At 41.4% G+C, this 144,179-nt stretch overlaps 6 protein-coding genes, 1 long non-coding RNA gene and 1 other non-coding gene across 9 annotated transcripts; 7 read left to right on the plus strand and 1 right to left on the minus strand.

The window, feature by feature from the left end:
* The first annotated feature begins 4,032 nt into the window (after positions 1 to 4,032).
* Positions 4,033 to 6,560, plus strand: LOC141622342 (uncharacterized protein At4g38062-like). Of its 2 annotated transcripts, XM_074438389.1 has the most exons (3): positions 4,033 to 4,316; positions 4,570 to 4,759; positions 4,830 to 6,560. In XM_074438389.1, exons 2-3 carry the CDS (start codon positions 4,622 to 4,624, stop codon positions 6,351 to 6,353), a joined length of 1,662 nt encoding a protein of 553 aa, XP_074294490.1. In that variant the 5' UTR covers positions 4,033 to 4,316; positions 4,570 to 4,621; the 3' UTR covers positions 6,354 to 6,560. The 2 variants fall into 2 exon arrangements, with proteins under 2 accessions (XP_074294490.1, XP_074294491.1); XM_074438390.1 differs by lacking the exon at positions 4,570 to 4,759 and having other exon boundaries at positions 4,229 to 4,316.
* A 122-nt stretch (positions 6,561 to 6,682) lies between these two features.
* LOC141622343 (O-fucosyltransferase 39-like) lies at positions 6,683 to 11,482 on the minus strand. The gene is made up of 10 exons (XM_074438391.1): positions 10,891 to 11,482; positions 9,448 to 9,510; positions 9,254 to 9,335; positions 9,097 to 9,167; positions 8,903 to 8,991; positions 8,492 to 8,695; positions 8,085 to 8,352; positions 7,677 to 7,904; positions 7,368 to 7,565; positions 6,683 to 7,106 (listed from the first exon to the last, which is right to left on the minus strand). The coding sequence occupies exons 1-10, from the start codon at positions 11,005 to 11,007 to the stop codon at positions 6,897 to 6,899; spliced, it is 1,530 nt and encodes a 509-aa protein (XP_074294492.1). The 5' UTR covers positions 11,008 to 11,482; the 3' UTR covers positions 6,683 to 6,896.
* Positions 11,483 to 14,982: 3,500 nt separating this feature from the next.
* On the plus strand, positions 14,983 to 15,671 carry LOC141622345 (uncharacterized). Its single transcript, XR_012532937.1, has 2 exons — positions 14,983 to 15,121; positions 15,501 to 15,671. It is a non-coding gene; the product is annotated as an uncharacterized LOC141622345 (long non-coding RNA).
* Positions 15,672 to 17,388: 1,717 nt separating this feature from the next.
* LOC141622344 (very-long-chain (3R)-3-hydroxyacyl-CoA dehydratase PASTICCINO 2A) lies at positions 17,389 to 21,111 on the plus strand. The gene is made up of 8 exons (XM_074438392.1): positions 17,389 to 17,710; positions 18,026 to 18,156; positions 19,171 to 19,259; positions 19,382 to 19,435; positions 19,826 to 19,896; positions 19,981 to 20,062; positions 20,622 to 20,718; positions 20,809 to 21,111. Exons 1-8 carry the CDS (start codon positions 17,640 to 17,642, stop codon positions 20,877 to 20,879), a joined length of 666 nt encoding a protein of 221 aa, XP_074294493.1. The 5' UTR covers positions 17,389 to 17,639; the 3' UTR covers positions 20,880 to 21,111.
* Positions 21,112 to 22,089: 978 nt separating this feature from the next.
* On the plus strand, positions 22,090 to 22,171 carry TRNAS-GCU (transfer RNA serine (anticodon GCU)). Its single transcript has one exon. It is a non-coding gene; the product is annotated as a tRNA-Ser (tRNA).
* A 5,630-nt stretch (positions 22,172 to 27,801) lies between these two features.
* On the plus strand, positions 27,802 to 28,716 carry LOC141623203 (uncharacterized). Its single transcript, XM_074439280.1, has one exon. It carries the CDS (start codon positions 27,802 to 27,804, stop codon positions 28,714 to 28,716), a length of 915 nt encoding a protein of 304 aa, XP_074295381.1.
* A 444-nt stretch (positions 28,717 to 29,160) lies between these two features.
* On the plus strand, positions 29,161 to 30,450 carry LOC141623208 (uncharacterized). Its single transcript, XM_074439284.1, has 2 exons — positions 29,161 to 29,866; positions 29,921 to 30,450. Exons 1-2 carry the CDS (start codon positions 29,161 to 29,163, stop codon positions 30,448 to 30,450), a joined length of 1,236 nt encoding a protein of 411 aa, XP_074295385.1.
* A 13,702-nt stretch (positions 30,451 to 44,152) lies between these two features.
* On the plus strand, positions 44,153 to 48,365 carry LOC141622346 (cyclin-D4-1-like). The gene is made up of 6 exons (XM_074438393.1): positions 44,153 to 44,715; positions 44,958 to 45,044; positions 45,140 to 45,238; positions 46,842 to 47,064; positions 47,158 to 47,279; positions 47,408 to 48,365. The coding sequence occupies exons 1-6, from the start codon at positions 44,443 to 44,445 to the stop codon at positions 47,708 to 47,710; spliced, it is 1,107 nt and encodes a 368-aa protein (XP_074294494.1). The 5' UTR covers positions 44,153 to 44,442; the 3' UTR covers positions 47,711 to 48,365.
* The last annotated feature ends 95,814 nt before the right edge of the window (positions 48,366 to 144,179 follow it).

Genomic DNA, 144,179 nt, shown 5'->3' on the forward strand with positions numbered 1-144,179 from the left:
ATCGAAGATGTCTTAGTTTAGTGGTTAAGACGGAGGTATTGTGGATAATAGGTCTCAGTTTTGACTCTCCCTCCTCTCTATTGCAATGCGACTAAGTGTGCACTTTGTTTGACAAAAAAAATATAACAATGTTGCTTGTAGAGTTGTAGGTCTCGAACTCGTGCACCAAGAGGAACTAAAAATCGATTGAGTTTTTACGTTTAGTTTTAAATATTAGGCTAACTTTAATTATTGGGTCGTCCTATTCTATAAGACGGTTCTATAGAAGAGTTAGTGTTAAAAGTGTAAAGACATATTGAACGGACAGTTGGACCTATAGTCGATAGTACACAGATGCTAACAGGGAAGATAATTCAATATCATAATACAATAATAAAAATAGACAGTCTTGCTTAAAACCGTCTCAAATTAAGGCATCTCACAACTCGACATACAATAGTGACTAAAACATAATCAGTTAACATTAACATTGTTACAAAGCTTGACCGCAGCATCCAACGCGACAATGGTGGTTGAAGCTTTAACAGCAGTATAAGCTATGGTACCGATTACAGGTCCTACAATTGGTACAAATGAAGCAACTGGTGCAACCAATATTAACACCGGTGTCGCTGCTTGTGCTACATTCACAACGTGACCCCAAATTATATCCATTTTTTTGCTTATTATTAACTTTTTAATAATAACGGTTTTTCTAACGTAATAATATCGTCTACTGGTTGAGTACCCTGGTATTTATACTTGATGAATGTTCTGGTTAGGGAGCGGAGAAATCGAAGTTGGGAGGTTTTTAATCAGTGTGGAAAATTGTGTAAAGGCTCGTTTAAATGTAAAGGAATGGCACGAGAAAACATGACATGCATGCTATACTATTGGACAATGAACAATGGACTGGAAATTGTATAGGTATGCAGGTGCGCCCGGACCAAAAATTTGGATTGGACCGAATCGAAATTGACCGGAGTGGAATCGAAAATTTTAAATTTCGGCACGGTCTCCGGTCCAAGTTTTTAAGGGATTCCGGTTTCTGGTCTATTTTGATCCAACCCAGGTTTTTCGGTCCGGAGCAGAAAAACATACATTTTTGTAAGTTAAAAACGAGTATTTTTTTTGAACTGCTTTTTAGTTATTAAAAGGTCCAAAATTATTTTTAAGCAATTAAAAATAAAACTAGCTTTTACTTCTACTTTAAAAAAATTTAATACATAAATGACAAATTTGTACTAAATTGTTCCAACATCCACCGTCACCACTGCTTGCACAACCACCTGGCAGCATCTCTTGCGCCACCCACAACATAATCGACCAACTCGTTGTCCATCGCGTCGATCATTTCACTGGCCGCAAACAACCTTCTTGTTGAACCCCTTAAAACAACCCCACCGGCTATTGCCTATTAGACTAAGTTTATCCACAGACCGAATATGAGTCTTAACAACAGTAAAAAAGACCCACTTTACCATTACGACTTAACTCAGACTCTCTTATTTATTCCACTTTATCCCTCAAACATATCCAAAATCTCAACAGTAAAAAGGACCCACTTTTACACAAACAAAACACTATTTATGGGTCTTAAAGTGAGTTTTGGAAATCCAAGACCCACTCTAAGACTTTGCTACAATAAAGTTGCTTTTTCTTTACTTTTTGGCTGTTAGAGCATCTTCAATGGTAAGCTAGTTGGTACTAGCTTACCTTTGCCACATCAAATTTTTGAGCTACAACAATTTTAAGCTACAATTTGCTTCAATGGTTTAGACAACTTACTAATAGCTTGATTGGACCCACTTAACACACTTTTCTATTTATTTATTTAATTTCCAAATTTTCAACATAAAATTAAAATTTAATTAATATGGCCACTATTTTCTTATTGGGTACATATATCTAGTGGGTCCATTTAAGCAAGTAGCTTCATGGAGCTACTAGCTCAAAATATTTTGAGCAAAGCTAGTCTACTTGGACTACTCCAATGGTTAAGCTACTAGCTTACAATTTTATAAAATTGCAAGCAAGTCCTCAAGCTAAACCATTGGAGATGCTCTTACTGTTGTAACACCCTAAGGTAATTGAAGAGGTTCATTGATAGGCTTAAATGACTAGTGCTTAAAGGGATTGAAAGTACTACTCATATCAACAAAGTGCACTTTCTTTTATGGTCATCCATGCGAAAGAACTCCAAAGTTAAGCGTGCTTGGCTGGGAGTAGTCTTAGGATGGGTGACCTCCTAGGAAGGTTTCCGGGATGCGCATGAGTGAGGACAAAATGCGCTATAAAGGACCTGTGTTGATCTGTGGGCCATGTACACAACCTAGTGAGCTATCATAAGTAACCGCTCCCGACCCGGTTTGGGCCGGGGTGTTACAACTGTTGCTCATACCCATTGCTCGTCCCCCGTTAAACATAGCCTTAGTCTATTAGACTATTACCCTCGTAAATTTCCCCAAACTAGATAAATTATGTTTTGGGGGCAGGGTAGGAAGTTACGGTAATCAATTTTTACAACTAATTTGAGTTGTGAAAATATAACAGTATTAAAACTCATAAAACGACTTTATAAACGACTAATTTTGACGTGACATGTCTGAAACCAAGCGGGGATGTGGTGGTTTCACACCGTGCCTGGGTCCGGATGTGTTGGCTCCGGCCATCTCTCCCCCTTTTTAATTTTTCTAAAATCGATTCGTTTTACATTGTTTAGTAAAAAATAAAACCGTTTTACATCGATTAGTTTGACGTTGTTTCAAATAGCAATTTATCATTTCAGTTACGTTATTAGTTATTAAATATCAGTTGTTTAATTCGATTAGTAATTCATTATTTCGAATAAGTAGTTAGCAATTCGATTTTAGTTGTTAATTTTTCGATCTATCGATTAAATTATTTGTCGATAGTTTGATTAAATTGCTTCAAATGAAAGGGGTAATTTAGACAGTTCATTAAATTTACTGATGATAATTACGGAGTAGTAATTTGTCGACAACATATCAATACTATATATTAATTCCAGAAACCAAGGGACTTCAATGTAATTAAAGGAAGTTATACAAATTAAATATACTATATAGTTTTAAATCGATAGCACCGTGTGATGGACCTGATAAAGGGACCTCAATATAAATATTATATAGTTTTGGTTAAAAGTATAATATAAACATGCCTTGATTAAGAATATTTATGGAAACTACATTAAATTAAAGTAATTAAATTTAGAAAACACAATAATATAGTAATTTTCCTTAAAATTAACATGCCCCACTTATGGAATTAATTAGTATCATCCTAGAGTTATAAATTAAGTTAAATGTAGTAAAAGTAATAGTGGCAGCAACGAGTTTAATAAAATTAACGGTATTAATGTGGGAGTAGTGACAGTTATAATAATGACAGTGGGAGTAGTGAATGTAACAACGAATGTAATGAAAGTAACAGTGATAACAATGAGAAAAAGTATGAACAATTAAATAACCAATCGACTCAAGAAAATATTTTATTTATTTAAATATAGGCGGATAAAATTAACGGGAATAATGAATTTAACAAAAAAAATAGAGGAATTAGTAAAAGAAATAATAGTAACCACGGGAGTAGTGAACGTAATGATATTAACAAAAAATGTCGTGAAAGTAATAATATTAATAGCGGGGTAGTGAACGTATCTCATAATTTGAAAATAAATTTTACATTTCATTATAATTACAAGATATGTCATAGAAAAATATATTATTAATAGTAAACGTGTGAGTTAGACAACTCCAACATAGTTTATTTCATTGAAAATAAAATTTAACGGTAAATAGAGGTAGCCCGGACGAAGCCGGGCACCAAATCTAGTAACAATTGGATTCACAAACCAAGTGACCCATTGATGGACTATACAAAAGCCCAACAGGTTTGAGCCCAACATGATATACTTCCCCACCCAACATCTAACTTAACGGCTAGTCCTATAATGTCTCCTAGTCTCCTACCAACGGCCAACGGATCCAAACTAAAATATTTTAAACTTACCAAGCCTCTTTTTCCCCCACTTCAACGGCTCTTTTTAACGACTTCTTTTCTCTCTTCCCATTTTTCTTATTTTCATAATTTTTATTTTATTTTTGTTTCTCTAAAATTCGACCTACCTACTCAAAATTCATAACCCTAATTCATCAATAATTTTATCAATTATTATCAAAGATTCAACCTTTGAAGATCATACATTCGTAAATTACAAAATATAATCACATTGTATTGTCTCAAACTTTGAAGATCATACATTGGAATTTATATTCATATTGCATTCTGTTTGATCTGGGTATTTTTCCTATAAGGTCTGTGATCTTATCTATTCTTTTACGTTTCGTTCCGTCTTATCATATCATATATCTTTTTTCGCGAAATTTTAATTCAAATTGCCCGATTGATTCTTAGGATTAATTGGATGTTTTTATTTTTATTTTCAGGATTTCGGGAAATTAAATTAAAATAAAACCCGTTATCATGTTGTATATGTTGATGATTATAATTTGTTGAATATGAGGAGGAAGGGTTGAGTAATGTAAGTGATTTCATGGGTGTTTTCAGGTTGTTTGGCTAAGTAAATCCGAAAGCGAGTGGGTTTGAGGTAAAAGTAAAAATGGAGAAAGTACATGAAGAGTTAGAAGAAGCGAAAGCGGAAATACAAAGACTGAAATGCAATTTAGATTACAAAGAATGCATTATTAACCAGCTGAGTTCAACAATCGATTCACAACGAACTGAATGCAGCGAAAAGGTAAGGAATGTGTGTTTTGATTTGATGAGGCGAATTAGAAGTTTGAAAATTTGTTGTTTCTGTTTTGCAGAATAAATGTTCTGAAGTCGAAAAAGAGAGAATGTGTGCAGGAGGTGAGGAATTAGAGGAAAAAACGCGGAAATTGGAAGACGAGCTTAAATGGAAGGTTGAGCAGTTTAAACATTTGGAAGAAGCTCATGAGAAGCTTCGAGATCAGCTGAAATCGAGTAGAACTGATTGGGAAACCGAGAAATCTTGTTTGGTTGATGAGATTTCGAGACTTCAAATGGGGATTGATGACGGTGAAAGGGCGTCAGAAAGGATGAAAAATGAGTTAGCTTTGTGTAAGCAGGCATTGGATAATGAAGAAATAAAAAGAAAACGAGTTGAAGGGCAGGTTTCCGAGCTGAAATTGTCGCTTGAGAGGGTAAATATGGAGGGTTTGGATGGGAAAATGGAAACGGAATGCTCGACTGCTGGGACTGGTGATGATGAGGTTGTTGCTGATTTAAGGCACTCATTGAGGGTCAAAGAGATGGAATGTAAAGATATTGAGTACAAAGCGAGGAAACTCGAGAAAGAGAATCAAGAGATTCTAGCATCACTTAAGGAATTGCAGGAAGCTCAGATTCCTAGAGCAGTTCCGACTCCATCATCATGGGCTAAGCTTCGAGGTAAACTGAAAACTTTAGAGCAAACCCACAGAGAATGCGCGGCTAATCTCAAGGCTAAAGAAGCCGAATGGAGATCTCAGTCGGAAAAATTGAGTTCTAGTTTGACGATTAAAGATCAGGCCATAGACGAGCTCAAGAAGGACTTGGATGACTGCAATTCTAACCTAACCCAGTTGAAAATGCAGAATGAAGAGCTGTCTTTAATGTTACAGTTGCTTAGATCAGAGGTTTCGGAATCTGAGGGCAGTGATAAAGAAGGAGGCTTGGTGTATTTGATGGGTCAGTTAGAGAAGGAGCGAGAGGAGAAGCGTGGTATGGCCTACGAGCTAGAAGAAAAAGCCGAGAGGGAAAGAAAACTAAGAGACGAGCTGGAACAAGTTTATGAAGCATTAGATGCTATAGATTCCGAGTTGACTGATATAACCTATCAAGGAAGTGAGCTTGAATTTGAGTTACAGGGTTGGATGACATTAGCTGAGCGTTTGAAAATGCAGCTTGAAGAAAGTCAGGAAACTCGGAGAGAGCTAGAAGCGTCTTTGATAGCCCAAGCTGAAGTTGAGGAGATGATTAACCGAGAGGCCGAAGAGAAGGACAGTAGAATTAGTAATCTGGAACAACAAATTCTTTTAATGGACCAAGAAATCAGGATCGAAGAAGATGGTGAAGACGAAGAAGAAAAAGAAGAAGAGTTAAGTGAGGGAGACGAGGATGATCGACTACACTTAGATCTACTGGCACGGGAACTTGAAGTAGCGATCATTGCACATATAACCGAGGAGAGAACTCGTCTGCACCACCAACAACATAGCTTGCAGGAAGACGAGTTTGCAAAGGAGAATGTGACTTTGCAAAACTGTGTCGTGAATAAGACAGTCGATCCTGTAATCGATGAGAGATCACCCTTCAAAGTGCTTAACTAGGAGATTAGATTAGCAGTAAACAGTATGATTTCTGACTGAAAGCTGAATTTCTTAGTCTACTGACAGAGAAATGTGGATGGATTTGTGTGATTGATTGTGTATGATTTCTGCAGTTTTCTTGCCTTTTTTTTTTCTCTGTTAAGTGACCCATGATTGTAAACACGGTTTTTTTATTTCTGTGATGACAAAAAAATTCATTTCAGTGTTCTTTCTGCCTTTTTCTGTACATTTCAGCAAATTATGAAACGATGAAATGTCGTGGCTTTACGATTTGTTGTCATGGACTGTTTTTGAAGAAAGAAAAATAAGAGGATCAGAAGTATATTATCATCAGTGCAACCAAAAACTCCTATATTGAGCTAAAAGATGCTGTATCGTATCGTGTCTTCACACACATTTACAAGATGAATGAGCTTATGGTTTATTTTGAGATATACAAACCCAGAAAATAATAGATGAGACCAAAAACATTACATGGAAAAACATATCATATGTAGTAGCACTTGGAAGGTGTATAACCTAAGAGAGCAATATTTAAGTAACCTAACCGCGGCACATGCAATCAGGAGCAGGATAAGTGTAAATTGATTGCTTGGGCTTCTTCAGACGTAGCTGACCGTGTCTGTGTTGATGTCCCTCGACTACTTCTTGTCGGAAATCGGCCCAACTCATGTTCTTGTTTAAGAAAAGCTGACCTAACAACGCCATGTTTGGCCTTATAGTCTTCAAACTCTCATATGTTCGATGCCCTACCTGCAGCCATTAGGAAAACATTTTGCTTAATTTTTACAGAATCAGGTACACCCAAACTAACTCGAAACCCTAATTGAGCTTTACTGAACTGACCCATACCCTGAAATCACTCAATAGTAACATTCTCAAACCCGAATGCATGCAAGCTTGAACTAATTTGAGCTGTATACGAACCAATAGGTGTTGGCCAGGTCTTAATTGACAAATTTTCCGATGAGAAACTAGCAGCGGTTAAAAGAGAGATTCATATAGATTGATTACCAGTGCATTATGCATGTTTCCTGGGGAAGCAGACACGAAAATGTCACTGTGCATGCTGATGTAATAATCTAGAGCAGCTAGCAGGGAAGCCTTTCCCTTGATGCGGGAACGCTCCTCTAGAGAAGCAAGGCTCTTTTTATCTTCCATTAAGGGAAAAAGCTTTTTCAAAGTCGATAGTCTAGCTCTTCCTCCGTACACCTGAAAAATGTCAATATTCAAATAACATAAAAATATGGTCCACCATCATTTAGAACATGTTCTTCACTCAGAAAGCGAGTTTTTATGATGAGGAGGTTACAAAAAAGTTACCTTGTGCGAGGCAAGATACAATCGGGTACTGTTGTCAAAGCCCAAAGCAGCTAAAAGTAGTCCGACTTCTTCTGGAGTCATTGGGCAACGCCCTTGACTCCGAAGTTCTTCATCAGTGAACTGAGAGTTCAATACTCTACCTTGCCAGACTACCTGCCTGTATCTTGCTAGAGCCAGTTTTTCAGCTTTACCTCCACCGAAATCACAAGCCGAATGGGCAGCCATGTCCTGCAAATAAAGCAATTGTCCAAAACAATGAGTTTTGTATGAGACGGTCTCACATGTAGGACCAAACCAAATCTTTTTATTCGTCTACTACTTCATTTAACTATTAATTTAATGGTTTATTCTCTCGTACTTGCTACACAATGAAATAAAATTCCACAAACACTTCGCAGTAAGACGTACTTTGTCAAATCGAAGGTGCAAAACTACAAATTTCCGAGGTTCTCTGGGATTTCTCCTGTGACTGAAATCTTGAAGAATCCCATGCTCAGGAGCGTTTGTCGAAGAAGGAAATTGAAGTCGGGTCACTAGAGCATTACCAAGTGCTCTAATGTGTGGCACAAAAGTCAGTGCCTGGAAGTTTACTTTACAACGTAGCCGCTGAAGATCCACAGGCATATTGTCAAATGCTAAGCGATGTGAAAAAGGAGAAATTGCAGCAATCCCGTAGCTGAGGCAGATCAGAATATAATCGACATTAGTCCGTAAGAAAAAAAAAAACACTCAGATGTTATAACAACTACAATCATAATTTCAAGAGAATATATACCACGGGGGAAACAGAAGGATCAAATAGATTATGTACCAACCTTTGAAGTACTGGCGAAACATTCTCAGTGTACCAATGATCTGAGGCATGAACAGGTGCATTTTTAACTCTGGTTTCGCGGATAGCAGTAGCATAGAATTCCCTTGTGCTCCAAGAATATTCATATGGTAGCTCTTTAACTATGGAAATGTCATCCTTCAAGACATCAATAAAGTGATCCACGTCAAATATTTCCTCAAATGAGCTGCCAAGTGAAAAAGTGAAAGATGCAACTTCAGAAATTGCACCGTAAAATAAATCTTTAGATCCCAAAAGGATATAACATATGGTATTAAATCTCGGTTAGGGACTGATCTAGATATATATATGCGGCTGATACCACCTCAAAATGCGGTCACCCTAATAAATCGGCCAAGATTTAATACCATATATTGCTACTATCGAGAATTACCTTGAGTCCTGCCACACTGGATTAACTTCTAGAAGAGGAATAACCAATGTTGCATTTAATATCTTAGCGACAGCAACAGCGTCACAAATCTGAAAAAAAAAATATGTTTAGCATATAAAAAGAGAAATAACAACGATCGAAAGAGAAATTAGAGGACCTGTTAGGAACGTATTCTAAAAGCTTTTAGTACTTACCCCCATTCTCTGCTGGTTTAGACCTCCATCAAGAAAAACTTGAAGGTATCCCGATGAATTCGCTGGTTTGCCTATACGAAAATAGAGAAGGTAGCTAGATATTATTACACGATACCAAAGAAATAGAAGGGCAAACATGTTGGTAAACAATACTCACCAGAAGATTTTGTACACTCCCCACACGGCCTCCATCCTTGATCTGGTAATGGTGACCAAATATCAGCCGGCTCATCGTTTGGCTAAATGATGGGACATTGTTGTGTTAGAATTACAACATCACCAACCAGACATTTAAATAAATAATAAAAAAAAAAACTAAAGAAGTTGTCTTCTGGATTACGTATTACTTACAGTCTGGCCTCTTAAAGCATCTTTGAGTAGATTTGAATGTCTAGGTTTTGCGAACATCCATTCCTGAAATGAAGAAAAATGAGCAATTAGTAATTATCATCGCTACACGTCCTATTTCAAGCAGTGTGGTTAAGGGGCATAGAATAATGACGAGTTGGATTCGACAGACACCACAAAAAAAGACACATAATCCATTCAAGAGGCATTAGTGCATTACGATTGCCCGATTGAGTCACATGACTCACATCAGACCTCATGGTCACAATTAGGAGCACATATCCATACCCAACCAGGTGTGTCGTGTTACATATTGTGATTTGGAATTCTTCGCGGTTCAACCATGTTTCCTAAACTGACGTTCTAGCGAGGCACTTCAGTAGAAAGGCAAACAGCATTGATTGGCAAAGATCACTATTTGCTAATAATTACGACGTAAACAGAATATAAGGTGCAGGGCCTAAGTTCTACACTTGTTCAAGTATTCAACTACGGAATATATACAGCCAAAGGGGATTGAGATATATGGACTGCCACAATATGCCAATGCCTCTAACACAAGAATAGTTTACATTTACTTTCGGATCAAACTTCTTATGTATGTAACTATATGAAAGAAATATATCTAAAATAGAACATGCCTATTATTCACGGGGACTGACGGAGTAAGTGAGATCAAACCAAATTTACTTCTTCTTTGGATACATTTCTAGAGCGAAAAGAATCTTAGGTTTCAACTAAGTAAACATATGGAATAGGCGAGGCAACGGATCAGTCGAAGCTGAAATGGAAACTTCACTTAACTAAGGCTGCAATTACTCTAAATCCATTAAATTGACTATAAACAGAAACAATACCACATTCAGCTGCCATTTCCTTGAAGGCACTATAATGAAGCACTATAGACTTATAGAGCCATAGTTCAAATTTAATAAGATCCCAACAACTATATATATACACACTTTGTAAAAAAACAACCTTATGAAGGTCATATTCCTACCAACTACAACTCTACAAATGCCATTTTTTCCCTTTTCTACATCAAAATTACAAAAAGTTACAACCCAAAGATTCCAACTTTAACCTTTCTTCTCTTCCTAGCATACAAATATTAAGTGGTCTTCACTATTTACATTTTTGTCATCATGTTTGTATACAGTACTACAGGAAGTTTCCAATAGCATCAAAACTCCATTATAAAATGAACAGCAACCACAAATTCTTTTAAGACAGACATATCCGTCTTAAACTTAAAACGGATCAAATTGGATATATGGTACAAAGGCATAATGCATAGAGACTAGCAAAAAACTTGTCTAGTCAATCCAACTGGGTGCTGTTTAACGCGTTTTAATCTTAAGACGGACATGACATAACAGGACCAACTGGCCAGCAACATATTAGTCTAACATCATAAAATGAACTGTCAAGATTAAAAACACATACTGAGAGGACAGCAGGAGATGCCTGAGCTGAAGCTGAAGTAGAAGCAGTTTGAAGAAGCAGCAACAACAATAAAACAGCAGCAAATAAACACCCTTCTCCTATAATATTGAACTTCATAACACCCACTTCAAAAACTCCAAAAAAAACTCCAATCTTTTTCCTGTTTTTCCCTTCAAATGATGCACAAATTATAGAGTAAGACGGTTTCACACCGTGATTACTGCAAATGATGATATTTCAGAAGAGTAATCAATAAATATACAAGAACACTACTTAATAGTTAATACTATCAAGTAGTAGTATCAACTAAAACAGCTGATAAAGGTAAAGAAGGTGCCACAAAATAAAGGAAAGTGTCCTAAAGATCAAGAATTTAATGTAAAATTTAGAGTCCCAAATCACATGGGACACTAGACCTTTGGGATAGTTGGCTAAAGAACAGCTAGCAATAAATTGATGTGTTATTTTTTTTACAGGGAAAAATGTGAGGAAGAATGTGATGTCTTTGTTCTGTCAACTATGGATGGAGTAAATGAAGGTGTCTTTTTCATAGAGGTTCTCCTTGACTACACAATAGAATAGACAAATGGGTAATTTAAAAGTACTGGAAAGGAAGATTTAGAGTATATAAATAGAAATAATTATCGAGTAAGACGGTTTTATAAGTGAGACGGTCTTTTGTCAACTCCTTCTGTTTCAATCAAGCAAATGATCCAGATTAGTTAACTCAATTGATAAAGTTCCGGGTTTAATCCCATCATCATCAAATTTAGACTTGACAAAACTGACACGGCCCAACTGCAACCCGTCACCCGAACTGAGAATCGAGCATGTAACCAAAATTGATCAGAACCAATATAACTCGACTAGATATTTATTGCTGCAAATTGAGCATTAAATAGATAATAATAGTTCCGAACATGACCCCAACTCGAAATGACGACATAACATGACCTGAATTCTTACAAACTCAAAAATGACCTAACCTGAAATAAAAAAGAGTATAAATAGCGATAAATGAATATTTAACCAATAAAAAATCCGGCTCATGCGATATAAGAATCTAATTTTATGATATGTTGATAAATTAATGATGGGTTAGTGAGAAAGAAATGGGCAAAAGAGGACACCTCAAAAGATAAAAAAAGAGAGTAATGATGAATTAGCATAGGATATAATGATTGCAAAAAGAGGGGGAAGAACAAATAGTTGGTGTGGTTGTCTTGCTTGCTTGCTCGTGTCACCGACAGTTTGGCGTTTTGTATACCACGTAGTTCTTCGAATTTGGACCTTGAGTATACGCCGTCATGGTCTTCGCTACCAATTTCCTCACTCCTTCGTATGATGGATGTGGCCGTGTGGGCATGGCCGACTGACATCGGGTCGCTCTTACAATAATTTTAGTACGGATTTTCTTACGGGTATTATATTGCTTATCTCTTATTAACGTTTTTTCTAATTAATTATTGAAAAGATTCATAAAAATATATCCCTAAGTATGGTAAAAATGAGTTAACGTTTTAATTTATGATGATATATTCGTATGAATCTTACTAATTAACTTATTAATTTATCTTTGGACGTCTTTTAGATTATTAATGTGCTTGTTCAAAGCTAAGGTTTTTTTCTTTTGGACTAAAATTGTCTGATCTAAACTAAAATGAAATAATAATAATAGTAGTAATAATGTTAAACTGAATTGAACTTAATGAACCTAATCTGAACAAAACTGAGCTTAATAAGAACTGAAAGTAGGTTGAAAAGAATAAAGCATTAGCTAATCAGTTTTTTTGTTAATAATCTCACCATTGACCGGGTTTAGCGATATTTGAATCGATCACCCTACTAAAATATGAGTGGCTAATCTAATCTTATGTAATTGATTTTGTCACATATTCTTGTGTAAATTAACCTTACAGAATCGTAATTATTTTAAAATCATATGTATTTTCCAGAATATTTTACTTATGATATTGTTATTCATGTAAGGAAACAAAAATCATTAACATAGATTTATCATAGCCAAAATACAAGAGGTTCACATGCGAATATGCCATGCATATCTATGACGATAATATTATCAAATCAAATATTATATATGTCACCTCCTGACTTCCATGAAGATAATTAAGGGTTGACATTCCAGTTAATGAATCTCTAAGCATTCTATTTCACGTTATGCGCATTCCTGCATCCTCACTTCTTAACACGTGAATTAATCAGCGTACATCTCTAAATTTATTACACTATATTTATCATACTTTCTTTAATTTATTCTACTAGTATTACGTAGAACACGAGGACAATTTACTGCGAACTATAAACCCTAAAAACACTTATTTTCAAGCAAATCGAGACTAAAAGAAAAAAATAAAATCGAAGTTATGTAGTTGGCCTACGTATATTTTCAAGCAAACCGAGTAGGTGAGTACTATTAATATTATCTTCGTGACTTCCTTTTCATTTCCTAATGAAAAAATCGAATACAATGCTATGTATAACACGCCATGATCAAAGTATCAAACCAACAAAGAAACATGGCCATTAAGTAGCTAAGATAGTACTAATAGTACTACTACATTGAAATTTGAAACTGAGAATAAATGAATCTTTAAAGGCCTGTTTTGTAGAAAACAGATGAACATGGGTCATGACTCATGGGAGTGGTAAAAGTCATGCCAAATGCAAAGAATACTCCGTATAATCTTTGAGCACATATATTAACTTATACTTGGAACTTATAAGAGGTTGTTTTAACTTAATTAAAAATTATGGTTTAAACCCTAAAAACGTTGTAGCTGTGTTAAAACTCATTAGAGAGAGTTTTACGGCTTTACTACAATAGAGGTCCTAACGGACTCGAATCCGAATTAAACCGGATGGTATAATACACAAACAAATATGCAAATGATATAAGTTAAGCTTTCAAAGTTGGGTCAGGCACAAATTCACTGGTAGTAAGTTATTCTAATTTAATCCTCGATTTCGAGTTCAAACTTCAAACCCTCAAAATATAGGGTGTTAAAACTCATGAGGACAAATTTTACTGTTTTAATAATTCTACTGACTCAAATCCAGACTAAATTGAATGGTATACATCAGGAAAGTTTGGCCACACGCTATGATTACACTACAAGAAAAAGGTCATTTAGCAACCAACCTTTGCGACTAACCAATTATTGGTTTCTAATTAGCAACCATTTTTGAATTGGTTGCTCATTATCAACCAACTTGACATTGGTTGCAAAAATTAGATGCTAATTAGCAACCACTCACAAATTGGTCGCTAATTAGCATCCATTTAACATTGGTTGCAAAAATTAGATGCTACTTAGCAACCACTCACAAATTGGTCGCTAATTAGCATCCGTTTAACATTGGTTGCAAATATTAGATGCTAGTTAGTATCCCATTACGAGTTAGTTTCTAATTAAAGATCAAGTTAAATTTGAAACTTTCTATATAATTACAACTTTCTTGAGTTTTTAAAATACTGATGTGAAATACTCCGTATATATAAGTATGATATTTAATGCGAGATTGAAAAACCTGGCTTTTTTTTTTACATTAAAAATTATAGTTGGTCTTGTTTAAGACCGTCTTAATCAAAGACCTCTCACATACTCATTAATGTCCATCCTTATTTTAATCGGATGTAAAAGACATTTTAAGTTAAAACCGTCTTAAGTAAGAATTCCTATAAAAATATTGGTTATTGGTTATACTCTATATAATATTTAATAATGAGTATAATGTACTCCGTATATAATGTACTCCGTATATAATTATACAAACGAAACAAAAAAGAGAGCAGAGTAGGAAGGTGGGCGGGAGAATTCATGCTTAAAATTTCGTTTTCCGCCAAAATGAATGTATCTAGCTGTCATATAATACCAAGTCTTAGGGTTTCTAACTCCTCTAGCCAGCCGCATACTTTGCTAACCTGCTCTTTTTTTCCATCTTTCTTCACAAAGTAAAGAAATATCATCATCAACTCACCATTTCACCTCTTTATCCACCTCTAATATGATTTAAGTTCATTTAATTTCTTTCACAACATGAGTTTCTTCTAATCTTTATCATTTCAATAGAATACCATTAGTATGAACAAATATTAATTTCTCCTTCTTCCAAAACTGATGGCTAGATCACGCATATAAATTTATAGATCCGAATCAACATTAATCTTCGAGTACACTTCTCATTTGCTCTGGGTTTGGTCATTTTTAAGGTGAGATCTTGAATATTCCACCATTATTGCTACTATATCAAAAAACAATTGGTCTTATTGTTGGTCGACCGTTATTGTTTGGTAGCTTTAGTATGATAATTTCATATGATTGGTTAGTTAAGTTTTATATTTAAGCTTTAGATGCAATTTTGGCTGTCTTTGTTCTTATGCTATGAGTAATGCTTGGTTTCTTGGTCATTAGAATTTATGTTATTTCTTTTAATTTAATGTAAGACCAAGTTTTTCTCTCTTTACTTTAATTATATTTGGTTATATATATTGTTGAGTATACAGACTTTTATTTTTCAAGTCTTTGGTACATATTTTCAATCTTTACACCAAGTAAATTTAATATGGTTGTGTGCCTTTTGCATTTTAGGTACAATCTTTGATGCAGATGAAGAAATCAACATCTCAAATTTAGGATGAAGAACTTAGTCTCAAATTGTACAAATAGTTTTCTTGTGCAAGAATATCAATAGTGTATTATGCTAATTGTAATTTGGGTTATACATATAATAAAGTTAATCAATATTTTTAATTGAGGAAATCAATACTTCATTACGTCAAAATTGTGGGTTTAAGCATTACTTTCAGCCTAATATGGGTTGGGAGTATGTATTTTTTTTTACGATCTGAAATACATTTAGCGACCAACAAATAGCTTTTAGTTGCTAAGTTACTACCAATTAAATTAGTCGCAAATTAGAAACCAATTCAGTTGGTCGCAGATTAGCGACTAATATAGTTGGTTGCAGATTAGCGACTAATTCAGTTGGTTGCAGATTAGCGACTAATTCAGTTAGTCGCAGATTAGCGACTAATTTTGCGACTAACTGGAATCTGCGACTGGGCCTACAGCGACTACTGAAATTTGGTCGCTAATTGGTCGCTAATTGGCTTTAGCGACTAATTTTTGAGCATTAGCGACTAATTCAGTTGGTTGCTAACTAGCCTTTTCCTTGTAGTGTTACAACTTACAAGTTATTGTCACTAGACCAACAAAGATATATGGCCATTAATTAATTAACTATAAGCCTATAACTTTACACGATATTAAAAGAATGGACGGTCCAAGCAAATAAAGCAATAAAATTGGTGATTAGATAAGAACCCATGATGTTAGTGGTATCACTAGAAGTGATAGATAGTGGTAGCATAACAACATTATGTAATGTACCCATTTTCTATTGTATACACTAACCAAGCAAATATAATTGACTAGTAAATCAATAATTAGCAAACACATCAAATGAAAAAGACAATTTAAGCTAATAAACAATTAATAATTAATAATAGTGATTAGAAAGGGGTTCTATAATTAAGGTTGTAGAATACTTTTTTTTTTCAAACAAAACAAATAATATAAAAACAAAATAATATACAGAATGATCGATAAATATTAAATTGTGACATAAGGAATTACGAATATGATGAGATAAAGTAGATGATAACTTACAAAATCAATTGCCAATTTAAAATTGCTCACGTGAAGAATAAAGTAGTTGAGTCTCGTCTCCAACTAAAACTTGATCTCTTTATTCATGAGCATTTAGATCAACTGATAAGAAGTTGTAGTTTCAACGTAAATCATAAGTCTCAGGGTTCAAACTGAGGAATGTAGCCGTGTAAAAAGTTAGATGACAACTTTACCGTCCCAATAATCTTATCTGCTTGTCTGCCTTGAATCGGGATTAAATAGAAGCAACTAAAACTCGAATATATGTAATTTGTAATATCCTTCTGCCTTCTCTTCCAACAAAGTAAAAAAAAAAAAAAAAAAAAAACTTACCTTGATCTATGATTTTCACTCAAAATTAAAATAAAACTAACCAAAATCCTCCTTTTATTATGTTAATACGGTTTTTCTAATATATGCCCTACGATATTCGTATTATCTAATTCCGTTCATATATTTTCTTTTTTTATAAGGAAACATATATATGTCGTTTGCTGTAAATGGAAGTAGGAAATATTTGGAGTTCGCACTTTCCAAAATAAATAAGCATTGGAATAATTTGAAACTCGGTATCACGTGGTGTCGCCCTAGCACTTTCATTATCGAAAATATTGCACCTAAATGACAATCTAAAACTCGTAACCATGTTAACGAACACCCCAATACAATGTACCAAAACTGAAAAGCCCAATTGACAGTATTGGGCCAGAGCCCACATCAGCTATTTATAATTAGTCGTAAACCAGTCCGACCCGTCCTGTTGGCCAGCTCTACGACAGTAAATTAAAAAGTTAAAAACGAAACAAATAGACCCAAATCCAAACACCAGAATCAAGTGATGAACTGATTTATGAGGTTAATCAATTCAAGTTAGTTGATCTGCTCACCTGCTTCATCCTTCCTCCATTAAATTCACCATCCCACAACCTAATTCTTCATCTCCATAACCACCATTAATTCTTCCTCTGTCTCCACTTTCCACCATTGTTAATCACCTCGTATTTCTCGCCCTTGTTCTACAAAACCCAACTCATCATTTCCCCAAAAACCCGTTTAAAAATGGCGGGTTTTCTCTCTTTATTGAGACGGGTTTACCTGTCTCTCTACAATTGGACTGTTTGCTTTGGATGGTTCGTCCTTTTTCCCTTTTTAATTGATTGGTTTGTTTTATTTTGCGTGTTTTAATTTATTTGAATTTCAGTAGTTAGTCTCTTGTAAAACCGTTCTACGCCTGAAACGGATCTTACACTATTATCTGCTGAAATTTTCCATCCCCGAGTTCAAATCCTGGCTCCGCCACTGTTTCCTAACTGGTGCACGTAACTGATCGGGAATGTGGGTTGTTTTAGATACTGTTAGGACTTATTGGTAATGGAAAGCCTCCGTTACAACAGATATATTTCGAGCTTATAACCCGTCTCAAATAAGAATTTGTAAAATTTCAGGGTACAGGTTTTATACTTTGCAGTAAAGACTTTGAAAGAATCGGGTCATGAACAAGTATATGATGCCGTTGAGAGGCCTCTTCAACTTGCTCAAACTGCTGCGTTTTTGGAGATTATTCATGGGTTGATTGGTGAGTTTATTTTCTTGGGTATTCCAATTGTTATTTTTATGATTTCAATGAAAAAGATTTGATCTTTATGTGAAAAACTATGGTGTATGACTATATGAGCTATGATAAACTGTTAATGTAAGGTCTATGAGCTATGGAGTATGATTTATAGAAAAAAATTGATCCTTATATGAAAATCAAGGTTAATGAGCGATACTTTGGATAATGTAAGGTTTATGAGCTATGATTCGTAGAACAACATGATCTTTATATGGAAATCAAGGTTTATGAGCCATAATTTGGATAATGTATTTATGAACTATTATTTGTAAAAATGTGATCTTTATATGAAATTTAAGGTTTATGAGCGATAATTTGGATAATGTAAGGTTTATGAGTTATGATTGTGATTGATGTATTGATGTTATGTTATTATGATTAGGAGACAAACTTGATCTTTATATGAAAATTAAGGTTTTGAGCTATATTTTGGATAATGTAAGGTATGTGAGCTATATACTCCGTTGTTAAAGTATTAATGTAAGGTGAATGAGCTATTGTTAAGAGAAAAGCTTGATCTTTACATCAAAACTAAGGTGTTTGAGCCATAAATTGATATTGCAAGGTGTATGAGCTATGATTAAGAGAAAAACTGGATCTTTGTATTATAGCTAAGGTGTTTGAGCTATACTTCGGATAATGTAAGGTGCTTGAGCTTTGATTGGGGAAAAATATGATCTTTGTATTATAGCTAAGGTGTTTGAGCTATAACTTCGGAGAATGTAAGGTTTATGACCCACAACTATAGTTGATTTAAGGTGCTTGAGCTCTAATTGGGAAAAAAATATGATCTTTATATAAAAACTAAGCTGTACGCGCTATAATTTGGATAGTTGTAAGGTGGACAAGCTATGATTGGAGAAAACTTGATCTTATATTAAAACTTTGTATAATGTGAGTATGAGCTACTATAATTTAGAAAAAAATTTGAGCTTTGTATGAAACTAAGGTTTGTGAGCTATATTTTTGCACAAGGTTTGGTGAGGTCTCCAATTAGTGCGACGCTACCTCAGATTGGTTCAAGACTGTATGTGACATGGGGTATTTTGTATAGTTTCCCTGAGGTATAAAAATTTTCGCCTTGTACTGGATTTATTTTGCTGTAGACGTATTTAGATTCGATTTATTAGCGAAACAGTACTTGTGAGTTTTGTATACTTAAATTCAAATGTTCTTGTGTTTGCAGACTCGAACTCATATGCTTGTAAGTTCATTAGTAATCAGCTGGGCTATTACAGAGGTTGGTATCTTTGCTTCCTTTTCTCACTAAAGTTGGTTTACTTTATGGTTGATTGTTTCACCCTAGTATTTGGATTCATTGATTGAGTCATATCTTTGCTAGATGAATAAATCAGAGAATTTATCTGGTTAGACTCTTATTTGATCAGAGTATTACTCGCATATTTCATACTTGACGCTGAACTAATAGTTCTGCATGACTTCATTGAGCATGGGTAATATATTACTTAGTTAGGGATAGACTTTAATTTGAATCACCGGAGGCTCGTAAGAACAACCTTCGAAAATTTTATATGAAAGGTTTCGTAGCTTGCTTTGGCTTTCTCAAATTCCAGTCTTTATTTTTGTCTGCCAGCTGATAAATACATTTTTAATTCTTGGATCTTTTCAGATAATTAGGTATTCTTTCTTTGGAATGAAAGAAGTATTTGGAAGTGCTCCATCTTTTCTCCAGTGGCTAAGGTACCTAAAATATTGATTCCGCCTTCATGTCAGAAGTTTTAATTCCACCGTTTCAGTCGTAAGGGTTACCGTTAAATTTTGCAGGTATAGCACCTTCCTTTTGTTGTACCCAATTGGCATTTCCAGTGAAGTTGGATTGATATACATTGCCCTCCCATACATCAAGGTCAGGCATCTAATTTTTTGCAACAAGGATCCTCTCCATTTCTTTTCTTTTCATTTCCACTCACAAACTCATTTAATAATATTATGTCCTCTGCACTCTATTAACCCTTTATTTTTATGCATAAATCGTAAACCGTTTGATGTTGACCAGATACAATCTGGACCGTTGATAGGTAATGGCCTCTCCATTTCTTTTTAGGAAATGGAGAGGATTCTGACTCAATTTTTTGTGTGTTCTCTAACTTCACTGCATAGATAGTATGACAACATTTAGCATTTTCATTTCCATTTTTAGAAATCCAATGTTTAGTAGAGTCATTGAGAAATGATACTTCTGACACGTGGACAAAACCCGTCAAGTTAAACATTGTCGTCAAAAACTGCTCTTGTGGCTCCTTGACATAAAAATGTCAGCTTTCTCTCTGTCTCTTCATGTGTTGAAGATCTCTGGATATATACAAACATTGAAGTACAGAAGTACTCGTAATCGTTTATGCTATAGTATAATGATTGAACATGTTAGTTCAAAAACTGATTTAGAATTCGGTTTGCTAACACAGAATTCTGAAAAGTACTGCGTGAGGATGCCCAACAAATGGAACTTCTCATTCGATTACTTCTACGCGGCTATTGCTGTGCTTGGAATATACGTTCCAGGTAAATACACGATTCGCCTTTAAACGACTCTGTGTGTCATTTTTTGTTTGATTAACTCGTAATTCAATGAGTTTGCATGAGCTATTTCAGGCAGTCCCCACATGTACACTTACATGCTTGGTCAAAGAAAGAAGGTCCTTTCGAGATCTAAGAGAGATTAACACTGAAGAAATGCCATCCTTTCCAGATTTCGCGATTTACACTGAAGAAGCTCCTTATTCCTTCCCTTTCACCTGCAATTTGTTGTACAAGAAACTGGAAATTGCTCGTCGTTGAGCATTTCCGTTTTTTAATTTATTATAGATATATACATCTCCTAAATTGGGGTGTGTTTTCAAGTACAATGACTACAGCGTATTATTTAGCAAACTAAGCTGGATCATCTTGATAAAATGTTCAGTTACATTGAAATTGCACTATTTATTTATTCCATATTTTCTTTGTATGAAAAAACCGACAATTAACAGTTTCGGCGATTATACATTATTTAAACATGTTAAAGAACTCTAAACAGTCCGCAAGGTAAGAGTCTAGTGGTTAAAACTTCAAAGGGTCTCAAGTTTAAGCTGTTCAAAGAGCAATCTTGTGGAGGTTATTTACGGCCTGAGGCTATACCTTCTAGCTAGCCATTGATCGCAACCTTCTCAATCATAGTTGTGTGATGCACATAAAAAATGAGACTAAGGGTAGCTTAGTCATTTATCCCTTTTGCTTATTTCTCGTAATTGAACCGCTGCATTTCTATCCTTGTTATGTCTGTATTAATTTAGATCGTATCATTTCAACAAACGTCGAGGAGTCGTCCCAAAGACTACGGCAAGTAGCCGACTAGTAGTGACCATCCTAAAGACTAGCAAGGAACATTGCGGCCAACAGGGGATCCCTAAGAAGTAGCCACATTGTTAGCAGATGATTCTTTTCCTTGAAAAAAGTCAAGGAACGTCAATGGCCAACTGAACAAAGACGCGACATGGAAATATGACAGAGAATCTACAGGTAAAGGGAATCTATTTACAAAACATGTTTATATTAGAAAACAATACTAGGAATCAAGAAAAAAACAATACTAGGAATCAAGAAAATTGAAAGAATAAGTAAAGATGAAAAATCGCCTTGACTTGAAGAAAATTAAGTTTTTACCGATTCTTCATTGGGATGCAATTTGCAATAGCAAGATCATTGAAAACACGGTTCAAGTTAACAATCGTCGAAACCTAAACCTAACTAACTTAATTAATCAAAACACCTAAAACAGAATCCTACCTAATCAATCAAATACAATTGAAATTTTGAGAGAGATAAAAAGAGCAAATAGAGATAGCGATCGTTTCTATGAATAAATAATTAAGGAACTGAACTTTTAACACATCAGTCGCTTTGGCCGAGTGGTTAAGGCGTGTGCCTGCTAAGTACATGGGGTTTCCCCGCGAGAGTTCGAATCTCTCAGGCGACGTTTTCTGTTTAACTCTCTCTTTTCCAGTTTTCCTAAATAAACACATTGATTGTTTTTATCACAACTCTTTACATTGCATTTTTTTTTCTGCGTTAAATAATATATAAAACATGCATACTATGTAAAAGTTTTTGGTCTGTTTCATACATTTAATTAATTAATTTGATAGTTCTATTGAATATTTGAATCTATTCGTATGTACAACCATATAGTCATTGGATCATCTTAAAGAGTTGAGTCCAAGAGAAATAGATGTTGCATCGCTCATTTTTAGACAATATTAACGTAAGGGCGATTAATCTAAGGTGTCTAAGTTAGTCGGTAGTACTCTTTTGATCAATTAGTTTTAAAATAAAAACTTACTAATCCTTAACTTAATCGTCTACCTCGCATATTTTCTATAAAAAGTTGTCAGAAATAAACCCTATCAAATACCCATGTTAATTCAAATTTAAAACTTTGAATTTCAATCGCATTTTGCATGAAATTTAAACAACCGATTTGACACATGTAACCTAAACAAATACTTATTCAATTAAACTAAGTTATTTTCAGTATCACAAAGGAGATTACTCCACCTCTCGTCCTCTCGATATAGGAAGACTCGTGATCACTACCATACAAACAATTATCAAAAAGGAAAAAGGCAGTCACTCCAATTGAGGGAGTACACGTTCAACATATTGCCGGCCCATGAGTCCATGACTATTGCCTTGCTAATTGCTATTGTCAAGCATGGATCACCAAAGCATCTTCTTTAAGATGAAGGTGTTAAAAAGTGATACACATGCGTGGTTGCGATAGTGTATAGTTTACTCATGGGCGATTGGGCATCTTGCCCCCAAATGACCCTAATTTGGCATATGTACTTGGACGTTTTCATCAATTTTGTTTCACAATTACAATATTAGTCTATTGTCCAAGAGACCATAACTATTTTAAGAGTTTAACTCCACATAGAAAAAATTCGATGTATTGGTCTGTTTAAATTGAGGAATTTAGAGGGAAAGGAAAAGAAGGCAGAGTAAGCGATTTAAAATCTCTTCCCTTATTTGGAGGATGGGACATGAAGGGAGAATGATCCTTTTTTTTCTTCTTCAAGACAAATCAAAATCTCTCCACAATAGTCAAAATTTGAAGGGAAATTGTATCTAAACATCCACATCCACATCCCATTTCCCCTCCCCCTCCCTTTCCCTTCACTTTTGCTGTCCAAACACACCCTAAGTTTGCAGCTAGAAGAGGACCCGTAGACATACCCATAGGTTTAGGGATAACCTGGGACGAAGTCTCTGATAACCAAGTCAATATGTACATACTAATATTCGACTCTTGAGTTTTAAAGAGGATACGAGGTTGAGAGAAAAGGGGAGATTCGCATATAGTTTGCCCTATGTGACCTTTACCCAAACGGGCGTCTATAAGTATAACGAGTGACATTATTATGTGATATCGGTATGGTGATCAACTGATCACTAGTGTAGTATGTCTAGGCCGAAAAGTTGTGGTGCCGGGAGGTGTCATTCGACGTAAAAGCTACTCGGATTCAGGGGTAGTTAGGTGGATCATTTAGCTTTGAGTCATGCTGGTCTATCAAGGGATTTATCCACATTAAAATTAATCAAAGCACCTCAAAACTATTCTCCTATTAAGGATTCACATCCTAATGCATATTGAAATCTTTCAAAACTTAACTCAAAACTCAGACTATCTCGAGTTTAAAGTAAAACCGGTAAAAATTTAAAGTTAAAGAGCTAAGACCCAACTCATATTGTCATACAAGCACGTTTTCTGTTTAGGCTAATTCGCTATAAATTTTAGAATAAGTGAAAGAATTAATAAACGGTTTTTTCCCATGGTACCCTCGAACTTTGGCGGATTACACATGGTACCCCTCCTTTTAGCATTTTACATATGGTGCCCATCAGTTTGACTTTTTCCTTCCCCAAATGCCCTTACTAAGCTTGCCGTCATAACGCCGTCAGTGTAATTCATTTGGCGCCAACAACATAACCAACACACACCCTTATTTGTCTTTATTCTAACCTAAACAACTAATAAACCCTAAATTTCATTCTATCATCATCATAAACAAAATCTATTCATCTTCCAAACAAAATCCCTGATTTTTACCCCAAATTATCCCAGAAATTTTTCCAAAACCCTAACCCCAAACAAAATCCCTAATTTTACCCCAAATCCGAAAGTAATCTCCTTTTTCAAGCTTCATCTGCGGATTTTCGTCCTTCCAAAGTGTAAAGGTAATATCTTTAACAACTATCTTTATTTTTCAATTAAGTTCATAAAAATTGTTTATTTAGATTCAGTTAAGTTATATGAAGCAGTAATATGTGTTGCATGTTAGTATTTGTCAAATAAAATTCACGAAATTAGGGTTGAGTTATATTTTTGATTAATTTTCATCATTGTGTGTAATTATAGGATGGATCCTGCAATATGGTTGGAATTTAACTATGGGGGAAGTGCTTTGATTATCCAGTATATGATGTTGATTTAATGCAATTACTAGATGTAATTGGTGAGCTTGGGGATGTGAGTTTGAAGCAGAATGTACTCATACCATCAGTTTACGACTTGTTTTATAAAAATGGTAGGGGTCAGAAAATATATATAAGAAATGATAATGATTTGTTGAGCATGTTTGCTCATTTTGAAGGGAGAAATGTTAAGGTTTAGTTGGAGCACACTGAACATCCTATTAGTTTGTTTAGGTTGGCTGAGGGATTGAAAAAGGTACAAAGAGAGGTAGAAGGGAAAAAACAGAGGGAAGAAGAAGAGAGGGCTAGAAGGCAGAGGGAGGCAATAGAAGTGGAGCCTTTGAGCATTGAAGTGCCTGTGGTGGATGTAGATACTAATGACACTGAGTATGTAAGAGTTTACACCTCCCAAGAAATTGCTGATGAAGTCCTACTAACCCAACCCACTAATCAACAATCTACTCCACATTCACAACCTACACCCAAATCTCCTCCACAGCCTGCTCCCAAATCTCCTCCACCTGTAACACAAACAACTCAATCATCACAATGTCCCACTTCTGATAGGTTCCATTCACAACCACCAGAACCTGTTTCTAAGTCAGTCCCAAGAAGGAGTCAGCAAACATCAAATAAAAAGATACCTAAAACCTATGCCAAGAGGAAAGGGGTATATGTTCCAAAGTCTAAGCAGGGGACCCCTACTGAGGTTAATGGTGTTGAAGACAGGCCTAGAAGGAAAAGAGTGCCTTATTCTTGTATGGAGGTGGAGGATGACATTGATGAGACTGATGAGAGTGATGAGGACTATTATTGCAGTGATGGTGAGGATAGTAGTGACACTGATGGCAGTGCAATAGTTGAAGAGCAAGAGATTGAGGAGTTGGATGATAATGAGGCTGTTCATCCATTTGATGCTGGGCTCACTATTGGAGTTCATGAAGAGGATGAAGAAGATCATGAGCAGAGTTTGAAAATGTACAAGAATGGAAGGATGTATACACCAGCTAGATGGAGTCAGATTGTGTTAAAGCCATGACTAATGTTCATGTCTAAGGGGGAGTTTCTGTCAGTGCTCTCTGATTACTGTGTACAAGAGGGCTTCAGTGTCATTGTGTTAAAATCTGATAAAAGAAGATATACAGCTGAATGCAGTGGGAAGTTGTGTACTTGGAAGCTTCATAGCTCATGTTTGCCTGACTCTGTTACATGGGCTATTAAAACTCTAACAGGGAACCATAAGGAGTGATTTAATTTGAAAAGGAATCCTATGGCAACTGTTCCTTGGATGGCTAAAAAGTTAGAGACTGAATTGAGAGCTCATCCTGAGATGCCAGTTAAGTCTATGGCAGATTTGTTAATGAAGGGTTATGGCATTGATGTATGCCTAAGGACAATGTATAAGGTCAGAATTGTTGTGGCTGAAATGGTGTATGGAGGATTTGAGGAGAGTTACAATAGCTTGGCAGCTTATGGAGAGGTGATAAAACAGACTAATCCAGGTTCTTGGGCTTTAATTACTTGGCATAACCCTCAAACTGGTCAGACTGGTGGTCAAACTGGTGGTCCAGTCCACTTCAAAGCTATGTTTGTGAGCTTTCACTCATGGATCCTTGGCTTATGTGGGGGGTGGCAGATAACTGGAATTCCATGTAAGCATGCATGTAGAGCCATTTTTGACAATAGGGAGCAACCAGTGGACTATGTGCATGGATTCTATAGTGGTCAATGTTACAAGCTCACCTATGGAGAACATATTCATCCTTTACCTGATAAGGATGCATGGCCAACCTTCCAATTCCCTCAAGTTTTACCCCCTATTCCAGAGAGGAGCATAGGAAGACCTGCAAGGCAAAGAAAGAGGAAACCAGACGAGCCCAAGAAAAAAGGTAAAAGATCAACAACAATCACATGCTCAATATGCAAAACTGTTGGACACAATGCAAGATCTTGTAAAGGAGGTCCAACAGCAAAACAGAGGAAGGCTAGTGCTGGTGGTGGCAGTCAGAAGAAAAGGGCAAGGAAAGATGGAGCTTCAACAAGCAAGGGATAAGTATGTTTCTGAAAAGACACTCATTTTTTGGCTAAGCTAGGTTGTTAACTAAGTCAGTTGCCATATTTTGTTGTAGTGATTAATCAACTTATATTTTGTGCATTTGGTAAACTGTTATGGGTATATTTTGTGCAGTTTCTTAACTGTGTTGCAGCTTTTGGTGATTTATATATCACATAGTCAGCAACTTTTTGGTGATTTATAAATCACAGGAACAACCTTTGTATAATTAACAACAATGATCAATGCTAGCATTGCAAGTTTTAATCTTATTAATTGCATTTGATTCTATTACAATTGTTGCATATTACATAGTTTCTTATCCATTTCTTTGGTTCATCATGACATATAACAGAAACATGTACATAAAAATGCTTATTTTTATGCTAAGTTGTAGTAGCTTTGACATATCATCCATTTTTGCCTTCAACAAATTAAGCATCTCAGCTTGTTCCTTCATATTCTTCGTCACTTCATGTAGATTATGCATTTGTTGTTTTTCTTCTTCTTCATGTTGATTGTCTTCTACTATTTTAGCTTGGCACCATTGAAACCAACCACAATCATCACACTTATAATATAGCTTCATTGGATTTGCTGCAGTAGGCCCCGAGGACCTTATGTTTGATCTTTTATTGCATCTTGGGCATTGTTTGTTTTCTACTTGAATTCCTCTTGAATAAGATCTTGCATTAGATGTGTAAGACATTATTGAGTTTCCTTATATATTGAACTTGTTTTAATTGTAAATGAGGGAGATTTGACTTTTAAAGTAACAGATTCCAACGGCTACATCAATATAGCCGTTATTTTTGTTCTGTTCTAGAAATTGGGTACATTGTAAAAGGTGCTCCTAAGTTTTTTAGGGTTTCCTAAAAATTCCCCGTGGAGATTCCGTCTTCGCTCGTCCTTGCTCCTCCTTCTAGGTCGAGGCTCTTCTTCCCCCCCTCTTCTTCTCTTTCTTCCTTCTTTTCTTTTGTTCTCTTCTACTTTACGTGCTTTGCGGTTGGGTGCTTTGCGGTTGGAACTCGTTTTGGGATCCGAGGTCGGTTAGAGTTTTGAGCCGTTTCCTTTCTTAGATGGGAGACAACTGCTCCAATGATAAGGCTGCGGGTAAGCGTCCTGTTATGGAGTTACAGGAACAGGACGATGATAACTTCGTGTGGAAGACTGGAGACGATGCCAATGAAAGTAATAGTAATGACTTGCTGCTAGTGGGAAAATTATGGGCTAATAAGGCGATAAACGTGAAAGCGGCAATCGACACCATGACGAAGCTATGGAATTTGAAGGAACCTGTGATAGGTAATGTTCTCGATGCCAAGGATAAGATCTTTGCTTTTCGTTTTAACTGTGATAAAGATAAAGCCAAGGTTGTTGACGGGCAACCCTGGCATTTCGATAAATACATCTGGTGCTTTAATGACCCATGCGAGGAAGGGAAATTGACTGATACACCACTGTTTAATGTTCCCTTTTGGTCGAGGATTTACGACCTGCCTTTGCGGGGGAGGTCAAATGAAATGAATATTCGGAGGATTGCTGCACAGCTGGGTATGTTTGTGTCGTTGGATACAACCCCATATCCGGAGTTGGAGAGGGCGGTTAGGGTTAGAATCTTGCATGATGTGCGTAAACCCGTGCGTGCTCATACAAGTGCGAGGATGCCATATGGATTGTTGACGAAATTTGACGTGAAATACGAAAGGCTGCCCATATTTTGCTACGGGTGTGGTCTTCTAGGGCATGGGGAGAAAGAATGTGATGAGGGACCGTATGAGGAGTCTGAGTTAGCGTTTGGGGAGTGGTTACGTGCGTCGCCGAAGAAAGTGCTTAAGACAAATGCGGAATTGGCGGGATCGAAGGTTGCTAGGGCTTTATCTCGTGAGTTTGAGGCTGAGCAGCGTCGTCTGGAGGAGGAGAATGTTGAGAAAATGATCGGAAAATTACAAGCTATCTCACTGGCTAATAAGAAGAAAAAAACATCCGGTTGAGGTGAATGAGGTTGCTAAGGCGGGGATGATTGGGGTACAGATGGAGACGGTGGTCGAGGAAGGGGTGGAAAATGTTAATATGGAGATGACAGGGAGTGAGGAAGGGGAAATTAGGAGTGATTGTGAGGTGAGGATGCTTGGTGTGCCGGGGACTTGTGGACGTATACAGGAGGTCCTTGCTGGGATTGGGTCACGGCCTATGGGTGGGGATACTGGAATGAGGAGGGAGGAGGATAAGGAGAAGACGGGAGGGAAGAAATGGGTTAGGAAGGAGCGGGACAAGAAGCAAAGGGAAGGGGGTGGACAGCTGGTTCAGTTGGCGAGTAAGAGGGGACGGGATGATGAGACGGAGGACGAGGCAGGTGTGAGCAAGAAGTTACATTTTTCCATGGATGTGTGTTCATCCGAGGCGGAGGTTGAGAGAACTCAACCCCGCCGGGCCCAATGAATCTTTTGAGCCTTAACTGCAGGGGGCTGGGCAACCCCGATGCAGTAGGCGGGCTCCGTAATCTTATACGGAGGGAGGCCCCCATTGTGCTTTTTCTCTGTGAGACGAAGCTCAGTGGTAGTGAGTGGTGTAATATAAGTAGGTCGTTGGATGGATATGATGGCTTATCCGTTGATAGTGTAGGTAGGTCTGGTGGCTTAGCTCTTTTGTGGCAGAAGGGGGTTCGGTGTAGACTTCGATCTATGTCTGTGCATTACATGGATGTTGATTTAGAGATTGGAGAGGCTAAGTGGAGGTTTACAGGTTTCTATGGTTGGCCGGCTGTTCAAGATAGACACCTTTCTTGGCAACAACTTCGTCTTCTGGCAGCGGCTGGTTCGGATCCTTGGTTGTGTATGGGGGATTTTAATGAGATTTTGTATGCTACTGAGATGAGGGGAGGGGAGCGACCCCAATGGCAGATGAACAATTTTAGGAATGCGGTTGATGATTGTGGACTCAGAGATATTGTCTTCGAAGGCCATCCTTTCACTTTTGATAATGGTCAAGTGGGTGATGATAATCGACAAAGTCGAATAGACCAAGCCATGGTGACGGAAAATTGGCAGGAACTTTACCCTTTTGCGCGGCTCATTCACTTGACTAGAGAATGGTCTGACCATTCCACTCTAAAGCTGGTACTTGATGGCCGAGAGGGGCAGCGTGAGGGAGGGAGGAGACCGTTTCGATTTGAGCAGTTATGGGTGGGATAAGAAGGGTGCGAAGAAGTTGTTAGGAGGGTGTGGGAAAGGGGCGGTACAGATTTGCCAGTGCTACTGAGTGATTGCGCTGCTGAGTTGCTGGAGTGGAAAAGTATCAATATCGGGAAGATTGTTAAGACTTTAAGTAAAAGGCGTCGAAGGCTGCAGGTCCTCGACGGGTTGGGTCGTACGACAAGTGTTGTCCAGGAGCGAAAGAGGATTACCAAAGAAATTGCACAGCTGCTCCGTGATGAAGAAATCTTTTGGCGACAGAGGTCCCGCGCGCTATGGCTTAAAGAAGGGGATAGAAACACTAAGTTTTTCCACCGTAAAGCGACACAAAGAAAGCAGAGGAATTATATTGGGAGGCTTGTTGATGATGAGGGCCGAATTAGGGAGGGAAACGAGGAGGTTGCGGGGGTGATTCGAGGATATTTTGGTGAACTTTTCAGGTCGTCAAACCCACGCGATTTTGGTGATGTTATGGCTGGCATTGAGGGGCGAGTCACGGGGTGGATGAATGACTTACTTCGACTTGATTCTTGAGGCCCTTAACCAAATGCATCCTCTCAAATCTCCAGGATCGGATGGTATGAATGCTCTCTTCTATCAGTCTTATTGGCATATTGTTGGTCCGTCTGTAGTTTCTTTGGTCCTAAGTGTTCTGCGTGGGGCACCTTTTCCGGAAGGCATCAATCACACCCATATTGTTCTTATTCCCAAGAAGAAAGCTCATGATAAAATGATGGATTTTCGACCCATAAGCCTTTGTAATGTCGTTTACAAGATTGTCTCCAAGGTGTTGGCTAATCGTCTCAAACTGTTCCTTAATAATATTGTGTCTGAGAATCAATCGGCCTTTACTCCAGGTAGGCTCATCACGGATAATATTCTTGTAGCTTTCGAAATTTTTCACCATATGAAGAATTCAAGGAGTAATGTGGGACATATGGCTCTAAAACTCGATATGGCTAAGGCATATGATAGGGTGGAGTGGAGCTTTTTGGAGACGGTTTTGACCTCGATGGGTTTTGATTGTAACACCCCCTCATACCAAGGTACCTTACCAAGGACTACCTTAGCATGAAAGGTTGTTACCATCTCGGTTTCCCGAGGTTAGTATATCAAAGTTACAATTTCCAAACAACATTTATATAAAGTATAAAGAGTTAGCGAATACATTATCTCAAACCAACTCAAACTAAAAGGGTAAGAACTTCAATACAACTGAAATCATTGCCGGCTAAACTCGTAACGGCGGAAACTAGACTCGAAGTGATGTCTCCCCATGTCTGTCCCATAACTAAACATCTGCATTACCTGTCATATCTGCTCACCATCCCCGAATGGATCACCGCAGGTTTTACAAAACAACAACACGGGGTCAGTTACCGCATAATTCAAATAAGACAAACAAATAGCGTAACCGGCCGATCATCCTCCATCCCCGGTCTCCCGATTTCACACATTAACCGACTACACACCGAAGTGTAGCCCTGCCAGATTACCCATCGCAATGTAATCCTCGCCGCCGATGGTGACCGCAGCCCACCCCACCTAGTCCAGCTCATCAACGAGCGACTAACAATCCCTGTCCCTTAATGTGCACATCCCCTCCCGTGACGGGTTCCACGGAGGGCGAACTAGGGTGTGAAGCCACTCCCGCAAGTGACTCCACCACAATCACACATACCACAGCAACACAGCTGTCACAATACCACCACCGTCACAACACAACCACATCACCACCGTCACCACAACACCAACAATCCGATGATCAGCAGACAACAATCATACACAATACAACAAATATCTCAAATCAATTACACAAGAACTGAGTAGGGAAACCCTACCTTTTCGCAATCCGCTACGCTGTAATCAATCATACAAATGCACAACTAGTAACACATCATCACCTACAACAACGATAATCAACAATCAACAACATATGATGACCAGAACCCTAGACTCCCAAATTAACCAAATTAGGGTTTGTTAACTTATAAGAATGACAATAGATGAACAAGGATAAGACACTTACTACGGCGATTGACACGGAATGAGATGCTAGAACCCACAATCGACGACCATTGACTTGGAATTGATGAAGATGATTAGAGGAGAATGAACGTAGTTTATGTTTTTGGGGAGAAATGACTTTTGAAACTGACGAACGATATAACCTCTAATCATTTAAATCAAACCCGCAGAAATAATATCCGTCAGGCCGGATACTCGGTCGAGTATAGGGTATACTCGGCCGAGTATCCTCTACTCGGTCGAGTATTACCCATACTCGGCCGAGTATTCCTAGGCAGAAGCCAAACAGAATACCCAACACACTTTACTCGACCGAGTAGGCCATACTCGGTCGAGTACCAGCCTATAAAATCCGTAGTGTTACAATCTTCCCCCCTTAAAAAGAACTTCGTCCCCGAAGTTCCAACCCAACCTATAAAACATGAACACCTAACACTAACTCCGCCAACCACGCTTACTAGATAACCTATCCTCTCGATATAGACTCCATAATATTATCGAATAACCATAAAATAATGTTGCCAACCTTATCTCACTTCCATAACACTCACTAGCAACTCAATACCAAGATAATCCACAAAATAAGATCAACCATCAAAACAGAATGTTACATTCTACCATCCTTAAAAGAAACTTCGTCCTCGAAGTTTACTCACACTCATAACATCATCATCCAACTGCCAAAACTCTCGAACTCATAAGTATCATCATACTACTACGAGCACCGCCATTACCCGTAATAAAATCGCAATCACACAAATCCATTCTTATTCTGTACCAACACCCACACTTGCAATTGCAACCTGTATGACCATCAAACTCTCTTGTCGCATTCTACTCCTCTTAAGATAAATGTTACGCCCTCGTAACTTGCTAATACTAGGTCCTTTACTATGCCTCCCATAAACCTCATTACCACCACATGTCAACGATCACCCACTATAACCCCAACACCTACAACCATTCCTATGACCAGGACTCTCTTTCTTTAACAGTTCTCGTGCCTCAATTATTCGGTACTCCCATAACATATATCATAAAATCCTCGCATAACCACTACTCCATCTCTTCTACATTACCACCAAACGACATACTTCTATATACTTATACGCTCATCTTCACGATCTAAACTCACAAGCCACAATTGTTACACACTCAGATCAACTTTTCAAGTTCATCACTTCTATTACCACAAAACTCACCCTTGACTTAACATGATACTAAGTCCTAAAACTCCGTACTCCCTCTCCCAAGGAAAGGTGCTAAACCACTTGTAGTTCCAGTTCAATACCACACATGCTCCACAAACTCTTGCTACAACTACGCCCACCAATGCCTCATCTAAAACAAGATCAAAATTACTGTAACAATCTCTCACAAACGTGTCCCATCAACAGAATATCACTATACCATGACAACAACGAAAACATATACAACTCTATTTCATATCATACTCTACCCTCATTCCCAAACTTAACCTGGTAAAAAAAAACATCAATAAACAAGACAACTGTCTATCTGCACAAACTGAAACTCGCAGGGAGCAACATCAAACAAAACAACAATCTATGTATAACTGGTATATACTGTCGAAACTCGAATCATAATCATCCCGCCTACTCCACCACAACCGATGACGGCATTGCAACCCCGCCACCAACAGCCGCACCGCAGTGCGAAAATACCCGCATCACAACACTAAGTACCGTGACCGGATCACCACCCGAGGCACCACAACTACACCGATAGACATCACAACATACACAATCCCATAAACACTGACTCAATATAACATCTCGGACAAGAAAAACTTAATCAAGACTGCTTTACTAGATTATAACACAACATATTATACGGAATAAACTGACAAGAATCTCATGAACATCATCCTTACCATTTCACGGAATAAACATGTATCATCAATAAACATACAATTTTAACTATCCATGCCAGATCAATCAAATTATTACCTTTTGAACCTCATTCCATTAGTATACCGTACCCAACATAAATTACAAAACATTCATATAACAACTTTATAGTTATCACACCATACCACTTCTTGTGAGGTTAGAACCTCACACAAACATTTACACATATCATAGACCCGTAATCACATCCAACTAGTCAATCTTGATCACGTAAGTTACCACTTGACAATGAATATCTCTTATCCGGACTTAACTCGTGTGTCCTTCCTAACATATCTTCTCTTACACACAATTATCACCCATCCTAAAAATGTAGCCATAACATCGCACCAACTTCCAACACCTCGTATATCCACATCTTATACTTCCTCACAACCAAACATACTAACCACCTCCACAAAATCAACCTCATTAGAACAACTAACTTCCCTAAAGTAACATCACCCTCGGCCACTAGTGACACTACTATGACACCAACATCCTTCATGTGACTACTCTCTTACTATCACTTCTTAATATAACAATCTGTTTCCTCTCTTTGGTTATCATCCCAAATAACGAACATCCAATCCATCAACAAGATTTACCTCAACACTATTCCCAATTCTATCCTTTATCATATCGTTACCTAACTCTCCACCAAAATCTCAGATCGTGTAACCACTCTACAAGCTCCTTATTCCCTTAATACCTCGAAACTCACGGCTAACACGTCGTCCTGCTCTCCTATATAACCATTAACTCACACCCTCTAGTGGGGATATCGTACATTTCATAATTTCCTACCTTCATGCTCCTTAACTCCGGTCAACGTTCTCTCAACTTACTTCCATCCCTTTTTCCCTCCTTTTACTCAATAATACCAAGTAATAATTCATCTCCTTTCTCTTTCTACCTAACTCTTTAGTCATTTGTTTATTTTCCATAGCTCCACAACTCTAATTCCATTAATTCATATCAATATCTTATCATTCTTATTATCATTTATCATCGCTCATCTTGCTTCACACTCACCCTTGTCAAGATCAAGTCCACGCACTAACAGTTACTCTTCAATTTGTCGTATCTCCCTTTCGCATCTCTAGAAACCAAAATTCACTTCATACCGTTTGTCCAAAGAATTACACACTAGGCTCACCCCTTGATATTCCAACTTCCCAAACTTAGCCACTATCTACAAATCCACATCGCGATATAACTTCCTTTAAGTTCATTACATACCCCTCTTCTCTATCCCTCTACGACATCCTTTCATTTCATATATCCTTACGCAACACAATGCTAACCGTCTCCCTCCATAAGTCCTTACACATCCCAATATGCCACTAATCGTATCCCTCATATCAATCTTTCATTCTCACGTTTCTTTAAACTTACATCACTTTTGCTCATATATACTTACTTTTATATTACTCAACACACGACTATATCACTCACCCTATCTCACAAAACATGCTCTTTACCGCGATTAGCTTATCATTCTTCCCTTTCCTTTTTCCACTATCTCTCACAACCACATTAACACATGTCTTCCTTATCCAACACATGTCCCTCCATAAGCCGTCATTCTCCATGTCATAACTTCCGGTAACTTACGTATCAAGACCGTCTCACATATAAAAGAATGCGTTAAGACTCAAAACATACATGTGTATATACCCTACGACTCAAAACAATGCAAAAACATAGCCACCGGCTCAAAACAAAAGTAAGAACATAGCCACCGACTCAAAGTAGCCGCCCAATGAGGTACTCGGTCGAGTACATAACATACTAGGTCGAGTACAAGGTACTCGGTCGAGTAACTATATTACTCGGTCGAGTTTTCGACTCCAGAAGCAAACTCAATTGTCGCAGAAGGATTACTCGGTCGAGTATTGGGAATACTCGGCCGAGTAGACCTTACTCGGTCGAGTATGAGACTACTCGGCCGAGTTCACGACTCCAGACGCTAAACAGTATTATCACAGAGAGATTACTCGGCCGAATATGGAATACTCGGTCGAGTATAAAAGATACTCGGCCGAGTAGGGACTACTCGGTCGAGTATCACAGCTTCTCAAGACCGACCAGTTTTCGTAAAACAGTCATATCTCCCTCGTTACTTGGTCATTTTGGGCGTGTGACCTATCGTTAGAATCGTAAGAGGACAAGCTATCACCCCAACTTGGAATCACAGCAATATCATTTCTAGAACTCGACTTATGTCAGTTTTAAGACAACCCTTCCGTAATCGATCTTTATACAAATCAAGTTTCCTAAGCCAAAACAACTTGAACATACATAAGGCAACAAGAACAACTCAATACTTCAAGAAACCAGTATACAAGTGAACTCTTATCATACGTTCATGTATATAGACACATGCCCGTAACCATATGCTACTACCAGCAATCAAGCATTAACATCATCATGTTCATATGCACATGTACCACTACCATACTTCATGCTCAAAATTCTATTAAACAGGTAACATAATCACATTCTTCATGCTCAATATCAACCAGATACAAATTCACAATTCACCTTTCATATTTTACCATGTTCCAACACTTAACATGCCAACATATTCGTGCTTAAAGTTTAACATCACAATCCTCGATGCATCTTTCAACAACTATCACATTCCACTTCTTTCATCATTTCATCCAACCATGCACAAGATTCAATCTATAGATATCAAACACACATGAATCAAACATACAACAGTTTTCCCCCATGTGACCGGCTTGAGATCGTAAGGGCCTTAATGCGACTTTGGGACGTCTCCCAAGTCTTTGCGGTAGCTCCAAACAACTCTCCCCGGGTTCATTTTATTTACTCCCTAAGTTCATTGGGTTCATTTGTTTTAGGTGCCGGAATCGTCGGCTCTGATACCACTTTGTAACACCCCCTCATACCAAGGTACCTTACCAAGGACTACCTTAGCATGAAAGGTTGTTACCATCTCGGTTTCCCGAGGTTAGTATATCAAAGTTACAATTTCCAAACAACATTTATATAAAGTATAAAGAGTTAGCGAATACATTATCTCAAACCAACTCAAACTAAAAGGGTAAGAACTTCAATACAACTGAAATCATTGCCGGCTAAACTCGTAATGGCGGAAACTAGACTCGAAGTGATGTCTCCCCATGTCTGTCCCATAACTAAACATCCGCATTACATCATATCTGCTCACCATCCCCGAATGGATCACCGCAGTTTTTACAAAACAACAACACGGGGTCGGGCACGCATAATTCAAATAAGACAAACAAATAGCGTAACCGGCCGATCATCCTCCATCCCCGGTCTCCCGATTTCACACATTAACCGACTACACACCGAAGTGTGTAGCCCCGCCAGATTACCCATCGCAACAGTAATCCTCGCCGCCCATGGGTGACCGCACCCATCCCCACCTAGTCCAGCTCATCAACGAGCGACTAATAATCCCCGTCCCTTAATGTGCACATCCCCTCCCGTGACGGGTTCCACGGAGGGCGAACTAGGGTGTGAAGCCACTCCCGCAAGTGACTCCACCACAATCACACATACCACAAAGAACGCATTTGTCACAATACCACCACCGTCACAACACAACCACATCACCACCGTCACCACAACACCAACAATCCGATGATCAAAGAGACAACAATCATACACAATACAACAAATATCTCAAATCAATTACACAAGAACCGAGTAGGGAAACCCTACCTTTTCGCAATCCGCTACGTTGTAATCAATCATACAAATGCACAACTAGTAACACATCATCACCTACAACAACGATAATCAACAATCAACAACATATGATGACCAGAACCCTAGACTCCCAAATTAACCAAATTAGGGTTTGTTAACTTATAAGAATGACAATAGATGAACAAGGATAAGACACTTACTACGGCGATTGACACGGAATGAGATGCTAGAACCCACAATCGACGACCATTGACTTGGAATTGATGAAGATGATTAGAGGAGAATGAACGTAGTTTATGTTTTTGGGGAGAAATGACTTTTGAAACTGACGAACGATATAACCTCTAATCATTTAAATCAAACCCGCAGAAATAATATCCGTCAGGCCGGATACTCGGTCGAGTATAGGGTATACTCGGCCGAGTATCCTCTACTCGGTCGAGTATTACCCATACTCGGCCGAGTATTCCTAGGCAGAAGCCAAACAGAATACCCAACACACTTTACTCGACCGAGTAGGCCATACTCGGTCGAGTACCAGCCTATAAAATCCGTAGTGTTACATTGATAGTGCTTGGACAAACCGTGTAATGCACTGTGTTCGGTCTGTGTCTTTCTCGGTTCTTGTTAATGGGTGCCCGACTGATTCTTTTGTCCCTCAATGGGGACTCCGACAAGGAGACCCGTTATCTCCCTATTTATTCATTCTATGTGCGGAGGTCTTATCTAGCATGATGCGCAGGGCAATGGAGGTTGGGGCTATTCATGGGGTCCGTGTGGCTGCCCGAGCTCCGAGTGTGACTCACTTACTCTTTGCTGATAACAGTCTATTCTTTACGCGAGCAAATGTGGCGGAGGCAACCCGGGTGAAGGAGGTGCTCATGAGGTACGAGAGGGTCTCGGGTCAAATGGTTAACTTGGAGAAAACTACTGTGTCTTTTAGCCGTGGTACCGCTTTGACCCGAAAAACAGCTGTAGCTGGAGTGCTTGGAGTACGGGTTGTGGAAGTGCAGGATAAATATTTGGGTCTTCCAACTATGGTTAGTCACTCGAAGGGGGTTATTACTAAGACGATTCGGGACAAAATTAGCAAGAAATTGCAAGGTTGGCGAGGTATGTTGCTCTCTAAAGCGGGGAGGGAAGTTTTGATAAAGGCAGTGGCCCAATCTATTCCCACTTATGCTATGAGTGTCTTTAAATTACCGGCTAATTTTTGTGATGAACTGCGGTCTCTTGTCTCGGGTTTCTGGTGGGGGTCGGATAGAGGTAAGAGGAAAATTCCATGGGTGGCGTGGTCGAGGCTTTGTGAACCTAAATGCAAGGGCGGGCTTGGCTTTTGGGATTATCTAAGTTTCAATAAAGCCTTGCTTGCAAAGCAAAGTTGGCGGTTGCTTACCAACAATGATAGTCTCATGTCTCGGATGCTTAAGGGCAAATACTTCCCTGATGCGTCATTCATGGAAGCAAATTTAGGGTCGAACCCAAGCTACACGTGGTGTGGTATTTGGGAGGCAAGGGAGGTCCTTCTGTTGGGGCTTCGACGGAGGATTGGGGATGGGGCGAGCACAAGAGTGTGGGTTGACCCATGCATACGTGGAACTCAAACCAGGCGGGTTATTTCGCCGCGAAGGGAAGCTGATGGGGACATGTTGGTTAAGGAGCTCATGGTTGAGGATGGTACGAGGTGGTATGAGGTGAAAATTCGAGCTAATTTTTTACCTTTCGAGCAGGAGAGAATTCTTAGTTTGCGTATTAGACAACCCAATCTGGCTGATGAATGGTGTTGGGACCCTGAACGGGACGGGATTTACACGGTGAAGTCCGCATATCGTTTACTCCGAGAAGCTAACGATGATGGTCCTGGGCAATCAAACGATACAGCTGAGCGTTTGCTATGGAATAAGGTGTGGAAGAGTCACGCGCTCCCCCACATTAAAATCTTTTTTTGGCAGCTGTGTCTCGATGCTATTGCTACGCGAACTAATATTGCTACACGGATGAGAAATGGGACGAATACTCTTTGCCCTATATGCAACAGTTCCGAGGAGTCTAGCTTTCATCTTATTCGCGAATGTGGGTGGGTGGGATGGGTTTGGGATGGGGTCGGGTTGGAGGTAAAGAAGGGAGATGGCTTTGAGCGGGTGAGGGAGTGGGTGGAAGAAGAGTGGAGGGAGTGGAGTGTGAGAGAATGCTTAACCTTTATGACGGGGTGTTGGGCTATTTGGGAGGCGCGAAATAAGTGGGTTTTTGAGGGCAAGACGGTTAATCCTGAGGTGGTGGTAAAGAGGATCCGAGGGCTTTTGCGAGAAATGCTGGAAGAACAGGGGGTGGAGGAGGAGAGTAGTGGCGGGAATGGGAGCTCATGCGGTGCAAGAGAGGGAGGTTGGGTGAAACCTATGGGTGGGGAGCTTAAAATTAACGTCGACGCAGGGGTTGTAGGTGGTGTTGGGACGGGAGTGGGAGCAGTTTGTCGGGATGGGGAAGGTTATTTGGTGTGGGCTTTGACGGAGCAGGAGACTATAGAGCGTGAACCGGCGGAAGCGGAAGCACTGGCCATTCTTGCCGGGGTTCGGGAAGCACAACGAAGAGGTATGAGGCGCATTGTGGTGGAAGGTGACTGCATTACCGTCATCCAGGACTTGCAAAAGCGAAGACAAGGGCGAAGTAACATTTTTATGATTTATGAAGAGATTTTTGATGTTTGTACTCATTTTGAGTCGTGTGTGTTTTCTTTTACTCGTAGGAATTTTAATAGTGTCGCTCATAGCTTAGCACATATCGACCCTTGACTCAGTGGTTGTAGGCGATGGGACGAGAATGTGCCTCAACATATTAGTGATTGTATTGCACGTGATCGTTTATCAATGAAGTAATACCCTTCCGGGTTTTTTCAAAAAAAAAAAAAAAAAAAAAAAAAAAAAAAAAAAAAATTGGTACATTGGGCAAAAGTTTGAAACACAGGGGTACCATGGGCAAAAAGTATACAATTCAAACTAACTTTCCCACCAAAAAGTGAAAACCTAACTGACGTTAAGAAAACTTAACAGCCGTTTATCAATGGCCATTTTGGGAAAGAAAAAGTCAAATTAATGGGTACCTTATGTAAAAAGTTAATTTGAGGGGTACCATGTGTAATCTGCCAAAGTTCGAGGGTACCATAAGAAATTTCCGATTAATAAATCGGGTTGAAAAAAAGTACATAATTCTTCTTAACAAATACGGTCAAAGCACATTTATACGGATTATTTGATTATTTGATAGTCCTTTACATTTATTTGATAGTCCTTTACATTTATACGGATTATATACAATACCAAATGTTTACAAATTCTGAAATCACGTACGGAGTACAATTTACTCTGTAAAATATATTTATGCGGATTATCATCAGCAAACTGACCTCATGCGACGTTGTTTCTACTTTTGGCAGTATGTGCACTCAGCACTCTGGTCTCTGGGTATCTTCCCAAATCCCAATCCATTAATCACCACTCGGTATTGTACTATTGTACTATACGTACTATCTCTGACCTCTGTTTTGACGATTAGTAAACATTTTTCTCCCTTGATTATGAGTAGGTTTTGCTTATAATCGTAATAAGTTAAAATATCTCATAATTCTTCTTCCATTTTAACTTAAACCGGCCTTAAAAAAGAATGTGGATCAAAGTATATGAATATCAATAATGTATCATCATACTCTGTATAACTTTAACATGTCTCTAGGACACTCGACACATATTAGAAAAACCGTTTAATTTCGAATAACGGAAACAACACATAATAAAAAAAACGGATGAAAAACCATTCATTTGATCATCCACGAAACACGAGTGGGCCCACAAGCAGTGGCGGAGCCAGGATTTATAGTTAGGTGAGCGGAAAAATTTGGCGGGGAATTACAAGTGATGACTTTACAGAAACTTGAAAAAATTTCGAAAAATTTAACTAAAATTTGCGAATTTTTCCTTGGTCAGGGGGGCGAGCGTCCCTGGCTCCCTGCTAATCCCCTAAATCCGCAAGTGCACACAAGTCTACAAGTTTGATTGTTCAATTGACTAAGAGTCTTGAATAACAACTATTTTTACATATTTTTTTATTAGGAAATATTTTAACACAATTTATGTGGCCAATACAATCTAAACTTGTTGCTACCACTAAAATCAAAGAATGGACAACCCATTAGTCCCATATCTATATTATTTCCACCAAATATCATACAATTATAATTACACTGTAAGTATTCAACAGCCTCTTGTGCTTGAACTGGTTTTTGTTTGTGTGCCAAGACAACAACTTAAAAATAACACAAATTATTGTTTACAATTGTTATAAGCAACAAATAATTCTTGATTATATATCACCTCACATAAGAGGACAAATCTTTTACTTTTTCCATTACATTTTGCTTGTATCATATTCATTTCACACGGGTATATTTCATTCATTTTAAACTTAAGACAACTATCCATCTTAAACAAGAATTTGTGATATGAATACATATGACAAAATAGACAAAGGCATGTAAATCTTGCAGCACAACGTCTATTTTCATTGCATATATTTGCCACCGTTATTTTATTTATGTTAAGGGGATCAAGCTGCTATGGTCTTATCTAATGGACCTATCCCGACTACTGATCGCTCTAGAATGTCTACAACAATTGTGGCCTTTTGCAAATCAAAGCTCTGGAAGTTGCCTATTTCTAACAAACTAAGGGTGTTTTTATGGAAATTTATGGCTAATGCCCTTTCAGTGGGCTCTGAATTCCTCAAACGAAAAATGAATTGGCGCTCCTCCTATACTCTTTGTGATGGCTCATCTCCTTGTCTGGAATCTATTTCTCACCTCTTCAAAGATTGTAGATTTGCAAAGGCTTTATGGTTTGGTTGTCCTTTAGGATTTAGAATGGGGGTGGACATTGATGTTAGGGTTTGGGTAATAGATTGGGTAACTTATTTCCTAATTGGCCCATATCCTAACTCCCTTCTTTTTTCCCTTATTGCTCTACCCACTGTAGAATTTGGTGTTGTAGGAATGATATGGTCTTCAAGAATCGTCGCCCTTGGCCTATGAGTGCTCTCAATTCTATTCTTGGTGACATTCAGCATATGAATGAGGTTGTGTGCAGTAAGGATGCTAGCCTCCTTCGAGTGCCTTTGTTGGACTCCTCTCCTAATTTTGGATTAGCTAAGAGGATTATAAACTCCTTCCCCTGTTGGATTGTTGATGGACCTGGGTGCGAAAATGTTTGCACTGTAAAGTCTGATGCTTTTTGGAGGGCTGATATAAGTTCTGGCATGGGGTGGTGCTTGTTCGATGGTAATGAGACCTTAAGGGATACTGCTCACGCTCGCTCGTTTGCCTCTTCTGCCCTACATACTGAAGGACATGCAGCTATCATGGCGCTCAAATGGGTCTTGGACGAAGGGTACCTTCATCATGTTAGACTTGTTACGAATTGTCTTATCTTGGTTATGCATGTTGCTGAAGCGGAGAAGGCGATTGCATCTATTAATTGCATTATCCATGATATTAAGTCTATTTCGTCTCATTTTCATTGTTGCTCTCTTAGTTTCTGTCCTAGGGAAATGAATAAGATAACTCATAATCTTGCGCATGAAGCTCTTTTGTAAGCTATGCTATTTGTTGCTGTCAAAAGAAGATTTGAACCAAGTTATCATCATTTCAATAAACCTTAAATCAGAGTCGCCTACTCCACAACTTTCCTCAATTCATTCGAGTTGTGCAACGACTTTACCTCTATAAGTTTATACAATTCACCACTTGTACACATAGGCGCTGTTTGGTAAACGGTATATTGGCCAATTTTTAGCATATTCAAGGGGTTTAGCATGTTTGACCAATCAATATGCTAATTTTAGTGTTTGGTAAACAGCATATTGAAACAAAGATATTTGGGGTCAATATCTTTGTTTTTACAATATGTTGCTTTACCCCAAAGATATTGGTTAGTATGCATATTGTAAAATAGGAAATTTTTCTCCATTTTACAAAGAAAACTAACAATCTACTAATCGTAATCTGTCAATTACCAAACACTGAAATTAATTCTACTAATTATAATATGCTAGTCAAACCTTCTGATAAAATCTGTCATTTATAATCTGCTTTTGCAATCTGCTTATGCTGAAATTAATCCGCTATTTACCAAACAGAGCCATAATGAAACCAAAATCACGACAAATCCCGTCATCTCATTTCTAAATTCACTTCCTAATTTACAAAATATACAGATTCAATTTACCTATTTGAATATCGTTCTATGTACATTCCCATAATAACCTAAACTTATTGGGTAATGATAAATACAACCCACTTGGTTGTATTTAAGAAACCAAAAGAGAAAATAAATTCTTAATATATGCATTAAATGTATTGGTTAATGTGTAATTTAGTTATTAATTCCTAAATAAATACCCAAATTAGAAGGTATTTAATACTTAAATGTATTTAGCATTACCCAAACTTATTTCCAAAAATAAAAATAAAAATGATTGTTTGGCCGTATTATGTTCCAAATTTATTATTTTTTTTTTATTTAAACATTTCCTCTCCTCCTTTCATGCTCTTTCAAATCCACACCTTTATTTTATTTTTTCTCCATTACCCAAGAAAAAGAAACCTCACAAATTCACAAATGTTGAATATTGTTGATTTCCTACAAAACCCTTCATATATATTTTCTTCTCTTCTTCTCCTTCTTCCAAAGATTTCTCCTTTACTCTCACTACAGCTTCTTTCTCTCTCTACTTAAACCCTTCATCTTCTTCCAATTTTCCATCAAAAAAACATAAAAAGATTCGATCTTTAACATAATTAATTAATAAACAATTTAAAAAAAGTAAAATTTTTATGTTGGTGTCCAAAAAAATGCAAGATTTTAATCAAATTACACTTTTTTGTGATGAAAATAACAAAGATTTGTGCTTTACTGATGATGTTGATGATGGTGATGGGATTAGATCAGAACCGTTGATTCATTTACCAGAGAAAATTGATGATGATTTTACTGCCATGTTAAAGAGAGAAACTGATTATTTACCTAATCATGATTATCTTAACAGGTTACGGTTTGGAGATTTCAACTTGGCTGGTCGAACAGACGCTTTTGATTGGATTTTTAAGGTTGGTTTTGTTTATTTACGTCTCCCTCCGTCCCGATCAATAGTTATCCATCTTTTATTTGTGTGGAGGATTCCAAAAAGATGGATAAATATCGACCGTGACCAAAATGACCCTATGCTTTTTTATTTGTAACACAATTAATATTAGTCTAATCTAATAAAATTATTACGAGACCGTCTCATATAAGAATGAGTGATTATCACTATTAAAGTTGCGCGCTTTTTATTTTTGGGTATGTGCAGGCACATTCATATTTTTGTTTTGGACCACTGAGTTTATGCTTAGCTGTGAATTACTTGGATAGATTCTTTGCAGTCAAGGAATTACCCGTGAGTTCAATGTTTTGAATCTTTTTCGAGTTTTTAATGATCTGTTTTCGGGTTTTAATTTAACAAAATTACGATAATTTTGATGAAATTGATAGAAAGATAAACCTTGGACCGTGCAATTACTAGCTGTGGCCTGTTTATCAATTGCTGCTAAAATTGAAGAGACTTGTGTTCCTCAGTCTATTGATTTACAGGTTAGTGTTAAGCTACATTGCTTACAGAGATTGTGGATAATGTAGTTGGATATATGGTGTTGATTGGGATTTTTATTTATAAAAATTCATGTTGAGGCTGGTAGGAGATCCGAAATACGGGTTTGAACCGAAAATGATACAAAGAATGAAACTTTTGAATGTTTGACACACTCTAATGTAGTTTTTGCTGGCGTCTATGACGTTTAATAATTTGTTTCGTATAATGTAGGTAAATATACGGTGTTGATTGGGATTTTTATTTATATAAATTCGTGTTGAGGCTGGTAGGAGATCCCAAATACGTGTTTGAACTGAAAATGATACAAAGAATGGAACTTTTGAATTTTTGACACACTCTAATGTAGTTTTTGCTCGCTGGCGTCTATGTCGTTTAATAATATGTTTCGTATAATGTAGGTAAATATATGGTGTTGATTGGTTTTTTTATTTATATAAATTCATGTTGAGGCTGGTAGGAGATCCCAAATACATGTTTGAACCGAAAATGATACAAAGAATGGAACTTTTGAATGTTTGACACACTCTAATGTAGTTTTTGCTCGCTGGCGTCTATGTCGTTTAATAATTTGTTTCGTAATGTAGGTAAATATACGGTGTTGATTGGGATTTTTATTTATATAAATTCGTGTTGAGGCTGGTAGGAGATCCGAAATACGTGTTTGAACCGAAAATGATACAAAGAATGAAACTTTTGAATGTTTGACACACTCTAATGTAGTTTTTTGCTCGCTGGCGTCTATGTCGTTAAATAATTTGTTTTGTATAATGTAGGTAAATATACGGTGTTGATTGGGATTTTTATTTATATAAATTCGTGTTGAGTCTGGTAGGAGATCCCAAATACGTGTTTGAACCGAAAATGATACAAAGAATGGAACTTTTGAATGTTTGACACACTCTAATGTAGTTTTTGCTCGCTTGCGTGTATGTCGTTTAATAATATGTTTCGTATAATGTAGGTAAATATATGGTGTTGATTGGTTTTTTTATTGATATATACTTCATGTTGAGGCTGGTAGGAGATCCCAAATACGTGTTTGAACCGAAAATGATACAAAGAATGGAACTTTTGAATGTTTGACACACTCTAATGTAGTTTTTGTTCTCTGGCGTCTATGTCGTTTAATAATATGTTTCGTATAATGTAGGTAAATATATGGTGTTGATTGGTTTTTTTATCGATATATACTTCATGTTGAGGCTGGTAGGAGATCCCAAATATGTGTTTGAACCGAAAATGATACAAAGAATGGAACTTTTGAATGTTTGACACACTCTAATGTAGTTTTTGTTCTCTGGCGTCTATGTCGTTTAATAATATGTTTCGTATAATGTAGGTAAATATATGGTGTCGATTGGTTTTTTTATCGATATATACTTCATGTTGAGGCTGGTAGAAGATCCCAAATACGTGTTTGAACCAAAAACGATTCAAAGAATGGAACTTTTGAATGTTTGACACATTCTAATGTAGTTTTTGCTCGCTGGCCTCTATGTCGTTTAATAATTTGTTTTGTATAATGTTGGTAAATATACAGTGTTGATTGGTTTTTTTATTGATATATAATTCATGTTGAGGCAGGTAGGAGATCCAGAATACGTGTTTGAGCCGAAAGCGATACAAAGAATGGAACTTTTGGTGTTGGACACCTTGGAATGGAAAATGAATGCTATAACACCTTGTTCTTTCATAGATTATTCGCTCAGGAAGTTGAGTAATCCTAATAGTATCACTGATAAATTCCTTTTCTCGATGACGAAAGTTGTCAACCGATCAATGCAGCTCGTTTTATGCACAATCAAAGGTAATCAATCAATCAATCAATGACGATTTTGGAGTATGCAATAAATAAAAATGAGCCAGGGAAATGTCTGATGGTTGCGAAAAATAAATGCAGGCATTGACTACTTAGAATTCAAGCCTTCTGAAATTGCAGCAGCAGTGGCAATCTGTGTTTCAGCTGAAATCCAAGCTGTTGATATCGACAAGGCTACTGCTCGTTTCATTCATTTGGAGAAGGTACATTCATTTAACCAAATGTTCCGAAAATACTTGCAGTAATTACTTGCATTTAACCGGTTTCTGAGATATTAAGGAAACATGTTGACTACATTAATGTTTTGTTGTTCCATTTAATTTATCTCCAGGGTAGAGTATTGAAGTGTGTAGAAATGGTCAAGGGAATGTCACAAAATGGCGTCGGTTTAGGGAATGGTTCGATACAACACAGACGTCCCCAAAGTCCGATAGGGGTGTTGGATGTAAGATGCTTTAGTTACAAAAGTGATGACCTACCACCATCTCATGTTCGGCCATCATCGTCTAGTTCTACCAAAATCACGCCCAAGACGCCCAAGACTATGACTACTACTATGACTATAACTGCAACTACAGCGACAAGCCCTGAAACTAAAAGAATCAGCGACAAGACATTAACATTAGACTCCTAATCCGTCCTCATTTCCGTCATCATTGTAATATGGTAATGGGAGTTTAGGGGCGAGAATTTTTGCATTTATGACCGATATATGTATATATATGGATGGAGATTGGAGAGGAGATTTCGGTGTGGTCCATTCAAATGATGATTCCCTTTCATACATAGTGAAATATTCACAAATCACAGACAAAGTGAGAGACAGATAAGAAGCATAGAGAGGAAGTGAAAGAGAGTAAGAACTGAAGAAGAATCATGGAAGAAGCATGACATGATGTTTTACTGGTAGGAGTAATATGTACTGCAACAACTGCATCACTATTCACAACCAGCTGTTTTGAAGGAGTATGTGTGTGAGTACCTTTATCTCGTCACGACACACTTTTAGTGGTGTTTCGACATTGGAGAGAAAACAGCTGTTTTTTTGGCGATACAAAAATAACGCTGCCTTGGTTGTAAATCGACTTGGGCGGCGTTTATTTTGTTTGTTGATAAGATGTTGAAAAAAAAGTGGAAAACTGTTAAGTTTTTTTTCGTTTCTTTTTGGAAATCTATTTATGTGCTTTAAGAGTAGTAGATGTCAATTTATTGCTTTTTGGAAATCCTTTTATCTTCTTCTATCTTTATTCAATTTAAAATCTATTATAGATTTTTAAAACTCGACAAAATCCGAGTGACAAAATTATTATTACATGTTCCTTTATCATAATTAGTTTGTATGTTGGATGTACTACGACTCTACGAGTATGTTATAGTCGAAGTATATTTCTCCAACTTCGGTCTGTGTGTTAGGAATGAAGATGGACTTTCGGAATGTTAAGTTCATGATTAATTTTGTTCAAAGAATAATTTAGTTGCACATTTAATTTTTATGTAAATTTATATATTAAAATAATTTTATTAGCAACTGATTACTACACGAGAAATTGTGTGTTCGATGCCCATAACAAAACTCGGATTATGTCGAGTAAATTTTTACGTATTTAAGGAGTACTAATTAACACTACTAAAGCCTATGTCACTCTGATTAGTTTGCAAGCATCGGACATGACACACTGTTGTACCTAAGTTTTTAATTTTTTGGTCTTAAATGAAATATCGAAGTGATCGTGTCGTATAATTGTATAAGACACAAATACACAATACGTAGTGGTTACGCGATATTCGGGGTAACATAGAAATATTCTACTAGTACAAATGTACAATGTAGATGTGTGGGTAGTACGTACGATGTACGGAGTAGAAAACAATAGGGTGGGGACTGGGGAGCGTGAAGAGGGTCCATAAATTTGACACGTTGACAATATTAATATTGTGACAGGGGAGACTGGTCAACGTCTAGGCTTTAAATTGCAAAAGCTTTTTACTAGAGCAGCACTTAAAACGCAGCAGCCTTTGCCAAGTCGCAGCCCATGCACTTAACTAGGAGTTGTTACTAAACTAACTTAATAAAGAATGTTACCTTATCTCAAAAAAAAAAAAAAAACCTTAAAGAATGTTACCTACTTTCTCACTACTAGTGAAAGTAAATGGGTCAAACGGTTCGGCTTTGAGTTGAGTTAGTCCGGGTCGGATTATTTCGAACTTGACATACATTTTAGGTTTAGTCTGGTAAGATCATTTTAGGTTTCGGGTTAGTTTTAGATGTGAAGTCGTCGATTCATTTCGCATTTGGGCACTTTGAGTTGAGTCGGTTTGGGTCTGGTCGTATTTCGGGTATGAGCTTTTTGGGGGGTTTGATCATTTACGGTTACGGATAGACCTAACAAACGAGTAATATTAATAATTATACTAATTTGAGTGATTATTGGCTAATCTAGGTAGCCACTAGAGCTGGCAAACAATGACACGACACGAAAACACGACACGAAATTAACGTGTTCGGGTTTAGGCTTAATGACCCATTTATGTATGTAGGTCGACACGAACACGACACGATATTTAATTGGGTTGGGTTTGAGTTGAACTCTCTAAACACGAATGACCTGTTTACTAAATTCATCCTAATTTTTCTTGACCCTTCATAACATAAATGTACTTAAACTTTCAAAATATGGACATGACACGAAAACACGACACGATCCGACACGAAATTAACGAGTTAGGGTTGAAACTTGATGACCCATTAATGTAAGTGGGTCGACACGAACACGACACGATATTTAACTGGGTCGAGTTTGGAGGTTTGTAATCCGTTTACGTGTGACATGAACACGACCCTGACACAACCCGATCTGCCTGCCAACTCTAGATAAAGCGACAACACAAAATTTGAGGAGCAACGAGGACACTTGGGGATTCTAGGGTCCCGGAACAAAATTCTACGGAAATCACACAGAAGGTTCCTCGGATAGGGTAAATCGGTCACACAAAATTTGGGGAGAAACGGAGGACATTTACGGGTGACGGTATGCGATAAACGAGCATTTTTCGAACCTCGGGTAATCGTGAAAAATGGATTAATACTCATTACTTGGGGCTGAAATCGATTAAGTTAACTCCTGAAATGACATTGGACACGTGGTAGAAAAACTCGGGAAAAAAAAACGTGGTTCGGAACGACCTCCTGAACGGCTTAATTGCTTAAATTGAAGTGTATTACACGGTTTTCGAGATTTTAGGACCCCGGAACAAAATTCTTTAGAAATCACACACAAGGTTCCTCTGATCGCGCGGCCACCCAAAATTTAAGGAGCAACGAAGGACATTTGGGGGTGCCTATAAGCGATAAACCAACAATCGTCGAATCTCGAATAATCGTGAAAAATGGATTTATACTCGTTATTTGGGCTAGAAAATGAATTGGTTAACTCTTGAAATGACCTTGGACACATGGTTCAAAAACCGGTAGAAAAAGAAAGGCTGTCGGAAATAACCTTCCGAATGGCTCAAATTGAAGTAATACACGATTTTCGGGATATTAGGGTCTCGGAACACAATTCTACGGAAATCATGGAGATGGTTCCTATGATCGGGTAAATCGGCCACACAAAATTTGAGGAGCAACGAAAGACATTTGGGGGTGCCGGTAAGTGACAAACCAGCATTTGTCGAACCTCGGATAATCGTGAAAAATTAATTATACTCGTTATTTGGGCCTGAAAACGAATTGGTTAACACCTGAAATAACCTCGGACAGATGGTTTAAAAACCGGGAGAAATGGCAAACCGGGACACCCAAATGTCTTTCGTTTGTACTCAAATTTTGCGTGGCCGCTTTATCTGACCCGAGGAACTTTCTATGTGATTTCCGGAGAATTTTGTTCCGGGACCCTGGAATCCCGAAAAACCGTGTATTATATACACTTCAGTTTCAGCCGTTCGGGAGGTCGTACCGGACCCTGTTTCTTTTTCTCTCGATTTTTCAATCACGCGTCCGAGCTCATTTCAGGAATTAACATATTCGATTTCAGCCTCAAATAACGAGCATTAATACATTTTTCACGATTATCCGAGGTTCGACGAATGTTGGTTTATGGCATACCGGGACCCCCAAATGTCTTCCAGTTGTACTCAAATTTTGCGTGGCCGCTTTATCCGACCCAAGGAACTTTCTATGTGATTTTCGGAGAATTTTGTTCCGGGACCCTGGAATCCCAAAAAACCATGTATTATACACCTCAATTTGAGCTGTTTGGGAGTTCGTACCGGACCCTGTTTCTTTTTCTCTCGGTTTTTCAATCACGCGTCCGAGCTCATTTCAGGAATTAACCCATTCGATTTCAGCCTCAAATAACGAGCATTAATACATTTTTCACAATTATCCGAGGTTCGACGAATGCTGGTTTATGGTATACCGGGACCCCCCAAATGTCTTCCGTTTGTACTCAAATTTCGCGTGGCCATTTTAGCTGACCCGAGGAACTTCCTATGTGATTTCCGGAGAATTTTGTTCCGGAACCTCGAATCCCGAAATACCGTGTATTATACACCTAAATTTAAGCCGTTCGGGAGGTCGTACCGGACCCTGTTTCTTTTTCTCCCGGTTTTTCAATCACGCGTCCGAGGTCATTTCAGGAATTAACCTATTCGATTTCAGCCTCAAATAACGAGCATTAATACATTTTTCACGATTATCCGAGGTTCGACGAATGGTGGTTTATGGCATACCGGCACCCCTAAATGTCTTCCGTTGGTACTCAAATTTTTCGTGGCCACTTTATCTGACCCGATAAACTTTCTATTTGATTTCCGGAGAATTTTGTTCAGGGACCCTAAAATCCCGAAAAACCGTGTATTATACACTTCATATTTGAGCCGTTCGGGAGGTCGTACAGGATCCTGTTTCTTTTTCATCCGGTTTTTCAATCACGCGTCCGAGCTCATTTCAGGAATTAACCCATTCGATTTCAGCCTCAAGTAACGAGCATTAATACATTTTTCACGATTATCCGAGGTTCGGCGAATGCTGGTTTGTGGCATACCGGGACCTCCAAATGTCTTCCGTTTGTACTCAAATTTCGCGTGGCCATTTTAGCTGACCCGAGGAACTTTCTATGTGATTTTCGGAGAATTTTGTTCCGGGACCCTTGAATTCCGAAAAACCGTGCTTTATACACTTCAGTTTCAGCCGTTCGGGAGGACGTACCGGACCCTGTTTCTTTTTCTCTCGGTTTTTCAATCACGCGTCCGAGCTCATTTCAGGAATTAACCTATTCGATTTCAGCCTCAAATAACGAGCATTAATACATTTTTCACGATTATCCGAGATTCGACGAATGCTGGTTTATGGCATACCGGCACCCCTAAATGTCTTCCGTTGGTACTCAAATTTTGCGTGGCCGTTTTATCTGACCCGATGAACTTTCTATTTGATTTCCGGAGAATTTTGTTCCGGAACCCTGGAATCCCGAAAAACCGTGTATTATACACCTCAATTTGAGCCGTTCGGGAGTTCGTACCGGACCCTGTTTCTTTTTCTTTCGGTATTTCAATCACGCGTCCGAGCGCATTTCAGAAATTAACCTATTCGATTTCAGCCTCAAATAACGAGCATTAATACATTTTTCAAGATTATCCGAGTTCGACTAATGCTGGTTTATGGCATACCGGCACCCCCAAATGTCTTCCGTTGGAAATCAAATTTTGCGTGGCCGCTTTATTTGACCCGAGAAACGTTCTATGTGATTTCCGGAGAATTTAGTTCCGGGACCCTAGAATCCCGAAAAACCTTGTATTATACATTTCAGTTTCAGCCGTTCGGGAGGTCGTACCGGACCCTGTTTCTTTTTCCGACGGTTTTCCAATCACACGTCCGAGCTCATTTCAGGAATTACCCTATTCGATTTCAGCCTCAAATAACGAGCATTATCTCATTTTTTACGATTATCCGAGGTTCGACGAATGCTGGTTTATGGCATACCGGCACCCCTAAATGTTTTCCCTTGGTACTCAAATTTTGCATGGCCGCTTTATCTGCCCCGATGAACTTTCTATTTGATTTCCGGAGAATTTTGTTCCGGGACCCTGGAATCCCGAAAAACCGTGTATTATACACCTCAATTTGAACCGTTCGGGAGGTCGTACCGGACCCTGTTTCTTTTTCTCCCGGTTTTTCAATCACGCGTCCGAGCTTATTTCAGGAAGTAACCTATTCGATTTCAGCCTCAAATAACGAGCATTAATACATTTTTCACGATTATCCGAGGTTCGACGAATGCTGGTTTATGGCATACCGGCACCCCCAAATGTCTTCCGTTTGTACTCAAATTTTGCGTGCCGCCTTATATGACCCGAGGAACTTTCTATGTGATTTTCGGAGAATTTTGTTCCGGAACCTGGAATTCCGAAAAACCGTGTATTATACACCTCAATTTGAGCCGTTCGGGAGGTCGTACCGGACCCTGTTTCTTTTTCTCCCGGTTTTTCAATCATGCGTCCGAGGTCATTTCAGGAGTTAACCTATTCGATTTCAGCCTCAAATAACAAGCATTAATACATTTTTCACGATTATCCGAGGCTCGACGAATGCTGGTTTATGGCATACCGGGTCCCCCAAATGTCTTCCGTTTGTACCCAAATTTTGCGTGGCTGCTTTATTTGACACGAGAAACTTTCTATTTGATTTCCGGAGAATTTTGTTCCGGGACCCTGGAATCCCGAAAAACCGTGTATTATATACACTTCAGTTTCAGCCGTCCGGGAGGTCGTACAGGACCCTGTTTCTTTTTCTACCGGTTTTTCAATCACTCGGCCGAGCTCATTTAAGGAATTAACCTATTCGATTTCAGCCTCAAATAACGAGTATTAATACATTTTTCACGATTATCCGAGGTTCGACGAATGCTGGTTTATGGCATACCGACACCCCCAAATGTCTTCCGTTGATACTCAAATTTTGGATGGCCGCTTTATATGACCCGAGGAACTTTCTATGTGATTTTCGGAGAATTTTGTTCCGGGATCCTGGAATCCCGAAAAACCATGTATTATACACCTCAATTTGAGCCGTTCGGGAGGTCGTACCCGACCCTGTTTCTTTTTCTCCCAGTTTTTCAATCACGCGTCCAAGGTCATTTCAGGAATAAACCTATTCGATTTCAGCCTCAAATAACTAGCATTAATATATTTTTCACGATTATCCGAGGCTCGACGAATGTTGGTTTATGGCATACCGGGCCCCCCAAATGTCTTCCGTTTGTACCCAAATTTTGCGTGGCTGCATTATTTGACCCGAGGAACTTTCTATTTGATTTCCGGAGAATTTTGTTCCGGGACCCTGGAATCCCGAAAAACCGTGTATTATAAACACTTGATTTCAAATGTTCGGGAGGTCGTCTCTTTGACCCCCGTTTTTTTTTCTCCCGGTTTTTCAATCACACGTCGAGCTTATTTCAGAATTAACCTATTCGATTTGAGCCTCAAATAACGAGCATTAATAAATTTTTTACGATTATCCGAGATTCTACTAATGCTGGTTTATGGCATACCGGCACCCTCAAATGTCTTCCGTTGGTACTCAAATTTTGCGTGGCCGCTTTATCTGATCCGAGGAACTTTCTATGTGATTTCCGGAGAATTTTGTTCTGGGACCCTGGAAACCCCGAAAAACCGTGTATTATACACCTCAATTTCAGCCGTTCGGGAGGTCGTACCTGTAACACCCCCATACTCCAAGTGCCTTACCAGGACCACTCAGGTATGGAGACATCACCATCTCGGTTGCCCGAGGTATGATAATCAAATAGACAAAATAGAAACAACATTTATTATAATAGTTTAATGAAAGAATACAATCCTCGAAACCAAATCGAAAGTGCAATACATTATTCAAACTATCTGCTTCTCAACTGAAATGTAAATAAAGACTAAACTACGACGGAAGACTCTATCGTCATGTCGTGGCCATCCCCAGCTATCCAAGCCATCTCTATACCTGCTCAATATCTCGCTCACCATCCCCGAATGGATCCCCGCAGTTTTACAAAACAACACCGGGTCGATACTAATCACACAATCAAAACAGATAATAACAATAAGGCAAACAGACAAAATGAATCAATCACACATACACACAACACCAACTCCCATCATCATCTCAACACCGATCCCTCCACCGGACCCACCGCCAGGGGGACCGCAGCCGTTCCCACCTAAGCCCCGCTCATCGTACGAGCGATAACCCCAGTATCATTAATGTGCACATCCCCTCCCGTGGCGGGTTCCACGAAGGGCGAAACTAGGGCGTGAAGTCACTCCCGCAAGTGACCCCACTCAGCCGAGAACGCATCTCGAGAGCCATAGACAACCAATCACAATCACAATCACAATCACAATCATCATATCAAACAACTAACTACAAAGACATCACCAATATCCCATTATGGGACTAATACCGAGTAGGAAATCCTACCTGGAAAGCAAACACGCAGACGATCTAAACAATTTGTCTCAAAACGGCTCCTCTACGAATTCTCCTCCTATCATACATAACACATAAAGACTACCACTCAATTCCTACTCATAAAATCCCCAATTGCTAAATTAGGGTTTCAACCACTTTATCAAAACATTATAAAACTTATGTTAAAAGCTTACCCTCGACGCAAGGAATCCAACGACACGAACTACGATGCAAACCGACCGTCGAACTCCGGAATTGTCAAGAACGCGATAAGGAAGAAGACAAGTTGCTTTCTCTCTTAAACAGGTTTTAGGTTTTGTAAAAAGTGATTTAGAACAAAGACGAATTGGTTTAAATACCTTAATCGCGTAATTAACAAAACCCGAGAAAACTCCCCGTAAAACCGGACACTCGATCGAGTACCCAAGGTACTCGATCGAGTACCTACTCGATCGAGTGCCCCACTACTCGATCGAGTGCCCAACAGTCGAAACTATTTATCTTCGCAACTTGCCCTTACTCGACAGAGTAAGGGCTACTCGATAGAGTACCCCAAGACTTATAAATACGGAGTATTACGGTCTTCCCTCCTTAAAAAGAACTTCGTCCCCGAAGTTCAACCCATACATAAAAAAAACAAACATGCTAACTCGATCAAGACACAACAACGTAACTAAGAACTCGAAACAAAACTCCAACCCAAACATGAACTCGTAACACCAACTCCACTAACTATTCCTACCTCCACAACATGGCTCACGATATCGTATCAACTCCACATATATATATCTCTCACGACACCAACTCCATACATAACCAACTACCATCCTCTAATGCCGCTAGCTCCATAATATCATCCACTATCAAATCCAAAATCAAGACACTCATAGACATCAAACGGGATGTTACATTCTACCACCCTTAAAAGGAACTTCGTCCTCGAAGTTTACTCACACTCATAATCTCATCATCCAACTGTCAACACTATCGAAGTATTCTCGCATTCCTAACATCAAACTACTACAAGCACGTCCGTGACCTTTTAACACTATCAACCACAACATATACAAATCCATATCTTATGCTACACCAACACTCTACTTTCAAATATACTACCATATGCACACCCATCAAAATCTCTTTTATCACATCCTACTCCTCTTAAGATAAATGTTACGTCCTCGTAACTCACTAATACTAAATACTAGATACATCTCATTACTCTCTTTACCACCACATGTGTAAGATAACCGCTTATAATCTAAACACTCGCCATGCATATATCCAAGGCTCTCTTACTTAAACATTCCTCATACCTCAACTCATTCGTCACACCATCTAACCTATACCTCAAAACTCGTAGCAAAATCACCATACTAACTCTCCATTATTTCTGCAAAACAACATACCTCTCTATGTAAGGCACTTATCTCCCAGAAGCATAACTCACGATCCACACTCGTTATGTACACGCACACTAGATCATCAAGTTCTTTCTTCCATTACCGCAAAACTCATACACAACTTAACATGACACTAATTCTCAATACCCTACACTCACTGTCTCAACAAAAGATTATGAACCACCTGCATCTTTCAGATCATTACAACACATGTTCCACGGATCATTTTCCATTACCATGTCTACTAAAGCCCTATCTAGAACAAGATCAAAATTACTGTAACAACCTCTCACAACCGTATCCCATCAATAGAACATCACTATACCATGACAACAACGAAAACATATTCAACTCTATTTCATATCATACTCTACCTCATTCTTAACTTAACCTGGTAAAGAGAACATCAATAAGCAAGACAACTGTCTACATGCAGAAACTGAAACTCGCAGGGAGCAACATCAAACAGAACAACAAACTATGTATAACTGGTATGTACTTTCGAAACTCGAATCATAATCATCCCGCCTAATCCACCACAACCGGTGACGGCATCACAACACCGCCACCAACAGCCACACCGTAGTGCGAAAATACCCGCATCACAACACTAAATATCGTGTCCGGATCACCGCCCGAGGCACCACAACCACATCGATAGACATCACAACTGCTTACAACTCCCATAAACACTGACTCAGGATAACTTTTCAGTCAAGAAAAACTTACTCAAATCCACTTTACTAAATCATAACACAACATATTTTATGAATTAAACAGATAATAACCTCGTGAATATCATCCCCTTACCATATCACATATTGACATGTATCATGAATACAGACAAGCATAACTAGTCATGCCAAATCAGTCAAATTATTACCTTTTTGGATATCATTCCATTACGTTCTCGTATCCAACATGTATTACAGAAAATTCAGATAACAACTTATAATTATCACACCATACCACTTCTTGTGAGGTCAGAACCTCACACAAACATTTACACATATCATAGACCCGTAATCACAACCAACTAGTCAATCCTGACCACGTAAGTTACCACCCGATAAAGGTTACCTGTCGCCCGAGTTTAACTCATATGCCCCTCATAACATATTCCCCCATTCGCACAACCATCGTCCTCTGCCAAATGTAGCCACTCCATTAATGCTCAACTATTAACAACCGCTTCATATAACCACTTCTTATACTCTTTCATAACTGTACTTATCAATCTGGTCTCTGCAAAATCAGCCTCTTTAGAATTACCATCTCTCTAACATACCGTCACCCTTAACCACTAGTCATAAACCATAACACTACCACTGTCCGGACATCAAACCTCTTCACTCATCTCTAAACATCACGATTTCTTTCCTATCTTTGGTTGACTTCCCATATAACAAACATCAAATCCATCAACAAAATTACCTCAACATTCTTCCCAATACTATCCTTAATTGTATCATCATCTAACTCTCCGCCAAAATCTCGTATCGTGCAAATATTCTACCAACTTCTTACTTTCCTTAATTCCTCGAAACTCATTACTAATCATGTTGTCCCAAAACTCTTCTATAACCATTAACTAACATCCTCGTGACGCTACCACACATTTCAATGATTCCTTACCTTTATATCACATAACTCCGGTGAATATTTTCCTCAGCTTCCTTTTATCCTTCTTTTCTCTTTACACTCAACAATACCAATTAATAGTTCAACTCCTTATTCCTTCTAGCTAACTCTTTAGAAATCCAGTTACGTTCTCACTGCTCCAAAACTCACATCTAATTATTTCATATCGATATCATCTCACTCTTTCTTACCACAAATATTCTCTTATTATGTCATCAATCACCCTTGCCACTAATCCATCCATAAAATCAACGTTCTTGTTCAACAATTGCATCTCCCCTCTTACATCTCTAGAAATCAAAATTCCTTTCATACCGCTAATTGCCCAAGGAAAACCCACAATAGTTTCATCTCTTAAAAAGCCAAATCTCCACCCATGACATGTCTCCACAAAGTTCACTATATACCACTCTTCTCAACCCCTTTAAAACGAACTTTCATTATGTATATTCTTAACCCACACGGCTCTTAACTACCTCCCTCCCTAATTCTTTACACATCTCCAGTTGTCACTATCCATATCCTTACTCTCAATCCTTTCATTCTCACGTTCCTTAGACTCACATCATCCTTTGCCCACATTCACTTACTTTTACGTTACTCAACATACAAACATATCACTCATCTCATCTCACGAAACATGCTCTATGTCTCTATACACCATACCAATCTTCCTTTTCTTTTTCCACTATCTATCACAACACATATAACTCATGTCCTCCCACTGAACTCATACTCACCACAGGTGCCACTCACTACACCACAAGATTGGGTAAGTTACGCGTCAAGACCAATATACATGTAAAACAATGCATAAAAGGGCAAAATAATAACTTTGAATTAAACATAATATGCAACGAATTCAAAAGATAAGCATATGACCCAAAACAGGGGTCACTAGATCGAGTACAGGCCACTCGATCGAGTAAGGGACTTACTCGATCGAGTAGGTCAAGATCAGAAGCACGTAAAACAAATCACCAGGGCTACTCGATCGAGTAACTGAGGTACTCGATCGAGTGCCCCCTTACTCGATCGAGTACCAAGGATACTCGATCGAGTACCCTAATTCTCAGCACTGTTCAGTTTTCGTAAAACAGTCATAACTCACTCATTACTTGGTCAATTTGGGCGTGTGACCTATCGTTAGAATCGTAAAAGGACAAGCTATCATCTCCAATTGGAATCATATCAAAATCATTTATGCATCTCAAGTTATAACAGTTTAAAGACAACCTCTTTATAAACGAAAAACACAACTATTGATTTTTACTTCCCAAACGACTTAAACAACAACCAAGCAAACAAAACCAGTCCAAAACTCATAAAACCAGTATTCGTAATCATACGTTACTATTTTCAAAAATCAAGCAACAACATTCATCATGCACATAGGTTATTTAACTTGTCAATCACGATTTACCCACATAAACATGCTCCACCCATGAATTTCATATTCTTATGCAATTACTTACTTAATCTCTTCCAACTAATTCATCAATTACAAAATTACACACTTCTTACAACATATACCCATGAACAATCGTGGACAAGTACATAAACTTATCATACAACTCTATGCCGACAAAATATACGTATACAACACAACATTTCTATTCGCATGTTATTATTATGTCACATTATGAATCATCCATCATGTTTCTCATTCCAACCACAATTCTATATATCTCATCAACAAGTTTCCTCATATCACCATTTTCTTTCACATGCTCATCTTTCTACTTCAACATCCAACAATTAACACATTCCATCACATTCATAAACCAGTTAACCAAACACACATACGACTCGACAAACACTTTCCCATGTGACCGGTTCAAAGTTGTAGGGCGACCCCTTGCGGCTTTAGGACGTCTCCCAAGCCTTTGCACTAGCTCCTACAACTTTTACCCGGGTTCATTTTAATTGACTCCCTATGTTCATTAAGTTCATTGGTTACGGGTTTTCAGGATCGTCGCTCTGATACCATTTGTAACACCCCCATACTCCAAGTGCCTTACCAGGACCACTCAGGTATGGAGACATCACCATCTCGGTTGCCCGAGGTATGATAATCAAATAGACAAAATAGAAACAACATTTATTATAATAGTTTAATGAAAGAATACAATCCTCGAAACCAAATCGAAAGTGCAATACATTATTCAAACTGTCTTTCTCAATCGAAATGTAAATAAAGACTAAACTACGAGCGGAAGACTCTATCGTCATGTCGTGGCCATCCCCGACTATCCAAGACCATCTCTATACCGCTCAAATATCTCGCTCACCATCCCCGAATGGATCCCCGCAGTTTTACAAAACAACACCGGTCGATACTAATCACACAATCAAAACAGATAATAACAATAAAAAACAGACAAATGAATCATCACACATACACACAACACCAACTCCCATCATCATCTCAACACCGATCGTCCACTGGACCCGACCACCCGATGGGGGACCGCAGCCGTTCCCACCTAAGCCCCGCTCATCGTACGAGCGATAACCCTGTATCATTAATGTGCACATCCCCTCCCGTGGCGGGTTCCACGAAGGGCGAAACTAGGGCGTGAAGTCACTCCCGCAAGTGACCCCACTCAGCCGAGAACGCATCTCGAGAGCCATAGACAACCAATCACAATCACAATCACAATCACAATCATCATATCAAACAACTAACTACAGCACATCACCAATATCCCATTATGGGACTAATACTGAGTAGGAAATCCTACCTAGAAAGCAAACACGCAGACGATCTAAACAGCTGTCTCAAAACGGCTCCTCTACGAATTCTCCTCCTATCATACATAACACATAAAGACTACCACTCAATTCCTACTCATAAAATCCCCAATTGCTAAATTAGGGTTTCAACCACTTTATCAAAACATTATAAAACTTATGTTAAAAGCTTACCCTCGACGCAAGGAATCCAACGACACGAACTACGATGCAAACCGACCGTCTGAACTCCGGGAATTGTCAAGAACGCGATAAGGAAGAAGACAAGTTGCTTTCTCTCTTAAACAGGTTTTAGGTTTTGTAAAAAGTGATTTAGAACAAAGACGAATTGGTTTAAATACCTTAATCGCGTAATTAACAAAACCCGAGAAAACTCCCCCGTAAAACCGGACACTCGATCGAGTACCCAAGGTACTCGATCGAGTACCCCCCTACTCGATCGAGTGCCCCAGCTACTCGATCGAGTGCCCAACAGGTCAGAAACTATTTATCTTCGCAACTTGCCCTTACTCGACAGAGTAAGGGCTACTCGATAGAGTACCCCCAAGACATATAAATACGGAGTATTACAGTACCGGACCCTGTTTCGTTTTCCCGGTTTTTCAATCACGCGTCCGAGCTTATTTCAGGAAGTAACCTATTCGATTTCAGCCTCAAATAACGAGCATTAATACATTTTTCACGATTATCCGAGGTTCGACGAATAATGGTTTATGGCATACCTGCACCCCTAAATGTCTTCCGTTGGTACTCAAATTTTGCGTGGCCGCTTTATCTGACCTGAGGAACTTTCTACGTGATTTCCGGAGAATTTTGTTCCGGGACTCTGGAATCCCGAAAGACCGTGTATTATACATTTCGGTTTCGGTAGTTCGAGAGGTCGTACTGGACCTGTTTCTTTTTCTCCCGGTTTTTCAATCACGCGTCCGAGCTCATTTTAGGAATTAACCTATTCGATTTCAGCCTCAAATAACGAGCATTAATATATTTTTTACGATTATTCGAGATTCGACTAATGCTGGTTTATGGCATACCGGCACCCCCAAATGTCTTCCGTTGGTACTCATATTTTGCGTGGCCGCTTTATCTGACCCGAGGAACTTTCTATGTGATTTCAGGAGAATTTTGTTCCGGGACCCTGGAATCCCGAAAAACCGTGTATTATACACCTCAATTTGAGCCGTTCGGGAGGTCATATACCGGATCTTGTTTCGTTTTTTCCCGGTTTTTCAATCACGCGTCCGAGCTTATTTCAAGAAGTAACCTATTCGATTTCAGCCTCAAATAACGAGCATTAATACATTTTTCACGATTATCCGAGGTTCGACGAATGCTGGTTTATGGCATACCGACACCCCTAAATGTCTTCCGTTGATACTCAAATTTTGGATGGCCGCTTTATATGACCCGAGGAACTTTCTATGTGATTTTCGGAGAATTTTGTTCCGGGATCCTGGAATCCCGAAAAACCATGTATTATACACCTCAATTTGAGCCGTTCGGGAGGTCGTACCCGACCCTGTTTCTTTTTCTCCCAGTTTTTCAATCACGCGTCCAAGGTCATTTCAGGAATAAACCTATTCGATTTCAGCCTCAAATAACTAGCATTAATATATTTTTCACGATTATCCGAGGCTCGACGAATGTTGGTTTATGGCATACCGGGCCCCCCAAATGTCTTCCGTTTGTACCCAAATTTTGCGTGGCTGCATTATTTGACCCGAGGAACTTTCTATTTGATTTCCGGAGAATTTTGTTCCGGGACCCTGGAATCCCGAAAAACCGTGTATTATAAACACTTCAGTTTCAGCCGTTCGGGAGGTCGTACTGGACCCTGTTTTTTTTTCTCCCGGTTTTTCAATCACGCGTCTGAGCTTATTTCAGGAATTAACCTATTCGATTTGAGCCTCAAATAACGAGCATTAATAAATTTTTTACGATTATCCGAGATTCTACTAATGCTGGTTTATGGCATACCGGCACCCTCAAATGTCTTCCGTTGGTACTCAAATTTTGCGTGGCCGCTTTATCTGATCCGAGGAACTTTCTATGTGATTTCCGGAGAATTTTGTTCTGGGACCCTGGAAACCCCGAAAAACCGTGTATTATACACCTCAATTTCAGCCGTTCGGGAGGTCGTACCGGACCCTGTTTCGTTTTCCCGGTTTTTCAATCACGCGTCCGAGCTTATTTCAGGAAGTAACCTATTCGATTTCAGCCTCAAATAACGAGCATTACTACATTTTTCACGATTATCCGAGGTTCGACGAATGATGGTTTATGGCATACCTGCACCCCTAAATGTCTTCCGTTGGTACTCAAATTTTGCGTGGCCGCTTTATCTGACCTGAGGAACTTTCTACGTGATTTCCGGAGAATTTTGTTCCGGGACCCTGGAATCCCGAAAGACCGTGTATTATACATTTCAGTTTCAGCCGTTCGAGAGGTCGTACCGGACCCTGTTTCTTTTTCTCCCGGTTTTTCAATCACGCGTCCGAGCTCATTTTAGGAATTAACCTATTCGATTTCAGCCTCAAATAACGAGCATTAATATATTTTTTACGATTATTCGAGATTCGACTAATGCTGGTTTATGGCATACCGGCACCCCCAAATGTCTTCCGTTGGTACTCATATTTTGCGTGGCCGCTTTATCTGACCCGAGGAACTTTCTATGTGATTTCAGGAGAATTTTGTTCCGGGACCCTGGAATCCCGAAAAACCGTGTATTATACACCTCAATTTGAGCCGTTCGGGAGGTCATATACCGGATCTTGTTTCGTTTTTTCCCGGTTTTTCAATCACGCGTCCGAGCTTATTTCAAGAAGTAACCTATTCGATTTCAGCCTCAAATAACGAGCATTAATACATTTTTCACGATTATCCGAGGTTCGACGAATGCTGGTTTATGGCATACCGACACCCCCAAATGTCTTCCGTTGATACTCAAATTTTGCATGGCCGCTTTATCTGACCCGAGGAACTTTCTATGTGATTTTCGGAGAATTTTGTTCCGGGACCCTGGAATCCCGAAAAACCATGTATTATACACCTCAATTTGAGCCGTTCGGGAGGTCGTACCGGACCCTGTTTCTTTTTCTCCCGGTTTTTCAATCACGCGTCCAAGGTCATTTCAGGAATAAACCTATTCGATTTCAGCCTCAAATAACTAGCATTAATACATTTTCCACGATTATCCGAGGCTCGACGAATGTTGGTTTATGGCATACCGGGCCCCCCAAATGTCTTCCGTTTGTACCCAAATTTTGCGTGGCTGCATTATTTGACCCGAGGAACTTTCTATTTGATTTTCGGAGAATTTTGTTCCGGGACCCTGGAATCCCGAAAAACCGTGTATTATATACACTTCAGTTTCAGCCGTTCGGGAGGTCGTACCGGACCCTGTTTCTTTTTCTCCCGGTTTTTCAATCACGCGTCTGAGCTTATTTCAGGAATTAACCTATTCGATTTGAGCCTCAAATAACGAGCATTAATAAATTTTTTACGATTATCCGAGATTCTACTATTGCTGGTTTATGGCATACCGGCACCCCCAAATGTCTTCCGTTGGTACTCAAATTTTGCGTGGCCGCTTTATCTGATCCGAGAACATTCTATGTGATTTCCGGAGAATTTTGTTCTGGGACCCTGGAATCCCGAAAAACCGTGTATTATACACCTCAATTTGAGCCGTTCGGGAGGTCGTACCGGACCCTGTTTCGTTTTCCCGGTTTTACAATCACGCGTCCGAGCATATTTCAGGAAGTAACCTATTCGATTTCAGCCTCAAATAACGAGCATTAATACATTTTTTGCGATTATCTGAGGTTCGACGAATGATGGTTTATGGCATACCGGCACCCCTAAATGTCTTCCGTTGGTACTCAAATTTTGCGTGGCCGCTTTATCTGACCTGAGGAACTTTCTACGTGATTTCCGGAGAATTTTGTTCCAGGACCCTGGAATCCCGAAAGACCGTGTATTATACATTTCAGTTTCGGCCGTTCGGGAGGTCGTACCAGACCCTGTTTCTTTTTTCCCGGTTTTTCAATCACGCGCCCGAGCTCATTTCAGGAATTAACCTATTCGATTTCAGCCTCAAATAACGAGCATTAATATATTTTTTACGATTATCCGAGATTCGACTAATGCTGGTTTAATGCATACCGGCACCCCCAAATGTCTTCCGTTGGTACTCAAATTTTGCGTGGCCGCTTTATCTGACCCGAGGAACTTCCTATGTGATTTCCGGAGAATTTTCTTCCGGGACCCTGGAATCCCGAAAAATCGTGTATTATACACCTTAATTTGAGCCGTTCGGGAGGTCGTACCGGACCTTGTTTCGTTTGTTCCCGGTTTTTCAGGCACGCGTCCGAGCTTATTTCAGGAAGTAACCTATTTGATTTCAGCTGCAAATAATGAGCTTTAATACATTTTTCACGATTATCTGAGATTCGACGAATGCTAGTTTATGGCATACCGGCACCCCTAAATGTATTCCGTTGGTACTAAAATTTTGCGTGGCCGTTTTATCTGACCCGATGAACTTTCTATTTGATTTCCGGAGAATTTTGTCTCGGGACCTTGGAATCCCGAAAAACCGTGTATTATACACCTCAATTTGAGCCGTTCGGGAGGTTGTACCGGACCCTGTTTCTTTTTCTCTCGGTTTTTCATTCACGCGTTCGAGCTCATTTCAGGAATTAACCTATTCGATTTCAGCCTCAAATAACGAGCATTAACACATTTTTCACGATTATCCGAAGTTGGACTAATGCTAGTTTATGGCATACCGACACCCCCAAATGTCTTCCGTTGGTACTCAAATTTTGCGTGGCCGCTTTATCTGACCCGAGGAACTTTCTATGTGATTTCCGGAGAATTTTTTTCGGGACCCTGGAATCCCGAAAAACCGTGTATTATAAACCTCAATTTGAGCCGTTCAGGAGGTCGTACCGGACCCTGTTTCGTTTTCTTCCGGTTTATCAATCACGCGTCCGAGGTCATTTCAGGAATTAAACTATTCGATTTCGGCCTCAAATAACGAGCATTAATACATTTTTCACGATTATCCGAGGTTCGACGAATGCTGGTTTATGGCATACCGGCTCCCACAAATGCCTTCCGTTGGTACTCAAATTTTGCGTGGCCGCCTTATCTGACCCAAGGAACTTTCTATGTGATTTCCAGAGAATTTTGTTCAGGAACCTGGAATCCCGAAAAACCGTGTATTATACACTTCAATTTGAGCCGTTCGGGAGGTCGTATCGAACCCCATTTCTTTTTCTCCCGGTTTTTCAATCACGCGTCCGAGGTCATTTCAGGAATTAACCTATTCGATTTCAGCCTCAAATAACTAGCATTAATACATTTTTCACGATTATCCGAGGTTCGACGAATGTTGGTTTATGGCATACCGTGTCCCCCAAATGTCTTCCGTTTGTACCCAAATTTTGCGTGGCCGCTTTATCTGACCCGAGGAACTTTCTATGTGAATTTCGGATAATTTTGTTCCGGGACCCTGGAATCCCGAAAAACCGTGTATTATATATACACTTCAGTTTCTGCCGTTCGGGAGGTCGTACCGGACCCTGTTTCTTTTTCTCCCGGTTTTTCAATCACGCGTCCGAGCTCATTTCAGGAATTAACCTATTCGATTTCAGCCTCAAATAACGAGCATTAATACATTTTTCACGATTATCCGAGCTTCGACGAATGCTGGTTTATGGCATACCGGGACCCCCAAATGTCTTCCGTTTGTACTCAAATTTTGCTTGCCGCTTTATCTGACTCGAGGAACTTTCTATGTGATTTCCGGAGAATTTTGTTCTAGGACCCTGGAATCCCGAAAAACCGTGTATTATACACTTCAAATTTGAGCCGTTCGAGAGGTCGTACAGGACCCTATTTCTTTTTCACCCGGTTTTTCAATCACACGTCCGAGGTCATTTCAGGAATTAACCTATTTGATTTCAGCCTCAAATAACGAGCATTAATACATTTTTCACGATTATCCGAGGCTCGACGAATGCTGGTTTATGGCATATCGGGTCTCCCAAATGTCTTCTGTTTTTACTCATATTTAGCATGGCCGCTTTATCTGACCCGAGGATCTTTCTATGCGATTTCCGGAGAATTTTGTTCCGGGACCCTGAAATTCTGAAAAACCGTGTATTATTACATTTCAGTTTCAGCCATTCGTGAGGTCGTACCGGACCCTGTTTCTTTTTCTCCCGGTTTTTTAATCACGCGTCCGAGGTCATTTCAGGAATTAACCTATTCGATTTCAGCCTCAAATAACGAGCATTAATACATTTTTCACGATAATCCGAGGCTCGACGAATGCTGGTTTATGGCATACCGGGTCCCCCAAATGTCTTCCGTTTTTACTCAAATTTAGCATGGCCGCTTTATCTGACCTGAGGAACTTTCTATGTGATTTCCGGAGAATTTTGTTCTGGGACCCCAGAATCCCGAAAAACCGTGTATTATACACATTAGTTTCAGCCGTTCGGGAGGTCGTACCGGACCCTGCTTCTTTTTCTCCCGGTTTTTTAATCTCGCGTCCGAGGTCATTTCAGGAATTAACCTATTCGATTTAAGCCTCAAATAACGAGCATTGATACATTTGTCACGATTATCCGAGGCTCGACGAATGCTGGTTTATGGCATACCGGGACCCCAAAACGTTTGTACTCAAATTTTGCATGGCCGCTTTATCTGACCCGAGGAACTTTCTATGTGATTTCCGGAGAATTTTGTTCCGGGACCCTGGAATCCTGAAAAACCGTGTATTATTACATTTCAGTTTCAGACGTTCGGGAGGTCGTACCGGACCCTGTTTCTTTTTCTCCCGGTTTTTTAATCTCGCGTCCGAGGTCATTTCAGGAATTAACCTATTCGATTTCAGCCTCAAATAACGAGCATTGATACATTTTTCACGATTATCCGAGGCTCGACGAATGCTGGTTTATGGCATACCGGGATCCCAAATGTCTTCCGTTTGTACTCAAATTTTGCATGGCCGCTTTATCTGACCCGAGGAACTTTCTATGTGATTTCTGGAGAATTTTGTTCTGAGACCCTGGAATCCCAAAAACCGTGTATTATACACCTCAATTTGAGCCGTTCGGGAGGTCGTACCGGACCCTTTTTCTTTTTCTCCCGGTTTTTCAGTCACGCGTCCTAGCTCAATTCAGAAATTAACCTATTCGATTTCAGCCTCAATTAACGAGCATTGATACATTTTTCACAATTATCCGAGGCTCGACGAATGCTGGTTTATGGCATACCGGGACCCCCAAATGTCTTCCGTTTGTACTCAAATTTTGCATGGCCGCTTTATCTGACCCGAGAAACTTTCTATGTGATTTCCGGAGAATTTTGTTCCGGGACCCTGGAATCCTGAAAAACCGTGTATTATACACCTTAATTTGAGCCGTTCGGGAGGTCGTACCGGACCTTTTTTCTTTTTCTCCCGGTTTTTAAGTCACGCGTCCTAGCTCATTTCAGAAATTAACCTATTCGATTTCAGCCTCAAATAACGAGCATTGATACATTTTTCACGATTATCTGAGGCTCGACGAATGCTGGTTTATGGCATACCGGGACCCCAAATGTCTTCCGTTTGTACTCAAATTTTGCATGGCCGCTTTATCTGACTCGAGGAACTTTTTATGTGATTTCCGGAGAATTTTGTTCCGGGACCCTGGAATCCTGAAAAACCGTGTATTATTACACTTCAGTTTCAACCATTGAGGACGTCGTACCGGACCCTGTTTCTTTTTCTCCCGGTTTTTTAATCACGCGTCCGAGCTCATTTCAGAAATTAAACTATTCGATTTCGGCCTCAAATAACGAGCATTAATACATTTTTCACGATTATCCGATGTTCGACGAATGCTGGTTTATTGCATACCGGCTCCCCCAAATGCCTTCCGATGGTACTCAAATTTTGCGTGGCCGCCTTATCTGACCCAAGGAACTTTCTATGTGATTTCCAGAGAATTTTGTTCCGGAACCTGGAATTCCGAAAAACCGTGTATTATACACCTCAATTTGAGCCGTTCGGGAGGTCGTACCGGACCCCATTTCTTTTTCTCCCGTTTTTTCAATCACGCGTCCGAGGTCATTTCAGGAATTAACCTATTCGATTTCAGCCTCAAATAACTAGCATTAATACATTTTTCAAGATTATCCGAGGCTCGACGAATGTTGGTTTATGGCATACCGGGTCCCCCAAATGTCTTCCGTTTGTACCCAAATTTTGCGTGGCCGCTTTATCTGACCCGAGGAACTTTCTATGTGAATTTCGGAGAATTTTGTTCCGGGACCCTGGAATCCCGAAAAACCGTGTATTATATATACACTTCAGTTTCAGCCGTTCGGGAGGTCGTACCGGACCCTGTTTCTTTTTCTCCCGGTTTTTCAATCACGCGTCCGAGCTCATTTCAGGAATTAATCTATTCGATTTCAGCCTCAAATAACGAGCATTAATATATTTTTCACGATTATCCGAAGTTCGACGAATGCTGGTTTATGGCATACCGGGACCCCCAAATGTCTTCCGTTTGTACTCAAATTTTGCTTGCCGCTTTATCTGACCCGAGGAACTTTCTATGTGATTTCCGGAGAATTTTGTTCTGGGACCCTGGAATCCCGAAAAACCGTGTATTATACACTTCAAATTTGAGCCGTTCGAGAGGTCGTACAGGACCCTGTTTCTTTTTCACCCGGTTTTTCAATCACGCGTCCGAGTTCATTTCAGGAATTAACCTATTCGATTTCAGCCTCAAATAACGAGCATTAATACATTTTTCACGATTATCCGAGGCTCGACGAATACTGGTTTATGGTATACCGGGTCCCCCAAATGTCTTCCGTTTTTACTCAAATTTAGCATGGCCGCTTTATCTGACCCGGGGAACTTTCTATGTGATTTCCGGAGAATTTTGTTCCGGGACCCTGGAATTCTGAAAAACCGTGTATTATTACATTTCAGTTTCAGCCGTTCGGGAGGTCGTACCGGACCCTGTTTATTTTTCTCCCGGTTTTTTAATCACGCGTCCGAGGTCATTTCAGGAACTAACCTATTCGATTTCACCCTCAAATAACGAGCATTAATACATTTTTCACGATTATCCGAGGTTCGACGAATGCTGGTTTATGGCATACCGGGACCCCCAAATGTCTTCCGTTTGTAATCAAATTTCGCGTGGCCATTTTAGCTGACCCGAGGAACTTTCTATGTGATTTCCGGAGAATTTTGTTCCGGAACCTGGAATCCCGAAAAACCGTGTATTATACACCTCAATTTGAGCCGTTCGGGAGGTCGTACCGGACCCATTTTCTTTTTCTCCCGGTTTTTCAGTCACGCGTCCTAGCTCATTTCAGAAATTAACCTATTCAATTTCAGCCTCAAATAACGAGCATTGATACATTTTTCACGATTATCCGAGGCCCGACGAATGCTGGTTCATGGCATACCGGGACCCCAAATGTCTTCCGTTTGTACTCAAATTTTGCATGGCCGCTTTATCTGACCCGAGGAACTTTCTATGTGATTTCCGGAGAATTTTGTTCTGGAGCCCTGGAATCCCAAAACCTGTGTATTATACACCTCAATTTGAGCCGTTCGGGAGGTCGTACCGGACCCTTTTTCTTTTTTCACCCGGTTTTTCAGTCACGCGTCCTAGCTCAATTCAGAAATTAACCTATTCGATTTCAGCCTCAAATAACGAGCATTGATACATTTTTCACAATTATCCGAGGCTCGACGAATGCTGGTTTATGGCATACCGGGACCCCCAAATGTATTCCGTTTGTACTCAAATTTTGCATAGCCGCTTTATCTGACCCGAGGAACTTTCTCTGTGATTTCCGGAGAATTTTGTTCCGGGACCCTGGAATCCTAAAAACCGTGTATTATACACCTCAATTTGAGCCGTTCGAGAGGTCGTACCGGGCCCTTTTTCTTTTTCTCCCGGTTTTTCAGTCACGCTTCCTAGCTCAATTCAGAAATTAACCTATTCGATTTCAGCCTCAAATAACGAGCATTGATACAGTTTTCACAATTATCCGAGGCTCGACGAATGCTGGTTTATAGCATACCGGAACCCCCAAATGTCTTCCGTTTGTACTCAAATTTTGCATAGCCGCTTTATCTGACCCGAGGAAATTTCTCTGTGATTTCCGGAGAATTTTGTTCCGGGACCCTGGAATCCTAAAAACCGTGTATTATACACCTCAATTTGAGCCGTTCGAGAGGTCGTACTGGGCCCTTTTTCTTTTTCTCCCAGTTTTTCAGTCACGCGTCCTAGCTCAATTCAGAAATTAACCTATTCGATTTCAGCCTCAAATAACGAGCATTGATACAGTTTTCACAATTATCCGAGGCTCGGCGAATGCTGGTTTATGGCATACTGGGACCCCCAAATGTCTTCCGTTTGTACTCAAATTTTGCATGGCCGCTTTATCTGACCCGAGGAACTTTCTATGTGATTTCCGGAGAATTTTGTTCCGGAACCTGGAATCCCGAAAAACCGTGTATTATACACCTTAATTTGAGCCGTTCGGGAGGTCGTACCGGACCCTTTTTCTTTTTCTCCCGGTTTTTCAGTCAAGCGTTCTACTCATTTCAGAAATTAAGCTATTCGATTTCAGCCTCAAATAACGAGCATTGATACATTTTTCACGATTATCCGAGGCTCGACGAATGCTGGTTTATGGCATACCGGGATCCCAAATGTCTTCCGTTTGTACTCAAATTTTGCATGGCCGCTTTATCTGACCCGAGGAACTTTCTATGTGATTTCCGGAGAATTTTGTTCCGGGACCCTGTAATCCCGAAAAACCGTGTATTATACACCTCAATTTGAACCGTTCAGGAGGTCGTACCGGACCCTGTTTCTTTTTCTCCCGGTTTTTCAGTCACGCGTCCGAGGTCTTTTCAGGAACTAACCTATTCGATTTCAGCCTCAAATAACGAGCATTAATACATTTTTCACGATTATCCGAGGCTCGACGAATGCTGGTTTATGGCATACTGGGTCCCCCAAATGTATTCCGTTGGCACTCAAATTTTGCGTGGGCGCTTTATCTGAGTCGAGGAACTTTCTATGTGATTTTCGAAGAATTTTGTACCGGGACCCTGGAATCCCGAAAAACCGTTTATTATTCATTTCAATTTGAGCCGTTCGGGAGGTCGTACCAAACCCTGTTTCTTGTTCTCCCGGTTTTTTTAATCACGCGTCCGAGCTCATTTCAGGAATTAACCTATTCGATTTCAGCCTCAAATAACGAGCATTAATACATTTTTTACGATTATCCGAGATTCGACTAATGCTGGTTTATGGCATACCGGCACCCCCATATGTCTTCCGTTGGTACTCAAATTTTACGTGGCGTCTTTATCTGACCCGAGGAACTTTCTATGTGATTTCCGGAGAATTTTATTCCGGGACCCTGGAATCCTGAAAAACCGTGTATTATACACCTCAATTTGAGCCGTTCCGGAGGTCGTACCGGACCTTGTTTCGTTTTTTTCCCGGTTTTTCAATCACGCGTCCGAGTTTATTTCAGGAAGTAACCTATTCGATTTCAGCCTCAAATAACGAGCATTAATACATTTTTCACGATTATCCGAGGTTCGACGAATGCTGGTTTATGGCATACCGGCTCCCCCAAATGTCTTCTGTTTGTACTCAAATTTGCGTCGCCGCTTTATCTGACCCGAGGAACTTTCTATGTGATTTCCGGAGAATTTAGTTCCGGGACCCTAGAATCCCGAAAAACCGTGTATTATACACTTTAGTTTCCGCCGTTCGGGAGGTCGTACCGGACCTTGTTTCTTTTTCCCCCGGTTTTTCAATCTCGCGTCCGAGCTCATTTCAGGAATTAACCTATTCGATTTCACCCTCAAATAACGAGCATTAATACATTTTTCACGATTATCCAAGATTCGACCAATGCTAGTTTATGGCATACCGGCACCCCCAAATGTCTTCCGTTGGTACTCAAATTTTGTGTGGCCGCTTTATCTGACCCGAGGAACTTTCTATGTGATTTCCGGAGAATTTTGTTCCGGGACCTTGGAATCCCGAAAAACCGTGTATTATACACCTCAATTTGAGCCATTCGGGAGGTCGTACCGAACCTTGTTTCGTTTGTTCCCGGTTTTTCAGTCACGCGTCCGAGCTTATTTCAGGAAGTAACCTATTCGATTTCAGCTTCAAATAACGAGCTTTAATACATTTTTCACGATTAACCGAGGTTCGACGAATGCTGGTTTATGGCATACCGGCACCCCCAAATGTCTTCGGTTGGTACTCAAATTTTGCGTGTCCGCTGTATTTGTCCCGAGGAACTTTCTATGTGATTTCCGGAGAATTTAGTTCCGGGACCCTGGAATCAAGAAAAACCGTGTATTATACACTTCAGTTTTAGCTGTTCGGGAGGTCGTACCGGACCCTGTTTCTTTTTCTCCCGGTTTTTCAATCACGCTTCCGAGTTCATTTCAGGAATTAACCTATTCGATTTCAGCCTCAAATAACGAGTATTAATACATTTTTCACGATTATCCGAGGTTCGACGAATGCTGGTTTATGGCATACCGACACCTCTAAATGTCTTCCGTTGTTACTCAAATTTTGCGTTCCAATTTTGCGTGGCCGCTTTATCTGACCTGATGAACTTTCTATTTGATTTCCGGAGAATTTTGTTCCGGGACCCTGGAATCCCGAAAAAACCGTGTATTATACACCTCAATTTGAGCCGTTCAGGAGGTCGTACCGGACCCTGTTTCGTTTTCTCCCGGTTTATCAATCACGCGTCCGAGCTCATTTCAGGAATTAAACTATTCGATTTCAGCCTCCAATAACGAGCATTAATACATTTTTCACGATTATCCGAGGTTCGACGAAAGCTAGTTTATGGCATACCGGCAACCCCAAATGTCTTCGGTTGGTACTCAAATTTTGCGTTACCGCTTTATTTGACCCGAGGAACTTTCTATGGGATTTCCGGAGAATTTTGTTCCGGGACCCTGGAATCCCGAAAAACCGTGTATTATATACCTCAATTTGAGCCGTTCGGGAGGTCGTACCGAACCTTGTTTCTTTTTCTCGCGGTTTTTCAATCACATGTGCGAGCTCATATTAGAAAATTAACCTATTCGATTTCAGCCTCAAATAACGAGCATTAATACATTTTTCACGATTATCCGAGGTTCGACGAATGCTGGTTTATGGCATACCGTGACCTTGATGTCTTCCGTTTGCGTTCAAATTTTGCGTGGCCGTTTTATCTGACCCGATGAACTTTCTATGTGATTTTCGGAGAATTTTTTTTCCGGGACCCAGGAATCCCGAAAAACCATGTATTATACACCTCAATTTGAGCCGTTCGGGAGGTCGTACCGGACCCTGTTTCTTTTTCTCCCGGTTTTTCAATCACGCGTCCGAGCTCATTTCAGGAATTAACACATTCGATTTCAGCCTCAAATAACGAGCATTAATCCATTTTTCACGATTATCCGAGGTTCGACGAATGATGGTTTATGGCATACCGGGACCCCCAAAGGTCTTCCGTTTGTACTCAAATTTTGCGTGGCCACCTTATTTGACTCGATGAACTTTCTATGTGATTTCCAGGGAATTTTGTTCCGGAACCTGGAATCCCGAAAAACCGTGTATTATACACCTCAATTTGAGCCGTTCGGGAGATCGTACCGGACACTATTTCTTTTTCTCCCGGTTTTTCAATCACGCGTCCGAGGTCATTTCAGGAATTAACCTATTCGATTTCAGCCTCAAATAACGAGCATTAATACATTTTTCACGATTATCCGAGGCTCGACGAATGTTGGTTTATGGCATACCGGGTCCCCCAAATGTCTTCCGTTTGTACCCAAATTTTGCGTGGCTGCATTATTTGACCCGAGGAACTTTCTATTTGATTTCCGGAGAATTTTATTCCGGGACCCTGAAATTCCGAAAAACCGTGTATTATACACTTCAGTTTCAGCCGTTCGGGAGGTCGTACCGGACCCTGTTTCTTTTTCTCCCGGTTTTTCAATCACGCGTCCGAGCTCATTTCAGGAATTAACCTATTCGATTTTAGCCTCAAATAACGAGCATTAATACATTTTTTAAGATTATCCGAGATTCGACTTATGCTGGTTTATGGCATACCGGCACCCCCAAATGTCTTCCGTTGGTACTCAAATTTTGCGTGGCCGCTTTATCTGACCCGAGGAACTTTCTATGTGATTTCCGGAGAATTTTTTTCTGGGACCCTGGAATCCCGAAAAACCGTGTATTATACACCTCAATTTGAGCCGTTCGGGAGGTCGTGCCGGACCCTGTTTCGTTTTTTCCCGGTTTTTCAAACACGCGTCCGAGCTTATTTCAGGAAGTAACCTATTCGATTTCAGCCTCAAATAACGAGCATTAATAAATTTTTCACGATTATCCGAGGTTCGACGAATGATGGTGTATGGCATATCGGCACCCCCAAATGTCTTCGGTTGGTACTCAAATTTTGCGTGGCCGCTTTATTTGACCCGAGGAACTTTCTATGTGATTTCCGGAGAATTTAGTTCCGGGACCCTAGAATCCCGAAAAACCGTGTATTATACACTTCAGTTTCAGCCATTCGGGAGGTCGTACCGGACCCTGTTCCTTTTTCCCCCGGTTTTTCAATCCCGCGTCCGAGATCATTTCAGGAATTAACCTATTCGATTTCAGCCTCAAATAACGAGCATTAATAAATTTTTCACGATTATCCGAGGGTCGACGAATGCTGGTTTATGGCATACCGGCACCCCTAAATGTCTTCCGTTGGTACTCAAATTTTGCATGGCCTCTTTATCTGAGCCGATGAACTTTCTATTTGATTTTCGGAGAATTTTGTTCCGGGACCCTGGAATCCTGAAAAACCGTGTATTATACATCTCAATTTGAGCCGTTCGGGAGGTCGTACCGGACCCTGTTTCTTTTCTCCCGTTTTTTCAATCACGCGTCCGAGCTCATTACAGAAAATTAACCTATTCGATTTCAGCCTCAAATAACGAGCATTGATACATTTTTCACGATTATCCGAGGTTCGACGAATTCTGGTTTATGGCCTACCGGCACCCCTAAATGTCTTCCGTTGGAACTCAAAATTTTCGTGGCTGCTTTATCTGACCTGAGGAACTTTCTATGTGATTTCTGGAGAATTTTGTTCCGGGACCCTGGAATCCCGAAAAACCTTGTATTATACACTTCAGTTTCAGCCGTTCAGGAGGTCGTACAGGACCCTGTTTCTTTTTCTCCCGGTTTTTAAATCACGCGTCCGAGCTCATTTCAGGAATTAACCTATTCGATTTTAGCCTCAAATAACGAGCATTAATACATTTTTTACGATTATCCGAGATTCGACTTATACTGGTTTATGGCATACCGGCACCCCCAAATGTCTTCCGTTGGTACTCAAATTTTGCGTGGCCGCTTTATCTGACCCGAGGAACTTTTTATGTGATTTCCGGAGAATTTTTTTTCTGGGATCCTGGAATCCCGAAAAACCGTGTATTATACACCTCAATTTGAGCCGTTCGGGAGGTTGTGCCGGACCCTGTTTCGTTTTTTCCCGGTTTTTCAATCACGCGTCCGAGCTTATTTCAGGAAGTAACCTATTCGATTTCAGCCTCAAATAACGAGCATTAATAAATTTTTCACGATTATCCGAGGTTCGACGAATGATGGTGTATGGCATATCGGCACCCCCAAATGTCTTCGGTTGGTACTCAAATTTTGCGTGGCCGCTTTATTTGACCCGAGGAACTTTCTATGTGATTTCCGGAGAATTTAGTTCCGGGACCCTAGAATCCCGAAAAACCGTGTATTATACACTTCAGTTTCAGCCGTTCGGGAGGTCGTACCGGACCCTGTTCCTTTTTCCCCCGGTTTTTCAATCCCGCGTCCGAGCTCATTTCAGGAATTAACCTATTCGATTTCAGCCTCAAATAACAAGCATTAATAAATTTTTCACGATTATCCGAGGGTCGACGAATGCTGGTTTATGGCATACCGGCACCCCTAAATGTCTTCCGTTGGTACTCAAATTTTGCATTGCCTCTTTATCTGAGCCGATGAACTTTCTATTTGATTTCAGGAGAATTTTGTTCCGGGACCCTGGAATCCCGAAAAACTGTGTATTATACACCTCAATTTGAGCCGTTCGGGAGGTCGTACCGGACCCTGTTTCTTTTTCTCCAGGTTATTCAATCACGCGTCCGAGGTCATTTCAAGAATTAACCTATTCGATTTCAGCCTCAAATAACGAGCATTAATACGTTTTTCACGATTATCCGAGGCTCGACGAATGCTGGTTTATGGCATACCGGGACCCCCAAATGTCTTCTGTTTGCATTCAAATTTTGCGTGGCCGTTTTATCTTACCCGATGAACTTTCTATGTGATTTTCGGAGAATTTTGTTCTGGGACCCTGGAATCCCGAAAAACCGTGTAATATACACTTTAAATTTGTGCCGTTCGGGAGGTCGTAAGGGACCCTGTTTCTTTTTCTCCCTGTTTTTCAATCACGCGTCCGAGCTCATTTAAGGAATTAACCTATTCGATTTCAGCCTCAAATAACGAGCATTAATACATTTTTCAAGATTATCCGAGGTTCGACGAATTCTTGTTTATGGCCTACCGGCACCCCCAAATGTCCTCCGTTGGTACTCAAATTTTGCGTGGCCGCATTATATGACCCGAGGAACTTTCTATGTGATTTTTGGAGAATTTTGTTTCGGGACCCTAGAATCCCGAAAAACCGTGTATTATACACCTCAATTTGAGCCGTTCGGGAGGTCGTATCGGACCCTGTTTCATTTTTCCCCGGTTTTTCAATCACGCGTCAGAGCACATTTGAGGAATTAAACTATTCGATTTCAGCCTCAAATAACGAGCATTAATACAGTTTTCACGATTATCCAAGGTTCGACGAATGCTGGTTTATGGCATACCGGCACCACTAAATGTCTTCTGTTGGTACTCAAATTTTGCGTGGCCGCTTTATCTGACCTGATGAACTTTCTATTTGATTTCCGGAGAATTTTGTTTCGGGACCCTGGAATCCCGAAAAACCGTGTATTATACACCTCAATTTGAGCCGTTCGGGAGGTCGTACCGGACCCTGTTTCTTTTTCTCCCGGTTTTTCAATCACGCGTCCGAGCTCATTTCCTGAATTAAACTATTCGATTTCAGCCTCAAATAACGAGTATTAATACATTTTTCACGATTATCCGAGGTTCGACGAATGCTGGTTTATGGCATACCGGGACCCAAATGTCTTCCGTTTGCGTTCAAATTTTGCGTTTGGCCGTTTTATCTGGGACCCTGGAATCCCGAAAAACCGTGTATTATACACTTCAAATTTGTGCCGTCCGGGAGGTCGTACAGGACCCTGTTTCTTTTTCTCCCGGTTTTTCAATCACGCGTCCGAGCTCATTTAAGGAATTTACCTATTCGATTTCAACCTCAAATAACGAGCATTAATACATTTTTCACGATTATCCGAGATTCGACGAATGCCGGTTTATGGCATACCGGCACCCCTAAATGTCTTCCGTTGGTACTCAAATTTTGCATGGCCTCTTTATCTGCGCCGATGAACTTTCTATTTGATTTCCGGAGAATTTTGTTCCGGGGTCCTGGAATCCCGAAAAACCGTGTATTTTACACCTCAATTTGAGCCGTTCGGGAGGTCGTACCGGACCCTGTTTCTTTTCTCCCGGTTTTTCAATCATGCGTCCGAGCTCATTTTAGAAAATTAACCTATTCGATTTCAGCCTCAAATAACGAGCAATAATACATTTTTCACGATTATCCGAGATTCGACGAATGCTGGTTTATGGCATACCGGCACCCCTAAATGTCTTCCGTTGGTACTCAAATTTTGCGTGGCCGCTTTATCTGACCTGAGGAACTTTCTATGTGATTTCCGGAGAATTTTGTTCCGGGTCCCTGGAATCCCGAAAAACCGTGTATTATTCATTTCAGTTTCAGCCGCTCGGGAGGTCGTACCGGGCCCTGTTTCTTTTTCTCCCGGTTTTTCAATCACGCGTCCGAGCTCATTTCAGGAATTAATCTATTCGATTTCAGCCTCAAATAACGAGCATTAATACATTTTTCACGATTATCCGAGATTCGACGAATTCTGGTTTATGGCCCAACGGCACCCCTAAATATCTTCCGTTGTGAATCAAATTTTGCGTTCCAATTTTGCGTGGCCGCTTTATCTGATCTGATGAACTTTCTATTTGATTTCCGGAGAATTTTTTCCCGGGATCCTGGAATCCCGAAAAAACCGTGTATTATACACCTCAACTTGAGCCGTTCAGGAGGTCGTACCGGACCCTGTTTCGTTTTCTCCCGGTTTATCAATCACGCGTCCGAGCTCATTTCCTGAATTAAACTATTCGATTTCAACCTCAAATAACGAGTATTAATACATTTTTCACGATTATCCGAGGTTCGACGAATGCTGGTTTATGGCATACCGGCTCCACCAAATGTCTTCCGTTGGTACTTAAATTTTGCGTGGCCGCTTTATCTGACCCGATGAATTTCTATGTGATTTTTGGAGAATTTTGTTTCGGGACCCTGGAATGCCGAAAAACCGTGTATTACACACCTCAATTTGAGCCGTTCGGGAGGTCGTATCAGACCCTGTTTCGTTTTTTCCCTGTTTTTCAATCATGCGTCAGAGCTCTTTTCAGGAATTAAACTATTCGATTTCAGCCTCAAATAACGAGCATTAATACATTTTTCACGATTATCCAAGGTTCGACGAATGCTGGTTTATGGCATACCGGGACCCCCAAATGTCTTCCGTTTGCGTTCAAATTTTGCGTGGCCGTTTTATCTTACCCGATGAACTTTCTATGTGATTTTCGGAGAATTTTGTTCTGGGACCCTGGAATCCCGAAAAACCGTGTATTATACACTTCAAATTTGTGCCGTCCGGGAGGTCGTACAGGACCCTGTTTCTTTTTCTCCCGGTTTTTCAATCACGCGTCCTAGCTCATTTAAGGAATTTACCTATTCGATTTCAACCTCAAATAACGAGCATTAATACATTTTTCACGATTATCCGAGATTCGACGAATGCCGGTTTATGGCATATCGGCACCCCTAAATGTCTTCCGTTGGTACTCAAATTTTGCATGGCCGCTTTATCTGATCCGAGAACATTCTATGTGATTTCCGGAGAGTTTTCTTCCGGGACCCTGGAATCCCGAAAAACCGTGTATCATACACCTCAATTTGAGCCGTTCGGGAGGTCGTACCAGACCCTATTTCTGGTTTATGGCCTAACGGCACCCCTAAATATCTTCCGTTGTTAATCAAATTTTGCGTTCCAATTTTGCGTGGTCGCTTTATCTGATCTGATGAACTTTCTATTTGATTTCCGGAGAATTTTGTTCCGGGATCCTGGAATCCCGAAAAAACCGTGTATTATACACCTCAACTTGAGCCGTTCAGGAGGTCGTACCGGACCCTGTTTCGTTTTCTCCCGGTTTATCAATCACGCGTCCGAGCTCATTTCAGGAATTAAACTATTCGTTTTCAACCTCAAATAACGAGTATTAATACATTTTTCACGATTATCCGAGGTTCGACGAATGCTGGTTTATGGCATACCGGCTCCCCCAAATGTCTTCCGTTGGTACTCAAATTTTGCGTGGCCGCTTTATCTGACCCGATGAACTTTCTATGTGATTTTCGGAGAATTTTGTTTCGGGACCCTGGAATCCCGAAAAACCGTGTATTATACACCTCAATTTGAGCCGTTCGGAAGGTCGTACAGGACCCTGTTTCTTTTTCTCCCCGTTTTTCAATCACGCGTCCGAGCTCATTTCAGGAATTAACCTATTCGATTTCAGTCTCAAATAACGAGCATTAATACATTTTTCACGATTATCCGAGATTCGACGAATGCTGGTTTATGGCATACCGGCACCCCCAAATGTGTTCAGTTGGTACTCAAATTCTGCGTGGCCGCTTTATCTGACCCGAGGAACTTTTTATGTGATTTCCGGAGAATTTTGTTCCGGGACTTTGGAATCCCGAAAAACGGTGTATATTATACACCTCAATTTGAGCCGTTCGGGAGGTCGTACCTGACCCTGTTTCTTTTTCTCCCGGTTTTTTAATCACGCGTCTGAGCTCATTTCAGGAATTAACCTATTCGATTTCAGCCTCAAATAACGAGCATTGATACATTTTTCACGATTATCCGAGGCTCGACGAATGCTGGTTTATGGCATACCGGGACCCCCAAATGTCTTCCGTTTGTACTCAAACTTTTCGTGGCCTCTTTATCTGACCCGAGGAGCTTTCTATGTGATTTCCGGAGAATTTTGTTCCGGGACCCTGGAATCCCGAAAAACCATGTATTATACACTTCAAATTTGAACCGTTCGGGAGGTCGTACAGGACCCTGTTTCTTTTTCTTCCGGTTTCTCAATCACGTGTCCGAGGTCATTTCAAGAATTAACCTATTCGATTTCAGCCTCAAATAACGAGCATTAATACATTTTGCACGATTATCCGAGGCTTGACGAATGCTGGTTTATGGCATACAGGGAACCCAAATGTCTTCCGTTTGCGTGGCCGTTTTATCTGACCCGATGAACTTTCTATGTGATTATCGGAGAATTTTGTTCTGGGACCCGGGAATCCCGAAAAACCGGGTATTATACACTTCAAATTTGTACTGTTCGGGAGGTCGTACATGACCCTGTATATTTTTCTCCCGGTTTTTCAATCACGCGTCCGAGCTCATTTAAGGAATTTACCTATTCGATTTCAACCTCAAATAACGAGCATTAATACATTTTTATGATTATCCGAGATTCGACGAATGCTGGTTTATGGCATACCGGCACCTCTAAATGTCTTCCGTTGGTACTCAAATTTTGCATGGCCTCTTTATCTGAGCCGATGAACTTTCTATTTGATTTCCGGTGAATTTTGTTCCGGGACCCTGGTATTCCGAAAAACCGTGTATTATACACCTCAATTTGAGCCGTTCGGGAGGTCGTACCGGACCCTGTTTCTTTTCTCCCGGTTTTTCAATCACGCGTCCGAGCTCATTTCAGAAAATTAACCTATTCGATTTCAGCCTCAAATAACGAGCATTAATACATTTTTCACGATTATCCGAGATTCGACGAATGCTGGTTTATGGCATACCGGCACCCCTAAATGTCTTCCGTTGGTACTCAAATTTTGCGTGGCCGCTTTATCTGACCTGAGGAATTTTCTATGTGATTTCCGGAGAATTTTGTTCCGGGACCCTGGAATCCCGAAAAAACCGTGTATTATACACCTCAATTTGAGCCATTCAGGAGGTCGTACCGGACCCTGTTTCTTTTTCTCCCGATTTTGCAATCACGCGTCCAAGCTCATTTCAGGAATTAACCTATTCGATTTCAGCCTCAAATATTGAGCATTAATACATTTTTCATGATTATCCGAGATTCGACGAATTCTGGTTTATGGCCTACCGGCACCCCTAAATATCTTCCGTTGTTAATCAAATTTTGCGTTCCAATTTTGCGTGGCCGCTTTATCTGACCTGATGAACTTTCTATTTGATTTCCAGATAATTTTGTTCCGGGACCCTAGAATCCCGAAAAAACCGTGTATTATACACCTCAATTCGAGCCGTTCAGGAGGTCGTACTGGTCCCTGTTTCGTTTTCTCCCGGTTTATCAATCACGCGTCCGAGCTTATAACAGAAATTAATCTATTCGATTTCAGCCTCAAATAACGAGCATTAATACATTTTTCACGATTATCCAAGGTTCGACGAATGCTGGTTTATGGCATACCGGCACCCCTAAATGTCTTTCGTTGGTACTCAAATTTTGCGTAGCCGCTTTATTTGACCCGAGGAACTTTATATGTGATTTCTGGAGAATTTAGTTCCGGGACCCTAGAATCCCGAAAAACCGTGTATTATAAACTTCAGTTTCAGCCGTTCGGGAGGTCGTACCGAACCCAGTTTCGTTTTTTCCCGGTTTTTCAATCACGCGTCCGAGCTCATTTAAGGAATTTACCTATTCGATTTCAACCTCAAATAACGAGCATTAATACAATTTTCATGATTATCCGAGATTCGACGAATGCTAGTTTATGGCATACCGACACCTCTAAATGTCTTCCGTTGGTACTCAAATTTTGCATGGACTCTTTATCTGAGCCGATGAACTTTCTATTTGATTTCCGGTGAATTTTGTTCCGGGACCCTGGAATCCCGAAAAACCGTGTATTATACACCTCAATTTGAGCCGTTCGGGAGGTCGTACCGGACCCTGTTTCTTTTCTCCCGGTTTTTCAATCACGCGTCCGAGCTCATTTCAGAAAATTAACCTATTCGATTTCAGCCTCAAATAACGAGCATTAATACATTTTTCACGATTATCCGAGATTCGACGAATGCTGGTTTATGGCATACCGGCACCCCTAAATGTCTTTCGTTGGTACTCAAATTTTGTGTGGCCGCTTTATCTGACCTGAGGAATTTTCTATGTGATTTCCGGAGAATTTTGTTCCGGGACCCTGGAATCCCGAAAAAACCGTGTATTATACACCTCAATTTGAGCCGTTCAGGAGGTCGTACCGGACCCTGTTTCTTTTTCTCCCGGTTTTTCAATCACGCGTCCGAGCTCATTTCAGGAATTAACCTATTCGATTTCAGCCTCAAATAACGAGCATTAATACATTTTTCACGGTTATAAGAGGTTCGACGAATGCTGGTTAATGGCATACCGGGACCCCCAAATGTCTTCAGTTTATACTCAAATTTTGCGTGGCCGCTTTATCTGACCCGAGGAACGTTCTATGTGATTTTCGGAGAATTTTGTTCCGGGACCCTGGAATCCCGAAAAACCGTGTATTATACACTTCAAATTTGAGCCGTTCAGGAGGTCGCACCGGACCCTGTTTCTTTTTCATCCGGTTTTTCAATCACGCGTCCGAGGTCATTTCAGAAATTAACCTCTTCGATTTCAGCCTCAAATAACGAGCATTAATACATTTTTCCCGATTATCCGAGTCTCGACGAATGCTGGTTTATGGCATACCGGGACCCTGAATGTCTTCCGTTGGTACTCAAATTTTGCGTGGCCGCTTTATCTGACCCGATGAACTTTCAATGTGATTTCCGGAGACTTTTCTTCCGGGACCTTGGAATCACGAAAAACCGCGTATCATACACCTCAATTTGAGCCGTTCGGGAGGTCGTACCGGACCCTGTTTCTTTTTCTCCCGGTTTTTCAGTCATGCGCCAGAGCTCATTTCAGGAATTAAACTATTCGATTTCAGCTTCAAATAACGAGCATTAATACATTTTTCACGATTATCCAAGATTCGACGAATGCTGGTTTATGGCATACCGGGACCTCCAAATGTCTTCCGTTTGCGTTCAAATTTTGCGTGGCCGTTTTATCTGACCCGATGAACTTTCTATGTGATTTTCGGAGAATTTTGTTCTGGGACTCTGGAATCCCGAAAAACCGTGTATTATACACTTCAAATTTGTGCCGTCCGAGAGGTCGTACAGGACCCCGTTTCTTTTTCTCCCGGTTTTTCAATCACGTGTCCTAGCTCATTTAAGGAATTTACCTATTCGATTTCAACCTCAAATAACGTGCATTAATACATTTTTCACGATTATCCGAGATTCGACGAATGCTGGTTTATGGCATATCGGTACCCCTAAATGTCTTCCGTTGGTACTCAAATTTTGCATGGAATCTTTATCTGCGCCGATGAACTTTCTATTTGATTTCCGGAGAATTTTGTTCCGGGACCCCGGAATCCCGAAAAACCGTGTATTATACACCTCAATTTGAGCCGTTCGGGAGGTCGTACCGGACCCTGTTTCTTTTCTCCCGGTTTTTCAATCACGCGTCCGAGCTCATTTCAGAAAATTAACCTATTCGATTTCAGCCTCAAATAACGAGCATTAATACATTTTTCACGATTATCCGAGATTCGACGAATGCTGGTTTATGGCATACCGGCACCCCTAAATGTCTTCCGTTGATACTCAAATTTTTCGTGGCCGCTTTATCTGACCTGAGGAACTTTCTATGTGATTTCCGGAGAATTTTGTTCCGGGACCCTGGAATCCCGAAAAACCGTGTATTATACATTTCAGTTTCAGCCGTTCAGGGGGTCGTACCGGACCCTGTTTCTTTTTCTCCCGGTTTTTCAATCACGCGTCCGAGCTCATTTCAGGAATTAACCTATTCGATTTCAGCCTCAAATAACGAGCATTAATACATTTTTCACGATCATCCGAGATTCGACGAATTCTGGTTTATGGCCTACCGGCACCCCTAAATATCTTCCGTTGTTAATCAAATTTTGCGTTCCAATTTTGCGTGGCCGCTTTATCTGATCTGATGAACTTTCTATTTGATTTCCGGAGAATTTTATTCCGGGACCCTGGAATCCCGAAAACACCGTGTATTATACACTTCAATTTGAGCCGTTCGGGAGGTCGTACAGGGCCCTGTTTCTTTTTCTCCCGGTTTTTAAATCACGCGTCCGAGCTCATTTCAGGAATTAACCTATTCGATTTTAGCCTCAAATAACGAGCATTAATACATTTTTTACGATTATCCGAGATTCGACTTATGCTGGTTTATGGCATACCGGCACCCCCAAATGTCTTCCGTTGGTACTCAAATTTTGCGTGGCCGCTTTATCTGACCCGATGAACTTTCTATGTGATTTTCGGAGAATTTTGTTACGGGACCCTGGAATCCCGAAAAACCGTGTATTATACACCTCAATTTGAGCCGTTCGGGAGGTCGTACAGGACCCTGTTTCTTTTTCTCCCGGTTTTTCAATCACGCGTCCGAGCTCATTTCAGGAATTAACCTATTCGATTTCAGTCTCAAATAACGAGCATTAATACATTTTTCACGATTATCCGAGATTCGACGAATGCTGGTTTATGGCATACCGGCACCCCCAAATGTGTTCAGTTTGTACTCAAATTTTGCGTGGCCGCTTTATCTGACCCGAGGAACTTTTTATGTGATTTCCGGAGAATTTTGTTCCGGGACCCTGGAATCCCGAAAAACCGTGTATATTATACACCTAAATTTGAGCCGTTCGGGAGGTCGTACCGAACCCTGTTTCTTTTTCTCCCGGTTTTTTAATCACGCGTCTGAGCTCATTTCAGGAAATAACCTATTCGATTTCAGCCTCAAATAACGAGCATTGATACATTTTTCACGATTATCCGAGGCTCAACGAATGCTGGTTTATGGCATACCGGGACCCCCAAATGTCTTCCGTTTGTACTCAAACTTTGCGTGGCCGCTTTATCTGACCCGATGAACTTTCTATGTGATTTTCGGAGAATTTTGTTTCGGGACCCTGGAATCCCGAAAAACCGTGTATTATACACCTCAATTTGAGCCGTTCGGGAGGTCGTACCGGACCCAGTTTCTTTTTCCCCTGGTTTTTCAATCCCGCGTCCGAGCTCATTTCAGGAATTAACCTATTCGATTTCAGCCTCAAATAACCAACATTAATAAATTTTTCATGATTATCCGAGGTTCGACGAATGCTGGTTTATGGCATACCGGTACCCCTAAATGTCTTTCGTTGGTACTCAAATTTTGCATTGCCTCTTTATCTGAGCCGATGAACTTTCTATTTGATTTCCGGAGAGTTTTGTTCCGGGACCCTTGAATCCCGAATAACCGTGTATTATACACCTCAATTTGAGCCGTTCGGGAGGTCGTACCGAACCCTGTTTCTTTTTCTCCAGGTTTTTCAATCACGCGTCCGAGGTCATTTCAAGAATTAACCTATTCGATTTCAGCCTCAAATAACGAGCATTAATACATTTTTCACGATTATCCGAGGCTCGACGAATGCTGGTTTATGGCATACTGGGACCCCCAAATGTCTTCTGTTTGCGTTCAAATTTTGCGTGGCCGTTTTATCTTACCCGATGAACTTTCTATGTGATTTTCGGAGAATTTTGTTCTGGGACCCTGGAATCCCGAAAAACCGTGTAATATACACTTTAAATTTGTGCCGTTCGAGAGGTCGTAAGGGACCCTATTTCTTTTTCTCCCTGTTTTTCAATCAAGCGTCCGAGCTCATTTAAGGAATTAACCTATTCGATTTCAGCCTCAAATAACGAGCATTAATACATTTTTCAAGATTATTCGAGGTTCTACGAATTCTGGTTTATGGCCTACCGGCACCCCCAAATGTCTTCCGTTGGTACTCAAATTTTGCGTGGCCGCATTATCTGACCCGAGGAACTTTCTATGTGATTTTTGGAGAATTTTGTTTCGGGACCCTAGAATCCCGAAAAACCGTGTATTATACACCTCAATTTGAGCCGTTCGGGAGGTCGTATCGGACCCTGTTTCATTTTTTCCCGGTTTTTCAATCACGCGTCAGAGCACATTTAAGGAATTAAATTATTCGATTTCAGCCTCAAATAACGAGCATTAATACATTTTTCACGATTATCCAAGGTTCGACGAATGCTGGTTTATGGCATACAGGCACCCCTAAATGTCTTTCGTTGGTACTCAAATTTTGCGTGGCCGCTTTATTTGACCCGCGGAATTTTCTATGTGATTTCCGGAGAATTTAGTTCCGGGACCCTAGAATCCCGAAAAACCGTGTATTATACACTTCGATTTCGCCGTTCGAGGTCGTCAACCCTCGTTTCTTTTTCCCCCGGTTTTTCAATCACGCGTCCGAGCTCATTTCAGAAAATTAACCTATTCGATTTCAGCCTCAAATAACGAGCATTAATACATTTTTCACGATTATCCGAGATTCGACGAATGCTGGTTTATGGCATACCGGCACCCCTAAATGTCTTCCGTTGATACTCAAATTTTGCGTGGCCGCTTTATCTGACCTGAGGAACTTTCTATGTGATTTCCGGAGAATTTTGTTCCGGGACCCTGGAATCCCGAAAAACCGTGTATTATACATTTCGGTTTCGGCCCGTTCGGGGGTCGTGACCCTGTTTCTTTTCTCCGGTTTTTCAATCACGCGTCCGAGCTCATTTCAGGAATTAACCTATTCGATTTCAGCCTCAAATAACGAGCATTAATACATTTTTCACGATCCGAGATTCGACGAATTCTGGTTTATGGCCTACCGGCACCCCTAAATATCTTCCGTTGTTAATCAAATTTTGCGTTCCAATTTTGCGTGGCCGCTTTATCTGATCTGATGAACTTTCTATTTGATTTCCGTAGAATTTTGTTCCGGGACCCTGGAATCCCGAAAACACCGTGTATTATACACCTCAATTTGAGCCGTTCAGGAGGTCGTACCGGACCCTGTTTCGTTTTCTCCCGGTTTATCAATCACGCGTCCGAGCTCATTTCCTGAATTAAACTATTCGATTTCAACCTCAAATAACGAGTATTAATACATTTTTCACGATTATCCGATGTTCGACGAATGCTGGTTTATGGCATACCGGCTCCCCCAAATGTCTTCCGTTGGTACTCAAATTTTGCGTGGCCGCTTTATCTGACCCGATGAACTTTCTATGTGATTTTCGGAGAATTTTGTTTCGGGACCCTGGAATCCCGAAAAACCGTGTATTATACACCTCAATTTGAGCCGTTCGGGAGGTCGTACCGGGCCCAGTTTCTCTTTCCCCCGGTTTTTCAATCCCGCGTCCGAGCTCATTTCAGGAATTAACCTATTCGATTTCAGCCTCAAATAACCAACATTAATAAATTTTTCATGATTATCCGAGGTTCGACGAATGCTGGTTTATGGCATACCGGCACCCCTAAATGTCTTTCGTTGGTACTCAAATTTTGCATTGCCTCTTTATCTGAGCCGATGAACTTTCTATTTGATTTCCGGAGAGTTTTGTTCCGGGACCCTTGAATCCCGAATAACCGTGTATTATACACCTCAATTTGAGCCGTTCGGGAGGTCGTACCGGACCCTGTTTCTTTTTCTCCAGGTTTTTCAATCACGCGTCCGAGGTCATTTCAAGAATTAACCTATTCGATTTCAGCCTCAAATAACGAGCATTAATACATTTTTCACGATTATCCGAGGCTCGACGAATGCTGGTTTATGGCATACTGGGACCCCCAAATGTCTTCTGTTTGCATTCAAATTTTGCGTGGCCGTTTTATCTTACCCGATGAACTTTCTATGTGATTTTCGGAGAATTTTGTTCTGGGACCCTGGAATCCCGAAAAACCGTGTAATATACACTTTAAATTTAAGCCGTTCGAGAGGTCGTAAGGGACCCTGTTTCTTTTTCTCCCTGTTTTTCAATCAAGCGTCCGAGCTCATTTAAGGAATTAACCTATTCGATTTCAGCCTCAAATAACGAGCATTAATACATTTTTCACGATTATCCGAGGTTCGACGAATGCTGGTTTATGGCATACCGGCACCACTAAATGTCTTCTGTTGGTACTCAAATTTTGCGTGGCCGCTTTATCTGACCCGATGAACTTTCTATTTGATTTTCGGAGAATTTTGTTTCGGGACCCTGGAATCCCGAAAAACCGTTTATTATACACCTCAATTTGAGCTGTTCGGGAGGTCGTACCGGACCCTGTTTCTTTTTCTCCCGGTTTTTCAATCACGCGTCCGAGGTCATTTCAAGAATTAACCTATTCGATTTCAGCCTTAAATAACGAGCATTAATACATTTTGCACGATTATCCGAGATTCGACGAATGCCGGTTTATGGCATATCGGCACCCCTAAATGTCTTCCGTTGGTACTCAAATTTTGCATGGCCTCTTTATCTACGCCGATGAACTTTCTATTTAATTTCCGGAGAAATTTGTTCCGGGACCCTGGAATCCCGAAAAACCGTGTATTATACACCTCAATTTGAGCCATTCGGGAGGTCGTACCGGACCCTGTTTCTTTTCTCCCGGTTTTTCAATCACGCGTCCGAGGTCATTTCAGAAAATTAACCTATTCGATTTCAGCCTCAAATAACGAGCATTAATACATTTTTCACGATTATCCGAGATTCGAAGAATGCTGGTTTATGGCATACTGGCACCCCTAAATGTCTTTCGTTGGTACTTAAATTTTGCGTGGCCGCATTATCTGACCTGAGGAACTTTCTATGTGATTTCCGGAGAATTTTGTTCCGGGACACTGGAATCCCGAAAAACCGTGTATTATACATTTCAGTTTCAGCCGCTCGGGAGGTCGTACCGGACCCAGTTTTTTTTTATCCCGGTTTTCAATCACGCGTCCGAGCTCATTTCGGGAATTAACCTATTCGATTTCAACCTCAAATAACGAGCATTAATACATTTTTCACGATTATCCGAGATTCGACGAATTCTGGTTTATGGCCTAACGGCACCCCTAAATATCTTCCGTTGTTAATCAAATTTTGCGTTCCAATTTTGCGTGGCCGCTTTATCTGATCTGATGAACTTTCTATTTGATTTCCGGAGAATTTTGTTCCGGGATCCTGGAATCCCGAAAAAACCGTGTATTATACACCTCAACTTGAGCCGTTCAGGATGTCGTACCGGACCCTGTTTCGTTTTCTCCCGGTTTATCAATCACGCGTCCGAGCTTATTTCAGGAATTAAACTATTCGATTTCAACCTCAAATAACGAGTATTAATACATTTTTCACGATTATCCGAGGTTCGACGAATGCTGGTTTATGGCATACCGGCTCTCCCAAATGTCTTCCGTTGCTACTCAAATTTTGCGTGGCCGCTTTATCTGATCCGATGAATTTCTATGTGATTTTTGGAGAATTTTGTTTCGGGACCCTGGAATGCCGAAAAACCGTGTATTATACACCTCAAATTGAGCCGTTCGGGAGGTCGTATCGGACCCTGTTTCGTTTTTTCCCTGTTTTTCAATAATGCGTCAGAGCTCATTTCAGGTATTAAACTATTCGATTTCAGCTTCAAATAACGAGCATTAATACATTTTTCACGATTATCCAAGATTCGACGAATGCTGGTTTATGGCATACCGGGACCTCCAAATGTCTTCCGTTTGCGTTCAAATTTTGCGTGGCCGTTTTATCTGACCCGATGAACTTTCTATGTGATTTTCGGAGAATTTTGTTCTGGGACCCTGGAATCCCGAAAAACCGTGTATTATACACTTCAAATTTGTGCCGTCCGAGAGGTCGTACAGGACCCTGTTTCTTTTTCTCCCGGTTTTTCAATCACGCGTCCTAGCTCATTTAAGGAATTTACCTATTCGATTTCAACCACAAATAACGAGCATTAATACATTTTTCACGATTATCCGAGATTCGACGAATGCCGGTTTGTGGCATATCGGCACCCCTAAATGTCTTCCGTTGGTACTCAAATTTTGCATGGCCTCTTTATCTGCGCCGATGAACTTTCTATTTGGTTTCCGGAGAATTTTGTTCCGGGACCCTGGAATCCCGAAAAACCGTGTATTTATACACCTCAATTTGAGCCGTTCGGGAGGTCGTACCGGACCCTGTTTCTTTTCTCCCGGTTTTTCAATCTCGCGTCCGAGCTCATTTCAGAAAATTAACCTATTCGATTTCAGCCTCAAATAACGAGCATTAATACATTTTTCACGATTATCCGAGATTCGACGAATGCTGGTTTATGGCATACCGGCACCCCTAAATGTCTTCCGTTGATACTCAAATTTTGCGTGGCCGCTTTATCTGACCTGAGGAACTTTCTATGTGATTTCCGGAGAATTTTGTTCCGGACCACGGAATCCCGAAAAACCGTGTATTATACATTTCGGTTTCGGCCGTTCGGGGTCGTCTGGACCTGTTTCTTTTTCTCCCAGTTTTTCAATCACGCGTCTGAGCTCATTTCAGGAATTAACCTATTCGATTTCAGCCTCAAATAACGAGCATTAATACATTTTTCACGATTATCCGAGATTCGACGAATTCTGGTTTATGGCCTACCGGCACCCCTAAATATCTTCCGTTGTTAATCAAGTTTTGCGTTCCAATTTTGCGTGGCTGCTTTATCTGATCTGATGAACTTTCTATTTGATTTCCGGAGAATTTTGTTCCGGGACCACGGAATCCCGAAACACCGTGTATTATACACCTCAATTTGAGCCGTTCAGGAGGTCGTACCGGACCCTGTTTCGTTTTCTCCCGGTTTATCAATCACGCGTCCGAGCTCATTTCAGGAATTAAACTATTCGATTTCAACCTCAAATAACGAGTATTAATACATTTTTCACGATTATCCGATGTTCGACGAATGCTGGTTTATGGCATACCGGCTCCCCCAAATGTCTTCCGTTGGTACTAAAATTTTGCGTGGCCGCTTTATCTGACCCGATGAACTTTCTATGTGATTTTCGGAGAATTTTGTTTCGGGACCCTGGAATCCCGAAAAACCGTGTATTATACACCTCAATTTGAGCCGTTCGGGAGGTCGTACAGGACCCTGTTTCTTTTTCTCCCGGTTTTTCAATCACGCGTCCGAGCTCATTTCAGGAATTAACCTATTCGATTTCAGTCTCAAATAACGAGCATTAATACATTTTTCACGATTATCCGAGATTCGACGAATGCTGGTTTATGGCATACCGGCACCCCCAAATGTGTTCAGTTTGTACTCAAATTTTGCGTGGCCGCTTTATCTGACCCGAGGAACTTTTTATGTGATTTCCGGAGAATTTTGTTCCGGGACCCTGGAATCCCGAAAAACCGTGTATATTATACACCTAAATTTGAGCCGTTCGGGAGGTCGTACCGAACCCTGTTTCTTTTTCTCCCGGTTTTTTAATCACGCGTCTGAGCTCATTTCAGGAAATAACCTATTCGATTTCAGCCTCAAATAACGAGCATTGATACATTTTTCACGATTATCCGAGGCTCAACGAATGCTGGTTTATGGCATACCGGGACCCCCAAATGTCTTCCGTTTGTACTCAAACTTTGCGTGGCCGCTTTATCTGAACCGAGGAGCTTTCTATGTGATTTCCGGAGAATTTTGTTCCGGGACCCTCGAATCCCGAAAAACCATGTATTATACACTTCAAATTTGAACCGTTCGGGAGGTCGTACAGGACCCTGTTTCTTTTTCTTCCGGTTTCTCAATCACGTGTCCGAGGTCATTTCAAGAATTAACCTATTCGATTTCAGCCTCAAATAACGAGCATTAATACATTTTGCACGATTATCCGAGGCTTGACGAATGCTGGTTTATGGCATACCGGGAACCCAAAATGTCTTCCGTTTGCGTGGCCGTTTTATCTGACCCGATGAACTTTCTATTTGATTTCCTGTGAATTTTGTTCCGGGACCCTGGAATCCCGAAAAACCGTGTATTCTACACCTCAATTTGTGCCGTTCGGGAGGTCGTACCGGACCCTGTTTCTTTTCTCCCGGTTTTTCAATCACGCGTCCGAGCTCATTTCAGAAAATTAACCTATTCGATTTCAGCCTCAAATAACGAGCATTAATACATTTTTCACGATTATCCGAGATTCGACGAATGCTGGTTTATGGAATACCGGCACCCCTAAATGTCTTCCGTTGGTACTCAAATTTTGCGTGGCCGCTTTATCTGACCTGAGGAATTTTCTATGTGATTTCCGGAGAATTTTGTTCCAGGACCCTGGAATCCCGAAAAAACTGTGTATTATACACCTCAATTTGAGCCGTTCAGGAGGTCGTACGGACCTGTTTCTTTTTCTCCCTGTTTTTCAATCACGCGTCCGAGCTCATTTCGGAATTAACCTATTCGATTTCAAATGCAAATAACGAGCATTAATACATTTTTCACGATTATCCGAGATTCGACGAATGATGGTTTATGGAATACCGGCACCCCTAAATGTCTTCCGTTGGTACTCAAATTTTGCGTGGCCGCTTTATCTGACCTGATGAACTTTCTATTTGATTTCCTGATAATTTTGTTCCGGGACCCTGGAATCCCGAAAAAACCGTGTATTATACACCTCAATTCGAGCCGTTCAGGAGGTCGTACCGGTCCCTGTTTCGTTTTCTCCCGGTTTATCAATCACGCGTCCGAGCTCATAACAGAAATTAAACTATTCGATTTAAGCCTCAAATAACGAGCATTAATACATTTTTCACGATTATCCGAGATTCGACGAATGCTGGTTTATGGCATATCGGCACCCCTAAATGTCTTCCGTTGATACTCAAATTTTGCGTGGCCGCTTTATCTGACCTGAGGAATTTTCTATGTGATTTCCGGAGAATTTTGTTCAAGGACCCTGGAATCCCGAAAAAACTGTGTATTATACACCTCAATTTGAGCCGTTCAGGAGGTCGTACCGGACCCTGTTTCTTTTTCTCCCGGTTTTTCAATCACGCGTCCGAGCTCATTTCAGGAATTAACCTATTCAATTTCAGCCTCAAATAACGAGCATTAATACATTTTTCACGATTATCCGAGATTCGACGAATGCTGGTTTATGGAATACCGGCACCCCTAAATGTCTTCCGTTGGTACTCAAATTTTGCGTGGCCGCTTTATCTGACCTGATGAACTTTCTATTTGATTTCCAGATAATTTTGTTCCGGGACCCTGGAATCCCAAAAAAACCGTGTATTATACACCTCAATTCGAGCCGTTCAGGAGGTCGTACCGGTCCCTGTTTCGTTTTCTCCCGGTTTATCAATCACGCGTCCGAGCTCATTTCAGGAAATAACCTATTCGATTTCAGCCTCAAATAACGAGCATTGATACATTTTTCACGATTATCCGAGGCTCAACGAATGCTGGTTTATGGCATACCGGGACCCCCAAATGTCTTCCGTTTGTACTCAAACTTTGCGTGGCCGCTTTATCTGACCCGAGGAGCTTTCTATGTGATTTCCGGAGAATTTTGTTCCGGGACCCTGGAATCCCGAAAAACCATGTATTATACACTTCAAATTTGAACCGTTCGGGAGGTCGTACAGCCGTACAGGACCCTGTTTCTTTTTCTTCCGGTTTCTCAATCACGTGTCCGAGGTCATTTCAAGAATTAACCTATTCGATTTCAGCCTCATATAACGAGCATTAATACATTTTGCACGATTATCCGAGGCTTGACGAATCTTTGCTGTTTATGGCATACCGGGAACCCAAAATGTCTTCCGTTTGCGTGGCCGTTTTATCTGACCCGATGAACTTTCTATTTGATTTCCGGTGAATTTTGTTCCGGACCCCGAATCCCGAAACCGTGTATTCTACACCTCAATTTGTGCCGTTCGGGAGGTCGTGCGACCCTATTTCTTTTCTCCCGGTTTTTCAATCACGCGTCCGAGCTCATTTCAGAAAATTAACCTATTCGATTTCAGCCTCAAATAACGAGCATTAATACATTTTTCACGATTATCCGAGATTCGACGAATGCTGGTTTATGGAATACCGGCACCCCTAAATGTCTTCCGTTGGTACTCAAATTTTGCGTGGCCGCTTTATCTGACCTGAGGAATTTTCTATGTGATTTCCGGAGAATTTTGTTCCAGGACCCTGGAATCCCGAAAAAACTGTGTATTATACACCTCAATTTGAGCTGTTCGGAGGTCGTACCGGACCCGTTTTTTTTTTCTCCCTGTTTTTCAATCACGCGTCCGAGCTCATTTCAGAATTAACCTATTCAATTTCAAATTTCAAATAACGAGCATTAATACATTTTTCACGATTATCCGAGATTCGACGAATGTTGGTTTATGGAATACCGGCACCCCTAAATGTCTTCCGTTGGTACTCAAATTTTGCGTGGCCGCTTTATCGACCCGAGGAACTTTCTATGTGATTTCCAGATAATTTTGTTCCGGGACCACGGAATCCCGAAAAACCGTGTATTATACACCTCAATTCGAGCCGTTCAGGAGGTCGTACCGGTCCCTGTTTCGTTTTCTCCCGGTTTATCAATCACGCGTCCGAGCTCATAACAGAAATTAAACTATTCGATTTAAGCCTCAAATAACGAGCATTAATACATTTTTCACGATTATCCGAGATTCGACGAATGCTGGTTTATGGCATATCGGCACCCCTAAATGTCTTCCGTTGCTACTCAAATTTTGCGTGGCCGCTTTATCCGACCCGAGGAACTTTCTATGTGATTTCCGGAGAATTTTGTTCCGGGACCACGGAATCCCAAAACCGTGTATTATACATTTCGGTTTCAAATGTTCGGGGTCGTCGGACCCTGTTTCTTTTTCTCCCAGTTTTTCAATCACGCGTCTGAGCTCATTTCAGGAATTAACCTATTCGATTTCAGCCTCAAATAACGAGCATTAATACATTTTTCACGATTATCCGAGATTCGACGACTGCGGTTTATGGCCTACTCGGCACCCTAAATATCTTCCGTTGTTAATCAAATTTTGCGTTCCAATTTTGCGTGGCCGCTTTATCTGATCTGATGAACTTTCTATTTGATTTCCGGAGAATTTTGTTCCGGGACCCTGGAATCCCGAAAACACCGTGTATTATACACCTCAATTTGAGCCGTTCGGAGGTCGTAAATGGGACCCTTTTTCGTTTTCTCCCGGTTTATCAATCACGCGTCTGAGCTCATTTCAGAAATAACCTATTCGATTTCAAATTTCCTCAAATAACGAGCATTGATACATTTTTCACGATTATCCGAGGCTCAACGAATCTTTGGTTTATGGCATACCGGGACCCCCAAATGTCTTCCGTTTGTACTCAAACTTTGCGTGGCCGCTTTATCTGACCCGAGGAGCTTTCTATGTGATTTCCGGAGAATTTTGTTCCGGGACCCTGGAATCCCGAAAAACCATGTATTATACACTTCAAATTTGAACCGTTCGGGAGGTCGACAGACCCTGTTTCTTTTTCTTCCGGTTTCTCAATCACGTGTCCGAGGTCATTTCAAGAATTAACCTATTCGATTTCAGCCTCAAATAACGAGCATTAATACATTTTGCACGATTATCCGAGGCTTGACGAATCTTGGTTTATGGCATACCGGGAACCCAAAATGTCTTCCGTTTGCGTGGCCGTTTTCTCGACCCGATGAACTTTCTATTTGATTTCCGGTGAATTTTGTTCCGGGACCCTGGAATCCCGAAAAACCGTGTATTCTACACCTCAATTTGTGCCGTTCGGGAGGTCGTACCGGACCCTATTTCTTTTCTCCCGGTTTTTCAATCACGCGTCCGAGCTCATTTCAGAAAATTAACCTATTCGATTTCAGCCTCAAATAACGAGCATTAATACATTTTTCACGATTATCCGAGATTCGACGAATGCTGGTTTATGGAATACCGGCACCCCTAAATGTCTTCCGTTGGTACTCAAATTTTGCGTGGCCGCTTTATCTGACCTGAGGAATTTTCTATGTGATTTCCGGAGAATTTTGTTCCAGGACCCTGGAATCCCGAAAAAACTGTGTATTATACACCTCAATTTGAGCCGTTCAGGAGGTCGTACCGGACCCTGTTTCTTTTTCTCCCGGTTTTTCAATCACGCGTCCGAGCTCATTTCAGGAATTAACCTATTCAATTTCAGCCTCAAATAACGAGTTCACGATTATCCGAGATTCGACGAATGCTGGTTTATGGAATACCGGCACCCCTAAATGTCTTCCGTTGGTACTCAAATTTTGCGTGGCCGCTTTATCTGACCTGATGAACTTTCTATTTGATTTCCAGATAATTTTGTTCCGGGACCCTGGAATCCCGAAAAAACCGTGTATTATACACCTCAATTCGAGCCGTTCAGGAGGTCGTACCGGTCCCTGTTTCGTTTTCTCCCGGTTTATCAATCACGCGTCCGAGCTCATAACAGAAATTAAACTATTCGATTTAAGCCTCAAATAACGAGCATTAATACATTTTTCACGATTATCCGAGATTCGACGAATGCTGGTTTATGGCATATCGGCACCCCTAAATGTCTTCCGTTGATACTCAAATTTTGCGTGGCCGCTTTATCTGACCTGAGGAACTTTCTATGTGATTTCCGGAGAATTTTGTTCCGGGACCCTGGAATCCCAAAAACCGTGTATTATACATTTCAGTTTCGCCGTTCGGGGTCGTCTGACCCTGTTTTTTTTCTCCCAGTTTTTCAATCACGCGTCTCGAGCTCATTTCAGAATTAACCTATTCGATTTCAGCCTCAAATAACGAGCATTAATACATTTTTCACGATTATCCGAGATTCGACGAATTCTGGTTTATGGCCTACCGGCACCCCTAAATATCTTCCGTTGTTAATCAAATTTTGCGTTCCAATTTTGCGTGGCCGCTTTATCTGATCCGATGAACTTTCTATGTGATTTCCGGAGAATTTTGTTCCGGGACCCCGGAATCCCGAAACACCGTGTATTATACACCTCAATTTGAGCCGTTCAGAGGTCGTACGGACCCTTTTTCGTTTTCTCCCGGTTTATCAATCACGCGTCCGAGCTCATTTCAGAAATAACCTATTCGATTTCAAATCAAATAACGAGCATTGATACATTTTTCACGATTATCCGAGGCTCAACGAATGCCGGTTTATGGCATACCGGACCCCAAATGTCTTCCGTTTGTACTCAAACTTTGCGTGGCCGCTTTATCTGACCCGAGGAGCTTTCTATGTGATTTCCGAAGAATTTTGTTCCGGGACCCTGGAATCCCGAAAAACCATGTATTATACACTTCAAATTTGAACCGTTCGGGAGGTCGTACAGGACCCTGTTTCTTTTTCTTCCGGTTTCTCAATCACGTGTCCGAGGTCATTTCAAGAATTAACCTATTCGATTTCAGCCTCATATAACGAGCATTAATACATTTTGCACGATTATCCGAGGCTTGACGAATGCTGGTTTATGGCATACCGGGAACCCAAAATGTCTTCCGTTTGCGTGGCCGTTTTATCTGACCCGATGAACTTTCTATTTGATTTCCGGTGAATTTTGTTCCGGGACCCTGGAATCCCGAAAAACCGTGTATTCTACACCTCAATTTGTGCCGTTCGGGAGGTCGTACCGGACCCTATTTCTTTTCTCCCGGTTTTTCAATCACGCGTCCGAGCTCATTTCAGAAAATTAACCTATTCGATTTCAGCCTCAAATAACGAGCATTAATACATTTTTCACGATTATCCGAGATTCGACGAATGCTGGTTTATGGAATACCGGCACCCCTAAATGTCTTCCGTTGGTACTCAAATTTTGCGTGGCCGCTTTATCTGACCTGAGGAATTTTCTATGTGATTTCCGGAGAATTTTGTTCCAGGACCCTGGAATCCCGAAAAAACTGTGTATTATACACCTCAATTTGAGCCGTTCAGGAGGTCGTACCGGACCCTGTTTCTTTTTCTCCCGGTTTTTCAATCACGCGTCCGAGCTCATTTCAGGAATTAACCTATTCGATTTCAGCCTCAAATAACGAGCATTAATACATTTTTCACGATTATCCGAGATTCGACGAATGCTGGTTTATGGAATACCGGCACCCCTAAATGTCTTCCGTTGGTACTCAAATTTTGCGTGGCCGCTTTATCTGACCTGATGAACTTTCTATTTGATTTCCAGATAATTTTGTTCCGGGACCCTGGAATCCCAAAAAACCGTGTATTATACACCTCAATTCGAGCCGTTCAGAGGTCGTCCGGTCCCCTCGTTTCGTTTTCACCGGTTTATCAATCACGCGTCCGAGCTCATAACAGAAATTAAACTATTCGATTTAAGCCTCAAATAACGAGCATTAATAAATTTTTCACGATTATCCGAGATTCGACGAATCTTTGGTTTATGGCATACCAGCACCCCTAAATGTCTTCCGTTGCTACTCAAATTTTGCGTGGCCGCTTTATCCGACCCGAGGAACTTTCTATGTGATTTCCGGAGAATTTTGTTCCGGGACCCGAATCCCGAAAACCGTGTATTATACATTTCGATTTGCCGTTCGGGGTCGTACCGGACCCTGTTTCTTTTTCTCCCGGTTTATCAATCACGCGTCTGAGCTCATTTCAGGAAATAACCTATTCGATTTCAGCCTCAAATAACGAGCATTGATACATTTTTCACGATTATCCGAGGCTCAACGAATCTTTGGTTTATGGCATACCGGGACCCCAAATGTCTTCCGTTTGTACTCAAACTTTGCGTGGCCGCTTTATCGACCCGAGGAGCTTTCTATGTGATTTCCAGAGAATTTTGTTCCGGGACCCTGGAATCCCGAAAAACCATGTATTATACACTTCAAATTTGAACCGTTCGGGAGGTCGTACAGGTAGACCTGGCAAACGGGTTAACCGGGTCGGGTTCGGGTCGGGCTAGTTTGGGTCGGGTCATTTCGGGTTTCTCAAATTTTCGGGTTAGTTCGGATCGGGTCAGTTCATTTCGGGTTACGGGTTTATTTCGGGTTTGTTGGTCGGGTGTGTTTCGGGTCAAGCGGGTCGGGTTAATTCGGTCGCCATTTTCGGGTCAAAGATTAAGAGAAGAGAGGCATTTCAAGTCTATTAGGGTCATTTAAAGTTATATTTTGCCGGGTCATTTTCGGGTTGAGTGGTTTCGGATTGGTCATTTCGGGTCGGGTCTGTTACGGGTCCATGAAAGCTCGGGTCATTTTCGGGTCGGGTCGGGTCACTTCGGGCTTCGGGTGTCATTCGGGTTCAAGAAATTCGGTCAACTTCGGGTCTCGGGTCATCCTTTTCGGGTCGGGTCAACCGGGTCGGGTTGATTTTGCCAGGTCTACGTACAGGACCCTGTTTCTTTTTCTTCCGGTTTCTCAATCACGTGTCCGAGGTCATTTCAAGAATTAACCTATTCGATTTCAGCCTCATATAACGAGCATTAATACATTTTGCACGATTATCCGAGGCTTGACGAATGCTGGTTTATGGCATACCGGGAACCCAAAATGTCTTCCGTTTGCGTGGCCGTTTTATCTGACCCGATGAACTTTCTATTTGATTTCCGGTGAATTTTGTTCCGGGACCCTGGAATCCCGAAAAACCGTGTATTCTACACCTCAATTTGTGCCGTTCGGGAGGTCGTACCGGACCCAATTTCTTTTCTCCCGGTTTTTCAATCACGCGTCCGAGCTCATTTCAGAAAATTAACCTATTCGATTTCAGCCTCAAATAACGAGCATTAATACATTTTTCACGATTATCCGAGATTCGACGAATCTTTGGTTTATGGAATACCGGCACCCCTAAATGTCTTCCGTTGGTACTCAAATTTTGCGTGGCCGCTTTATCGACTCGAGGAATTTTCTATGTGATTTCCGTAGAATTTTGTTCCAGGACCCTGGAATCCCGAAAAAACTGTGTATTATACACCTCAATTTGAGCCGTTCAGGAGGTCGTACCGGACCCTGTTTCTTTTTCTCCCGGTTTTTCAATCACGCGTCCGAGCTCATTTCAGGAATTAACCTATTCAATTTCAGCCTCAAATAACGAGCATTAATACATTTTTCACGATTATCCGAGATTCGACGAATGCTGGTTTATGGAATACCGGCACCCCTAAATGTCTTCCGTTGGTACTCAAATTTTGCGTGGCCGCTTTATCCGACTGATGAACTTTCTATTTGATTTCCGATAATTTTGTTCCGGACCCTGGAATCCCGAAAAAAGCCGTGTATTATACACCTCAATTCGAGCCGTTCAGGAGGTCGTACCGGTCCCTGTTTCGTTTTCTCCCGGTTTATCAATCACGCGTCCGAGCTCATAACAGAAATTAAACTATTCGATTTAAGCCTCAAATAACGAGCATTAATAAATTTTTCACGATTATCCGAGATTCGACGAATGCTGGTTTATGGCATACCGGCACCCCTAAATGTCTTCCGTTGATACTCAAATTTTGCGTGGCCGCTTTATCTGACCTGAGGAACTTTCTATGTGATTTCCGGAGAATTTTGTTCCGGGACCCTGGAATCCCGAAAAACCGTGTATTATACATTTCAGTTTCAGCCGTTCGGGGGGTCGTACCGGACCCTGTTTCTTTTTCTCCCGGTTTTTCAATCACGCGTCTGAGCTCATTTCAGGAATTAACCTATTCGATTTCAGCCTCAAATAACGAGCATTAATACATTTTTCACGATTATCCGAGATTCGACGAATGCTGGTTTATGGCCTCCCACCCCTAAATATCTTCCGTTGTTAATCAAATTTTGCGTTCCAATTTTGCGTGGCCGCTTTATCTGATCTGATGAACTTTCTATTTGATTTCCGGAGAATTTTGTTCCGGGACCCTGGAATCCCGAAAACACCGTGTATTATACACCTCAATTTGAGCCGTTCAGGAGGTCGTACCGGACCCTTTTTCGTTTTCTCCCGGTTTATCAATCACGCGTCTGAGCTCATTTCAGGAAATAACCTATTCGATTTCAGCCTCAAATAACGAGCATTGATACATTTTTCACGATTATCCGAGGCTCAACGAATGCTGGTTTATGGCATACCGGGACCCCCAAATGTCTTCCGTTTGTACTCAAACTTTGCGTGGCCGCTTTATCCGACCCGAGGAGCTTTCTATGTGATTTCCGGAGAATTTTGTTCCGGACCCCGGAATCCCGAAAAACCATGTATTATACACTTCAAATTTGAACCGTTCGGGAGGTCGTACAGGACCCTGTTTCTTTTTCTTCCGGTTTCTCAATCACGTGTCCGAGGTCATTTCAAGAATTAACCTATTCGATTTCAGCCTCAAATAACGAGCATTAATACATTTTGCACGATTATCCGAGGCTTGACGAATGCTGGTTTATGGCATACCGGGAACCCAAAATGTCTTCCGTTTGCGTGGCCGTTTTATCTGACCCGATGAACTTTCTATTTGATTTCCTATGAATTTTGTTCCGGGACCCGGAATCCCGAAAACCGTGTATTCTACACCTCAATTTGTGCCGTTCGGAGGTCGTGCGGTCCCCTCGTTTCGTTTTCTCCCGGTTTATCAATCACGCGTCCGAGCTCATTTCAGAAAATTAACCTATTCGATTTCAGCCTCAAATAACGAGCATTAATAAATTTTTCACGATTATCCGAGATTCGACGAATGCTGGTTTATGGCATACCGGCACCCCTAAATGTCTTCCGTTGATACTCAAATTTTGCGTGGCCGCTTTATCTGACCTGAGGAATTTTCTATGTGATTTCCGGAGAATTTTGTTCCAGACCCCGAATCCCGAAAAATCGTGTATTATACACCTCAATTTGAGCCGTTCGAGGTCGTCGGACCCTGTTTCTTTTTCTCCTTGTTTTTCAATCACGCGTCCGAGCTCATTTCAGAATTAACCTATTCAATTTCAGCCCCAAATAACGAGCATTAATACATTTTTCACGATTATCCGAGATTCGACGAATCTTTGGTTTATGGAATACCGGCACCCCTAAATGTCTTCCGTTGGTACTCAAATTTTGCGTGGCCGCTTTATCCGACTGATGAACTTTCTATTTGATTTCCGTGATAATTTTGTTCCGGACCCCGGAATCCCAAAAAAACCGTGTATTATACACCTCAATTCGAGCCGTTCAGAGGTCGTACGGTCCCTGTTTCGTTTTCACCCGGTTTATCAATCACGCGTCCGAGCTCATAACAGAAATTAAACTATTCGATTTAAGCCTCAAATAACGAGCATTAATAAATTTTTCACGATTATCCGAGATTCGACGAATGCTTTGGTTTATGGCATACCTAAGCACCCCTAAATGTCTTCCGTTGATACTCAAATTTTGCGTGGCCGCTTTATCTGACCTGAGGAACTTTCTATGTGATTTCCGGAGAATTTTGTTCCGGGACCCTGGAATCCCGAAAAACCGTGTATTATACATTTCAGTTTCACTGTTCGGGGGTCGTGCTCGACCTGTTTTTTTCTCCCGGTTTATCAATCACGCGTCTGAGCTCATTTCAGGAAATAACCTATTCGATTTCAGCCTCAAATAACGAGCATTGATACATTTTTCACGATTATCCGAGGCTCAACGAATGCTGGTTTATGGCATACCGGGACCCCCAAATGTCTTCCGTTTGTACTCAAACTTTGCGTGGCCGCTTTATCTGACCCGAGGAGCTTTCTATGTGATTTCCGAAGAATTTTGTTCCGGGACCACGAATCCCGAAAAACCATGTATTATACACTTCAAATTTGAACCGTTCGGGAGGTCGTAATCTGGTAGACTGGCAAACGGTTAACCGGTCGGGTTGGCTCGGGCTAGTTTGGGTCGGGTCATTTCGGGTTTCTCAAATTTTCGGGTTAGTTCGGATCGGGTCGGGTTCATTTCGGTTACGGGTTTATTTCGGGTTTGTTGGTCGGGTGTGTTTCGGTCAAGCGGGTCGGGTTAATTCGGTCGAGCCATTTTCGGGTCAAAGATTAAGAGAAGAGAGGCATTTCAAGTCTATTAGGGTCATTTAAAGTTATATTTTGCCGGGTCATTTTCGGGTTGAGTGGTTTCGGATTGGTCATTTCGGGTCGGGTCTGTTACGGGTCCATGAAAGCTCGGGTCATTTTCGGGTCGGGTCGGGTCACTTCGGGCTTCGGGTGTCATTCGGGTTCAGCAATTCGGGTCAATTTCGGGTCTCGGGTCATCCTTTTCGGGTCGGGTCAACCGGGTCGGGTTGATTTTGCCAGGTCTACGTACAGGACCCTGTTTCTTTTTCTTCCGGTTTCTCAATCACGTGTCCGAGGTCATTTCAAGAATTAACCTATTCGATTTCAGCCTCATATAACGAGCATTAATACATTTTGCACGATTATCCGAGGCTTGACGAATGCTGGTTTATGGCATACCGGGAACCCAAAATGTCTTCCGTTTGCGTGGCCGTTTTATCTGACCCGATGAACTTTCTATTTGATTTCCGGTGAATTTTGTTCCGGGACCCTGGAATCCCGAAAAACCGTGTATTCTACACCTCAATTTGTGCCGTTCGGGAGGTCGTACCGGACCCTATTTCTTTTCTCCCGGTTTTTCAATCACGCGTCCGAGCTCATTTCAGAAAATTAACCTATTCGATTTCAGCCTCAAATAACGAGCATTAATACATTTTTCACGATTATCCGAGATTCGACGAATGCTGGTTTATGGAATACCGGCACCCCTAAATGTCTTCCGTTGGTACTCAAATTTTGCGTGGCCGCTTTATCTGACCTGATGAACTTTCTATTTGATTTCCAGATAATTTTGTTCCGGGACCCTGGAATCCCAAAAAAACCGTGTATTATACACCTCAATTCGAGCCGTTCAGGAGGTCGTACCGGTCCCTGTTTCGTTTTCACCCGGTTTATCAATCACGCGTCCGAGCTCATAACAGAAATTAAACTATTCGATTTAAGCCTCAAATAACGAGCATTAATAAATTTTTCACGATTATCCGAGATTCGACGAATGCTGGTTTATGGCATACCGGCACCCCTAAATGTCTTCCGTTGATACTCAAATTTTGCGTGGCCGCTTTATCGACTCCGAGGAACTTTCTATGTGATTTCCGGAGAATTTTGTTCCGGGACCCTGGAATCCCGAAAAACCGTGTATTATACATTTCAGTTTCAGCCGTTCGGGGGGTCGTACCGGACCCTGTTTCTTTTTCTCCCGGTTTATCAATCACGCGTCTGAGCTCATTTCAGAAATAACCTATTCGATTTCAAATTCAAATAACGAGCATTGATACATTTTTCACGATTATCCGAGGCTCAACGAATGTTTGGTTTATGGCATACCGGGACCCCAAATGTCTTCCGTTTGTACTCAAACTTTGCGTGGCCGCTTTATCCGACCCGAGGAGCTTTCTATGTGATTTCCGGAGAATTTTGTTCCGGACCGAATCCCGAAAAACCATGTATTATACACTTCAAATTTGAACCGTTCGGGAGGTCGTACAGGTAGACCTGGCAAACGGGTTAACCGGCTCGGGTTCGGGTCGGGCTAGTTTGGGTCGGGTCATTTCGGGTTTCTCAAATTTTCGGGTTAGTTCGGATCGGGTCGGGCATTTCGGTTACGGGTTTATTTCGGGTTTGTTGGTCGGGTGTGTTTCGGGTCAAGCGGGTCGGGTTAATTCGGGTCAGGCCATTTTCGGGTCAAAGATTAAGAGAAGAGAGGCATTTCAAGTCTATTAGGGTCATTTAAAGTTATATTTTGCCGGGTCATTTTCGGGTTGAGTGGTTTCGGATTGGTCATTTCGGGTCGGGTCTGTTACGGGTCCATGAAAGCTCGGGTCATTTTCGGGTCGGGTCGGGTCACTTCGGGCTTCGGGTGTCATTCGGGTTCAGCAATTCGGGTCAATTTCGGGTCTCGGGTCATCCTTTTCGGGTCGGGTCAACCGGGTCGGGTTGATTTTGCCAGGTCTACGTACAGGACCCTGTTTCTTTTTCTTCCGGTTTCTCAATCACGTGTCCGAGGTCATTTCAAGAATTAACCTATTCGATTTCAGCCTCATATAACGAGCATTAATACATTTTGCACGATTATCCGAGGCTTGACGAATGCTGGTTTATGGCATACCGGGAACCCAAAATGTCTTCCGTTTGCGTGGCCGTTTTATCTGACCCGATGAACTTTCTATTTGATTTCCGGTGAATTTTGTTCCGGGACCCTGGAATCCCGAAAAACCGTGTATTCTACACCTCAATTTGTGCCGTTCGGGAGGTCGTACCGGACCCTATTTCTTTTCTCCCGGTTTTTCAATCACGCGTCCGAGCTCATTTCAGTAAATTAACCTATTCGATTTCAACCTCAAATAACGAGCATTAATACATTTTTCACGATTATCCGAGATTCGACGAATGTTGGTTTATGGAATACCGGCACCCCTAAATGTCTTCCGTTGGTACTCAAATTTTGCGTGGCCGCTTTATCTCGACTCCGAGGAATTTTCTATGTGATTTCCGAGAATTTTGTTCCAGACCCTGAATCCCGAAAAAAGCGTGTATTATACACCTCAATTTGAGCCGTTCAGGAGGTCGTACCGGACCCTGTTTCTTTTTCTCCCGGTTTTTCAATCACGCGTCCGAGCTCATTTCAGGAATTAACCTATTCAATTTCAGCCTCAAATAACGAGCATTAATACATTTTTCACGATTATCCGAGATTCGACGAATGCTGGTTTATGGAATACCGGCACCCCTAAATGTCTTCCGTTGGTACTCAAATTTTGCGTGGCCGCTTTATCTGACCTGATGAACTTTCTATTTGATTTCCAGATAATTTTGTTCCGGGACCCTGGAATCCCGAAAAAACCGTGTATTATACACCTCAATTCGAGCCGTTCAGGAGGTCGTACCGGTCCCTGTTTCGTTTTCTCCCGGTTTATCAATCACGCGTCCGAGCTCATAACAGAAATTAAACTATTCGATTTAAGCCTCAAATAACGAGCATTAATAAATTTTTCACGATTATCCGAGATTCGACGAATGCTGGTTTATGGCATACCGGCACCCCTAAATGTCTTCCGTTGATACTCAAATTTTGCGTGGCCGCTTTATCTGACCTGAGGAACTTTCTATGTGATTTCCGGAGAATTTTGTTCCGGGACCCTGGAATCCCGAAAAACCGTGTATTATACATTTCAGTTTCAGCCGTTCGGGGGGTCGTACCGGACCCTGTTTCTTTTTCTCCCGGTTTTTCAATCACGCGTCTGAGCTCATTTCAGGAATTAACCTATTCGATTTCAGCCTCAAATAACGAGCATTAATACATTTTTCACGATTATCCGAGATTCGACGAATGTTTGGTTTATACCTACACGGCACCCCTAAATATCTTCCGTTGTTAATCAAATTTTGCGTTCCAATTTTGCGTGGCCGCTTTATCTGATCTGATGAACTTTCTATTTGATTTCCGAGAATTTTGTTCCGGACCCCGGAATCCCGAAAACACCGTGTATTATACACCTCAATTTGAGCCGTTCAGGAGGTCGTACCGGACCCTTTTTCGTTTTCTCCCGGTTTATCAATCACGCGTCTGAGCTCATTTCAGGAAATAACCTATTCGATTTCAGCCTCAAATAACGAGCATTGATACATTTTTCACGATTATCCGAGGCTCAACGAATGCTGGTTTATGGCATACCGGGACCCCCAAATGTCTTCCGTTTGTACTCAAACTTTGCGTGGCCGCTTTATCTGACCCGAGGAGCTTTCTATGTGATTTCCGGAGAATTTTGTTCCGGGACCCTGGAATCCCGAAAAACCATGTATTATACACTTCAAATTTGAACCGTTCGGGAGGTCGTACAGGACCCTGTTTCTTTTTCTTCCGGTTTCTCAATCACGTGTCCGAGGTCATTTCAAGAATTAACCTATTCGATTTCAGCCTCAAATAACGAGCATTAATACATTTTGCACGATTATCCGAGGCTTGACGAATGCTGGTTTATGGCATACCGGGAACCCAAAATGTCTTCCGTTTGCGTGGCCGTTTTATCTGACCCGATGAACTTTCTATTTGATTTCCGGTGAATTTTGTTCCGGGACCCTGGAATCCCGAAAAACCGTGTATTCTACACCTCAATTTGTGCCGTTCGGGAGGTCGTACCGGTCCCTGTTTCGTTTTCTCCCGGTTTATCAATCACGCGTCCGAGCTCATTTCAGAAAATTAACCTATTCGATTTCAAATTCAAATAACGAGCATTAATAAATTTTTCACGATTATCCGAGATTCGACGAATGCTGGTTTATGGCATACCGGCACCCCTAAATGTCTTCCGTTGATACTCAAATTTTGCGTGGCCGCTTTATCTGACCTGAGGAATTTTCTATGTGATTTCCGGAGAATTTTGTTCCAGGACCCTGGAATCCCGAAAAAACTGTGTATTATACACCTCAATTTGAGCCGTTCAGGAGGTCGTACCGGACCCTGTTTCTTTTTCTCCCGGTTTTTCAATCACGCGTCCGAGCTCATTTCAGGAATTAACCTATTCAATTTCAGCCTCAAATAACGAGCATTAATACATTTTTCACGATTATCCGAGATTCGACGAATGCTGGTTTATGGAATACCGGCACCCCTAAATGTCTTCCGTTGGTACTCAAATTTTGCGTGGCCGCTTTATCCGACTCCGATGAACTTTCTATTTGATTTCCAGATAATTTTGTTCCGGACCCTGAATCCCAAAAACCGTGTATTATACACCTCAATTCGAGCCGTTCAGGAGGTCGTACCGGTCCCTGTTTCGTTTTCACCCGGTTTATCAATCACGCGTCCGAGCTCATAACAGAAATTAAACTATTCGATTTAAGCCTCAAATAACGAGCATTAATAAATTTTTCACGATTATCCGAGATTCGACGAATGCTGGTTTATGGCATACCGGCACCCCTAAATGTCTTCCGTTGATACTCAAATTTTGCGTGGCCGCTTTATCGACTCCGAGGAACTTTCTATGTGATTTCCGGAGAATTTTGTTCCGGGACCCTGGAATCCCGAAAAACCGTGTATTATACATTTCAGTTTCAGCCGTTCGGGGGGTCGTACCGGACCCTGTTTCTTTTTCTCCCGGTTTATCAATCACGCGTCTGAGCTCATTTCAGGAAATAACCTATTCGATTTCAGCCTCAAATAACGAGCATTGATACATTTTTCACGATTATCCGAGGCTCAACGAATGCTGGTTTATGGCATACCGGGACCCCCAAATGTCTTCCGTTTGTACTCAAACTTTGCGTGGCCGCTTTATCTGACCCGAGGAGCTTTCTATGTGATTTCCGGAGAATTTTGTTCCGGGACCCTGGAATCCCGAAAAACCATGTATTATACACTTCAAATTTGAACCGTTCGGGAGGTCGTACAGGTAGACCTGGCAAACGGGTTAACCGGGTCGGGTTCGGGTCGGGCTAGTTTGGGTCGGGTCATTTCGGGTTTCTCAAATTTTCGGGTTAGTTCGGATCGGGTCAGTTCATTTCGGGTTACGGGTTTATTTCGGGTTTGTTGGTCGGGTGTGTTTCGGGTCAAGCGGGTCGGGTTAATTCGGGTCAGGCCATTTTCGGGTCAAAGATTAAGAGAAGAGAGGCATTTCAAGTCTATTAGGGTCATTTAAAGTTATATTTTGCCGGGTCATTTTCGGGTTGAGTGGTTTCGGATTGGTCATTTCGGGTCGGGTCCATTACGGGTCCATGAAAGCTCGGGTCATTTTCGGGTCGGGTCGGGTCACTTCGGGCTTCGGGTGTCATTCGGGTTCAGCAATTCGGGTCAATTTCGGGTCTCGGGTCATCCTTTTCGGGTCGGGTCAACCGGGTCGGGTTGATTTTGCCAGTCTACGACCCCGTTTCTTTTTCTTCCGGTTTCTCAATCACGTGTCCGAGGTCATTTCAAGAATTAACCTATTCGATTTCAGCCTCATATAACGAGCATTAATACATTTTGCACGATTATCCGAGGCTTGACGAATCTTCGGTTTATGGCATACCGGAACCCAAAATGTCTTCCGTTTGCGTGGCCGTTTTATCTGACCCGATGAACTTTCTATTTGATTTCCGGTGAATTTTGTTCCGGGACCCTGGAATTAGACCTGGCAAACGGGTTAACCGGGTCGGGTTCGGGTCGGGCTAGTTTGGGTCGGGTCATTTCGGGTTTCTCAAATTTTCGGGTTAGTTCGGATCGGGTCGGTTCATTTCGGTTACGGGTTTATTTTTGGGTTTGTTGGTCGGGTGTGTTTCGGTCAAGCGGGTCGGGTTAATTCGGTCGAGCCATTTTCGGGTCAAAGATTAAGAGAAGAGAGGCATTTCAAGTCTATTAGGGTCATTTAAAGTTATATTTTGCCGGGTCATTTTCGGGTTGAGTGGTTTCGGATTGGTCATTTCGGGTCGGGTCTGTTACGGGTCCATGAAAGCTCGGGTCATTTTCGGGTCGGGTCGGGTCACTTCGGGCTTCGGGTGTCATTCGGGTTCAGCAATTCGGGTCAATTTCGGGTCTCGGGTCATCCTTTTCGGGTCGGGTCAACCGGGTCGGGTTGATTTTGCCAGGTCTACCTGGAATCCCGAAAAACCGTGTATTCTACACCTCAATTTGTGCCGTTCGGGAGGTCGTACCGGACCCTATTTCTTTTCTCCCGGTTTTTCAATCACGCGTCCGAGCTCATTTCAGAAAATTAACCTATTCGATTTCAAATTTCAAATAACGAGCATTAATACATTTTTCACGATTATCCGAGATTCGACGAATGCTGGTTTATGGAATACCGGCACCCCTAAATGTCTTCCGTTGGTACTCAAATTTTGCGTGGCCGCTTTATCTGACCTGAGGAATTTTCTATGTGATTTCCGGAGAATTTTGTTCCAGGACCCTGGAATCCCGAAAAAACTGTGTATTATACACCTCAATTTGAGCCGTTCAGGAGGTCGTACCGGACCCTGTTTCTTTTTCTCCCGGTTTTTCAATCACGCGTCCGAGCTCATTTCAGGAATTAACCTATTCGATTTCAGCCTCAAATAACGAGCATTAATACATTTTTCACGATTATCCGAGATTCGACGAATGCTGGTTTATGGAATACCGGCACCCCTAAATGTCTTCCGTTGGTACTCAAATTTTGCGTGGCCGCTTTATCTGACCTGATGAACTTTCTATTTGATTTCCAGATAATTTTGTTCCGGACCCGGAATCCCAAAAAACCGTGTATTATACACCTCAATTCGAGCCGTTCAGGAGGTCGTACCGGTCCCTGTTTCGTTTTCACCCGGTTTATCAATCACGCGTCCGAGCTCATAACAGAAATTAAACTATTCGATTTAAGCCTCAAATAACGAGCATTAATAAATTTTTCACGATTATCCGAGATTCGACGAATGCTGGTTTATGGCATACCGGCGCCCCTAAATGTCTTCCGTTGATACTCAAATTTTGCGTGGCCGCTTTATCTGACCTGAGGAACTTTCTATGTGATTTCCGGAGAATTTTGTTCCGGGACCCTGGAATCCCGAAAAACCGTGTATTATACATTTCAGTTTCAGCCGTTCGGGGGGTCGTACCGGACCCTGTTTCTTTTTCTCCCGGTTTATCAATCACGCGTCTGAGCTCATTTCAGGAAATAACCTATTCGATTTCAGCCTCAAATAACGAGCATTGATACATTTTTCACGATTATCCGAGGCTCAACGAATGCTGGTTTATGGCATACCGGGACCCCCAAATGTCTTCCGTTTGTACTCAAACTTTGCGTGGCCGCTTTATCTGACCCGAGGAGCTTTCTATGTGATTTCCGGAGAATTTTGTTCCGGGACCCTGGAATCCCGAAAAACCATGTATTATACACTTCAAATTTGAACCGTTCGGGAGGTCGTACAGGTAGACCTGGCAAACGGGTTAACCGGGTCGGGTTCGGGTCGGGCTAGTTTGGGTCGGGTCATTTCGGGTTTCTCAAATTTTCGGGTTAGTTCGGATCGGGTCAGTTCATTTCGGGTTACGGGTTTATTTCGGGTTTGTTGGTCGGGTGTGTTTCGGGTCAAGCGGGTCGGGTTAATTCGGGTCAGGCCATTTTCGGGTCAAAGATTAAGAGAAGAGAGGCATTTCAAGTCTATTAGGGTCATTTAAAGTTATATTTTGCCGGGTCATTTTCGGGTTGAGTGGTTTCGGATTGGTCATTTCGGGTCGGGTCTGTTACGGGTCCATGAAAGCTCGGGTCATTTTCGGGTCGGGTCGGGTCACTTCGGGCTTCGGGTGTCATTCGGGTTCAGCAATTCGGGTCAATTTCGGGTCTCGGGTCATCCTTTTCGGGTCGGGTCAACCGGGTCGGGTTGATTTTGCCAGGTCTACGTACAGGACCCTGTTTCTTTTTCTTCCGGTTTCTCAATCACGTGTCCGAGGTCATTTCAAGAATTAACCTATTCGATTTCAGCCTCATATAACGAGCATTAATACATTTTGCACGATTATCCGAGGCTTGACGAATGCTGGTTTATGGCATACCGGGAACCCAAAATGTCTTCCGTTTGCGTGGCCGTTTTATCTCGACCCGATGAACTTTCTATTTGATTTCCTAGGTGAATTTTGTTCCGGACCCCGGAATCCCGAAAAACCGTGTATTCTACACCTCAATTTGTGCCGTTCGGGAGGTCGTACCGGACCCTATTTCTTTTCTCCCGGTTTTTCAATCACGCGTCCGAGCTCATTTCGTAAAATTAACCTATTCGATTTCAAATTTCAAATAACGAGCATTAATACATTTTTCACGATTATCCGAGATTCGACGAATGCTGGTTTATGGAATACCGGCACCCCTAAATGTCTTCCGTTGGTACTCAAATTTTGCGTGGCCGCTTTATCTGACCTGAGGAATTTTCTATGTGATTTCCTGGAGAATTTTGTTCCAGACCCCGGAATCCCGAAAAATCGTGTATTATACACCTCAATTTGAGCCGTTCAGAGGTCGACGACCCTGTTTCTTTTTCTCCCTGTTTTTCAATCACGCGTCCGAGCTCATTTCAGAATTAACCTATTCAATTTCAAATTCAAATAACGAGCATTAATACATTTTTCACGATTATCCGAGATTCGACGAATGTTGGTTTATGGAATACCGGCACCCCTAAATGTCTTCCGTTGGTACTCAAATTTTGCGTGGCCGCTTTATCCGACCCGATGAACTTTCTATTTGATTTCCAGATAATTTTGTTCGGGACCCCGGAATCCCGAAAAACCGTGTATTATACACCTCAATTCGAGCCGTTCAGGAGGTCGTACCGGTCCCTGTTTCGTTTTCTCCCGGTTTATCAATCACGCGTCCGAGCTCATAACAGAAATTAAACTATTCGATTTAAGCCTCAAATAACGAGCATTAATAAATTTTTCACGATTATCCGAGATTCGACGAATGCTGGTTTATGGCATACCGGCACCCCTAAATGTCTTCCGTTGCTACTCAAATTTTGCGTGGCCGCTTTATCCGACCCGAGGAACTTTCTATGTGATTTCCGGAGAATTTTGTTCCGGACCCCGAATCCCGAAAAACCGTGTATTATACATTTCGGCCAAATGCTTCGGGGGTCGTACGGGACCCTGTTTTTTTCTCCCGGTTTTTCAATCACGCGTCTGAGCTCATTTCAGGAATTAACCTATTCGATTTCAGCCTCAAATAACGAGCATTAATACATTTTTCACGATTATCCGAGATTCGACGAATGCTGGTTTATGGCCTACCGGCACCCCTAAATATCTTCCGTTGTTAATCAAATTTTGCGTTCCAATTTTGCGTGGCCGCTTTATCTGATCTCGATGAACTTTCTATTTGATTTCCGAGAATTTTGTTCCGGACCCGGAATCCCGAAAACACCGTGTATTATACACCTCAATTTGAGCCGTTCAGAGGTCGTACGACCCTTTTTCGTTTTCTCCCGGTTTATCAATCACGCGTCCGAGCTCATTTCAGGAAATAACCTATTCGATTTCAGCCTCAAATAACGAGCATTGATACATTTTTCACGATTATCCGAGGCTCGACGAATGTTGGTTTATGGCATACCGGCAACCCCAAATGTCTTCCGTTTGTGCTCAAACTTTGCGTGGCCGCTTTATCCGACCCGAGGAACTTTCTATGTGATTTCCGGAGAATTTTGTTCCGGACCCTGGAATCCCGAAAAACCATGTATTATACACTTCAAATTTGAACCGTTCGGGGAGGTCGTACAGACCCCGTTTCTTTTTCTTCCGGTTTCTCAATCACGTGTCCGAGGTCATTTCAAGAATTAACCTATTCGATTTCAGCCTCAAATAACGAGCATTAATACATTTTGCACGATTATCCGAGGCTTGACGAATCTTGGTTTATGGCATACCGGGAACCCAAAATGTCTTCCGTTTGCGTGGCCGTTTTATCTGACCCGATGAACTTTCTATTTGATTTCCGGTGAATTTTGTTCCGGACCCCGGAATCCCGAAAAACCGTGTATTCTACACCTCAATTTGTGCCGTTCGGAGGTCGTACGGTCCCCTCGTTTCGTTTTCTCCCTGTTTTTCAATCACGCGTCCGAGCTCATTTCGAAAATTAACCTATTCGATTTCAAACCTCAAATAACGAGCATTAATAAATTTTTCACGATTATCCGAGATTCGACGAATGCTGGTTTATGGCATACCGGCACCCCTAAATGTCTTCCGTTGATACTCAAATTTTGCGTGGCCGCTTTATCCGACTCCGAGGAATTTTCTATGTGATTTCCGGAGAATTTTGTTCCAGACCCCGGAATCCCGAAAAACGTGTATTATACACCTCAATTTGAGCCGTTCAGAGGTCGTACGGACCTGTTTTTTTTCTCCCTGTTTTTCAATCACGCGTCCGAGCTCATTTCAGAATTAACCTATTCAATTTCAAATTCAAATAACGAGCATTAATACATTTTTCACGATTATCCGAGATTCGACGAATGTTGGTTTATGGAATACCGGCACCCCTAAATGTCTTCCGTTGGTACTCAAATTTTGCGTGGCCGCTTTATCTCGACCCGATGAACTTTCTATTTGATTTCCAGATAATTTTGTTCCGGGACCCTGGAATCCCAAAAAAACCGTGTATTATACACCTCAATTCGAGCCGTTCAGGAGGTCGTACCGGTCCCTGTTTCGTTTTCACCCGGTTTATCAATCACGCGTCCGAGCTCATAACAGAAATTAAACTATTCGATTTAAGCCTCAAATAACGAGCATTAATAAATTTTTCACGATTATCCGAGATTCGACGAATGCTGGTTTATGGCATACCGGCACCCCTAAATGTCTTCCGTTGATACTCAAATTTTGCGTGGCCGCTTTATCTGACCTGAGGAACTTTCTATGTGATTTCCGAGAATTTTGTTCCGGACCCCGAATCCCGAAAACCGTGTATTATACATTTCGGTTTCCACTGTCGGGGTCGTACCGGACCCTGTTTCTTTTTCTCCCGGTTTATCAATCACGCGTCTGAGCTCATTTCAGGAAATAACCTATTCGATTTCAGCCTCAAATAACGAGCATTGATACATTTTTCACGATTATCCGAGGCTCAACGAATGCTGGTTTATGGCATACCGGGACCCCCAAATGTCTTCCGTTTGTACTCAAACTTTGCGTGGCCGCTTTATCTGACCCGAGGAGCTTTCTATGTGATTTCCTGGAGAATTTTGTTCCGGGACCACGAATCCCGAAAAACCATGTATTATACACTTCAAATTTGAACCGTTCGGGAGGTCGTACATGTAGACCCTGGCAAACGGGTTAACCGGTCGGGTTGGCCGGGCTAGTTTGGGTCGGGTCATTTCGGGTTTCTCAAATTTTCGGGTTAGTTCGGATCGGGTCGGTTCATTTCGGGTTACGGGTTTATTTCGGGTTTGTTGGTCGGGTGTGTTTCGGTCAAGCGGGTCGGGTTAATTCGGTCGAGCCATTTTCGGTCAAAGATTAAGAGAAGAGAGGCATTTCAAGTCTATTAGGGTCATTTAAAGTTATATTTTGCCGGGTCATTTTCGGGTTGAGTGGTTTCGGATTGGTCATTTCTGGTCGGGTCTCATTACGGGTCCATGAAAGCTCGGGTCATTTTCGGGTCGGTCGGGTCACTTCGGGCTTCGGTGTCATTCGGGTTCAGCAATTCGGTCAATTTCGGTCTCGGGTCATCCTTTTCGGGTCGGGTCAACCGGGTCGGGTTGATTTTGCCAGTCTACGACAGACCCCTGTTTCTTTTTCTTCCGGTTTCTCAATCACGTGTCCGAGGTCATTTCAAGAATTAACCTATTCGATTTCAGCCTCATATAACGAGCATTAATACATTTTGCACGATTATCCGAGGCTTGACGAATGCTGGTTTATGGCATACCGGGAACCCAAAATGTCTTCCGTTTGCGTGGCCGTTTTATCTGACCCGATGAACTTTCTATTTGATTTCCTAAGTGAATTTTGTTCCGGACCCCGGAATCCCGAAAACCGTGTATTCTACACCTCAATTTGTGCCGTTCGGGAGGTCGTACCGGACCCTATTTCTTTTCTCCCGGTTTTTCAATCACGCGTCCGAGCTCATTTCAGAAAATTAACCTATTCGATTTCAGCCTCAAATAACGAGCATTAATACATTTTTCACGATTATCCGAGATTCGACGAATGCTGGTTTATGGAATACCGGCACTTTAAATGTCTTCCGTTGGTACTCAAATTTTGCGTGGCCGCTTTATCTCGACTCCGAGGAATTTTCTATGTGATTTCGGAGAATTTTGTTCCAGACCCGAATCCCGAAAAAAGCGTGTATTATACACCTCAATTTGAGCCGTTCAGAGGTCGTACGACCCCGTTTCTTTTTCTCCCTGTTTTTCAATCACGCGTCCGAGCTCATTTCAGAATTAACCTATTCAATTTCAAATCAAATAACGAGCATTAATACATTTTTCACGATTATCCGAGATTCGACGAATGCTGGTTTATGGAATACCGGCACCCCTAAATGTCTTCCGTTGGTACTCAAATTTTGCGTGGCCGCTTTATCGACCCGATGAACTTTCTATTTGATTTCCAGATAATTTTGTTCCGGACCCCGGAATCCCGAAAAAACCGTGTATTATACACCTCAATTCGAGCCGTTCAGAGGTCGTACGGTCCCCTGTTTCGTTTTCTCCCGGTTTATCAATCACGCGTCCGAGCTCATAACAGAAATTAAACTATTCGATTTAAGCCTCAAATAACGAGCATTAATAAATTTTTCACGATTATCCGAGATTCGACGAATGTTTGGTTTATGGCATACCTAAGACCCCTAAATGTCTTCCGTTGCTACTCAAATTTTGCGTGGCCGCTTTATCGACCCGAGGAACTTTCTATGTGATTTTCGGAGAATTTTGTTCCGGACCCCGGAATCCCGAAAACCGTGTATTATACATTTCGGTTTCACTGTTCGGGGTCGACGGACCTGTTTTTTTTCTCCCGGTTTTTCAATCACGCGTCCGAGCTCATTTCAGGAATTAACCTATTCGATTTCAACCTCAAATAACGAGCATTAATACATTTTTCACGATTATCCGAGATTCGACGACTTAAGTTTATGGCCTACCGGCACCCCTAAATATCTTCCGTTGTTAATCAAATTTTGCGTTCCAATTTTGCGTGGCCGCTTTATCTGACTCGATGAACTTTCTATGTGATTTCCGGAGAATTTTGTTCCGGGACCCCGGAATCCCGAAACACCGTGTATTATACACCTCAATTTGAGCCGTTCAGAGGTCGTCAGGACCCTTTTTCGTTTTCTCCCGGTTTATCAATCACGCGTCCGAGCTCATTTCAGGAAATAACCTATTCGATTTCAGCCTCAAATAACGAGCATTGATACATTTTTCACGATTATCCGAGGCTCAACGAATCTTTGGTTTATGGCATACCGGGACCCCCAAATGTCTTCCGTTGGTGCTCAAACTTTGCGTGGCCGCTTTATCCGACCCGAGGACCTTTCTATGTGATTTCCGGAGAATTTTGTTCCGGACCCTGGAATCCCGAAAAACCATGTATTATACACTTCAAATTTGAACCGTTCGGGAGGTCGTACAGGACCCTGTTTCTTTTTCTTCCGGTTTCTCAATCACGTGTCCGAGGTCATTTCAAGAATTAACCTATTCGATTTCAGCCTCAAATAACGAGCATTAATACATTTTGCACGATTATCCGAGGCTTGACGAATGCTGGTTTATGGCATACCGGGAACCCAAAATGTCTTCCGTTTGCTTGGCCGTTTTATCTGACCCGATGAACTTTCTATTTGATTTCCGGTGAATTTTGTTCCGGGACCCTGGAATCCCGAAAAACCGTGTATTCTACACCTCAATTTGTGCCGTTCGGGAGGTCGTACCGGTCCTTGTTTCGTTTTCTCCCGGTTTATCAATCACGCGTCCGAGCTCATTTCAGAAAATTAACCTATTCGATTTCAGCCTCAAATAACGAGCATTAATAAATTTTTCACGATTATCCGAGATTCGACGAATGCTGGTTTATGGCATACCGGCACCCCTAAATGTCTTCCGTTGATACTCAAATTTTGCGTGGCCGCTTTATCTGACCTGAGGAATTTTCTATGTGATTTCCGGAGAATTTTGTTCCAGGACCCTGGAATCCCGAAAAAACTGTGTATTATACACCTCAATTTGAGCCGTTCAGGAGGTCGTACGGACCACTGTTTTTTTTCTCCCGGTTTTTCAATCACGCGTCCGAGCTCATTTCAGGAATTAACCTATTCGATTTCAGCCTCAAATAACGAGCATTAATACATTTTTCACGATTATCCGAGATTCGACGAATGCTGGTTTATGGAATACCGGCACCCCTAAATGTCTTCCGTTGGTACTCAAATTTTGCGTGGCCGCTTTATCTGACCTGATGAACTTTCTATTTGATTTCCAGATAATTTTGTTCCGGACCACGGAATCCCGAAAAACCGTGTATTATACACCTCAATTCGAGCCGTTCAGAGGTCGTACGGTCCCTCGTTTCGTTTTCTCCCGGTTTATCAATCACGCGTCCGAGCTCATAACAGAAATTAAACTATTCGATTTAAGCCTCAAATAACGAGCATTAATAAATTTTTCACGATTATCCGAGATTCGACGAATGCTGGTTTATGGCATACCGGCACCCCTAAATGTCTTCCGTTGATACTCAAATTTTGCGTGGCCGCTTTATCCGACTCCGAGGAACTTTCTATGTGATTTCCGGAGAATTTTGTTCCGGACCCCGGAATCCCGAAAACCGTGTATTATACATTTCGATTTCACCGTTCGGGGGGTCGTACCGGACCCTGTTTCTTTTTCTCCCGGTTTTTCAATCACGCGTCTGAGCTCATTTCAGGAATTAACCTATTCGATTTCAGCCTCAAATAACGAGCATTAATACATTTTTCACGATTATCCGAGATTCGACGAATTCTGGTTTATGGCCTACCGGCACCCCTAAATATCTTCCGTTGTTAATCAAATTTTGCGTTCCAATTTTGCGTGGCCGCTTTATCTGATCTGATGAACTTTCTATTTGATTTCCGGAGAATTTTGTTCCGGGACCCTGGAATCCCGAAAACACCGTGTATTATACACCTCAATTTGAGCCGTTCAGGAGGTCGTACCGGACCCTTTTTCGTTTTCTCCCGGTTTATCAATCACGCGTCTGAGCTCATTTCAGGAAATAACCTATTCGATTTCAGCCTCAAATAACGAGCATTGATACATTTTTCACGATTATCCGAGGCTCAACGAATGCTGGTTTATGGCATACCGGGACCCCCAAATGTCTTCCGTTTGTACTCAAACTTTGCGTGGCCGCTTTATCTGACCCGAGGAGCTTTCTATGTGATTTCCGGAGAATTTTGTTCCGGGACCCTGGAATCCCGAAAAACCATGTATTATACACTTCAAATTTGAACCGTTCGGGAGGTCGTACAGGACCCTGTTTCTTTTTCTTCCGGTTTCTCAATCACGTGTCCGAGGTCATTTCAAGAATTAACCTATTCGATTTCAGCCTCAAATAACGAGCATTAATACATTTTGCACGATTATCCGAGGCTTGACGAATGCTGGTTTATGGCATACCGGGAACCCAAAATGTCTTCCGTTTGCGTGGCCGTTTTATCTGACCCGATGAACTTTCTATTTGATTTCCGGTGAATTTTGTTCCGGGACCCTGGAATCCCGAAAAACCGTGTATTCTACACTTCAATTTGAGCAGTTCGGTAGGTCGTACAAGGCCCTGTTTCTTTTTCTCACGGTTTTTCAATCACGCGTCCGAGCTCATTTCAGGAATTAACCTATTCGATTTCAGCCTCAAATAACGAGCATTAAAACATTTTTCACGATTATCCGTGGTTCGACGAATGCTGGTTTATGGCATACCGGGACCCCCAAATGTCTTCCGTTGGTACTCAAATTTTGCGTGGCCGCTTTATCTAGCCCGAGGAATTTCTATGTGATTTCCGGAAAATTTTGTTCTGGGACCCTGGAATCCCGAAAAACCATGTATTATACACTTCAATTTGACCCGTTCGGGAGGTCGTACAGGACCCTGTTTCTTTTTCTCCCGGTTTTTCAATCACGCGTCCGAGCTCATTTCAGGAATTAACCTATTCGATTTCAGCCTCAAATAACGAGCATTAAAACATTTTCACAATTATCCGACGTTCGACGAATTCTGGTTTATGGCATACCGGGACCCCCAAATGTCTTTCGTTGGTACTCAAATTTTGCGTGACCGCTTTATCTGACCCGATGAACTTTCTATGTGATTTCCGGAGAATTTTGTTCCGGGACCCTGGAATCCCGAAAAAACCGTGTATTATACACCTCAATTCGAGCCGTTCAGGAGGTCGTACCGGTCCCTGTTTCGTTTTCTCCCGGTTTATCAATCACGCGTCCGAGCTCATAACAGAAATTAAACTATTCGATTTAAGCCTCAAATAACGAGCATTAATAAATTTTTCACGATTATCCGAGATTCGACGAATGCTGGTTTATGGCATACCGGCACCCCTAAATGTCTTCCGTTGATACTCAAATTTTGCGTGGCCGCTTTATCTGACCTGAGGAACTTTCTATGTGATTTCCGGAGAATTTTGTTCCGGACCCCGGAATCCCGAAAAACCGTGTATTATACATTTCGATTTCACCGTTCGGGGTCGACGACCTGTTTCTTTTTCTCCCGGTTTTTCAATCACGCGTCTGAGCTCATTTCAGGAATTAACCTATTCGATTTCAGCCTCAAATAACGAGCATTAATACATTTTTCACGATTATCCGAGATTCGACGAATTCTGGTTTATGGCCTACCGGCACCCCTAAATATCTTCCGTTGTTAATCAAATTTTGCGTTCCAATTTTGCGTGGCCGCTTTATCTGATCTGATGAACTTTCTATTTGATTTCCGGAGAATTTTGTTCCGGGACCCTGGAATCCCGAAAACACCGTGTATTATACACCTCAATTTGAGCCGTTCGGAGGTCGTCTCGACCCTTTTTCGTTTTCTCCCGGTTTATCAATCACGCGTCTGAGCTCATTTCAGGAAATAACCTATTCGATTTCAGCCTCAAATAACGAGCATTGATACATTTTTCACGATTATCCGAGGCTCAACGAATGCTGGTTTATGGCATACCGGGACCCCCAAATGTCTTCCGTTTGTACTCAAACTTTGCGTGGCCGCTTTATCTGACCCGAGGAGCTTTCTATGTGATTTCCGGAGAATTTTGTTCCGGACCCCGGAATCCCGAAAAACCATGTATTATACACTTCAAATTTGAACCGTTCGGGAGGTCGTACGGGACCCTGTTTTTTTTCTTCCTAAGGTTTCTCAATCACGTGTCCGAGGTCATTTCAAGAATTAACCTATTCGATTTCAGCCTCAAATAACGAGCATTAATACATTTTGCACGATTATCCGAGGCTTGACGAATGCTGGTTTATGGCATACCGGGAACCCAAAATGTCTTCCGTTTGCGTGGCCGTTTTATCTGACCCGATGAACTTTCTATTTGATTTCCGGTGAATTTTGTTCCGGGACCCTGGAATCCCGAAAAACATTGTATTCTACACCTCAATTTGTGCCGTTCGGGAGGTCGTACCGGTCCCTGTTTCGTTTTCTCCCGGTTTATCAATCACGCGTCCGAGCTCATAACAGAAATTAAACTATTCGATTTAAGCCTCAAATAACGAGCATTAATAAATTTTTCACGATTATCCGAGATTCGACGAATGCTGGTTTATGGCATACCGGCACCCCTAAATGTCTTCCGTTGATACTCAAATTTTAGGTGGCCGCTTTATCTGACCTGAGGAACTTTCTATGTGATTTCCGGAGAATTTTGTTCCGGGACCCTGGAATCCCGAAAAACCGTGTATTATACATTTCAGTTTCAGCCGTTCGGGGGGTCGTACCGGACCCTGTTTCTTTTTCTCCCGGTTTTTCAATCACGCGTCTGAGCTAATTTCAGGAATTAACCTATTCGATTTCAGCCTCAAATAACGAGCATTGATACATTTTTCACGATTATCCGAGGCTCGACGAATGCTGGTTTATGGCATACCGGGACCCCCAAATGTATTCCGTTTGTACTTAAATTTTGCGTGGCCGCTTTATCTGACCCGAGGAGCTTTCTATGTGATTTCCGGAGAATTTTGTTCCGGGACGCTGGAATCCCGAAAAACCATGTATTATACACTTCAAATTTGAGCCGTTCGGGAGGTCGTACAGGACCCTGTTTCGTTTTCTTCCGATTTTCAATCACGCGTCCGAGGTCATTTCAAGAATTAACCTATTCGATTTCAGCCTCAAATAACGAGCATTAATAAATTTTTCACGATTATCCGAGGCTCGACGAATGCTGGTTTATTGCATACCGGGACCCCAAAATGTCTTCCGTTTGCGTTCAAATTTTGCATGGCCGTTTTATCTGACCCGATGAACTTTCTATGTGATTTTCGGAGAAATTTGTTCTGGGACCCTGGAATCCCGAAAAACCGTGTATTATACACTTCAAATTTGTGCCGTTCGGGAGGTCGTACATGACCCTGTTTCTATTTCTCCCGGTTTTTCAATTACGCGTCCAAGCTCATTAAGGAGTTAACCTATTCGATTTCATCCTCAAATAACGAGCATTAATACATTTTTCACGATTATCCGAGATTCAACGAATGCTGGTTTATGGCATACCGGAACCCCCAAATGTCTTCTTTTTGTACTCAAATTTTGCGTGGCCGCTTTATCTTCAGGAACTCGCTATGTGATTTCCGGAGAATTTTGTTCCGGGACCCTGGAATCCCGAAAAACCGTGTATTATACACCTCAATTTGAGCCGTTCGGGATGTCGTACCGGACCCTGTTTCTTTTTCTCCCGGTTTTTCAATCAAGCGTCTGAGGTCGTTTCAGAATTAACCTATTCAATTTCAGCCTCAAATAACGAGCATTAATACATTTTTCACGATTATCCGAGGCTCGACGAATGCTGGTTTATGGCATACCGGGACCCCCAAATGTCTTCAGTTTGTACTCAAATTTTGCGTGGCGGCTTTATTTGGCCCGATGAACGTTCTATGTGATTTCCGGATAATTTTGTTCCGGGACCCTGGAATCCCGAAAAACTGTGTAAATTACACTTCAATTTGAGCTGTTCGGGAGGTCGTACAGGACCCTGTTTCTTTTTCACCCGGTTTTTCAATCATGAGTCTGAGCTCATTTCAGAAATTAACCTATTCGATTTCAGCCTCAAATAACGTGCATTAATCTATTTTTCACGATTATCCGAGGTTCGACGAATGCTGGTTTATGGCAAACCGAGACCCCCAAATGTCTTCCGTTTGTACTCAAATTTTGTGTGACTGCTTTATCTGACCAGAGGAACTTTCTATGTGAGAATTTTGTTCCGGAACCCTGGAATCCCAAAAAACCGTGTAAATTACACTTCAATTTGAGCCGTTCGGGAGGTCGTACCTGACCCTGTTTCTTTCTCTCCCGATTTTTCAATCACGCGTCCGAGGCCATTTCAGGAATTAAGCTCTTCGACTTCAGCCTCAAATAACGAGCATTAATACATTTTTCCCGATTATCCGAGTCTTGACGAATGCTGGTTTATGGCATACCGGGACCCCTAATGTCTTCCGTGGGTACTCAAATTTTGCGTGGCCGCGTTATCTGACCCGTGAACTTTCTATGTGATTTACGGAGAATTTTGTTCCGGGACCCTGGAATCCCGAAAACCTGTGTAAATTACACTTCAATTTGAGCCGTTCGGGAAGTCGTACAGGACCCTGTTTCTTTTTCACCCAGTTTTTCAATCATGAGTCTAAGCTAATTTCAGAAATTAACCTATTCGATTTCAGCCTAAAATAACGTGAATTAATACATTTTTCACGATTATCCGAGGTTCGACGAATGCTGGTTTATGGCATACCGGCACCCCCAAATTTCTTCGGTTGGTACTCAAATTTTGCGTGGCCGCTTTATTTGCCCCGAGGAACTTTCTACGTGATTTCAATAGAATTTAGTTCCGGGACCCTAGAATCTCGAAAAACCGTGTGTTATACACCTTCAGTTTCAGCCGTTCGAGAGGTCGTACCGGACCCTGTTTCTTTTTCTCCCGGTATTTTAATCACGCGTCCGAGCTCATTTTAGGAATTAACCTATTCGATTTCAGCCTCAAATAACAAGCATTAATACAATTTTGACGATTATCCGAGGTTCGATGAATGCTGGTTTATGGCATACCGGCACCCCCAAATGTCTTCCGTTGGTACTCAAATTTTGTGTGGCCGCTTTATCTGACCCGATGAACTTTCTATTTGATTTCCGGAGAATTTTGTTCCGGGACTTTGGAATCCCGAAAAACTGTGTATTACACACTTCAATTTGACCCGTTCGGGATGCCGTACAGGACCATGTTTCTTTTTCTCCCGAGTTTTCAATCACGCGTCCGAGCTCATTTCAGGAATTAACATATTCGATTTCAGCCTCAAATAACGAGCATTAATACATTTTTCACGGTTATAAGAGGTTCGACGAATGCTGGTTTATGGCATACCGGGACCCCTCAAATAACGAGCATTAATACTTTCTATGTGATTTTCGGAGAATTTTGGTCCGGGACCCTGGAATCCCGAAAAATCGTGTATTATACACTTCAAATTTGAGCCGTTCAGGAGGTCGCACCGGACCCTGTTTCTTTTTCATCCGGTTTTTCAATCACGCGTCCGAGGTCATTTCAGGAATTAACCTCTTCGATTTCAGCCTCAAATAACGAGCATTAATACATTTTTCACGATTATCCGAGGCTCGATGAATGCTGGTTTATGGCATACCGGGACCTCCAAATGTCTTCCGTTGGTACTCAAATTTTGCGTGGCCGCTTTATCTGACCCGATGAACTTTCAATGTGATTTCCGGAGAGTTTTTTTCCGGGACCCTGGAATCCCGAAAAACCGTGTATCATACACCTCAATTTGAGCCGTTCGGGAGGTCGGACCGGACCCTGTTTCTTTTTCTCCCGGTTTTTCAGTCATGCGTCCGAGCTCATTTCAGGAATTAACCTATTCGATTTCAGCCTCAAATAACGAGCATTAATACATTTTTCACGATTATCCGAGGCATGACGAATACTGGTATATGGCATTACGGGACCCCCAAATGTCTTCCGTTGGTATTCAAATTTTGCGTGGCCGCTTTATCTGACCCGAGGAACTATCTATGTGATTTCCGGAGAATTTTGTTCCAAGACCCTGGAATCCTGAAAAACCGTGTATTATACACTTCAATTTGAGCCGTTCGGGAGGTCGTACAGGACCCTGTTTCGTTTTCTTCCGGTTTTTTAATCACGCGTCTGAGCTCATTTCAGGAATTAACCTATTCGATTGCAGCCTCAAATAACGAGCATTGATACATTTTTCACGATTATCCGAGGCTCGACGAATGCTGGTTTATGGCATACCGGGACCCCCAAATGTCTTCCGTTTGTACTCAAATTTTGCGTGGCCTCTTTATCTGACCCGAGGAGCTTTCTATGTGATTTCCGGAGAATTTTGTTTCGGGACCCTAGAATCCCGAAAAACCATGTATTATACACTTCAAATTTGAGCCGTTCGGGAGGTCTTACAGGACCCTGTTTCTTTTTCTTCCGGTTTTTCAATCACGCGTCCGAGGTCATTTCAATAATTAACCTATTCGATTTCAGCTTCAAATAACGAGCATTAATAAATTTTTCACGATTATCCGAGGCTCGACGAATGCTGGTTTATGGCATACCGGGACCTCCAAATGTCTTCCGTTGGTACTCAAATTTTGTGTGACCGCTTTATCTGACCTGAGGAACTTTCTATGTGATTTCCGGAGAATTTTGTTCCGGAACCTTCGAATCCCGAAAAACCGTGTAAATTACATTTCAATTTGAGCCGTTCGAGAGGTCGTACAGGACCCCGTTTCTTTTTCTCCCGATTAATCAATCACGCGTCTGAGCTCATTTTAGAAATTAACCTATTCGATTTCAGCCTCAAATAACGAGCATTAATACATTTTTCACGATTATCTGAGGTTCGACAATGCTGGTTTATGGCATACCGGCACCTCCAAATGCCTTCCGTTGGTACTCAAATTTTGCGTGGCCGCTTTATCTGGCCCGAGGAATTTCTATGTGATTTCCGAAAAATTTTGTTCTGGGACCCTGGAATCCCGAAAAATCGTGTATTATACACTTCAATTTGACCCGTTCGGGAGGTCGTGACAGACCACGTTTTTTTTCTCCGGTTTTTAATCACGCGTCCGATCTCATTTCAGAAATTAACCTATTCGATTTCAGCCTCAAATAACGAGCATTAAAACATTTTTCACGATTATCCGTGGTTCGACGAATGCTGGTTTATGGCATACCGGCACCCCCAAATGTCTTCCGTTGGTAGTCAAATTTTGCGTGGCCGCTTTATCTGACCCGAGGAACTTTCTATATGATTTCCGGGGAATTTTGTTCCGGGACCCTAGAATCCCGAAAAACCGTGTATTATACACTTCAATTTGAGCAGTTCGGTAGGTCGTACAAGGCCCTGTTTCTTTTTCTCACGGTTTTTCAATCACGCGTCCGAGCTCATTTCAGGAATTAACCTATTCGATTTCAGCCTCAAATAACGAGCATTAAAACATTTTTCACGATTATCCGTGGTTCGACGAATGCTGGTTTATGGCATACCGGGACCCCCAAATGTCTTCCGTTGGTACTCAAATTTTGCGTGGCCGCTTTATCTAGCCCGAGGAATTTCTATGTGATTTCCGGAAAATTTTGTTCTGGGACCCTGGAATCCCGAAAAACCATGTATTATACACTTCAATTTGACCCGTTCGGGAGGTCGTACAGGACCCTTTTTCTTTTTCTCCCGGTTTTTCAATCACGCGTCCGAGCTCATTTCAGGAATTAACCTATTCGATTTCAGCCTCAAATAACGAGCATTAAAACATTTTCACAATTATCCGACGTTCGACGAATTCTGGTTTATGGCATACCGGGACCCCCAAATGTCTTTCGTTGGTACTCAAATTTTGCGTGACCGCTTTATCTGACCCGATGAACTTTCTATGTGATTTCCGGAGAATTTTGTTCGGGGACCCTGCATTTTTGAAAAACCGTGTATTATACACCTCAATTTGAGCCGTTCGGGAGGTCGTACCGGACCCTGTTTCTTTTTCTCCTGGGTTTTTTAATCACGCGTTCGAGCTCATTTCAGAAATTAACCTATTTGATTTCTGCCTCAAATAACGAGCATTAATACATTTTTCACGATTATCCGATCTCGACGAATGCTGGTTTATGGCATACCGGGACCTCCAAATGTCTTCCGTTGGTACTCAAATTTTGCGTGGCCGCTTTATCTGACCCGAGGAACTTTCTATATGATTTCCGGGGAATTTTGTTACGGGACCCTAGAATACCGAAAAACCGTGTATTATACACTTCAATTTGAGCAGTTCGGGATGTCGTACAGGGCCCTGTTTCTTTTTCTCACGGTTTTTCAATCACGCGTCCGAGCTCGTTTCAGGAATTAACCTAATCGATTTCAGCCTCAAATAACGAGCATTAATACATTTTTCACGATTATCCGAAGCTCGACGAATGCTGGTTTATGGCATACCGGCACCCCCAAATGTCTTCCGTTGGTACTTAAATTTTGCGTGGCCGCTTTATCTGACCCGAGGAGCTTTTTAAGTGATTTCCGGAGACTTTTCTTCCGGGACCCTGGAATCCCAAAAAACCGTGTATTATATACTTCAATTTGAGCAGTTCTGGAGGTCGTACAGGGCCCCGTTTCTTTTTCTCACGGTTTTTCAATCACGCGTCCGAGCTCATTTCGGGAATTAACCTATTCGATTTCAGCCTCAAATAACGAGAATTAACACATTTTTCACGATTATCCGAGTTTCGACGAATGCTGGTTTATGGCATACCGGGACCCCCAAATGTCTTCCGTTGGTACTTAAATTTTGCGTGATCGCTTTATCTGACCCGATGAACTTTCAATGTGATTTCCGTAGAATTTTATTCGGGGACCCTGGATTCCCGAAAAACCGTGTATTATACACCTCAATTTGAGCCGTTCGGGAGGTCGTACCGGACTCTGTTTCTTTTTCTCATGGGTTTTTTAATCACGCGTCCGAGCTCATTTCGAAATTAACCTATTCGATTTCAGCCTCAAATAACGAGCATTAATACATTTTTCACGATTATCCGAGTCTCGACGAATGCTGGTTTATGGCATACCGGGACCTCCAAATGTCTTCCGTTGGTACTCAAATTTTGCGTGGCCGCTTTATCTGACCCGAGGAACTTTCTATATGATTTCCGGGGAATTTTGTTCCGGGACCCTAGAATCCCGAAAAACCGTGTATTATACACTTCAATTTGAGCAGTTCGGGAGGTCGTACAGGGCCTTGTTTCTTTTTCTCACGGTTTTTCAATCACGCGTCCGAGCTCATTTCAGGAATTAACCTATTCGATTTCAGCCTCAAATAACGAGCATTAATACATTTTTCACGATTATCCGAAGCTCGACGAATGCTGGTTTATGGCATACCGGGACCCCCAAATGTCTTCCGTTGGTACTCAAATTTTGCGTGGCCGCTTTATCTAGCCCGAGGAATTTCTATGTGATTTCCGGAAAATTTTCTTCCGGACCACGAATCCCGAAAAACCGTGTATCTACACTTCAATTTGACCGGTTCGGGAGGTCGTACAGGACCCTGTTTCTTTTTCTCCCGGTTTTTCAATCACGCGTCCGAGCTCATTTCAGAAATTAACCTATTCGATTTCAGCCTCAAATAACGAGCATTAAAACATTTTTCACGATTATTCGAGGTTCGACGAATGCTGGCTTATGGCATACCGGAACCCCCAAATGTCTTCCGTTGGCACTCAAATTTTGCGTGACCGCTTTATCTGACCCGATGAACTTTCTATGTGATTTCCGGAGAATTTTGTTCGGGGACCCTGGATTCCCGAAAAACCGTGTATTATACACCTCAATTTGAGCCGTTCGGGAGGTCGTACCGGACCTGTTTCTTTTTCTACCGGGTTTTTTAATCACGCGTTCGAGCTCATTTCAGAAAATAACCTATTCGATTTCAGCCTCAAATAACGAGCATTAATACATTTTTCACGATTATCCAAGTCTCGACGAATACAGGTTTATGGCATACCGGGCCCTCCAAATGTCTTCCGTTGGTACTCAAATTTTGCGTGGCTGCTTTATCTGACCCGAGGAACTTTCTATATGATTTCCGGGGAATTTTGTTCCGGGACCCTAGAATCCCGAAAAACCGTGTATTATACACTTCAATTTGAGCGATTAAGAGGTCGACAGGGCCCTGTTTCTTTTTCTCACGGTTTTTCAATCACGCGTCCGAGCTCATTTCGGGAATTAACCTATTCGATTTCAGCCTCAAATAACGAGAATTAACACATTTTTCACGATTATCCGAGTTTCGACGAATGCTGGTTTATGGCATACCGGGACCCCCAATGTCTTCCAATGGTACTTAAATTTTGCGTGATCGCTTTATCTGACCCGATGAACTTTCAATGTGATTTCCGTAGAATTTTATTCGGGGACCCTGGATTCCCGAAAAACCGTGTATTATACACCTCAATTTGAGCCGTTCGGGAGGTCGTACCGGACTCTGTTTCTTTTTCTCATGGGTATTTTAATCACGCGTCCGAGCTCATTTCGAAATTAACCTATTCGATTTCAGCCTCAAATAACGAGCATTAATACATTTTTCACGATTATCCGAGTCTCGACGAATGCTGGTTTATGGCATACCGGGACCTCCAAATGTCTTCCGTTGGTACTCAAATTTTGCGTGGCCGCTTTATCTGACCCGAGGAAATTTCTATATGATTTCCGGGGAATTTTGTTCCGGGACCCTAGAATCCCGAAAAACCGTGTATTATACACTTCAATTTGAGCAGTTCGGGAGGTCGTACAGGGCCTTGTTTCTTTTTCTCACGGTTTTTCAATCACGCGTCCGAGCTCATTTCAGGAATTAACCTATTCGATTTCAGCCTCAAATAACGAGCATTAATACATTTTTCACGATTATCCGAAGCTCGACGAATGCTGGTTTATGGCATACCGGGACCCCCAAATGTCTTCCGTTGGTACTCAAATTTTGCGTGGCCGCTTTATCTAGCCCGAGGAATTTCTATGTGATTTCCGGAAAATTTTCTTCCGGGACCCTGGAATCCCGAAAAACCGTGTATCTACACTTCAATTTGACCGGTTCGGGAGGTCGTACAGGACCCTGTTTCTTTTTCTCCCGGTTTTTCAATCACGCGTCCGAGCTCATTTCAGAAATTAACCTATTCGATTTCAGCCTCAAATAACGAGCATTAAAACATTTTTCACGATTATTCGAGGTTCGACGAATGCTGGCTTATGGCATACCGGAACCCCCAAATGTCTTCCGTTGGCACTCAAATTTTGCGTGACCGCTTTATCTGACCCGATGAACTTTCTATGTGATTTCCGGAGAATTTTGTTCGGGGACCCTGGATTCCCGAAAAACCGTGTATTATACACCTCAATTTGAGCCGTTCGGGAGGTCGTACCGGACCTGTTTCTTTTTCTACCGGGTTTTTTAATCACGCGTTCGAGCTCATTTCAGAAAATAACCTATTCGATTTCAGCCTCAAATAACGAGCATTAATACATTTTTCACGATTATCCAAGTCTCGACGAATACAGGTTTATGGCATACCGGGCCCTCCAAATGTCTTCCGTTGGTACTCAAATTTTGCGTGGCTGCTTTATCTGACCCGAGGAACTTTCTATATGATTTCCGGGGAATTTTGTTCCGGGACCCTAGAATCCCGAAAAACCGTGTATTATACACTTCAATTTGAGCAGTTCTGGAGGTCGTACAGGGCCCTGTTTCTTTTTCTCACGGTTTTTCAATCACGCGTCCGAGCTCATTTCGGGAATTAACCTATTCGATTTCAGCCTCAAATAACGAGAATTAACACATTTTTCACGATTATCCGAGTTTCGACGAATGCTGGTTTATGGCATACCGGGACCCCCAAATGTCTTCCGTTGGTACTTAAATTTTGCGTGATCGCTTTATCTGACCCGATGAACTTTCAATGTGATTTCCGTAGAATTTTATTCGGGGACCCTGGATTCCCGAAAAACCGTGTATTATACACCTCAATTTGAGCCGTTCGGAAGGTCGTACCGGACTCTGTTTCTTTTTCTCATGGGTATTTTAATCACGCGTCCGAGCTCATTTCGAAATTAACCTATTCGATTTCAGCCTCAAATAACGAGCATTAATACATTTTTCACGATTATCCGAGTCTCGACGAATGCTGGTTTATGGCATACCGGGACCTCCAAATGTCTTCCGTTGGTACTCAAATTTTGCGTGGCCGCTTTATCTGACCCGAGGAACTTTCTATGTGATTTCCGGAGAATTTTGTTCCGGACCCTGGAATCCCGAAAAACCGTGTATTATACACTTCAATTTGAGCAGTTCGGGAGGTCGTACAGGGCCTTGTTTCTTTTTCTCACGGTTTTTCAATCACGCGTCCGAGCTCATTTCAGGAATTAACCTATTCGATTTCAGCCTCAAATAACGAGCATTAATACATTTTTCACGATTATCCGAAGCTCGACGAATGCTGGTTTATGGCATACCGGGACCCCCAAATGTCTTCCGTTGGTACTCAAATTTTGCGTGGCCGCTTTATCTAGCCCGAGGAATTTCTATGTGATTTCCGGAAAATTTTCTTCCGGGACCCTGGAATCCCGAAAAACCGTGTATCTACACTTCAATTTGACCGGTTCGGGAGGTCGTACAGGACCCTGTTTCTTTTTCTCCCGGTTTTTCAATCACGCGTCCGAGCTCATTTCAGAAATTAACCTATTCGATTTCAGCCTCAAATAACGAGCATTAAAACATTTTTCACGATTATTCGAGGTTCGACGAATGCTGGCTTATGGCATAACGGAACCCCCAAATGTCTTCCGTTGGCACTCAAATTTTGCGTGACCGCTTTATCTGACCCGATGAACTTTCTATGTGATTTCCGGAGAATTTTGTTCCGGGACCCTGGATTCCCGAAAAACCGTGTATTATATACCTCAATTTGAGCCGTTCGGGAGGTCGTACCGGACCTGTTTCTTTTTCTCCCGGGTTTTTTAATCACGCGTTCGAGCTCATTTCAGAAAATAACCTATTCGATTTCAGGCTCAAATAACGAGCATTAATAATTTTTTCACGATTATCCGAGTCTCGACGAATACAGGTTTATGGCATACCGGGCCCTCCAAATGTCTTCCGTTGGTACTCAAATTTTGCGTGGCTGCTTTATCTGACCCGAGGAACTTTCTATATGATTTCCGGGGAATTTTGTTCCGGGACCCTAGAATCCCGAAAAACCGTGTATTATACACTTCAATTTGAGCGATTCGAGGTCGACAGGCCCTGTTTCTTTTTCTCACGGTTTTTCAATCACGCGTCCGAGCTCATTTCAGAAATTAACCTATTCGATTTCAGCCTCAAATAACGAGCATTAAAACATTTTTTCACGATTATCCGAGGTTCGACGAATGCTGGTTTATGGCATACCGGGACCCCCAAATGTCTTCCGTTGATACTTAAATTTTGCGTGACCGCTTTATCTGACCCGATGAACTTTCAATGTGATTTCCGGAGAATTTTGTTCGGGGACCTGGATTCCCGAAAAACCGTGTATTTTACACCTCAATTTGAGCCGTTCTGGAGGTCGTACCGGACCCTGTTTCTCTTTCTCTCGGGTTTTTTAATCACGCGTCCGAGCTCATTTCGAAATTAACCTATTCGATTTCAGACTCAAATAACGAGCATTAATACATTTTTCACGATTATCCGAGTCTCGACGAATGCTGGTTTATGGCATACCGGGACCTCCAAATGTCTTCCGTTGGTACTCAAATTTTGCGTGGCCGCTGTATCTAGCCCCAGGAACTTTCTATATGATTTCCGGGGAATTTTGTTCCGGACCCTAGAATCCCGAAAAACCGTGTATTATACACTTCAATTTGAGCGATTCGGGAGGTCGACAGGCCTGTTTCTTTTTCTCACGGTTTTTCAATCACGCGTCCGAGCTCATTTCAGGAATTAACCTATTCGATTTCAGCCTCAAATAACGAGCATTAATACATTTTTCACGATTATCCGAAGCTCGACGAATGCTGGTTTATAACATACCGGGACCCCCAAATGTCTTCCGTTGGTACTCAAATTTTGCGTGGCCGCTTTATCTGGCCAGAGGAATTTCTATGTGATTTCCGAAAATTTTTGTTCTGGGACACTGGAATCCCGAAAAATCGTGTATTATACACTTCAATTTGACCCGTTCGGGAGGTCGTACAGGACCTTGTTTCTTTTTCTCCCAGTTTTTTAATCACGCGTCCGAGCTCATTTCAGAAATTAATCTATTCGATTTCAGCCTCAAATAACGAGCATTAAAACATTTTTCACGATTATCCGTGGTTCGACGAATGCTGGTTTATGGCATACCGGCACCCCCAAATGTCTTCCGTTGGTAGTCAAATTTTGCGTGGCCGGTTTATCTGACCCGAGGAACTTTCTATATGATTTCCGGGGAATTCTGTTCCGGGACCCTAGAATCCCGAAAAATCGTGTATTATACACTTCAATTTGAGCAGTTCGGTAGGTCGTACAGGGCCCTGTTTCTTTTTCTCACGGTTTTTCAATCACGCGTCCGAGCTCATTTCAGGAATTAACCAATTCGATTTCAGCCTCAAATAACGAGCATTTATAAATTTTTCACGATTATCCGAGTCTCGACGAATGCTGGTTTATGGCATAACGGGACCTCCAAATGTCTTCCGTTGGTACTAAAATTTTGCGTGGCCGCTTTATCTGACCCGAGGAACTTTCTATATGATTTCCGAGGAATTTTGTTCCGGGACCCTAGAATCCCGAAAAACCGTGTATTATACACTTCAATTTGAGCAGTTCGGGAGGTCGTACAGGGCCCTGTTTCTTTTTCTCACGGTTTTTCAATCACGCGTCCGAGCTCATTTCAGGAATTAACCTATTCGATTTCAGCCTCAAATAACGAGCATTAATACATTTTTCACAATTATCCGAAGTTCGACGAATGCTGGTTTATGGCATACCGGGACTCCCAAATGTCTTTCGTTGGTAATCAAATTTTGCGAGGCCGCTTTATCTAGCACGAGGAATTTCTATGTGATTTCCGGAAAATTTTGTTCTGGGACCCTGGAATCCCGAAAAACCGTGTATTATACACTTCAATTTGACCTGTTCGGGAGGTCGTACAGGACCTTGTTTCTTTTTCTCCCGGTTTTTCAATCACGCGTCCGAGCTCATTTCAGGAATTAACCTATTCGATTTCAGCCTCAAATAACGAGCATTATTATATTTTTCACGATTATTCGAGACTCGACGAATGCTGGTTGATGGCATACCGGGACCCCCAAATGTCTTCCGTTGGTACTCAAATTTTCGCTTTATCTGACCCGAGAACTTTCTATGTGATTTCCGGGGAATTTTGTTCCGGGACCCTAGAATCCCGAAAAACCGTGTATTATACACTTCAATTTGAGCAGTTCGGGAGGTCGTACAGGGCCCTGTTTCTTTTTCTCATGGTTTTTCAATCACGCGTCCGAGCTCATTTCAGGAATTAACCTACTCGATTTCAGCCTCAAATAACGATCATTAATACATTTTTCACGATTATCCGAGGCTCGACGAATGCTGGTATATGGCATACCGGGACCCCCAAATGTCTTCCGTTGGTACTCAAATTTTGCGTGGCCGCTTTTTCTGACCCGAGGAACTTTCTATGTGATTTCCGGAGAAATTTGTTCCGGGACCCTGGAATCCCGAAAAACCGTGTATTATACACTTCAATTTGACCCGTTCGGGAGGTCGTACAGGACCCTGTTTCTTTTTCTCCCGGTTTTTCAATCACGCGTCCGAGCTCATTTCAGAAATTAACCTATTCGATTTCAGCCTCAAATAACGAGCATTAAAACATTTTTCACGATTATCCGAGGTTCGACGAATGCTTGTTTATGGCATACCGGCAACCCCAAATGTCTTCCATTGGTCCTCAAATTTTGCGTGGCCGCTTTATCTGACCCGGTGGAACTTTTTAAGTGATTTCCGGAGACTTTTCTTCCGGGACCCTAGAATCCCGAAAAACCGTGTATTATACACTTCAATTTGAGCAATTCGGGAGGTCGTACAGGGCCCTGTTTCTTTTTCTCACGATTTTTCAATCACGCGTCCGAGCTCATTTCAGGAATTAACCTATTCGATTTCAGCCTCAAATAACGAGCATGAAAACATTTTTCACGATTATCCGAGTTTCGACGAATGCTGGTTTATGGCATACCGGGACCCCCAAATGTCTTCCGTTGGTACTCAAATTTTGCGTGACCGCTTTATCTGACCCGATGAACTTTCTATGTGATTTCCGGAGAATTTTGTTCGGGGACCCTGGATTCCCGAAAAACCGTGTTTTATACACCTCAATTTGAGCCGTTCGGGAGGTCGTACCGGACCCTGTTACTTTTTCTCCCGAGTTTTTTAATCACGCGTTCGAGCTCATTTCAGAAATTAACCTATTCGATTTCACCCTCAAATAACGAGCATTAATACATTTTTCACGATTATCCGAGTCTCGACGAATGCTGGTTTATGGCATAACGGGACCTCCAAATGTCTTCCGTTGGTACTAAAATTTTTGCGTGGCCGCTTTATCTGACCCGAGGAACTTTCTATATGATTTCCGGGGAATTTTGTTCCGGGACCCTAGAATCCCAAAAAACCGTGTATTATACACTTCAATTTGAGCAGTTCGGGAGGTCGTACAAGGCCCTGTTTCATTTTCTCCTGGTTTTTCAATCACGCGTCCGAGCTCATTTCAGGAATTAACCTATTCGATTTCAACCTCAAATAACGAACATTAATACATTTTTCACGATTATCTGAAGTTCGGCGAATGTCGGTTTATGGCATACCTATACTCCCAAATGTCTTCCGTTGGTACTCAAATTTTGCGTGGCCGCTTTTTCTGACCCGGGGAACTTTCAATGTGATTTCAGGAGAAATTTGTTCCGGGACCCTGGAAACCCGAAAAACCGTGTATTATACACTTCAATTTGAGCCGTTCGGGGGGTCGTACAGGACCCTGTTTCTTTTTCTCCCGGTTTTTCAATCACGCGTCCGAGCTCATTTCAGAAATTAACCTATTCGATTTCAGCCTCAAATAACGAGCATTAATACATTTTTCACGATTATCTGAGGTTCGACAATGCTGATTTATGGCATACCGGCACCTCCAAATGTCTTCCGTTGGTACTCAAATTTTGCGTGGCCGCTTTATCTGACCCGATGAACTTTCAATGTGATTTCCGGAGAGTTTTTTTCCGGGACCCTGGAATCCCGAAAAACCGTGTATCATACACCTCAATTTGAGCCGTTCGGGAGGTCGTACCGGACCCTGTTTCTTTTTCTCCCGGTCTTTCAGTCATGCGTCCGAGCTCATTTCAGGAATTAACCTATTCGATTTCAGCCTCAAATAACGAGCATTAATACATTTTTCACGATTATCCGAGGCACGACGAATACTGGTATATGGCATTACGGGACCCCCAAATGTCTTCCGTTGATATTCAAATTTTGCGTGGCCGCTTTATCTGACCCGAGGAACTATCTATGTGATTTCCGGAGAATTTTGTTCCAAGACCCTGGAATCCCGAAAAACCGTGTATTATACACTTCAATTTGAGCCGTTCGGGAGGTCGTACAGGACCCTGTTTCGTTTTCTTCCGGTTTTTTAATCACGCGTCTGAGCTCATTTCAGGAATTAACCTATTCGATTCTTTGCCTCAAATAACGAGCATTGATACATTTTTCACGATTATCCGAGGCTCGACGAATCTTTGGTTTATGGCATACCGGGACCCCCAAATGTCTTCCGTTTGTACTCAAATTTTGCGTGGCCTCTTTATCTGACCCGAGGAGCTTTCTATGTGATTTCCGGAGAATTTTGTTTCGGGACCACGAATCCCGAAAAACCATGTATTATACACTTCAAATTTGAGCCGTTCGGGAGGTCGTACAGGACCCTGTTTCTTTTTCTTCCGGTTTTTCAATCACGCGTCCGAGGTCATTTCAATAATTAACCTATTCGATTTCAGCTTAAAATAACGAGCATTAATAAAATTTTCACGATTATCCGAGGCTCGACGAATGTTGGTTTATGGCATACCGGGACCTCCAAATGTCTTCCGTTGGTACTCAAATTTTGTGTGACCGCTTTATCTGACCTGAGGAACTTTCTATGTGATTTCCGGAGAATTTTGTTCCGGAACCTACGAATCCCAAAAAACCGTGTAAATTACACTTCAATTTGAGCCGTTCGAGAGGTCGTACAGGACCCCGTTTCTTTTTCTCCCGATTAATCAATCACGCGTCTGAGCTCATTTTAGAAATTAACCTATTCGATTTCAGCCTCAAATAACGAGCATTAATACATTTTTCACGATTATCTGAGGTTCGACAATGCTGGTTTATGGCATACCGGCACCTCCAAATGTCTTCCATTGGTACTCAAATTTTGCGTGGCCGCTTTATCTGGCCCGAGGAATTTTTATGTGATTTCCGAAAAATTTTGTTCTGGGACCCTGGAATCTCGAAAAATCGTGTATTATACACTTCAATTTGACCCGTTCGGGAGGTCGTACAGGACCCTGTTTCTTTTTCTCCCGGTTTTTTAATCACGCGTCCGATCTCATTTCAGAAATTAACCTATTCGATTTCAGCCTCAAATAACGAGCATTAATAAATTTTTCACGATTATCTGAAGTTCGGCGAATGTCGGTTTATGGCATACCTATACTCCCAAATGTCTTCCGTTGGTACTCAAATTTTGCGTGGCCGCTTTTTCTGACCCGAGGAACTTTCTATGTGATTTCCGGAGAATTTTGTTCCGGGACCCCGAATCCCGAAAAACCGTGTATTATACACTTCAATTTGACCCGTTCGGGAGGTCGACAGACCACTTTTCTTTTCTCCGGTTTTTCAATCACGCGTCCGAGCTCATTTCAGAAATTAACCTATTCGATTTCAGCCTCAAATAAAGAGCATTAAAACATTTTTCACGATTATCCGAGGTTCGACGAATGCTTGTTTATGGCATACCGGCAACCCCAAATGTCTTCCATTGGTCCTCAAATTTTGCGTGGCCGCTTTATCTGACCCGGGGAACTTTTTAAGTGATTTACGGAGACTTTTCTTCCGGGACCCTAGAATCCCGAAAAACCGTGTATTATACACTTCAATTTGAGCCGTTCGGGAGGTCGTACAGGACCCTGTTTCGTTTTCTTCCGGTTTTTTAATCACGCGTCTGAGCTCATTTCAGGAATTAACCTATTCGATTGCAGCCTCAAATAACGAGCATTGATACATTTTTCACGATTATCCGAGGCTCGACGAATGCTGGTTTATGGCATACCGGACCCCAAATGTCTTCCGTATGTACTCAAATTTTGCGTGGCCTCTTTATCTGACCCGAGGAGCTTTCTATGTGATTTCCGGAGAATTTTGTTTCGGGACCCTGGAATCCCGAAAAACCATGTATTATACACTTCAAATTTGAGCCGTTCGGGAGGTCGTACAGGACCCTGTTTCTTTTTCTTCCGGTTTTTCAATCACGCGTCCGAGGTCATTTCAATAATTAACCTATTCGATTTCATCTTAAAATAACGAGCATTAATAAAATTTTCACGATTATCCGAGGCTCGACGAATGCTGGTTTATGGCATACCGGGACCTCCAAATGTCTTCCGTTGGTACTCAAATTTTGTGTGACCGCTTTATCTGACCTGAGGAACTTTCTATGTGATTTCCGGAGAATTTTGTTCCGGAACCTTCGAATCCCAAAAAACCGTGTAAATTACACTTCAATTTGAGCTGTTCGAGAGGTCGTACAGGACCCCGTTTCTTTTTCTCCCGATTAATCAATCACGCGTCTGAGCTCATTTTAGAAATTAACCTATTCGATTTCAGCCACAAATAACGAGCATTAATACATTTTTCACGATTATCTGAGGTTCGACAATGCTGGTTTATGGCATACCGGCACCTCCAAATGTCTTCCGTTGGTACTCAAATTTTGCGTGGCCGCTTTATCTGGCCCGAGGAATTTCTATGTGATTTCCGAAAAATTTTGTTCTGGGACCCTGGAATCTCGAAAAATCGTGTATTATACACTTCAATTTGACCCGTTCGGGAGGTCGTACAGGACCCTGTTTCTTTTTCTCCCGGTTTTTTAATCACGCGTCCGATCTCATTTCAGAAATTAACCTATTCGATTTCAGCCTCAAATAACGAGCATTAATACATTTTTCACGATTATCCGAAGTTCGGCGAATGTCGGTTTATGGCATACCTATACTCCCAAATGTCTTCCGTTGGTACTCAAATTTTGCGTGGCCGCTTTTTCTGACCCGAGGAACTTTCTATGTGATTTCTGGAGAAATTTGTTCCGGGACCCTGGAATCCCGAAAAACCGTGTATTATACACTTCAATTTGACCCGTTCGGGAGGTCGTACAGGACCCTGTTTCTTTTTCTCCCGGTTTTTCAATCACGCGTCCGAGCTCATTTCAGAAATTAACCTATTCGATTTCAGCCTCAAATAACGAGCATTAAAACATTTTTCACGATTATCCGAGGTTCGACGAATGCTTGTTTATGGCATACCGGCAACCCCAAATGTCTTCCATTGGTCCTCAAATTTTGCGTGGCCGCTTTATCTGACCCGGGGAACTTTTTAAGTGATTTACGGAGACTTTTCTTCCGGGACCCTAGAATCCCGAAAAACCGTGTATTATACACTTCAATTTGAGCCGTTCGGGAGGTCGTACAGGGCCCTGTTTCGTTTTCTTCCGGTTTTTTAATCACGCGTCTGAGCTCATTTCAGGAATTAACCTATTCGATTGCAGCCTCAAATAACGAGCATTGATACATTTTTCACGATTATCCGAGGCTCGACGAATGCTGGTTTATGGCATACCGGGACCCCCAAATGTCTTCCGTTTGTACTCAAATTTTGCGTGGCCTCTTTATCTGACCCGAGGAGCTTTCTATGTGATTTCCGGAGAATTTTGTTTCGGGACCCTGGAATCCCGAAAAACCATGTACAGGACCCTGTTTCTTTTTCTTCCGGTTTTTCAATCACGCGTCCGAGGTCATTTCAATAATTAACCTATTCGATTTCAGCTTAAAATAACGAGTATTAATAAAATTTTCACGATTATCCGAGGCTCGACGAATGCTGGTTTATGGCATACCGGGACCTCCAAATGTCTTCCGTTGGTACTCAAATTTTGTGTGACCGCTTTATCTGACCTGAGGAACTTTCTATGTGATTTCCGGAGAATTTTGTTCCGGAACCTTCGAATCCCGAAAAACCGTGTAAATTACACTTCAATTTGAGCCGTTCGAGAGGTCGTACAGGACCCCGTTTCTTTTTCTCCCGATTAATCAATCACGCGTCTGAGCTCATTTTAGAAATTAACCTATTCGATTTCAGCCTCAAATAACGAGCATTAATACATTTTTCACGATTATCTGAGGTTCGACAATGCTGGTTTATGGCATACCGGCACCTCCAAATGTCTTCCGTTGGTACTCAAATTTTGCGTGGCCGCTTTATCTGGCCCGAGGAATTTCTATGTGATTTCCAAAAAATTTTGTTCGGGACCCCGGAATCTCGAAAATCGTGTATTATACACTTCAATTTGACCCGTTAAGGTCGTACAGGACCCTGTTTCTTTTTCTCCCGGTTTTTTAATCACGCGTTCGATCTCATTTCAGAAATTAACCTATTCGATTTCAGCCTCAAATAACGAGCATTAATACATTTTTCACGATTATCTGAAGTTCGGCGAATGTCGGTTTATGGCATACCTATACTCCCAAATGTCTTTCGTTGGTACTCAAATTTTGCGTGGCGCTTTTTCTCGACCCGAGGAACTTTCTATGTGATTTCCGGAGAAATTTGTTCCGGGACCCTGGAATCCCGAAAAACCGTGTATTATACACTTCAATTTGACCCGTTCGGGAGGTCGTACAAGACCCTGTTTCTTTTTCTCCCGGTTTTTCAATCACGCGTCCGAGCTCATTTCAGAAATTAACCTATTCGATTTCAGCCTCAAATAACGAGCATTAAAACATTTTTCACGATTATCCGAGGTTCGACGAATGCTTGTTTATGGCATACCGGCAACCCCAAATGTCTTCCATTGGTCCTCAAATTTTGCGTGGCCGCTTTATCTGACCCGGGGAACTTTTTAAGTGATTTACGGAGACTTTTCTTCCGGGACCCTAGAATCCCGAAAAACCGTGTATTATACACTTCAATTTGAGCAATTCGGGAGGTCGTACAGGGCCCTGTTTCGTTTTCTTCCGGTTTTTTAATCACGCGTCCGAGCTCATTTCAGGAATTAACCTATTCGATTGCAGCCTCAAATAACGAGCATTGATACATTTTTCACGATTATCCGAGGCTCGACGAATGCTGGTTTATGGCATACCGGGACCCCCAAATGTCTTCCGTTTGTACTCAAATTTTGCGTGGCCTCTTTATCTGACCCGAGGAGCTTTCTATGTGATTTCCGGAGAATTTTGTTTCGGGACCCTGGAATCCCGAAAAACCATGTATTATACACCTCAATTTGAGCCTTTCGGGAGGTCGTACCGGACCCTGTTACTTTTTCTCCCGGGTTTTTCAATCACGCGTCCGAGGTCATTTCAATAATTAACCTATTCGATTTCAGCTTAAAATAACGAGCATTAATAAAATTTTCACGATTATCCGAGGCTCGACGAATGCTGGTTTATGGCATAACGGGACCTCCAAATGTCTTCCGTTGGTACTAAAATTTTTGCGTGGCCGCTTTATCTGACCCGAGGAACTTTCTATATGATTTCCGGGGAATTTTGTTCCGGGACCCTAGAATCCCGAAAAACCGTGTATTATACACTTCAATTTGAGCAGTTCGGGAGGTCGTACAAGGCCCTGTTTCTTTTTCTCACGGTTTTTCAATCACGCGTCCGAGCTCATTTCAGGAATTAACCTATTCGATTTCAACCTCAAATAACGAGCATTAATACATTTTTCACGATTATCTGAAGTTCGGCGAATGTCGGTTTATGGCATACCTATACTCCCAAATGTCTTCCGTTGGTACTCAAATTTTGCGTGGCCGCCTTTTCGACCCGGGAACTTTCTATGTGATTTCGGAGAAATTTGTTCCGGACCCTGAATCCCGAAAAACCGTGTATTATACACTTCAATTTGAGCCGTTCGGGGGGTCGTACAGGACCCTGTTTCTTTTTCTCCCGGTTTTTGAATCACGCGTCCGAGCTCATTTCAGAAATTAACCTATTCGATTTCAGCCTCAAATAACGATCATTAATACATTTTTCACGATTATCTGAGGTTCGACAATGCTGGTTTATGGCATACCGACACCTCCAAATGTCTTCCGTTGGTACTCAAATTTTGCGTGGCCGCTTTATCTGGCCCGAGGAATTTCTATGTGATTTCCGAAAAATTTTGTTCTGGGACCCTGGAATCCCGAAAAATCGTGTATTATACACTTCAATTTGACCCGTTCGGGGAGGTCGAAGACCCTGTTTCTTTTTCTCCCGGTTTTTAATCACGCGTCCGATCTCATTTCGAAATTAACCTATTCGATTTCACCTCAAATAACGAGCATTAATACATTTTTCACGATTATCCAAGTTCGGCGAATGTCGGTTTATGGCATACCTATACTCCCAAATGTCTTCCGTTGGTACTCAAATTTTGCGTGGCCGCTTTTTC

Source organism: Silene latifolia, chromosome X (assembly GCF_048544455.1).
Source record: "Silene latifolia isolate original U9 population chromosome X, ASM4854445v1, whole genome shotgun sequence".
In the NCBI taxonomy this organism is placed as follows: Eukaryota; Viridiplantae; Streptophyta; class Magnoliopsida; order Caryophyllales; family Caryophyllaceae; genus Silene; species Silene latifolia.

Bases quoted from the DNA above. Each gene is read 5' to 3' on its own strand.
- LOC141622342 (XM_074438389.1), top strand. From the start codon at position 4,622: ATGGAGAAAGTACATGAAGAGTTAGAAGAAGCGAAAGCGGAAATACAA. The intron at 4,760-4,829 runs GTAAGGAATGTG...TCTGTTTTGCAG, and splicing joins GAACTGAATGCAGCGAAAAG to AATAAATGTTCTGAAGTCGA.
- LOC141622343 (XM_074438391.1), bottom strand. From the start codon at position 11,007: ATGAAGTTCAATATTATAGGAGAAGGGTGTTTATTTGCTGCTGTTTTA. The intron at 8,353-8,491 runs GTTGGTACATAA...GATCTGCCTCAG, and splicing joins GTTTCGCCAGTACTTCAAAG to CTACGGGATTGCTGCAATTT. The intron at 7,107-7,367 runs GTAATCAATCTA...TAATGGCTGCAG, and splicing joins GAAACATGCATAATGCACTG to GTAGGGCATCGAACATATGA.
- LOC141622344 (XM_074438392.1), top strand. From the start codon at position 17,640: ATGGCGGGTTTTCTCTCTTTATTGAGACGGGTTTACCTGTCTCTCTAC. The intron at 19,260-19,381 runs GTATAAAAATTT...TTGTGTTTGCAG, and splicing joins TTTTGTATAGTTTCCCTGAG to ACTCGAACTCATATGCTTGT. The intron at 19,436-19,825 runs GTTGGTATCTTT...GGATCTTTTCAG, and splicing joins TCAGCTGGGCTATTACAGAG to ATAATTAGGTATTCTTTCTT.
- LOC141623203 (XM_074439280.1), top strand. From the start codon at position 27,802: ATGGGAGACAACTGCTCCAATGATAAGGCTGCGGGTAAGCGTCCTGTT.
- LOC141623208 (XM_074439284.1), top strand. From the start codon at position 29,161: ATGAATCTTTTGAGCCTTAACTGCAGGGGGCTGGGCAACCCCGATGCA. The intron at 29,867-29,920 runs GTGAGGGAGGGA...TGGGATAAGAAG, and splicing joins TGATGGCCGAGAGGGGCAGC to GGTGCGAAGAAGTTGTTAGG.
- LOC141622346 (XM_074438393.1), top strand. From the start codon at position 44,443: ATGTTGGTGTCCAAAAAAATGCAAGATTTTAATCAAATTACACTTTTT. The intron at 44,716-44,957 runs GTTGGTTTTGTT...GGGTATGTGCAG, and splicing joins CTTTTGATTGGATTTTTAAG to GCACATTCATATTTTTGTTT. The intron at 45,045-45,139 runs GTGAGTTCAATG...TGAAATTGATAG, and splicing joins TTGCAGTCAAGGAATTACCC to AAAGATAAACCTTGGACCGT.